We start from the raw sequence: 144,179 nt of genomic DNA on the forward strand, positions 1-144,179 counted from the left end.
TTCCTGAAAATAGTCCTATAAATGATTTGCCAGGTTCTACCCAGATTTATCAAAGGAACTTTTATGGCAAAAAAAAAGAAGAAAGGATTGGTGGTGTGTGTGCTTAGGATGGTGCCAAAGGCCAAGAGTGTGGAGCAGCATGTGATTAACATCATTAAAGCATTTAATGCAGCATCAAAAGGAGTATTAGAGGGCAAATATAAAATTAATCATTCACTCTGAGCTGGAGATAACCCTATAAAGAGATAGAGGAAAATAAAGGTAGGAGAGCTGAGGTGAATGTGTGTGGACACATTGTTAAAAGTCTGTGTATGTTGGGGGAGTCTGTGACACTAAATAGATCATAAAACATGAAATAGTATTATTATCATTTAATCCAGCAGCCACAGCTTTAATTTTATGCTTAAAATTAACTTATGCCATTCAGAAAATATTGTCTGGCTTAGAATATTTTCAACTTTAAATAATCACTGAAGCATCATGATTAATTCTAGTCACTGTGTTTAAAATATCACTAGTTTTAAAGTATATTTTTCTATACTAGTATCCAAAAACTTATCTCTTTCAGCTGGCCTGAATAACACATTTTCAATCTTGTTCACCATGTAGTTTCTGGGAGGCTTTTAAGTTTTGTTTTGATTTGCACTGCAAGGAACTCTGAGACTCAAATATGGAATTTCTGAAGAATCAATGTAAGAACTGATCTTATTTGATGTTTTCTCTAGTCCTCTGGAGAAAAAATGGGAGGATGCTAATGGAAGTGGTTGAAAAAATGGGAGCTATTGTGAAAAGAGGAGGGCAGCAATATCACAGAGAAGTTCTTGAATGACATTTGACAAAAAACAGCACGTGGTGTTCAGCACCCGAGAGGATGAAGTGCAGTGTTCCACAGTGAAGGATGAACAATTTAAAAAGGAACAAATTGAGAGGCTTTATCAGGTGGCCGTGATTGATCAGTATGTTGGTGCATCACTCAGAGTGGGACAGGCATAGGAGATGAACTCTAGGGATCGTAGGGAAGGGGAGATGGGAATAGAGAGCAAAAGAATATTATCAAATATTGTAAGTGATCAATTTACTGTGGTTTCATAAATTGCCTCTCACCAGCTTCGTTGCAGGAATGTGCCACATGGATTTCCTTCTTCCTCTGGTGGATTGTACAGGGTTTAAACTGCCTTGTGTGTGGTGATGACCCACGAAGACCCTCTCAGACATGGACCCTGGACCATCCCATCCTGACTGTTCACAGGTATCAATTTTGGGACATAATCAAGCTCATCCCATCGTTTACCATGTTCATTCCTATCTTTACTTTTTGAAATGAACCGCCCAGGGCCCAAACTAAATGTTTCTGATGTTTTCACCTTTCATTAATCAACCTCTAATCTTACAAAGAGACACCTCATTAGCTGGGCAATGATCTAATCTTTATAAACCTGAGTTTGATTGGCATTAATTACACTTTTCTTAGTTCTGTGCTTAATGAGCTCTGCCTCAGTCATTCCATTACTTGGCCTGGAATCATTGTCAGAATGATAATTATATAATTACTTTGTCATTCTGTTTATCTCTTGTATATGTAGACAAAACACTGCACTTCTTTCACTAATCCAGAAAATTCCTTGTTCTTGAATAGACATTGAAAGTCACTGATCATAAATAACACTTGTTTGAACCTATGGAAGGAGCCTGTGTTGGCCCTCCTCATTTATGATGCCTGTATTTAATAACTTGGCATCTTAATTTTTGAAAAGAAAGTGACTCATCGTCTCATGGACAGAATAAATCAATTGGCTTTTGGCAAAACAGCAGGTGAGTTACCATGCAGTGAATGACCAGTGTTAATTTTTCTGCCTTTTTTGTCTAGTAATGGATAAATCCCATTGCTGTCATTCCCTACATCTCTGATGTGTGTTACAGAGTTTTCTGAGCTTTGAGAAAGATATTGTAGTTCTATTTATTTTTTTTTTTTTAAGCAGATGGTCAGAGGCTTGACCCTCTGACCCTTTCCTATCAGCTTTCCACACTTTCCTGCTTCTGCTTCAGAGTCATTACACCAGTTCCCAGTTTCTTCTCAGAGTCCTGGATGCTGTATAACTGCTTTTGCTTCCTAGACTTCTTTCCATATAATCTTTTTCAGGTTTGGTTGTATTTTATGACCTCTTCATTGCAGGAGACACTTGTAACTTCAGCCTAAGGAAGTTAATCACAAGTGAAGCTTACAGTTAATGGGCATAACGGGCAGAGGCAGAACCCTGGGTGTCTCCCAGGTTTGCCTTGCTCCAGGTCTGTCCTTGTTCCTTTGTGCACAGCAGAGAAAGGAGTTGAAAAGAACATGACACATGCACAGTACACAGCCAGTGCCATCACCCTCCTGGAGCAAAGCTGCCAAGGGAAAGAGCCTCTTTCAGTCCCTTTCCAGACTCCTTTGTTCATTAGTCACAGCTCTGACAAGCTGCTCACTCTCTCCAAAACTCCATCTCCGCACGAGGAGGGAGCGACAAATCGCTCCAAGTTGAGGCAAAAACTTGATGAAAGACTCAGCAGTGATAAAGTTGCCATTCTGAGTGGTGGGACAATCCCACCTCCTCCCAAAACACCCTGTCAGCTCAGCCACATTCAGGTGTTCAACCCCCCCAAAATACAGCCAGTCAAGGAAACTGGTGGATAAAATGCCCCAAACCCAAGTTCGTTTGACATCAAAGGCTGAGCTCCTGCATCTTCCAGGACAGTTCCGTGTGTCTCGCCCACATGCTGCTCCTGCCACTTGCTGGTTCCCTGTCCCTGGCTCTGCAGTGCTGCTCTGACTCAATATTGATGACCTTGAAACTTCAAAAAACCCCCAGACTTTATAGCCTTTCCAAGTGGTTATAACTTGGTTTTTGATGCATGTAATAGAGCCAGATTTTGGCTACGTAAATTCTGCAGTCCCAAAGCCACTTGAGTGAGGATCCACATTTAGGAGATAGCATTTTTTTTATATCCTTTGGCAATTTTATTTTATGAGGATACTTTTTTCCTTGATTTTTTTTTCCCCCCACTGTTTATGTGATGCAGTGGAGGAGGCAGAACCAGTGTGAAAAGAGAAGGTAATGCCTGGGAAAATGGAGAGAGTTCAGTGATTCTGTGAAACAGGAAAGATTACCTTGGAAAATTCACAAACTTATCAGAGCTCAGGGACACACACAGTGTTTTATTAAACTGGAAACACCTTCCTGTACAACACAAACACTAAACCAAAAGAAACCTTGTGCTCCAGTGACCAGCTATTAGAGTGTGAATACAGGATCCTGGATGTGCAGAACATTGTTAGCAAACACTTCTATGGGGTTTTTTGTAGCAATGCAAGAAGGCTTAAAAAATGATGAATCTCTGTTAGCTAATAAAGGATTTATCCCCGTATTTTTTATGGATTCCAGTTGCATGAGATTAGATATTCATGTGCTGGTGCCACTGTCAGTACCAGTGTGGGTTCTTACACCCATCAACAGTTAAAGTTCCTCGGCAAACAGCCCTCAAACCATCGGGCTGAGATTTGGATTTGATGTCCTGCTCCGAGCTCCGATATATCAGTAGTTATTTTTAGTTTGGAAACATAAAAATCCCTACTTGTGATTCCAAGGCAAAGAGGGTGTTTCTGGAACAAAACTCTCAGCGCTGTTGTGCTGAGCACCTTTGAGCTGAAGGAGTGTTATATTTTAACGTCCCATTTTATTGTTGTTGTGTGGGACAGATGGACTCACCCTGTGGACTCTCCTCTTTCAGGGTTTGCCTTGACTTGGAATCCTCCCACACCATGAACTGACCAAGCAAACCATAATAACTTCATAGAGTGTTCCCTTTTTAGGGTAATCCTGATCATTGAATCCTACCAGTGTTTTCCACAAGGAATGAAAGAATGGTTAGTGTCATAAAAATCTGAGAATATCGACATCAGAACTGCAATAAGCCACAAAACTAAAACTTGGGGGCTCCTGGTCCTCTGATTCTATCCTTGACCTTGCAAATATCAGTTAAAGTGCTGTGCTTATGAACTTACCTATTTACGTCATTTCAAACTGCATTAGAATTTAATGAAATCTGATGGACTCATTTATTTTTTTTATGTATTTGCTGTGTATCTAATGCCATCTTAACCAATTTTACCCTCAGACTGAATGGGTGATACAGTTAAGTGACCATGAGGTGTGACTTTGTGCCACAGCACAATTCATTTTTGTCTCACTGCTGCTGAAGTTTGATGTGTAAAGGCTTAAATATAGCTTTGCAACTGTAATACATTGGATGGACAATGTAATCCTATTTGTTATGTTAAAATAGATAACCATGAAATCCAATATGCGTCCTGATGAATTTGTTATTTTTAAAATTTCACACAGTGCCCAAATTTTAGCTCACAGTTTTAGCAGCAGATACAGGAATTTGGTTATCAGTCCTCAGTTCCTTGCAAAGTATTTATCCAGGAGAGGGAGAGAAGTGCAGCCACAACAAGTCATTTATTAGACTTTGGACAGCAGTAGCTTGGATGTTGACTCTATTTAAAGACACCTTATGGGTCCATGCTCTTAAGATGAAAGTTCATTAATTATATTGTAAACCGAGCTTTGATATTTTGGAAATCTAGTCTGGGGATTTTTTTTGTGCGCCACAGATGGATTATTTCAGGATCTGTTTCAGCCCAAAGCTGTACAACAGTAAATCAGCATTTCCACAGACAATTCTTGATGTCATCTGCTGCACTTGCTGTTTTAGTACATGAATCAAAGGTGTTGCACTGCAACAACTCAGACTCCTTCAGCTAAAAACTAATATACTGAAGACAGGGGAGAAAACAAAGAGAAAATGGGGATGAATTGGGCTGGAACAGGAGAACTCCTCTCCTGATAGAACTCCTGACTCTGTGTTTCCAACTCTGATCCCTTCTGGCAGAAGTCTTCCGTATTTCCAAGTTGCACCTCAATTTTTAACTCCTCCAAGTGCAGAACAGGGTTGCAATGGATTGAACAGCCCTTGTGAGCATCATTATGTGGCTGCTGAACCAGGTTTCCCCTCTGCAAAGGAAGGTTAGAGCTGCAACCAGCCCAAAATTGCTGAGCCTTCTCTACATCCTCTTTATCTGAAATGTTCTTTTCAGTGCTACTGTTCTCTCTTCCACAGTCTGCAAGGCCTAAATCTGTCTTTAATTTCCCTTAAAAATGTCAGTTTGGGTATTTCTCTCTCCCTTCTCACCATATCCATGATGCTTTTTCTTCTTTTGAAAAGGTTCTGCGTCATTCTTTCATGCTGAGGTTTTGTAATTCTTTCCCATTTACATTTCTCTCTTTCAGGTCAATCTCCACTTATTTGAACAGCAGCTCCCCATAAAAATCCTAGTGCAACCCTCTCTACGTGCAGGTAAAAGAATTTATCATTCTAATACACTTGAAAAACACTTTTATTTTCTAATTATTTGTTTCAACACTATCACTTCTCAAAAAATCTGTATGAATATACAGGTTGCTAATGGGTAATGTTTATGAATTATCCTCAATTTCCCGTCTACTAAGCCAAGTCCAATTTACTTAATTATTGGTTAAATCTAATTCTGACTGTGCTACATTTAAAAAGAAAGAAGAAACCGAGACTTTGATTAAACTTTTGTAATCACTAATTGCCAGCCAAAGAGAAGTAAAATTCAGTGTGGGAAAAGTAACAAATTGGATTTTGCTCTGATGGTTTTCTTGTGTGGTGCATGCTTAATACTGTGAAATCACTATGAAATTGCCATTATTATTCTTCAATACAGAAGTTCTTTAATACAATCTTTGCAGGTAATTTACTCCAGAGAACAAGTAGGTGTTAGAACATGATAAAATGAAATTTCTGTAAAAAAACCCTGTTTCCTGTTCCAGGCCAGCCTTGTATTCCTGAGGGATAACATGGAATTTAAGGTTTGGGGTTTCTTATTTTAAATAAAAGTGTACTTGACCATCATACCAAGAAAAAAATAGCAGCAGCAATGTGTATGGAATTATCTTCATTTTGCTGGGGATGCAGCAGCTTTTAACTCACACTGGAGCTGCTTTTTGAACCAGGTAATTTCCATTTAAATAAAGGTAAACTATTTCTTATACATTGCTAAATGTGAACGGACAGTGGGAATGAAAAGGACAATCTTACTAATCCTTGTGTTGGGCTTGAAGCTGCCTGAGAAATTAAGGAAATCCAGAATGGCTTATCTGTATCTGTGAAGAAAATCAGCTTGTCTTTTAGACTACAAGAGGAGAGATTTAGCTAAGATGTTGGGAACAAATTCTTTACTCAGACGGAGGTGAGGCCCTGGCACAGGGATGGAACTGGATGATCTTTAAGGTCTCTTCCAACCCAAGCCATTCTGTGATTCTCTGAAAATCAAAATTAAGTGCATCTTCACCAAATGTGAGCTCCCAGCTCACTGTGACACCTCACCAAAGCTGCCTCTGTGTTGTATCACTCTGGGATGTTGGACTGGTGCAATCTGTAGGCCTGCACTAGCTAAAAAAATATTATTCTTTCTGCTGGTCGAAAGTACAGCATTCTTAAGAAAAATTACTAGTATTTTAATTTCACTGTAAATTAAACAAGATTTGATCCAGATTTTGCATTAAGTTGCAACTGTCCTGCTAAAATCATCCTGCACTGCTTTTCCACTTCATCCTGCTCTGCTTTTTCACTTCATCCTGCATTGATTCCCACTTCATCCTGCACTGCTTTCCTCTTCATCCTGCACTGCTTTTCTGCTTCATCCCGCACTACTTCCCAGTTCATCCTGCACTGCTTTTCCACTTCATCCTACACTGTTCTCCCCATCCTGTGGGTTTTACAGGTATCCTGTTTATTGCTGAGGTTATTAAAATGATATTTTATCCCAGGAGTGAGACAAGCACTTAGTGGAGCATATTTAATGAGCAGCTTTGCCATAGGTACACGGGGAGGGAGATTACTCAACACCTCCTCGTAATTGCATCACTTGAGGGGGTACAGGTTGTATTTTTGGAACAGCACTTTGTAAGCCTTGCTGTGCATCCCTGGTGCTGGAAGGAGAAGCAGTGAAGAGGCTTCCTGCCTTTGCCAGTGCCCACACCAGCCATACCCAGCGGGGCAGGGGGCTTTGTACCATCTTCCCTTCTCAAAAATCACGACCTCAGGGGATTTTGGGTGGGAGCTGATTCTGGAGCAGCCCCTGTGCTCTGACATGGTACAGGGAGCGGAGTGAAAATGTGTTTCAGCTTTGCCCAGCACCTCCAGCCCACTTTACTCTGTGAAAGTGGTGCTTTGTAGACATTTCATGCAAATACTGCTTTTTTATCATGTAAATTTAGGCGAGTGGGGTTTCTTTTGCTATAAATAAACATAAGCAGGTAGTGGTAGCTTTTTTTTTGCCATAAATATAGGAAAGAAGTGGTGTCTTGCTGTAAATCCCTCTTTTGTACAGTGGGTTTGTTTCTGTGAGCTTCCAACTGTGTGTGAGCTGTCCCGTCCATGACCCCATTGCCCTCTACCAGAAATCCTTTGGGAACAGTGCCCAGCAGTGCCAGGGGTTGTGTGCTCACGTGGGCAGGGCTCAGACTCAGCTGGGCTTTGGGGGACCCTCTACCACTCTTACTTCATCCTTTCTCTTGTACCTGTGGATATGCTCATGAATTATTTACCTGCCTCTAATATTTTAAATTCCTTAAGTCTCAGCCTGTCTGATATTTGGGGCTGAGGATGTCACAGGTCTCTGCTGTCACGTTTGTGTGCTGAGACACATCTCCATTTACCTCTCCTGCCTTTGGTATCTTCCTGCAAGTTTCAATACCTTTGACTTTTCTTCCCCTTTCTCTCTTCCCCTTGTCCTCCCAATTCCCTCTTCTCCATCCACAGCAAAATTCAACTTAAATGTCCAAGCATTAGGGGGGATGGCTGGGCAGGAGGATTCCTCAGGGATCTGAGTTGAGGTGCAGTGCTAAGAAAAGAGAGGGAAGAATATGTTGCTATTTCTACCTTCTTGTGCTTTATCTTTAAAAATTCACCAACAAACCAACCTCTGGTTCTGTTGAAACAACACCCCGTTCTTTCTGGAGTGATTTAAACGTGAGAAGAAGAGAAAAATGTCTCCTTGTGGATTTTAGAAGTTGTGAAATTAAAATAAATAATGGAATTTCTGCAGCTTTGGCATTATTGATAATTTGCTTCTCCAGTCCAAAGCGAGGTTGAAAACAGTCAAATTTAAATTTCCCAAGGGCTACTTGGTGAGAAGAAATACTCCAATTTCTGTTTCTATTTTGGTTTGTTGCATGATTAGTGCTTTTTCAATAGAAGTATCAAATTTTTATCACACTCATGGATGTGTGTCTATTCCTGTACCTGTTCACTTTAATACGCTTCAGCAGAAGATATTTATATCTCTAAGGTGATTTTCAGCTGTTGTAGTACTTGCAGATGCAACAACAAAATGGTATGATTTAGAGACACAAGTTCAGTTTAAATAAACCCCAAAGTTACCAAGTGTCTGCTACCTTGTAACAGTCCTCTGAAATGATTTATATTTTCCATGTTTGCTCAGAAAAAAAAAAAAAAAGCTGAAAGGAACGTGGTAGGAGATTTTATTTCAGTCTTTCTAATGATTCATAATTAACTTTGAGGGAAAACGATATTTTTAACTCCAGATTTGCATCGCACGTCAAAACCGATCACTTAGTCATGATAGAGCTCTATTATGAAAATTCCACAAAGACAGTGGCTGTTTTCATTCCCTGCTTTTCTGGACCTGACTCCGGGGATGGGAAGAGGGGATGGAAGCAGTGACTGCCCTGCAGCAGAGGCACGTGGTTGGTGTGCACTGGTGGAGAGGGATGAGGGTGTGGAGATGGGAAAAGGAGGAGAGTTCAGCCCTGAATTCTTTATTATTTGACAGTTATATGAGCAAACACAAGACTTGTTCATTCTCTGTGCTTTAATAGCAAAATCTACAGGAAGAACATTAAAAAAACCAAGGAAATTAGTCTGAATTCCATAGACAGGCATTTAATAGAGGAGGGTTAGGTTGGATCTCAGGAAAAGGTTCTTCCCCCACAGGGTGGTTGGCACTGCCCAGGCTCCTCAGGGCAGTGGGCACAGCCCCAAGGCTGCCAGTGCTCCAGGAGGGTTTGGATGATCCTCTCAGGTACATGGTGGGATTTTGGGGTGTCTTGTGCAGGGCCAGGAGTTGGAATTGATGATCCTTGTGAATCCCTTCCCACTCAAGATGTTCTGTGATTCTCTGTTTCTAGCAGTTTAGGTTTCGGTTTCATCTCTTTGCTGCAGATCTGATGCTCAGAACCACAGAGTTCTTCCACGAGGACAAGGAGTGAAAAGTGGATCCTCCTGGTGTTTGATTTCCTTTTCCCAAACGTGCCCAAACCTTACCAAAGGTATAAGGTATCTATATTTCTATCTATCTATAAAATAGCCACTGTTTCAGTGCCAAGGCAATCAGGTGCAGTCAGTCCTCCCTGTAAACCTGCCCCTTTAGGACAGGATGAGCTCAAATCCCATCCTTAGAGGATGGGAGGGACATCTTCTGAATGTATCACACATTTGATTTATTGAACTCCACCAAAATGAAAAGACTGAGTCCAGAGGAAGAGTGCAGCAACACGGGCTTTAATCAAACCATCCCTCACTTCTGCTGGAGCTCACTTTGGGGTTTATTTTCTGAATGCAGATAGTGTGCAAAAATAATAAAAAGGATGTGTTATTTCAGACAGAACAGTTAAAAAATTTTAAATCCTCTCTGCATCATTGTGCACATTATTGTTGTTTTGAATATGACACAAGTGTCTCTCCTGATGCAAACAAATTAAATTGCTTTCACGTATATACAATATAATTATACCCCACAAGGGATAATGCAGTAAACACCATGTTTCAATGCTTCATGTGCATTGAAAATATTGATTAAAGATGCAGATAATCTATTCTGCATCACTTTGTAAGAGTCATATTTCTTTCCAGGAAATTTTCTGCCTGTGCTCTGAGCTGTTGGCACACCAAGGGATTCAGTAGATTGAAACCACAGATGACAACTTGGTGGCATTATTGAAGTGCATCCCCTGAAATGGAGGCAGCTCCTTCACCAAGTTTCTCCAAAAAATTAAAGAATTAATTTTCTGAACTGCCTTGTTGTTAAAATCTGGACAACCAGAGGGAAAATGATGTTTTCTCTATCTTTAAAACATGTGGTTGAGCTCAGGAGTTGTGAACCAATGGGCCTTATCTCAGTATTTAGTAAAATAGCTGAAAAATAACAATAGATTAATAATGAATGTGATATATTCTAAGGATAAATTGCAGTGATCCCAAAAGGAAAATTTTCTTTCCTCCAGGGTGTCAGCAAAATAACAGATAACTGAGAAGTGATACAGTTAATTTATTTTGGGTTTTAAAAAACTGAAATGACCATTAAGGAAACTGAGAGTAATCACAGGGCAGGGCATAATGAACTTTCCTGGACTAGAAGCTGCTTAAGGAAGGAAACAAAGAATGGAATAAACAGGTTTAGCAAGTTAGAAACTGGACTGGACTGAAGACTTAATTCTGTTTTAATGTCTAATGAATGTTATTTATGGCACTGGGTGATGTATTGTCATATATCTGCTCAGGATTCAGATAACTGGGCAGTGAAAGGTCCTTCCTATCAATCAAAACCAACTCCTCATTTTGTTTTTTAGTAGCTTTACTCAATTACCAATAGCTGTCATTCCCAGAAAATCTAAATAGCTGTAGAAGGAGGAAGTTTTTATTACTTGATAGATGGATAACATTTTCAAAGTCTGCAGTTTACAGAGCTACAGTCTAAAAGATCCACCTTTATTTATTTGCTTTTATTATTAGGATGACAGTTGTTGTAATAATGAATTTGCATTTGGATATAAACCTGTAATTAAAAAAAAAATCACAGGTTTTATGGGGGAAAAAATTTATAGTAGATCATCTGGTTGATGTTCCTGTCCAAATGGAAAACTCCCAGGAATTCTTTGTGCATTTTGTGGAGCTTGTAAGTGATAGAATTGAGCATTTAATGGGTTTGGCTTTGTCCAGTCTCGTGGGTTGTATTGTTACTGTCGTTAGACTTGGTCATATTTGAGCTCTTCAAATGACCTGGCAGGGCAAAAATGAAATATTTTCTTGAGGCTGAACACAAGGATATGCTCCATAAACAAAATTCCTTTCATTTTTAGTCTCCAGGCTGTGTGTGTGCACGTGAATTCGTGTGTACTCACCCATGGGAAGGAGCAAGGCACAAGTCTGAGTGGGCAGAAGGTGTTTGATGTGTTGGATGCACATTCCAAGGGCTACCACATCTTGGGAAAGTCTCAGGACAGCTGCCAGATTTATAAAAATAGGCATTAGGGTGAACAGTTTTCCAGAAAAAGCATTTTGGGTGAATATCAGGAAGAAAGGCTTCTAAACCCAGGGTAGGGGAAGACTCCAGAATGTTTTACTGACAGAGGTTAAAGATGCTGCTTCACTGGAGATTGTCAGAGTGGAGAAACATCCCCCAGGCAGATGCAACAGCAAAGCTAATTTAATACAGAGCAGTGTCTTGAAACTTAAGCTCAATTATATTAATTGCTGAGACAGCCCAGGACAGGGAACAGTTGGAATCTCTGCTTTGAGGGTTATCAGAAGAGGCAGGTGAGTTCTTTGGGGCAGCAGTACCTGTCTGAAGTTCTGTTCTCGCTACCCTCCAGAGATTTATGGATTTTAGTTCCTTAATGGGCTTCTCAAAACCATTTCTAAGCTTCAGAGTCCCCTGTCCTAAAACCCTCCCTTGTTTTTGGACTTACATCCTCACAACTCCGTTACTCAAGACTCATCCAGGTCTTGGAGACCCTGGATCATTGCCAAGGAATGTTTTAAGCTGGGATCTTGGTGACTTCACAAAGTCACAAGTTTTGGTGTGAAGCTCCCCTTGTCATTAGTATGGACAGGATTCCTTCACTGTGCTGAATTCCACAAATGATTGATTTTTGTCAGAACTTTGAAGGTGCTTCTCAGGCTCACAGATCTTTTTGAGTTTCATATTGAACAGACTGAACTTCTGCTTGATACTGTGTAAAGTTCTGTCTGGGAGGGTGGAACTGAGGGTGAGTCTGTTCTATCTGTGCCTCTCAGGATGCTTCTGTTTAATGATGTGAGCTTCCTTTTGTTTGATTAGGGACTCAGTGCTATCAAAACAACCACGCAGCTTTTATTACAGGTGTGCAGAGATGCTGTTTCGTTCCAGTCCTTGGATGTCTGAGTAGTTTTTTTACACAAATCTCTGTGAACACCTCAATTCTTCTTTATTTTGTGAAGAGGCCACCCAGTGAGCTGTTCCAGTGGAAGGAAACAAAGGTGTTTTACACATACCTTGGGAGGATGGTTTGATGTCACAATAATAATAAAATATGTTGATGTGATCAGAACATCATTTGCATGGTGTGAGGGGGGAAACTGAGACTCCTGTTACTGATGAGATACTGATGATGAATAATCAGCTTCATCTCCCAGAGAGGTAAACAACAGTCTGGGTCTGAATGTGTATCAAGGGAAACCCTTAATGTATTTTCATGAGTCTTTGCACACAGATGATATTCTTGGATTCCTTTTCAGCAGGATTCTTTTCCTTTCATCTCATTTCCATCAGTGGGAAAATCCCTTTCCTGAGCACAGCTCTGGTTTCATGATGGGAAGGAAGTGGCCATGGAAAGGGTTCTGGTCATGCAGCATCCTCATGGCTGGAGAGAATCCCAGTCATGGAGTGATTCAAGACCTCTGGAGATCACCCAGGCAGGGTCACACAGAGCAGGTGACACACAAACACATCCAGGTGGGTTTGGGGTGTCTCCAGAGAGGGAGATTCCACACCCTCCCTGGGCAGCTGTTCCAGTGCTCTGCTGCCCTCATGGAAAGAAATTCTTCCTTGTGTTGAGATGGAACTTCTTGCATTTTATTTTATGACCATTGCTCTTCATCCTGTTGCAGGACACCACTGAAAAAATTGTCACCATCCTCTTGACACCCATTTGGAGATATTTATATGGATTGATGACATTCCCTCTCAGTCTCCTCCAGGCTAACCAGGCTCTCCTAAGAGAAATACTCCAGACCCCTCATCATCTTTATGGCCTCCAGTGGACCCTCTCCAGTAGCTCCTTGTCTTTCTGGAACTGTGGAGACCAGAACTGAACACAGAAGTCCAGGTGAGGCCTCACTGGGACCGAGAGCAGTGGGAGAAGACAGAGAGAGGCAGAAGTAGCTCAAAAAAGGAAGATGAAGAAGCAGAATTGGACATAAGGGGAGAAATATCTGCAGGATTTCACACTAGGGAGAGAGAAACCATAGAGTTCTCCCAGCAGAGATTGTGGAGAAGCAGCTCTGCCCAGGCTGGCGAGGAGCAGGTACAGAAATAACGTTTGCAGCTCTATTTTTAATATTAAGAAAGCAACGCTCGAACTGGGCACTCAGCTGCCACTTTCCATGGAAAAGATGAATGGTTGCAGTGATGCAGATACAGGTTAAGCACCATATCATCCCACTTTCCAACACAGGCATATTCCTGGAGAAATGATAGATGCTTGCTGACACGGCTTTCCCTGGGATCTTTTCAGTGCTAATTATTGCACCGAGCATTCAGTAAGTGAGGCAATTTATCTCTCTATCTCCCACCCTAATATGTGCCTGAATTTTATCACTGCTGTGAAATCAATGAGATTATGTCATGTTGTAGCACAGTGCAAGTCTGTGTGTCTAAACAAGGATTTTAAGGACGTGAGAAAACCAATTTGAATGGGAGAAGCCATTTGTAAAGATCAACTCATTAGTGAAACTTTACATTACTTTATTTTCCCTCCCTCCCTAATTTTCTTGTGCAGACGTGTCTTATCATGTGTTTGCCAAGTAAAGCCCCTCATTTTAGTATAAAATCTGAAGGAGATTTGTTGGGTTTAATTCTGAGGTACCTGCTAGGAAAGGGTGTAAAAGATACAATAAAGAAGGAAAAAAGCCAGACCTAAGAGTATCTTCTTAGTAATGAGTCTGCCACCAACTGCTGCTGTGATTATAGAGCTGGATTAAGCCCCTGTGATATCCTAGTTAACTAAGAAAAATATTAAGTGTCATAGAGACTTACTTGGTATTTGAGAATCTTCCAAAAGGAATTGTGCATTTTAAGCCATATTTTTTATTTTTTTTTTTCAGTTCTAGTTTAGGGATTACTAGATGGAGTTACACCAGCTTTGGAAAAAACTGCTGGAAAGTAGGTCACAAAAATGCTGAAAAACTGCCAGAAAACTGTGTTAGTTTAATTTTCTGTTTCATCCTCTACCTGATAGTCCTAAGGTGCTTTTTTTTTTTTTTCCAGGGCTACTATTATGCAAATAAATGTGCCCTATTTTAGGTCAAATTAATCTATTTTTCCACTGTGGAAGGACTGTGGAGTAATAAACCCCAGACAAACCCAATTCTTGAGTTTTTAGTGATATGGGGCTTCTGCTTGAGTTCTGAAGTGCTGATTCAGAACAAGATGTTCTGCTTCAAATCAGTGCAGGTTTTCCTAGGTGAAAGTGATGTTTTTTTAATTACATATTTGGCAATAAAAAAACTTTGCCTGTTGACTTACTGCAACAATATTTGCAGCTCATAATACTGAGGCTGAAGAAATCTCTGCTGTGCTTTTTATCTGGCTGTTATCACAGCGTTTAGGATGTAAGTAATGAAAATGTTAATGTTTATGGATTTATTTGTTTACTCTTAGTTATCTGCTTGCAATAATGTTAAAATTTGGCCATATTGTTCTCATGCTGTTGCATAACTTAGCCTGGAAATGAAAAAAAAAATAAAAATATTACTTTTAGGGGTGTCATAGGATTCTTTCTTGAATTATGCATTAATAACTTCACCTCACCTCACCTGAAGGCAAGTTCTAGCACTTAAGTTGCAAAAGGACAATAGTTAGAGTAAGAACTAGGATTAGGAAGATGTCAGGCATGTGTTCCTAGTGGATAATTAGTGGTGTTTGGGGGCATATGGAAGACACCAGACAGTAAAAAGTAACTTTGTTTCTTTGCCACATTATAAATCACAACAGTCAGGCTGGGTTTTTTGGGCAGTGGCCAAATTTTAAGAACTTATGCCTTAGATATCATGCATAAACCTAAGCTGATAAAACCAGCTTCCAAAAGAAAGTAGATATCAAGCAATTCTTCCTTTTGACATTGAGGTTTGTTTGTTTTTTTTTTTCTGGAAAAACACAATACTTTGGTTTCTTTTTTATATTGGAATGCACTCTGTCTTCCCAAGAGAATGCAAAATAGAATTAAACAACATGATTAAAACAGGAACAAGGGCTTGTGTAACATGTAGAACAGCTGGAGTGGGGGGTGTAGCTCAGCTTTACCCTCGGTGGTGCCTCCTCCAGAAGAAAAAATGGAGTCAGGGAAGGGTTTCTGGTGGATGTTCTCTTCCAGGCTGGGGAACAGATGGCATTTGGCTACCTATGACTTAATTTTTCCCTCCTAATCCTGTTGTGAGTACAATAGCTTGAAGAATGCCTGGGAAAGGGGCTGTGCTTTGTGGAGAAGCAGATCTTGTGTGGGGCACTGAGCAACTGGTGTGTGTTGAGTTCTCTGCTCTGATCTCTGATTTATATCCAGAGGTGTTTGAGTCTGGAATGACTTATTCCTCTCTTTTCTCTAAAATTCCTCCCTGATCATGGGGAATTTCTGGAAAACCTGGAGTGCAGAAACATTTCTGCCAGTCTCCTGTGCTTTGCACAGCCAGGCTGGTCCTGCAGTGCTCAGGGTTATTTCCTACAAACTGGGCAAGAGAAAAACATCACCCTCAATCAAATCCATTCTCTCTCATTCATATAAATCAAGGAACATACCTGTAATTTGCTGTCTGGTATTATTTGAGCTATTAAGTGCCAGTAGTGATGTTACAGATGTTATATATGTCATATGCTGCATATGTGGCCGTTATGGGAAGAAGGTGAGTTGGTTTATGGTGATGAATTTGGTTTTAAAGTCTTTACAAAAGCAAAAGGATCATTGTTTGGGTGTAGATAAGGATATGAACCAAAATCTTCCTGGCTGGAACTTCTGGTGTGTTCCTTCAAGTCCACAGATGTCATAATTGTAAGGGAAAAAAACAAAAGTCATAAAAGTATAAGGTCACCTTAAGCACACAAGATTTCCTGTATCTTTAGCCAGCAGTGAATTTATGCTTTATATGAAATATGAAATCTTTAACAATTTGTCCAAAACCTTTGTGCAGAAACATTGTCCTACGAGAGTCATGCTGAGAAAGAATCTAAATGTTCCATTAGACCTTGAAAATGTTGTCTTTTGTGCTCTTGTTTGTTATCAAATTTGGTCTGAAAGGCAGAGGGTTGTAATTCACATTGTAAAATGACCTCATTGTTCTCTTCCTGACACTAAAACCTGTGGTGGTTTGTAATGTGAGTAAAGAATTATGTCAATACAATATTTTTGCACTCATTCTGTCCTCACTTTCTGTTCCTTTCATCAGCTTTTTATGATCCTAGAAAGAAGATTTCTGTGGGAAACAGTTTGGGCTTCTTGTTCCGGGATGGAGAGAGGCAAATGTTTTGTTATATTTTTATCCTATTTACAGTTATTTACTATCCTTAGTACAGTTAAACTTTTACCAATGAATGGACACACCATAAAGATATAAATAGTTTTATTGGGAACTGCTGTTCTAACAGGGAGCACTAACAATTGCTTTATAACAGAGTGAGGGGAGGACAGAGAACACTTCCTACAACACTGCTTTAAAATGTAAGGATAATTGGCTGGAAAATGGATAAGAAATTAAAAACAACAATAAGGATACACTCAGTTGTTAAAATCTAATAGCTAACATGCCTGAATTAGGCTGTGTGCTGCCTTCTAACAGCTGCTGCTGTTAACAGTCAAAATTCCTCCCAACCACCTGAAAATATGGAAACATGGAGCATTTGTCTCTTTGCCTCCCTGGATGGCAGTGGGACGTGGCAGCTCTGCTGCTGGAAGATGATGTTGGTGCTGAGGCTCTGCTGTAAGAGCTGATGTCAGGCACTGAAAAATGACTTGCTTCATCAAATCCCTTTCTTAAATTAGCCAGTAATCTCAGATTAAAAACCTCCCAGTAAAAAGCTCTGGCTGCTGGTGGCTCTGAAATTATACAATCCTTAGTTTAAATTCATTAAATAGTTATGTGGAAAGGGGAGCAAACCATCTGTAATAAGCTAAAATTGCTGACACAGTCCTCATAATAGGTTCTTTCCCAGAGGTTTTTATTGCAGTTATATAAGAAATCATCGACTTAGGAAGTTCAAAGAAACTTTCAAAATAGATCTTTTTTTTTTTTTTGGTTATGTTTTCTGAGCGATGTAGCAGGAGACCATGAAGATATTGCTCATAATAATTAGAGCTGTGAAACCTTGGGAACAGACGCCTGGGGAAAAGGGGAACTTCGTTATTTACAGAAAGTTTGAAGAATCCTTTAAAATGGAGGAACGTTTAAAATCCAAGTTAAAGTAGCCACTGCCTGGGAATCATGTTAGTTAGGCCTTTAATCTTAATAATAATTATGGAGGATGACCTGCAGAGCTGGACTACAAAATCACGATGCATTTGTTCGATGGATTTTTGGGTTCTCTCTCATCACACAACAGGTGATTCCAGGATGAACCCAGTGGGATTTACAGCGTGGATAATTCCAGGATGTAACTAAAGCACATGGATTTGCTGCCTGGAGCAGGAGGTGGTTTCCTCAGCCTCCAGCCTGAGCCCCACGTCCCAGTACCTCACACAACTGACAGGCCCTCCCATGCTGGACCAGCAGAGTGATGGTGGAAATGAGATCTGGGAGCAGGAGGGGCCTGGAGGGTTTCTTGGGAGAGAGGACAACATTGGAAATGAGCTGGGAAAATGAGCTGGTTCATAACTGCTTCACCTTTCTGAGGGAGCCACGGAAAAAACGCCACTCAGGGGACTCGACGTGCTTTGTTTCGTTATTCTTGTTACAACAAACACTTAAATAATGCCTTTTTTTTCAACTCAGCTGTCTCCTTCACTGCAGGCAGCAGTTCCTTATATTCCAGTCTGTCCTCTTGCTCACACATCCATTAATACTCACTCTGGCCCAATGCTCCAGTTCAGCGTGGTAAAGTCCTGAGGAATGATTTCTTTCCCGGGCTGCAGAACTCACTGCCAATGACATCCTGACCTCTGGAGAGGCAAATTCATTAATTTTGGCAGAAAAATCACAATTTCTGCTTTGAAAGTATTGATTTCCCGAGAAAATACTGAAATGCCTTGTCATTAACACCTCTTTAGACATCTACAGCAAGGTACCTCTAGGTGGTTTATACAAGATTAACTAGAAATGCTGCTCATTTTTTTGGACAGAGCACATTCACAGTAACCACAGGATACCAGCTAAATTTTTTTTTCAACCCCATCCATAAATAAAACTTTTAGCCTAAGGAAAAAAGCATCCAATTTGCTCTGTTTCAGGGAAAAGTCTGAATACTCCATGAACACTCAGTGAAGATCAGTTCAGCAAAATCATGTGACAGTTTTGTTTTTACTTCTGTTTTTCTTTATCATTTCATCTTTAGCTAAATGTGGAAGCAAGGAATTTCCAGGGAAACTAGTAATATTATATGTATTTTAAATAAAATTTACAAGAACACAAGATCAGAACTTCACAGAATCACAGAATGGTTTGGATTGGGAGGGAGCTTCAAGACCATCTCATTCCAACCCTGACATGGGCAGGGACACTCCAAGCCCAGGTTACTCCAAGCTCCATCCAGCCTGGCCTTGGACACTCTCAGGGAGTTACAGTTCTTTTTTATCCATGAAATTATTTCTAGTTCCATTCTGTAAAGAATGTTACGAGGTAACTTAGTTTTGAGGATTGGGTAACTTAGTTTTAAACAGATCTTTTTTTTTTTGCCCCTAGCCAGTTGTAGTTTTATCTAGTTCTAGTTAAGAAGTCACAATTTTTGATAATTTTTTTTACAATTTATGAGGTTTCAAATGTGCCAACAGTTAACCTTTATGTGACCATGAGTGAAACCTCTGCAAACACGTGCTGGTTGATTTGTAATTGTATTTGCATTAAGAGTTCAAGTTTAAACCAAACAGTTGGAATCAGTGTCCCAGAAATAACTTCTTTTCAATATTTGGTGTCAGTCAGTATTAAGGACTGACTGATTATTCTGTAGCTTAAAAATTCTTGGCACAAACTTTAGGACATGCTGAGGATCTGGAGGAGATAATCTGTTTGATGGATGATTTATCTCAGCTCTAGGCCTGTGTTATCCTTAATTTTATAAAAGGGAGGAGGACTAATGACGCCCATGGGATTGTTCATAGTGCCTGACATTTGAAGAGGTGAAAAAGTCTTTTGAGTAATTGGAATTGCAGTTTGAAGTAGTGTGGATGTCCTGTCACTCCTCCTGATGAGCTGAGATTGGAAGGACAGCTTTCTTATCTGGGACTCCAACGTTTAGAAAGGATCTGCCATTTATTAATCCCAGGATCTCTACATTCCAACCTCTGTGAGATGTGGAAAGCTCTTTTTATTCCACCTGTCTCTTCACATTGAAACTGCTCATGTGTGGAAAATAATAAGATGGGTTTGGGTGTCTTTTTCAGTCCTACAAAATTCACCTTCTCTAGAGCTCAGAGCTGGGGATGCACAGGGTCTTCAAGTACCCAAAAATATCTGATTCTTTCTAGGTTAATATGTTGAACAGTGGAGTGATCCACTGAGAATTCCAGAGCTGTATAAAGCTAACATACATTTCCCCAAATTATTAAAATTAAAATTCAAACTGCAGAGTGAACATGAGAATTTGGGAGGTCTGGGAGTGTTTTACAGAGCTGCTGCCAGGGGATGTGATGTGAAGTGCCCTCCTGAGCAGAATTCCAAAGGTTTTCTTAATCCATCACAACAAAGGTGATCTGTAGTGATGCCTTCTTGAAAAGTCAGCCCAAAAAAACCTACACCACAGGCTGATGATTCTTTTAGCTGCATGTTTTATATAGGAGATATTTTAGGAATACTGAAACCATTAAAATCTACTTTAGGTACCTGTGCTAAATATGGTTAACTAGCTCCACTTGTTAAATTTCTTTCCATTTATGACAGAAGATGGGGAGGAAGAAAGGAAAAGGATCTGTTAATTCTGTAGCACTTTTTTTTTTTTAAATGAACTTTTTTCATAGATGTTTTGTAATTGCTGAAAAAAATTGTCAATATCAGTATTTTCAAAAAGGTTTGGTAAAATACACAGTAAATATTCAAATATTAGATGGACTTCCTGTATAAGTTGGGTCATGGATGGTAACATAGAGACTTGATAAAGCCAGAATGTTTTGTATTTTACAGAATATTGTTATATTGAAGCATGTTGAAGTGTATCTGGGAACTGAGCAATCCCAAATTGTGGAGATCCTCGTGGACAGCATGGGGCCAAATCCACCTCCTGGGTGGGTAAGGAGAGCTGGGCAGAAAAATTGCTGTGTGAACTCTGCCAACATCGATGACACTGAAATATCTCCTGTAATAGAGGTCAGTAAACCCCCAGAAAATTGCTTTATCATAATTTTTCTTATCCACTTTCTAGTCTTGACAGAAAAGAGAATTGGATTGTTAGATCTGAGGTATTATAAAATAGAGATGTCACTGGTTTAGAGCCACATAATGTAGGTTTTGTGCAGGTATGCACTTACAGTATTAATGCAAAATATATTTCGGGCCATTAGTTAAATTTCACTTAAATACAGTGTATTTATGGAATTAAATGTGAATTCAAATGGAGACTGACTGACAAATGACTGTTAGAGTGACAGGGAGAAGAAAGAGCCTGCTTTAGGGTTTTGCTTAGTGAGAAGTGAAAAGGAATAAGACTTTCATCTGCCGGTATCTGAAGGGGTTAAAAGTTGGGAGAAAACGATCCTGCTGGCACGATAACCAAGGGCTCACAAATAAACAGAGACTGGGAGGAAGATAAATTTTAATTACCCAAGGTGAGAGGCTTCAACTCTGTCTGTCAGTGCTTGTGGTGGTGTAAAGGTCTCAACATTTTAACTGATCTGGGTGGGCAGCTTTGGGGAGGGTTTGTACTGCACAGGTGACACCCCTCAGGTTGGGGGGGTTTGTTGTCATCCTGTCAGCAGAAAGCTCCAGTTACACCTGTCATGAATATACAGCAGAATGAGGATCAAATTAATCCAGAGGAGCAATCCCAGAGGGCCACGAGGTGGTTGGAGCAGCCGTGTGTGGCCCAAGGGTACTCCTTGCTAGACCTGGTCTCTGGAGGGGTGGAAGGATTCCAGGTTTGCTGTGTTGAGCAGGTAAAAGTCTTGGTTTTCCAAGAACACTGTATGTGCAGAGGTGGAATCAGGAGAACTTAAATCAAGGGGTGAAGAACAAAAGCCCTGATGGATTTTGGCTCAGATAAGGAGAGGGAAGCTTGTCTTCAAGAGGGAGATGGATGCAGAAGGCCTTATCTGTGTGGAATTCCACTTGAGTTGTCCCCTAGGGCTCATATCTTGTGGCTAGGTGGCTAAACCCAGCTTTGAGCTCAGCTCTGCTCCTACAGGAGCAGTTTCTGGATAAAGCAAGTGGATGATCTGCCGTAATTCCTGCATGGTCCAGCTCCCACTGGAGGGAAGGGCCAGCTCAGCACTGCAGAGTCTTACATCCTCCTGCAGAGATGGTCCTGTTAGTGAGGATGGGGAAACTCCCTAAAACTGTACAACCCTGAAAATTCTGTGGCTTTTCTGTGGCATCCATGGCTTTTCTCTCCTTTGCACTGCACAGGACTTGCTGTTTTATCTGTGAGGTTTTGTTCCTGGGAGCGAGAGGCACCAAGTTTCTGGTGGGATGTGGTGCCAGACTGGTTGTGGCTGATCAGCAAATGTCACCAAGGCCTCTGCTATTCATGAGCAGATCCTCATCCAGATCCTCATCCTCCTTCTTGGATCCTCATCCAGAAGGGTTTGGGGCTCCCAGTGTGCTCTTTTGTACTCTTGAGTGTGGTCCTGCAGGAATTGAGGTCAGTGGTGAAGCCTGAAGCATCCCAGTGAAATTGTGGTATCATGCCCAAGAACAGCTCTGTAAAATTGAAAATGATGTCATGGCATTCTGCATTCCATTTTTTTTCCACTTCAAATGCAACTGCTCTGGAGATTAAGAGAGTCATTTCACTAAAACCAGCCCTGCTAACTCCTGCTTAGATCTTTAGCTCGCACTTGGATCTGAAAGTCACAGAGTTCTCCTTCTGGTGCCCTGTCATCAGTAATAAACGCTTTGCAGTCCCCAACTTGCACCTTGCATGGCCTCATTGCCTTCAGTGGGTTGATCAGATGTAATTAATTCACTCCAGAGTTGTTTAATGATGCATAAGAAGGAATAGATTCAAGCTCAATCTCGTAACTGCTTTGCCTCTGAAATCTTAACAGGATTAAAGCACCATTAAAAAAATCCAAGTAGTTCTGTGAGCAGTGAAACTAATGAAGCCAGGATTCCTATGGATTTGTGTCTTTTGCTTGATTGACTATTTAACTGATTTATGGGAAGATTATTTTATCTCTACATACACCTCTAATCCCTTTCTGCTGAATATTTTGGCAGTTCCACTCTGCTCGCTGCAGAAATTCCCCAGTAGGATCAATAGTTATTAGGACAAAATTGTTCAAAACCTGGCTCCTCTTTTACCTAACCCCCTGGCTTTAGAAAATTGAAACACTTCAGTTTTTTTCTTTGCATCTTTGACTGCTACATTTTGATGGGAAAAAGCACAGAGCTTTTTCAGGAGCTCGATAAACCCTAATACCATAAAATAAAGATGAAAAAAAGTGACATAAAGAGTATGTTCTTTGAGATAATTCACAGGGCTGTGAGAGTAAAAAGAAGCAATCACAGAGCAATCTTGAAAAGTGCCAAAAGGATAACAGTATTAGAAGAAAATGTTTATGATGAAACAAAGTTGTTGGGAGTCAGATCAAGGATTTGGGGTGGGGAACCACACTTTTATTTTTACTAAACCCATTATTTTAAAAAGCTTTGGGAAATAGTTGTGCTTAAATAGAAGAGTAAGAATTAAATAAATGTCTAAAAAAGAATGTCACCAAAATATCTAGGTCCTAAAAAATGCACTAATGAACCGGATAAACAGTTACCTGGGATGACAAAAGCTTTTTATTAAATTTCTCTGGGTATGCCAACTGTGAAAATAAAGCCTGTGTCATTCAGGAATATAATAAATCACATTTTAAATGTTATGTCACTTACCACTCACTAGGTTCTATAAAACTCAGACTACCCAAGTAGTTAAATAATCTTCAGAGCTTTATAGTTTATGAAACCCAAGAAATAGGGAAGTCAGGGATAAGCCCAATACCTGAGAATGAAAAAAATATACTTAATTTCACACAGACAAGGAAAGGAATAGCATTTGTGTGTGTTCTTTACAACCTTTGTACATATTCTATATTATTTTTATTATTTATTATTTTTTTTCGTGTAAGTTGTGGGGGTTTCATGAGTTTTTTTGTAATTCTAGAACTAGTATTGAGCAACACTTCTCATATATAAAAATCCCAGGTCCTGAATGTTCATAACTCACTAAAAGACACTCTCAAGGTGTAACCATAACTAGGGAGTTAATTATATTAAAATAATATAATTTCTTGTATATGTGCTTTGCAGTGACAGGAACACCCACAGTCAAACCTGTAAATCTGCCATAATTTGGGGAGTACAAGTTTTACAATCGTGGCTCAGATTAGAACAGACAGAGCTTGTTAAGTTCAAAGTTATTTGTCCATTTTGCTGTTTCTGATTCTTCACTCCAGGAGAGTTTGGATTGTATTAATGTGCTTTTTTGTTCAGCTGGAGGAAAATTCATTACAGACTAATTCAATAAAAATGGGTAATTTTAATCAACTTGATGTATTTCTCCTTGGTTACTATATTACAAATCAATAGTAGTAAATCCATAGTTAAGACTTGCAAGCTGTTGCATAAAGATCCAGTGACTTCTGTCTCAGGGTCTTGAATTAAAATGGAAAGAAAGAGCAATGAAAGTTTAATGTCTGAATCCTTCCAGTGAAAAGATATTTTTCCTTTCTTTTCAAAATCTGTGATGGATACAGAAATGAGCTCTAGAATTTTTTAACTTAAAGCCTCAAAGTAATTAATTAATTAATTTATTTGTTCCTCCCTGATGGATTCTCTGCCCCTGCTTTGAACAGGCTTTCCACAGATTTCTGTGAATGAAATGTAGGGGCAGAATTTGGGGGCTGGAGGTGAAAGGTGCAGGTTGAATGGTGATGATTTATGTCCTTTAACTCCCCTCTTTTGGGAATTTGTTCCTTTAGGAAGCTCAGCAAAGCAGTGGATCTCCCAGCCAGGCAGGGAAGGATTTGAAGGCGTCTTTCAAGGTAAGTGTAAAAATGTAAAATGAAAAAAATTTGTTTTATCTACGTGAGATGATTTTTGAGAAAACAAGTGCGGTGGATTTTTTTGGTTGATGTAAAGGGTGAAACCTGAGGTGAAGCTGGGAGAACAGAACTTGACTAAAATACGTCTCTTACAGAGAATTCCCCCTAATTAAATTGAAAAGTTGGCACCTTTGTCAGTCCTAAACGTTGCAAAGAGAATAATTTATGAATCCTGGCAATCCCTGTTTAATGGTACAAGGTTCACATAATGCATTTCCTGCACCTTTTGAGATCAGATCTCGAGAACTAGGACCTGGAATTCTTAAAAGCAAGCAACACAAAGTTATTTTCAGGTTGGCAGCTTTCCGAGATGGAGATCAGGACAGTCACATTCCAGTGGTGTGTCTGTCCAGGAGGGACTAAATGAGTTGGATTTGGTGCTTACTGTTCATGTTTCTTCCTGTGTGACTTTTTACAAATCATAGCCACATTCCCAGATATCCTGAAAATCCAGGAGCGACAGATTTTATATGTTTTACGTACAGGTCATCAAAATTAATTGCATGAAATGGAACAATCCCCTGATTTAATCCCTGCATTGAGTTTATTTAAGACAAAACCACTTGTGAGATGTGAGGTAGTTTTAGGATTCTTTTGCTCAATTCCTTGATGCTGCATGCCAAGAGAATCAATCTGCATTTTGGTTTTGGAATAAACCTCAGTTTGCAGACACTGGTGGAAATTTGGGGTTTTTTCCTAATTAATTACTTTATTCAAGAGAGTACTGAAATCAGAAATTACTGCTGATAATTAAAAAATAGACAAATAAGCATTTGGGGAGGGAAAAAAAAAAGCTGGAAACAAATTTAAATTTTTTCAATCAATTAGAAAAATTAAGACACCCTGATTTTGGTGATGTTGTTTTAACTGTTAATCAGCTGTGAGAGGAGACACCAAAGATCCTCTCTAATATTAGGGTAGTTGGGCGATATTTATCACTGAAATAAAGGTTTTTCTTTTTGTAAAGAGGAAAAATCTTAACAGAGTCCAAGATCTCTTTAAATCTATAAAAAAATGGAAGACTTTGGTCTCTTTTTTTTCTTCAAAGAGGAATATATAATGCTGGACACGGAGTTTTGTTTGGCTCAGCACAAGTAATGGAGTTGAAGACATAAAAATATTTATTGGCAGTTAAAAAAAAAAAAAACAGAAAAGAAAAGAAGAAGAAAAGAAACAGGTTTGGTCATGATTTGTGTGCCTGAATATTGTTAAAATCTCACCTATAGTGTTAAATATGATGCAGAGCAGGAGCAGGTCTCTCTGTAATGGGAAGAGGTGCCCTGTGGGACAGTGCAAGGCAGGTGTCTGTGGGTTATCCCCTGGGGATAATATTCCTGGCAGGCAGGGTGGGCTCATCCCAATGGATCAGATAATTCCCCCAGCCCTTCCATAAACCTTCCCTGACCAAGCTGAATTAAGACAGACAATATTGTTTTCAGCCCAGGAAATCATTTGTGGGGGAAACGTTGAGCCCTCAGTTTATCAGCAGAATGAAGTGGTGAGGAAAGCACACAGTGGGAAGTTTATCAAACTCCCAAGTAATTGAAAGGAGCAGCAGTTTGAGAGGTGGGTGGCAATATTTCACTGGGCTTTGATGCAAACTCAATTCTGCTGCTCTACTGGTAGTGATTTTTACAAGGTTTTAATAAGGGGACATCTGTGACTGTAGCCTTAGCAGAGTTCATGTCCTTTATAGCATCAATAATTTACAATAATTCAATAGGGACCCGCAGAATATAAAACAATCCTAGTGGAAAATGACTTTATTGGAACCATCTTCTGTGGCTGAAGGTTCTTTTAAGTGTCTGGTTTCAATGAAACACGAAATAACGTATCCATTATACTTTTATCATTGCACAAGAGAAAACCTTGTTCAACAGTCTTTTGGTGAATAGAGTTGTTACATTTCACTTGCTTTAGTGTGAAGAGAACAATTTCTCATCTTTGGGCTGCTTCTGAAAAATTTCCAGTGTGACTTGAACAGGAAAGCATTTAATAATTTACATAATATCTATTTTAAAACATGTGCCTAAAGAAGTGCCTGAGATGTTGTTCAGATAGTGTTCAGTAAAAATGCATAGACCCAGTTCTAATCTTGGTCACATCCTCCATCCTCCTAAAAGCAGAAGATTTCTAGGGATTTTAATAGAATAAGCTTTACAAGGGAAGAATTTGGAGCCTGATGTGTCTTACAGCACCTCAGCATCCTCTGAGTACAACCAGGACTTGGGGCTGATGGTGCATGAGAGGTTGGACATGAACTGGATTATCCTGAGCTGGCCCTTTCCAACCAGGCCATTCCATGATTCTGGGACATGAATGGAGAGAAAACCCCTGTATTTGAATCTCAGAAGTGCTGAAACCATCGTCACGTAATAATTGATTTTATCCTGCTTTCTGAAGACTTAAATGACCATTCTCTACAACTTTTTCTCTCCATGTGAACTCCCTGCTTTCCCCAGTTTTCAGTCTGTTTATCAGTGTTGTCTGAAATTGAGGGAAATACCAATATTTTCTATAAATAATAATCCAGGTAGAAGAATGAAATCATGGAAATATGTAATGGTTTGGGTTGGAAGGGACCTTAAATTCATCCAGTTCCCCCCCCTGCCATAGGCAGGGACACCTTTCCCTATCCCAGGTTGCTCCAAGCCCCGTCCAGCCTGTCCTTGGACACTTCCAGGGATCCAGGGGCAGCCACAGCTTCTCTGGGCAACAGATCCTTTGACAGAAACCACCGTGATAAAGTCTGTGGTTGTGTTCAGCCTCTGTTGTTCACCAGCTAAACTACATGAGAGATCATCCTCAGACAAGTGCTTGGAAATTAGTTTGTGTTATTCCTACTTTTCCCGCAGTTTCTTCCTTCATGATTCTCTTAATCACTCTTAATCTTTCTTTAAAAAAAGAGTAACAGGAAAACCCAAATAACAAGCAAAATGTTGTCTGTGCTCATATATCCTTAGTTATTTGACATATATCCTGATCTATTTTGTATCTTTTTGGCAATAATTCAGTTGTCTTTAGACGCCTTCAGCCTTTCAGGAGGCTTTATTTGGTGTTAATTCTCTCTGTAATCAACTGAGTTTGCCAAAGGAAATCTGAAGGTTAGAAATCCATTTCTAGTCTCCTGGAAATCTTTTCATTTCCGTTGTCACAAGGCTTTTTCTACATCCCCTTTACATAAGTTAAATTAAGAACATAGGTCTAGTCATAGTCGTAATCAATTTTCTGATTCTGTAGAGAAGGGAAAAGTGCTGGAGCATTAACAATTTTTAAAAGTACATTTAAATCATTATTCATTTATAGGATTGCATTAATTTCTGAATAATGCAGCACTGGAGATGGATGATTCACAGCGATGTAAAGTCTTTTGTAGTCATTTAGAGCCTCATTATATGAATCTATCACTCACTGTTTCCACCCACAGACACTTCTTGAACTGATGAGGCAAAATCATTATGATGCAGATAAAAGGGAGAGCCTGGCAAAACAAATACAACAACAATTTTAATTAGGCTAATGTTTTTAAATTCCCACAAGGTTATAAAAGCACACTTGCAGCCGCTTCAAACACAAATGGATCAGGGCTCAGTCCTTCCCAGTCTGAATACGGGATTGAATCCAACTGCAGCACCAAGCAGTGATCCCAGCTCTTCCCAAAAACGGGCCTCTGGTTCAGCAGCTGCAGGAAAAGTGGCATATCCAGGTCGGTGGAGGAGTTTGCTGAGTCAGCACATAAAGCTGCAAAAGCCTTAATAACCCAAACTGAACAAAACTGAACCCGAAACAAAGCAGTAAAGGCAGAAAGAGTAAAAACCTGGGGACACCTGTGGGTCCCAGAAAGCACAAATGGGTGGAGGTTGGGTCCAAAATGCTGACTCGAACGTTGCTTCTCTTTATTTCTATTTGATTTGCACAAAGGCTTTTTTTTCTATTTGTTTCCTCAAATAATGACGCTTGTGCAGTGATTTTTTTTTTTCTACTTTGTTTTTGTCTTTTGGAAATCTAATCCTTTGTTAGAGGTAGGACTGTGTTATTAGTGGAAACAGGAGCCTGTTGAGGGAGGCTGAAGTGCTTCATCAAGCAGAAATAACGTGTTTGGTTTCATTTCCCTCCCCACAGAGAAGATTAGAGGCAGGAACAAGTTAGGGTGGGGTACAACCAAGGGCTTTGATGAAAAGAAAGAAAAAAAAACCTGCTAAATTTGATATGAACATTTTTTAGATCTTTACGAGGTGTTTTGTGAGCAATTTTTTACTTCTTAATTTGTGTGCACTTAACAGTTTTCACGTGGAAATTATAAGAAGGAATTTCTATGCAGCTTCTTGTGGGCAGTTCTTGTTTGAAGAAAATTTTACTTTTCAGGCAGAGATTTTTTTTTTCTTTTCTACTTGTCTGTATTCCCTTAAAAGGTGAAGGGTTTCATTCTTTTATTTCTGACTTAACAATTCACCACATCTTTTACTGTTGACACACCCTGATGCTCAGACTCTGCTGTGAGTCTCTGTGGCTACTGCTTGTTCTGGAGCTGGTTTCTATCTTATATCATAGATTTATGGAATCACAGAATAGTTTGGGTTGGAAGGGACCTTAAATCTCATCTGCTATGGGCAGGGACACCTTCCAATAGCCCAAGTCCTGTCCAACCTGGCCTTGGACACTTCCAGGGATGGGGCAGCCATAGCTTCTCTGGGCAACCTGTGCCTTTTACAGGGAAGAATTCTTTCCTAATATCCCAACTAACCCTACCCTCTGTCAGTTTGAAGCCATTCCCCCTTGTCCTTTGAAGATCAGAGGAGATCAAGGCCACCATGTGACTGCAAGATGTGCAAAAGCACAGTGCAGGCTCTCAGGAAATGTTTATTGAGACGTTTGTTCTCACTGTTGTGTATACAAGGGGTTCACATTGTTTATTTATTTATTTGCTTCAGGTGTTTGGGCAGAAATACGAAAAAGCTGCAGAGTACAGCTCACTTTTAAAGTCTTACACTCTGGAGGGAGTTATCAGAGCTGCTGAGCTCAGCACCCCGTGTGTTAATTCAAAGGTTCTCATAGCTGAATTTCCTGGGTGTTCTAAAAAAATTAAAACTCCCAGGGAAAATTATAAAGGCAAACAGATTTTTGGCAGCTGGGCTGAAATTACTGCAGCGCAGCTTGTGCATTCAGCAGGAGTGTTGAAGGCTTTGTGTGATGCTGGGCAGAGCCTCTTCTTCCTTCCCACAGCAAGACCCCCAGTGAGACATTTGGGATCACAGACAAAAAAGGACAAATCTGGACCTTTGAGCCCCAACCTGCTGTCCAGAGGACGTGGGTTACTTCAGCCACACTGTACCTGCTCAAGGGGCCACCAGCTGCTTTGCAGAGTGGTGGAGGTGACAGATCCTCTCTGCTAATAATTCCTGTTCATTATTATCCATATCTGCCATTTTTGTCACCCCTGAGGAGGAGGGGACAAGCAGGCCACGTGCAGAGTGGCCTTCTCCCGTAGCTCGCTGTGAACAGGCCGATTTCTCGTGTTTTAGCCCCAAATGGGTCACTGAGTGCTACAACCTTCACATTCCCCATCGAGAACAGGGAATATGAAGCATTTTACAATTAAATGTTCCTACCCAGTCTCCCTCCCAGCTGCCATCATCTTTTAAACTTGCTTTCTGAGTGGTTTACGAGCTGACACTCCTGGGGAGGGGGATGTGGCTGATGGGCTCTGCCTGGTGTTTGTACCAGTTACCTCCATTATTGAACCTGCCCATTGTCACTTGCTGTGTGAATGAGATTGTTATTGCTCCTCCAAAATGAAGTGTGCACGAGTCAGAGGCGCTCCATGAATATGGAAATGATGCAGGAGGCCATTAATATGCTATAAATTTTGCAGCTTAGTTCTTTGCTCGGAAACCGCGAGCGGTTTGATTTCGCCCCGTATCCAAACACACATCCAGCAGATTGGTTTCCCCAAGGAAAAGGCAGGTTATGGAGAAGTTATATTTCTATTAGGCAGCATTTGCATAGAAATGATTGCTTCCTGGGGGGCTTGAGGTGGTAGGAGAGCGAGGGGAGGAGGAAGTGCAATGGTAAAACACCACGACGCCGTGATTGTTTTTAAATATAGAAAGGAGAACTTGTTTTATACCCACGTGTGGTGGTGATGGTGCTGTCATGAAAGATGGGATCACCTCGTGGCAATGCAGGTTACAAAAAACGAGGAATGGTTAGTGAAGTATTTAAAAAAAAAAATATAAAAAAAAGAAGTTATTTTCTTGTTCTGATGGAAAACCAAAACTTTTAAATCCTTGCTGAACAGTGCAGTAGAGAAGCCGAGAGCAGAGTAAGACACCTTCCCACTGGGGAGCTGTTCTCCTGAGTGTATTTGAGGTACATTAGCATGGAAATGCTGGGAAGACTGAAAACGCTGCTTTTCAGATGGAATTAAAATCATTAGGCATTTCTAACAGGGGTTGTTAAGTACAGAAATGCCACCAGGGGCACACTGGAAGGAGCGAGGAGGCTGCAGGAGCCCCTTTGGTGCTGGTGGACACCAAGCAACCCTTCAGTGACCAGAGCAGGACAGAGCCACTCTCCTGGCACAGCCCATCCATGGCTCTGTGGTACCTGCATGGGAAGAGATGGAACTGAGCTCCAGGGATCTTCTTCCAAGAACCTTCTGGGCTTTGGAGTGTTGCAAGGGAAAAATAACACCTTGTTCCCCTGCTGGTTTCACTGCTTTAATGCTGGAGTTAAAAGTCCCCTCATTTAGCCAGGCTTGCTTAGCTTTCATTTGTAATTGTTCCTGCTTTTCCTAATTGCTCCTTACCCCTGTGGAGAATTTGGGTGTGCCTTTTACAAGCCGAGTGGGAGACAGGAGTCATGGAAGCCAGGCCAGATGCTCCAGCACAGTTGTTTTGGGATGGGAAAATGGCGAATCAACTGATCATGAACGAATTTCTTGAACTGTGTAATGTGCAAACATGAGTCGAGTCCTTCATGGTCCTGGCACAGAAACATATTTTCCCTCATTGGAGAGATTTAAAGGGGAGAATATTCTCATTCCAATTTTTGTTGTGAGGACAGATTGCTTTCTCGTTTTCCGTTCTCATTAAAACCTCTGTCAAAAAGAAGCCATTTGGAATTTTAATGCTTTCTATTTCTTGTAATTCACAATGTTTAGGCTGTAAGAACCTGACCTTTCCACTACTCTGTGATTTGACTGACTGATTACTTCCTCCTCAAGTTGCCACCCCTTTTTTTTCCGTGTTACAAAGAGAGGTAATTAAGGAAGATTTACATGTCTGTTCATCATTTCTTTCCGTGATGTAGGTCACACGTGTCCTATTGTTGTGGTGAAGTTAAGAGGTATTAATCACTTTGGGTGAACTTGCAAAGCATCCCTTCCCTTTTTTTGGCTTTCATTGTTCTCAGGTATGCTAAATGAGAGTAAAATATGCAAGAATACTCTCAGGCATGAAAATTAATGATCAAGACAGAAATTCACTACAGCAAGAGGCTTCGAAAACAGCTATTTTGAAATCACAGTGTTGGTTGAGGTTTCAAAATAGCTGTTTTCAACAACTTCATGGTCTTTCCACTCCAACAACAGATTCCCTCGCCTTGCTGAATAGCTCACCGAGGGATTTAATGCATTTCATAAGCACCTTCTAACAGAGTTTTCAATTTATGAAAGTTGCTTTGGGTGAATCTCTGTTGTGGGTGTTTATAAAGCCATTGTAGCGGCATTAACGAAGAATCTCCACTGACATATTGTCCTAACCTTTGAATATTGCTCAGGTGAAATCCTCTCCCTTGCTGACATTTAAATTAAACTTATTTTGCAGCATGCATTCCTGGATAAAAGTCCTGAATAAAATCTGTTCCTGTCTGGCTGCACAGCTTTGGCAACCACGGTCTCCTAATAAAAACACACCTCTAGAAAGGAGATTAAAGTTTACAGGCACCTGTTTTTGAGCTTGCCACATTTGTTAGATCTGAGCATTCTAAGTTAATGCAAAACACTACAAACATTCTGTGTGGACAGAGATTTTATTCATATGGGGAGAAATCTATTGTGAAGTTTAGTTCATCTTGCATTTGTGTGACACGTCCTCTCTTCAGTACTTTTTGTTTGGTAGAAAAACACTCATACTGTGTTTGAATAACCCCATTTCCTATTTCATTGGCCAGAGGTATTTTAACTATTTCCTTTTTAATTATGCTTCTGGTAACATTTTTGTACTAACGCAGAAGTAACTGTTACCAGAACAGCAACACCTCCGGAGGAAGGAGAGAGCCCAGTTCAACCCCCAGGCTGAGAGTGAGACCAACCTCTCCTGGTGATTCTGTGGGAAATTTGATGTGGCTGGTAAAGCCATTTCTGTGGGTTCTTTCACAGATTTACCAAATCTGAAGCCATCACCACCAAACCTTCTGCTTTGCCGGGTATTTTGGTGGAAATGGCTCATCTGAGCTTCAGCCTCATCCAGCCTCACATTTCTTGTGTCTTCTGCCAGGATCCCTCCCAGAGGTACTTTTACCCTTTTCCTACCAGTCTGAGAGTTTGGTAGAGAGATAAATATTTTTTTAGGCTCATTTGATTCTGTGTTGTTCTGCCTGCAGTATCTTGAAAAACAAATTTATTCAAATTTTAAAAAACAATGTTCTCAATCATCCTCGTTCCATCTTTTCCCAGAGTTGTCTGAGGGTTTCCTTGAGGTGCTGTTGTCCAGGTCTCTGACTGTAAGTGAATAATCTGTTGCAAAGCTGTTTTTTGCTCCCTGCCTTCACACCTGATGAGTAGATCATGCACGTACTGGTACCAGTGCTGGCACTGGGCATCCTGCGCCAGCATTTTATTGTCTGTGAAACTCTGCAAAGGCAACTTCTTCATGTGAAGAAGTAGGAGAATGTTCAGTGTTCCTCCTGTAGGTCTGTGAAAGTCTGTCAGTGACGAGGCTGCCTTTCAATGCAGTTCAGAAGCTGCAGTTGTGAGGTGACATTTCTATTCCCGTGACAGTCATTGTCACAGGAACAGCTCAGCGCTCTCTGCACGGGCTCAGGGGGCACGTTGGCTCCTGCCTCACTGGTGACATTCCCACAGACAAGAGGTTTAATGGAGCTCGTGCCAGGGCACGCACACTCCAACAGAAAAATTAACTGAATAACCATTAAAGTTTATGGAGCGAATTCCTGAACGTGGGAATCCAGGGGGAATCCAAACTGAAGGAGTTTGTGACTCCTATCGCTCGTTAATCAGATGTCAGCTCCCATTTCCACAGGCAGGTGGGGACTCGCTCTCACCGACACTCAACCACATTTCTAATCACCTATTTTGTGCTAAAAGAGCCTAAATTTAACTCTGCTTGAACATAAAAAAGGAGCAGAGTTTCTAAGGCATTTAATAGGGGTGTGAAATGCTTTGAAAGTCCAAACTGATTCTTTTTAATGTCACTTGGGCCTTGCTCTGCTCCACGACATACAAGTTGTGGCACTTCAGCACCTGAACAGTGGTTTAAAGTTAGAGGAAAAAGTTGAAGTGTTGTAATTTGGTTTTGAATCTGAAGGTTTCTAATTTCAACCACTTCATCTTTTGAATTTATTTCGGCCTGTAAGTTCTTTTCAAAATGCAGTGATGAAGCTCTCTGACAGATATCAAGGACAATCAATCAGCTTGTCAGCTGGGGAGTGAAAATGCTGTTTGGGAAGTGAAATCACAGCATATGTTGAAGGGAACAAATAAGAAATTATTCAACAAATTCATGGACATTTGTTACTGAAATAAAGTGGTTCTGAAGCACCACCTTCTTTGGGCACATTTGGTTGTGAAAGTTTCTTTTTATTCCTCTCTGGCCCAAAAGGATGGGGAAAAAACTGAATTAAAAGACCCTTTTGGGTAAGACATTCCCTTTGGCCACCAGAGCTGTGTGTTGTCATCTGAGCCATCTCCTGACATCAGCAAAAACCTGGAAATACTTCAAAACCAGTGTTTCCAGTGCAAGTTGGGTTTTTTTTTGGTTTGTTTGTTTGTTGGTTTTTTGTTTTTTTTTTTGCTTAATTCCTCCTCTTCTCTCTGGTTGTTGCAGTGTTGATGGTAACTCCTCTTTGTGCTGTTCCAGTAAGGATGGTCATCGGAAATTCTTCTGGGAAAAACTGTCCAGATCACTTGAAAATCTGGGAAGAATTCAGACAAGTAAGATCTCATTTCTGCTTTTGCTCAGGAGATTCCCAGGGAAATGTGGCTGGGGCAGGTTTGTCACCTGCACTTGCACTGAATCTTCCTGATAATTTGAGGAGCATCAAGAGAGACTTGTCTCAAAGTCATGACTTATCATTTTCATTTAACTCTCTTGAGCATCTGAAGAGACTTAGATTAAAGTGCAGAGGGAAGAGTCTTCTATAGGTGAGGGAAGAGCATGAAATAGTACCTGGAAAAGGTGAATCTTTTGGCAGATGGAGTTTTTCAGAGGCTTATGAAGTGGCACTGAGATTACTCTTTTTGTAAGATCAGGTACAACATGTGCTATTTAATCCCTGCCCGGGTGTAGCCTGAAAAATAGGAGAAGATTTAGTGTGTTCATTGATTTACTTACAACTTTAAAGCAATTTATTGTTTAAATGGCTACAGCAAACATCTCTTCTCCCCTGGCTGATATAATTTCCTTAAATTGCTGACTTAAATTTGTGTCTTCAAATTTTTCTTTCAAGTTCATATTTCAAATCTGCATAGAAGATTCCCCATATTTTCTCTCCAGCTTGCAAATTTGCTGTGTCTCAATTCCTGGGAGCCCCAGAAAAAAAAACCATTTCCCATTTAAATGAATGAGAGAAGTCACAGTGCAAGATTGATTTCTGCTGCCCCGTTTTTCTTATTTATTCCCAACATTCTGCCCATTTGCCACGAGCTTCTTCACATTTCAGAAGCAGCCAGTCTTCTGTGAGGACAAATTGTGCTATTTATTTCTGTTCTCAGAGGAAACTAATGGTTTAGTGGGTGAAATGTCCAGGACAATAAGGAGAACTAGTTCTGTGTATTCCCAGCCAAAGAAATACATCTCAAGTAAATTGCTCTCAGCTGAAATCATGGCATGTCATGGAAGTAGGAACTGATTTGTATTCTGTTCTTTGTGTTTCTGAAGCATCAGAACCTGCCCGTGGGGAGGAGAAAGACAGGCTGGGCTTCACTATGCAAATAGTTTGGTTTTTTAGAGGGGGGAGAAAAATGGCAAATGGATTTTTATGACATTTTTCAAATGCAATGTTTGCCCTTCATCTTTAAGAGGATATATCTTTGTTAGGAACCGAGAGGGAAACAGCAAATTTAAAAGGAGAAAAAAACCAAAAATAGAGTTGTTTGAAATTGCAAAGTGTATCTGGGCTGTCAAAGCTTCACTCCCTGCTTTGGTCCCAAGCCCCAGTCCCCACACTGCTCTGTAAATATTCCTGATTTTGCTCAGCAAAGCTTGGTTTGGTTCAAAGTAAACAAAATCCAGGATTTTTTCCCTCTCTCTCTGACTCTGCCTAACACTCCAGAGCTGTCCTGACACTCCATGAGGACACTGTGCTCTTCTGCCCATCCAGCCCAGCAGCTGCACCCTGTCCTCATTTCAGGTTAAGCTGAAAAATCATGGAATCACAGAATGGTTTGGAAGGGACCTTAGAAGATCTTGTTCCAGCCCCACCATGGGCAGGGACACCTTCCACTAGACCAGGTTGCTCTGAGCCTCTTCCAGCTTGGCCTTGAACACTTTCCAGGGATGGAGTATCTGCAACCTCTCTGGGCAAAGCCCCTTCTTTTCTTAGAAACACAGGGGAGATACCTGTGCCCCAGAAATGGCCTGGGTGATATGACAGGTGCCCTCTGAGGGGACCATCCCTGAGCCCTGCTGGTCACTGAGCTCTGCCTGGAGCAGAAGCCATGGAATGTATGGAATGTAGGTACCCATGCAAGTGTCACCAAAGTCATTTCACTGCTCTTATTTCAAATGGGAACGAATCACAGAATCATTAAATTTGGAAAAGACCTCCAAGATGGTGAATTCTGACTTTCACCTGTATCCCACCAAGCCCACTGAACCACATCATAGTTTGAACACTTCCAGGGGTGTGACTCCCCCACTGCCCTGGGCAGCCTGTGCCAAAGCTTTGTGACTCTTCCATTGAAGAAACCTTTCCTGATATCCAGCCTGAACCTCTCCTGGAACAACTTGAGGCCGTTCCCCACTAGGTAATAAATGAATGATGTGGCCTCAATTCTAAAGGTGTGGGACTTAGCCCAGGGAATGTGAGTACCAGGAGCTGGAACAAAGTGTGGCCACAGGTGGTATCACAGAAATTCCATTCTTTGAAAAAAAATCTCATCAGGGACCTCCAGGCCTTTGAAATTCAGGGTTTTAGTGTATTTAACATGATTGGTAATGTCTCCCAAATGCTCTCTCCCTACATTTATTTTACATATGCCATAATTTCCATGGACACTGGTGACAGTCACTGGTGTGTTCTCACTGTGTCTGGCAGCAGGTGAATTCTGGTGAGACATTTATCATTTCCTTTGCAAATATGTGCATCTGCAAACTAACATAAAATCACTCCTGCTGTCACTGATACATAAAGATGCTGATATTCAGGAAAGCAGTTTTCTCCATGAATATAATCATTATAAGAATCTCCTTTTTTTTTTTTTTTAATTGTAGGAATAAGCTATAGCTATAAAGACATTTATTTCAGACAATTTCCATTTGTTTCTCTTTCCTTCAACTTGCTTTGCAAGAGGAATAACCTGTGTGGGAAACATAATTCCACAGAGCAGATACCCCCTGAGCCTAATGTGGATTGCCTGGGTTTGAGGCCAGTCCAAGCAAAAATTCATTTCCTAAATCCAAATAGACTCCTGGAAGAGTTGTGGTATCACTGTGTATCTCTGAGAGAAGTTTAAAAGCTGAGGGGTTGAGTTTTGCAGTAAAAAAAAAAACAAACCCAGCTGGCTTTCCTGGGTGGGTATTGAAAAGGGAAAAAATTCCTTGTAGTTCTGCAGAAGTGGGATTTACTGCCAGGGCAGTGGAGCAGGAGCTTCAGTAAATGGTTACTGTGCAATACACGGGCCATATTTTCATTACAAGCCTCGAAGAAAGTTACAGAAAACATACAAATCAAATTCTAATATATTTTTGGAATTTCCAGAGCTGCCTGAGCTGTGAGAGTTCATTCCATCAGATGCTACACTTTTCCCCCAGCATTTAAAAAAGAAAAGGTTCTGGAAAAGTAGCAAAACTGGAGTCTTTTAATTAAAGTTGTGAACAGCATAATTATTTCAGTTCTCACAACATTTGGGAGCGAGCTAAGTGTGATATTTATATATACACACATGTATAAGCACACATACATACCCTCTGGAAAATCAAGTCTCTACAGTTTTTTTTTTTTTATTTTTGGGTTTCAATTTTGTCAGCTGTCCCACAGCAATTAAGAAAAATGGTCTCTGTGAGATCCTCAAAGAAACGTGTCCCAGTGACTTGAGAAATTGAATCAGAATAACTTTAAAACGTGAGGATTGTGGTAGGGAATTTAGATTATAATCTCTTGCAGGATTTGTGGTGCTGCCTGGAGAAGTTGGGAGCTCTCTGGAAACTCATCCCTCATCCTTCCCAGAGAACTCTCCTGTTGGCCTCTTTCCCCTTCTCAGTGTAAATACAATTGAAAAATTCAGGTTTATTTCCTTTTTTTTTTTTTTGCTTGCAGTGCTGCTTCTCCCAGTGAGCTTTAAGGACCTCTCCATACAAATGCCTGCAGTGTGGTTTGAGGCTTTGTAAACCCCCAGTTCCTTATTTAAGGTCTAATTCACATTTTTTACTGATTCTTACAGACTGGAAGAGAAGTCTGTTGTATAATTTTTCTTCTTCACTGCACTGTCTGAACTTGGTTTTTACTTCATTTTATGCTTTCAAAGTGATCATAGCACCCTGGATTTTTTTTTTTTTGTTTGTTTCCTAGATTTGGTGAAAGATATTTACCTAGTTCTAATTTTTCATGAGGTTGGTGGCTTTTTATTTTCCTAGAATGAAGTTCTCACACCTTATTGCTCTTACCCTTCCTCTACCACCGAGAAGCTTTTTTAGGAATGCCTGTTTAGCTCTCTTTTTGACTTCTGGCCCATAAAAAGAAGAGTTTGTTCCAAAAGGTTGTTAGTTCCTAATGTAACACTGCAAGCACAAGAGTGTGGTTTTGCTCCCAGTTTTTTTTCAGAGGATGTGTGTGCTAATGGATCATTGTCGAGGTTTGGAGAGATGGTTTGGGATTCTATCCACCATTAGGCTGAAATCATAGCATGATTTGGGTTGGAAGGGACTTAAAGACCACCCAGTCCCACCCCCTGCCATGGGCAGGGACACCTTCCACTGTCCCAGGTTGCTCCAAGCCCCGTCCAACCTGGCCTTGGACACTCCCAGGGATGGGGCAGCCACAGCTTCTCTGGGCAACCTGTGCCAGGGCCTCCCCACCCTCCCAGGGAAGAAACTCTTCCTAATCTAACCCTCCTCTCAGTTTGAATCCATTCCCCCTTGTCCTGTCACTCCATCCCTTGTCAACAGTCTCTCTCCATCTTTCTTGTAGCTCCTTCAGGTACTTGGAGGCCACAATCGGGTCACCCCAAAGCTTCTTTTCCCCAGGGTGAACAATCCCAACTCTCTCAACCTTTCCTCCCAGCAGAGCTGCTCCATCCCTCTGATCATCTTGGTGCCTCCTCTGGACTGGCTCCAGCAGCTCCATGTCCCTCCTGTACTGGTGATCCCAGGGCTGGAGGCAGCTCTGCAGGGGGGTCCCACCTGAGCTGAGGGGCAGAATCTCCTCCCTCGACCTGTTTCCCAAATATTCTTGAGTTTGTGGTGTGTGGCTTAAAAAAACAGAGAGAGGTGGGATTTGTACCTCCAAGGCAGATGTTTGGAAATGTAGATGTTTAGAAATGTAGATGTTCAGATGCAGCTGCATCTCCTGTGATCAGGCTGATGGCTTTGTTCGAGGCAGACAGGCAGACTCCTTCCCAACAAACAGGGAAGCTCTTCCCGCAGCAAGTAGGCCACGGAATCTTAAAAGGAGAAAAGATATTGAAAGGAAAAAGAAATAAAAGACATTCCAGCTCTCAAACTCTGTTATTTCCATCTCTACAACCAAGACAGGAGTGAGCAGGAGCTTCAAAAATGCAGATTCACTCTCAACACTTCAGTGTTGTTCTATAAAGATGGTTGTATGAAGTATATGTAAATATATATATTGAAATGTATATTTAATATTTATTTATTTAATATAATCTGTATAAGATATATATGTAATATGTGTGGTAAACAAAAAAATAAATATATTTATATAAATTAATATATATATGTATAAATGTCATTTTAATTCACATACATAAGAAATGCACAACCAACAAGTAGCACATACAATTGCACGACCACTCCAGAAAGAGTTATTTGACACCAACACTGTAAAAACTAAGCAAATTAAAATGAAACTTTATTAAAAGTCTAACTTGAGGAGTAGGGACACACAAACACTATAATAAGATATGACCATTTGACCATATTTTTTTATTTATCAGGTGATGGGGTGGAGTTTCTCTTAGTTTCTTATTCCAGTTGAATTGTGAAGTTGTGACATTATATGATTAACTGAGACTTGCTTTTCTGAGCCAAAAATGCCTCAGATAGCTCATGGCTTGTTTTATGTTAATCTAAACTGTTTTCATTAGCTTCCCTAACAAAACAAAAATCTTGAAAATGTCTTTATGTTTTACTCTTTAAAAAAGAAGTACTTTGAAATGAAACACGGGAAGGAAAAAATAGAAACAGTTTTGCTTTGAAATGTTGAAACAAAAAAACCACCACTTTGAAGTCTACTCAAACTCTTTTCCCTTGGATGAGAAACGATCTTGTGAATTAGATATAAATAGTTCTGTTGACCTGAATCTGCATTTTCCCACAAATTTGTTCTTACAGCCACACTTTGTCCATTGTCAGCAGTGCTAAAAATCCTGTCCTGCACACAGGGAGTGGCACAGGGGTTCATAAGATCACATTTATTGCTATTAATGGAGCAGATATTTTAATATCTGCTTGTCTAAAGATATCTGAACCTCTTAATCTTTCTGTTCATTCCTAGTGAGCAGGGTTTCCTGCTGGTTTTATTTGCCTTATATTTGAATTTATTTTGACTCAATGGGCAACTAAAATCCTCAAAATTTCTGAATGTCCAAAAAAATATTCTTCATTCCCAACATCAGTGTGGGTACTAATTGTGTTCCCTATTACTTTTTAATTAATACAAACAAACAACTGGATTTCTGATACAGTACTTCCAACAAAATAATTTTCCAACCTGTTTCGTGCCCACATTTTTCCTTTGCTAGTGATTTCCTTTCTGAAAGGTTTGAGTTCTCAAATCCAGATGTGCAGCATTTCCTTTGCCTGTCCTTCCTTTTCTCTCTCTCCTCCCTTTCCCTTTCTCCTGCCATTCCCACTGGGATGTTGGTGCTGGGCTCTGCAATATGTGCATGAGTTTTTCCAGGACAAAAGAACCAAGAATTTCCATGGATAATGAGGATATGAGTGTACCAAGGGGTACAAGTCCACCAGGATGGTAAACATTTCTTCCACTTCGATGCTGCACTAAGTCAAAGAAGCTTCAAAATGATTTTAGGTAGATATAAAATTAAGTTTATGGGCAAAAAAACTTACCATAGAGTGACTGTGCTCTTTTTAAATGGTGTCTCCAGGCAATACTTAGTGCAGAACCGATTGCTTTTTGATTTTTAATTTGTTTAAAAACAACAATTCTAAATATGTAATAAATATTTGCAGAAGGAGCTGCTGCATGCAGTGGTTTTGTGACTATTCAGATGTACTTTGGGATCTATATTGACAGATCCTCTGTAGCTTTGGAAAAATCCAGCTCTAATTAAGGCTACATATGCCAGGATAAAAGGATCATTTGTATTTTATGTATATGAAAGCAAATCTCTTCTTTCAAAGCAAGATGTTTGCTTGCTTTCTATTATCTTTTTTGTTTATTTATTTACTTCTATTTTTAATACCCTTTTTGGTTTTATATAATGTATGTATCTGACAACATTCCCTGCCTGAGACTAATTTAGTGGGAAAGGCAGACATTTTTATTTTTAGAGGCTTGATCTGAGTAAATGTTGAAAAATGAGTGGTAAAGCCAAAGTTTCCTTTTCTCTTGCAGCATTTCTATTCTTGTGCTATTTCATAAGGAGATGGTTTTTTTGTGCCTTTCCTGGCTTGTTGTGAAGTCAACAGACCTTGACATGTTGACAACTTGCAGGGTTTTATTGTTAAGGGGAACACCAAGTGACAAAAACACACACTTAGATGTACCTTCCATCGCTCCCTATTAACCTCACAAAGCATATTTGGAATCTGTCACTGATTGGATTGTGAGATCTTCATCTGCTCCTTTTCAATATATGCAAAAGTGTTGCAAAACCAGAATCTTCCAGATATTCCCAAACCGTGCACAACTCCACAGGAAAATGTTGATTTGAAGTGACAAAAGTCAAGGGATGCCAGCTCAGGCAGCTGCAGATTCTCACATTTTGTAGCACGTCTGTTTTTGTGCAGCCTCACACATTTCTGGCCCCTCAATACCTGTCCTAAATTGGATAAACAGAAGGTGGAGTGACAGTGTTGCACAAGAATTTTAGACCAGTTTTAGAATTTTTAGGCCAATTTTAGACCAATTGGGACCAGGATTTGCAATGGAGTCAAATTTTTTTGGAATCCAACTATATTATCCAAATAGTAGAATTACTGTAAAATGTTTCCATTCAAATATTTTTCTTTTTGTACTTTCAAGGTCCTCAGCAAAGCTCAGAAAAATCCCACTTTTTTTGCATATAGAAACAGAGAGGGAGAGAGGGGGAGCAGCTGATTAGTGATTTTATGTGTGCAAAAAATTTATTTGGAAGCGAATTGCAAGGAGTGACAAAAATTTTGCTGCTTTATCCAATATGTTTGGTTATTTTGGCAATCATAGCAACTGCCTTATATTATCCTCTTCTTTTTCACAATTGTGAATAGAAAACTTAAATCCTTTTCAGCCCATGTTGGGTAATGTCAGTGTGAGCTGTTCAACATCGAGTTTTAGTACCAAAGTATAGGAAGAGAGAATAAACAGGATTCTTGATCTCTATTCCTTTGTCCCTTGAGTTTTTTAATATGATTTTATTCAGAATATTGTGCAAAGTTTAGAAAAATGCATCCAGATCAGATTCAATCCATACCTACAGCTGCTGGAGAAGGGGTGGGACGGCTCTGAGGGATGAAGAGATGACAAACCACCAGCAACGAGGGGGAGGCTCCCTGTTAAATTTAGCCAATAATTAGTTCTGGATTTTAAAATTCTCATTGTACAGGCACATGCACACATATATATGATCATCCTGTCACCTCTTATTTGCTTTTACTTGTACACTTGTAGGTCACATGAAATAAATAATCTTTCCACGTATTTTAATGACCCATCAAATCCCAGGTTCAGCGTTTCAAGCTCTCGCTACAAAACCTGCTGCATTACGTTTTTAATTTCCTTGAAATGTCCTTTTTTTTTTTTTCCCCTACCAGCAAGAATGTGCTAAAATGTTTATCAAGCCTTGCTCTTTTCCCTGAGAAACTCAAAGCATAATTACATTTCATAATTACCCAGCGTCGCCTGGAAGAGCCTCGTTCACCCTCTGGACCTGTTGTTCCGTTGCTGTTCTATCTCTCGTGCAGAGAAATTCTCCTCAGCTTTCCTGAAACAACATTAATCCCATCAAAAGTGACTCAGGTAATGTCATCAGCTGTGACACAGTGTTCTCAGGATGTCCTGCTTCTGCTGAGGGGTAACGTCCTCTTAGGTGGAATTAAATTATGCCAAGAGGATTTTCTTGGTGGGAATAGAAAGGGAGCGTTTGGGTACAAGGTTGTTTAATTTCAGCTGATGGTTTATATATTCAAATATATATTTATATATTCAATTCAGCATGTTATGAGGTCATCCCTCTCCAAATTGAATCCTGGAATGGTTTGGGTTGGAAGGGACTTTAAAGATTGAGTCTCATCACGAGCAGGGACACGTTCCACTAGATCAGGTTGCTCCAAGCCGTGTCTTTGAACACTGGAAATAATGAGGCACCTGCAACTTCTTCTGGGCAACCTTTGTGCTTCACTTGATCTACCATCTCATCCTGAATCAGGATAAATGAATATGCTCTAATACTGGCTAATTTCTTGCAGCTGGAGAACCCAGGGTGCTTTATTCAGCTAGAAGTTGTGTGAAGATCTAAAATGAGGTGAGGAGAACCCCAAAATGGGTCACTTCAATAGAATCATAGAATCTTAGAATCATTAAGGCTGAAGGGGCTAATGTGGAGTCAGGACAGGGAGGAGTGGCTGGAGCCTTCTCCTGTGGGTTGGAGCTGGGAAGGGGGAAGAAAAGCTCCTGCAGGACCTGCAAACACTGTCCTGCTCTGGGAACATGTTCCTAAAGACCCTATCTCTATCTCCCCATTCCCAAAGCAGCATTTTAGCTCATATTTGGCTCTAATATTGCAAAGTTTGCTGCTGTCCTACCACTATGAGTAGCCCCCACAGCTTCCCTGGGAGAACATCCCCCAGTGGAACCAACAGTGTGAGTCAAAACGCCATAATTTGGTCATCTGTTAGTTTTATTATCCTCCTAAATTATACTGCACTAACCTGTAATTTATGGAGTCCTGAGAGCACTAACTGCTGGATATATTGCCTCTGGTTGCTTCATTATCTATTTAAGATGCAAAGCAAGCCATTATGTTTGTTGTATTATCTTTGTCAAACTTTATTGCTTTCGTAGTTGGCGAGAGCTTTAAGTGTGTTCCACCACGGCTTCGTGGGCAATAATTCTTCAGGGTTTATTTCTAACCATCTCCTTTCTTTTTTTTTGGAAGTGTAATGCAGCAATAGTTGTACTTACTAAATCATGAATTTGATCTAAAATGTTATAGAAGGAATGTCTTCATTTTTAGCAAAGCCTTTGCCTTTTTTTTTTTTTTTCCCTGTAGTCGGCTTTTCTTTAAAAGCATTTCAAAAAAGGAAATACAGATTTCTGAGAAATGAAATCTGTTTAAACTTTGTTCTGGTTGTCTTTACGTTCATCCAAGTAAAAAAGGAGAGAGGCCACGAGATCTAGAGGTGACATAGTTATCCCCAGAATTTGAGGTGAACCTGGAGGTTGAGTTCCTTCCTATCCATGTTGTGGTGAATCTTTGCAAGTAAAATGAGCCTGTACCTGATATGTTCACCTTCTCAAAGTCAACCATGATTTCTGCTGTAAGAACAGAATTTTGAATTTGCAATGAAGGCAAACAAGTTCTTGGTGTATTACAGACCCTGCCCATCTCCTTTTTGAAAGACAGGTTTTTATTCACCTAATTTATTCAAGATCTACATGAACTTCTGTGGGTGGCTTTTAAAAACACTGTACTCCGAACTCAGCTTAGCTTTCATTGCTGTTAATTGCCTCCCACTGAAGTTCAAGTGGGTTCTGAAGTGTGTGGAGAAGGTAAAAGAATGTCTGAAGTGTTCTGGTATTTAAAAAAAAAAAAAGAAGATTGACAAGTTGCATTTGTACCTGCAGAGCCCTTATATTTCTTCATCAGTCATGTGGAATTCTCCCTATTGTGCTTTTCAGAAGTGGCACTTAGTTTTTGGCTGTTTTTTCATCATCTAAGACAATTCATAATTCTTTCCTTTCAGAACAGTTTGTTAGAGTGATGGAAAACAGTCAAACACTTCCCATTTTGTGACTATGAATAAGGAAAAAACTATTAATATTTGATGATAATCTTTCTGCACTAGACCAAACACAATTCTCTGCAAAGTGAAATAAAATGCAGCACTGCTGAGGAAATGCCCCAAACTCGGTATTCAGTAGTCTTTATTTTTAATAATTTATTAATTGTGTGATTATTTCTGCAAGTAACACACATGGCAAACTTGACTGCTCCATATATATCATTTTTGGATGCAAAACATAACATCCTGTGGCCTTTTCCCTTAAAGTTTCTCATAATTCTCGTGGCAAAATCATCAAAACTACTCAGTGTGACTGTGGCCTTCAGGGATTACAGACACAAAAAAAGAACGTGGCAGCTTCCCCCTGAACAAGGCAGATTTTACAGCACCTCTTCCCAAGCCATAAGGGCTGGTTGGGGCTTGAAACTCAGCACTAAAATTTCCATCAGTGCATTTTGTTTTCTGTTATTTTCCTCGCTGGAGAGAAGTTCACGGAGGATTGGTTTTATGGCAGAGAGAAATGAAAGTGTGGGGGGAAAAAATAAAAAAAAAAAAAAAAAAGCCACCAGACCAGTGTTCTTGCATGGAAAGCTAGAATTTTAAGAGCTCTCTTGACACAGTGTTATTGTTAAGTTAAAGGAAAAAAAAGCAGTAGAGTATCTAATGTGGATGCCATGATATTTGTGATTCTATTAAAAATATCTAGTAGGAAGCTGCATTTAATCTTAAATTTCTTTTAATCTGTGATCATTATAGCCAAAATTTCTAGTGTAGTGTATAAAACCTGAGGCTGTTTCATGGTTGCATAGAAAACTCATTTGCAAAGGGTTAATAAAAATACCTAATATTTTCAAGTTTTGTGCCATTTAGATAACACAGAAAATGTTGGCATCTATAATAGTGGAATTTATGTAAAGCTTTATATATGATCTGTATGTATAGAGGTCTATAGAAAACATATCAGTAAAATAATTGCTAATTTCACAAAGCTGAGAAAAAGAAAAATCCCCATTTTTAGCGGAAAAACAGTAGGATTTATTGCTGATAAAACCAATCATGGAATCATAGAATGGTTTGGGTTGGAAGGGACCTTAAAGCTCATCTCATTCCACCCCCTGCCCCTGGGCAGGGACACCTTCCACTAGCCCAGGTTGCTCAGAGCTCCATCCAGCATGTCCTTGAACACTTAAAAAAAGCCAAATTTCTGGATTTTTCTCCCAGCACAACTCCTGGAGGTGGTTTAGCTGAATTCCACTGTCCTGAATCTGGAGTCATTTGAGCCTCTGAGTGACCCTCCAACTTCTCACCTCCCCAGCTTCCCACCTTGAAGGAATTTCCCACTGATCTGTGACATAGACAGCCCTGCCAAGCTCTTAAATAAGAAAGAAGCCTCAGAGCACTAAAAATATTTAAATTGCTGCCTTTCCAGCTTCTTTGGCTGCTTCCTAATGGGCCTTCACACACAACCCGGGCTGTTTCTCCAAGCACATCGTGCTGCCAGCCCTCGCAGACAGATCCCTTCTGCTTCCCAGCTCCTCTCCCTCCCCTGCCTGAGATCAAAATGCAGCTGATTCCCAACAAACAAACAAACAAACAAACAGGCTGCATTCCCTGACAGCCTCTGTTCACCAGAGGAACATCATAATGTGTTCCTCTCCCTGCTTTTGTTTCCCAAGTTGTCAATTAGAGGGAGGGAAAGTGTCACTCTCAGCACCAGCTTTATTTCTGTGGCCAGATATTTTTTTTTGGGGGTACGTTGTTAAAGTGTCAACTTGCTGGGGGTTTTTATGTCTCTGGAAATATTCTTAAAAGATGTTCTTTCATTATCTGGGTGTACATTTAAACCAAGTGCTTTTGAAGTGATGTTGTTAGGCTTTGGAAACTTCTGAAGTTGACAACAATAAAAAAGAGTGTGAAGTCGAAATTCTTTAGTTTCAACAATAATGGGGTTTTTGGGGGTTTTTTTGGTTTTTTTTCCTCCTTGTTGTTAAAATACGTGACTTAGAATTTAAAAAAAAAAAAAAAAGGAAAATAAAAAGGAAAAGTTTCCCTAGTTTTCATATTTTTCACAGTACTACATGCAAACTTTCTTCCCCCCTCCCATCTGCAGCTCTCCTTGTGGCCTCAGGGATGTGCTTTCCCACACATCCCTCCCAGCTGCTCAGGAGCTATAGGGATGTAGGAGTTAGGGATATAGGGTACCTTCGGGATTTTAGGAGGCTCCACCTGGGCTGAACCTCCTCATCTCACATCTTGTGGTGGAACAAGTCCAGAGAGGAGCAACAGAGCTGGGAAGGGGCTGGAGCAGCAGGAGGGGCTGAGGGAGCTGGGGGGGCTCAGCCTGGAGAAAAGGAGGCTCAGGGGGGACCTTCTGGCTCTGCAACCCCCTGACAGGAGGGGGGAGCCGGGGGGGAATCAGTCTCTTCTCCCACAGAGCAAGTGACAGGATGAGAAGAACGAGCCTCAAGTTGCACCAGGAGAGGTTTTGGTTGGATATTAGGGAAGATTTCGTCATGGAAAGGGTTGTAAAGCATTGGAAGAGGCTGCTCAGGGAAGGGGCAGAGTCACCATCCCTGGAAGTGTTCAAAAACACGTGGATGTGGCACTTGAGGACACGGGTTAGTGGTGAACGTGGTGGTGGTGCTTGGACTTAAAGGTCTTTTCCAGCCTTAACGAGGCTAAAATTCCATGTTTTACCATGCCTGTGCTCTTCCAGGAGGATGCCAGTAAAACCTTTAATTGCCCCTGAAAGTCCAACCTCATAACCACTGGGTCACCTTGCACCGAGAGCTCGTTGTATTCCACGGGTCCTGTTCACAGGAAATATTTACAAAGTAAGTAAGAACAGAAATGTGATATTTGCAGCAAAGGGGCTGAGGGATTAAAGCAGAATTTCCTCATCATGTAAAACATTTCCTGCTGCTGTTTGGCTGCAGCAGGTTGGAAAATTGCCGTGGGTTTGCTGCAGCACAACCATATTTTCGGGTGCAGAAGATACCTCAGGTGAGCAGCTGAGCAGGGGGATGATGTTCTCATACCCATTTTGCAATAAGTGCATAACTGTTACTTTTTGTTTTTACAGGATAGTGAAACCAACTGAAGGATTTCAGGGTTTTTTAATATTTTAAAAACTCAAAAATGTTTAAAAAATTACAATATGTCAGGCTGCAGGAAATAAACTGTTTATTTTGTCACCATTCTTGAAGATAATTACCAAAATATTTAGAATGTGGTATTTTAAGCCTTGCAACTGCAGGTGTTCTGACTTAGATTTATTTTATTATTAGATTGCTATTTCTAATTTATAAATATTATTTATATGTTATTTTATGTACTGATTTTCATGATTACTTAAAATTGTCTCAAGACAAGAAACCAAAGGAAAACCTCATGTGTCCATCCACAGGTGTACTGACTTAGATTTCTTTTATTATTAGATTTACATTTCTAATTTATAAATAAAATTTATATTTATATGTTATTTAATATAATATTTCAAATTATCTCAAGAAACCAAAGGGAAACCTCATATCTGCATCCACCTATACAGCTGAACAGGTTACTGGAGTATATTTGTGTGAATAAATTTCATGTATCCATAAAAAACAAATATAGTAATTTTTAATTTTTATTTTTAAAATTTTTAAATTAATTTTAATTTAATTAATTTTTAATTTCAATTTTTTTAATTTTAATTTTTTTATGGTAAATTTTTACAGAGTTGCCACAGTAGAAAAATAATCTTTTTCATAGATGCAGGAAAAAAGTTACAATATGTTATATTATTTTTATATATATATATATATATATATATAATATATAAAAATTAAAGAGAAAAAGAAAAGGAAAATAAAAAATAAAGAGAAAAGTAGAATCAGTTCTGCAGAATATGGAAGTGCCTGTCTGCATATGTAAATATTTATCATGACAAACACATTGTGTATAGATAAATGAATAGATGAGTGTGAAAACCACACCTCCAGCAGCTGGAAATATTTCCTCTCCGGGGTGTTGTTTCTCCACAAGAACAACAGCAAAAAGGAAGTGATGATTCATTACCCAGTACATAAAGAAACTTTGACTGTTGGAAATACATAACTTTAAAGTTTGACATTTTCAATGCGTAGTCATTATTTTAAAAAGCTGCTTTTGATTTTGCTCCCCCTTTATTTAAGGAAAGAAATAATTTCAATTTGACCCATATATATGTTTGCATTCTCATAAATACGCTTTATGGTGTGGTGGAAAGTATATTTCCTATCTAGGATCTAGTAGTAATAAATACGGGAATCTCATAGGAATTATCTAGCAGGAGGTAGAGAATTCCAGCTTTTGTTCTTCCCTTGCAAGGAAATATTGTACAGAAGGAAAGTGTGAATTATCTCTCCAAAGCTCTAATGGAAGACTCAATAAGAAGAGCATTAAAATACATTTTATGAGAGGCAAAAAACCTGACCCAAAATTATTCTCATAAGATATTAATGAATGGTTCTAATTTCTAGGTACTGAGTATTTAAATGTGGAATATCTGGAGTTGGAAGGGACTCATGAAGACTCCGGTCACACACAGGACACTTCCAGTGACAGCCTGATGGCAACACTCACTTTCTGAGAGTCTTAAAACCATGAAAATATGGGAAGAAATATAAAAAAATAAACATGTTGGAAGTCTCAGCATAACAGGGCATGAGATACATCCAGTGAGGGGAGTGTTGATCCAAGCAAGGTTTTCATATGCAGGTGAGAAACAACAAACTTTGAGAAGCAGAATTGTCTCTGGCTAGAAGACACATGGGAATTCTCTTCTGGTGGGGTTTTATCAGTGTAAGTCCAGAGATGGGGGTGTCCCACCTGCCATATATTCTGTGGGAAAATCCAGGTCCAAAAAATGCTGAGCAGATGCAGAGATGTTGTTACTGCTCCGTGTAAGATGTGTTTTTACCTGGTCTGATTTTAACACCAGGGAAATTTAACTTGCTCACAGCCCACCCAACCTGGCCTTGGACACTTCCAGAGATCCAGGGGCAGCCACAGCTTCTCTGGGCAACCTGTGCCAGGGCCTTATCACCCTCATAGTCAAGAATTCCTTCCCAATGTCCCATCCATCCCTGCCCTCTGGCAGGGGGAAGCCATTCCCCTTTGTCCTGTCCCTCCATCCGTTGTCCAAAGTCCCTCTCCAGCTCATGGAGCCCCTTTAGGCCCTAGAAGGGGCTCTGAGTTCTCCCTGGAGCCTTCTCTTCTCCAAGTGAACATTCCCAGCTCTCCCAGCCTGGCTCCAGAGCCCTCAGAGCATCTCCTTGGCCTCCTCTGGACTCCACATCCTTCTTGTTGGAAGTTGGAAGCCCCAGAGCTGGAGGCAGCTCTGCAGTTGGGGTTTCACCTGAGAGGAGCAGAGGGGTAGAATCCTCTCCCTTGACCTGCTGCCCACGCTGATTTTGATGTGTGTGTGTGTGTTTATTTATATATTCATAATAATTTAAAATCATTTGCAAATTAGTTTTTTAATGGAACCATCAAAGTAAAATAAGATGCACTGAGAGTTCCATTGTCTCATTGGTTTGAACCGTGCAAAATGTTTGTTTCCTTGCACAGACAGACATAATGTCTGACTCTGTAAATTGTTCTAAAATGCTGTGTCTGCGTGCTGTGGTTTATTTTGGGGTTAGTTATCTGTGGTCAGAGGATCCAGACCATGTGATGCCAACACATGTTTATTTATCTGTGCACTAAGAATGCAGAAATTCACCTCTGTTTTCTGAATTCATTTGGAAACAAATATTAATAAGGAAGATTGTCACCTGCATCTGTCCTGAAGCAACAAATTGTTTAGTGCAAGCACTTGAAACAAGATAATTAATAGTTTAGAACATTCTAAATTATATACTGCTGATTTTTTTTTAAATTAGGAAAATTTAGACTGTGCCACAATTTTTAACAACATGCTGATTTTTTTTATTTATGGAGTTTGTTTTTAATAATTATGTTTTGTGTAACCACCCTTTTTTTGAGTGTTGCAAATAATTCGGGGGAATTTGATGATATATTTTGCATATATATTTGAAATGTAATATCTAAAATTTGTTAAAATCTTTTACAAAGTCCTAGACGTGGGCAGTTTAGATTCAGCTCTTATACGTATATTTTTCGCTCCTTAATTAATTTAAAACTGTGCAAACATCCTACAGTGTTATGTCCCAGATCTCTACATTAAAAAAAAACCAAAAGAACAAACAAAGTGGCTGAAGCCATCCCTGTGAAAAGAAATAAAAGTTATTTCACCAAAGGCAACTCTATTTTGATTTCTGAGGTGCTGTTATGCAAGAGCTTCAGGAGAAGTGGGACAAGGATAACAAGAAGGGGGTCGTTATCCAAGAGTTCAAAGGTAGGCAGCTGATCAAAGGTTAAATACAAGAAAAGGAATTATTCCATTCAAGTTAAATATAGGACTTTGTAACCTAAATAGATGCTTAGCTTCAATTAAAAACTCTTGGAAAAGGCTTTTGTGCTGTGGGGAAGTTCTCAAAGTCAGGCAAACTTTGTTTTTATTGCTTGAAAGGGTCTAGGGGAAGGGAGGGAAGGATGGGATATCTCAATTTTCATCCCAAAATGTTTCTAGTTATAAAAGGTAGAGGGCAGAACCGATTAGATCCATTTAAAATTGCAGCTTGCAGAGGTGGCATGAAAATATTTTAGCTTCTAAAGTTGGAGATGGAATATTAGAGCCTGTAAAAGCATTTTCTCAAGAATAGGCAGAGCCTGTAAAAGCATTTTCTCCAGCCTGATCGCAGCACAGAGCCCTGAAAGGAGGCAAAGCTGGCAGGGAAAATGTGCAGAGGAGCAGCTGAGGGGGAGAGAGTTCAACTGGGAGAGGGAATTCATTAAAGGAGTCAGATGGAAACTTGTAGAGGAAGCAGGAGCTGCCTGGATGAAAAATAACAAAATGCCCTTCCCAAGCATCACTGGCTGCACTGGAAGATGGATCAGGAATATTGGGTAGCATTGATTAAATGAGAGCTTGGATATGCAGAGCAGGAAATTCTATTTTCTGTCGTTATTTAATATGAGGGGAATGTTTGAAAATGGTGTGAGGAATTGTGTGGATCAATAAGAGACAACAGAGGGGAGAGAGGAGATGCTGTGGCTGTTACTGTAAATGGATGGCCGGGGTTGTGTCACCTTTTCAGAGAGCAGAAAGTGCCATTAGAGAGAACACTGAATAAATATGTATCTGATGGTGTAAATGCTGTTAAGAACTAATTTCTCATTAATCTGTTAAAAATAATAACCAATAGAAATAAATATATTAGTGATAGCAATAACAAATGGTTGGACTTGAAGAAGAGCCCAGCTCTTCACAGGTTTCCTTTTGCTGCTTTTTTCAAACACATCACAGTGTGTTACCCTCCAGTACCTTCATATTCTTGAGGAAATAACACAAACCATCAGAGTTCTCAAATTTTTAGGCAGCAGCTGTTGTGGATTCAAATCATCAAATTGTACTCCTCAGTCCTAGACTTCTATCCAAATATTACAACCAGGTTGGACAGGACTTGGAGCAACCAGGTCTAGTGGAAAGTGTCCCTGCCCATGGCAGGGGGTGGAATGAGGTGACCTTTAAGATCTCTCCCAAACCATATCTGTGATTCTATTAAAACCAGACATGAGGTTATTTTTCTATTCACAGAATGCTGTTGCATCAACTCCTGATTTAATCCCAGCTCCCATGGCTGTGTCCTGAGGAGCTGGTTTGGATTTTCAGATCCACGTGATGTTGAATATTTTCTCTGTTGCACAGCAGATCCTTCCAGCTCTTCCCACGATGTCAAAGAAAGCCATGGACACGGAGGGACTCCTCTAGATCAGATTCTTTGCTCTCCACCATCCCAGTGGTATTTTCAAGACTCAGTTAATGGCAAATAATGTTTTCAACAGATAGTTTTTGGCCACTCTGCTTGAATGTCACTTTTATTTGCTTTTCCTGCTCAATGCAAATTGCTTTCATTTTTAAAAAGAGCTGGGATATCTCAGTATCAGCTGCTTTATGGCCTGACCCTGAATATAGGGTTTATATCAGGGGAGTAAATGGTGCACTATATCCACCTGAAAGGGCTCATGAGATTATTAAAATGGGACCCACTGGTCAGAGAGCATTTCTAAATTGCTCATTCCATAATTATTATAATGTGCATAACGCCTCATATGCATTAAATATTCAACTGAAATGACTCTGATTGGCAGAGCAACCATATAATAAGAAAAAAACCTTCTTTTATGTAATAGAATTTAAAATATCAATAAGGTAAATAATATATATAGTGTGTGTTTAAGTGTTTACACTTCTACATGCACTTATGAGTTATATATTTATAGCATATGCCAAATGTGTAGTTAAACACTTCAACTTTCCACACAGGCTAATTTGAAGTGTGTTGGCATCAGATTAAAATTTAACATTTCAGCTGCAAACAATCAGGATTCAAAAATTCCTATTGCAAAATGTTGATATTACTGATAGTGAAAACATCATCAAGCTTCACTTACTCCTCAAAAACATAGGATGTTAGTATTTTCTGGAAGTGGAAAAAGGAACTTCCAAACTCTTCATTACTTATCAAAAACATCCTGGTTTCCCTAAAGAAAACCACAAAAGGGTTTTGAAGGGAAGGGATTTGAAGGAAAGGGTTGGGAAGGGAAAGGGGAAAATAAAGATGAAAAGGGAAAAAGTGAAAAGGGGAAAGGGAAGGGGAAAAGAGGAAAATGGCAAGGGCAAAAATGGGGGAAAAGGGGAAAGTGGGAAAGGAAAGAGGAATGGAGGTGGGGGGAAGGGGAAAATAAGGGGGAAAAGGGGAAAAAAAGGGGGAAAGGGAGAGGCTGCTCCTCCTGAAGGGGAGGTGGAGGTGAGCTCCTCATGCTGGATCAGTGAGGACATTTGAAGCCTTCCCCCCTCCCTGTGCCATCCCCAGAGGTGACACCACCACTCTCTTGTCACAGCCCAGCCCACGCTCCTGCCGTGTTGCCAGATGTTTCCATCCAGCTGCTGCTTCCAGGCTCCAAGGGAAAAACCCAATTAACTGCACAAGTGTGGCAGCTTCATTAAAAAAGGCACAGCCAAGTGTGATGAGGTTTTATCTTTTCCATCAGTGGAATTGTAATTTCGGGCCCGTCAATGTCTCTTCAACACAACAATATCTGCTCCACCCCATCCACTCCCTCCTACAAAGTTGTGCCCAAGACGAGGCCTTCAGAGTAAATGCATAATTTGGGAACCCTTTGGAGTGACACTGAAGGCACATGTGAGCTGGTTCTTCATTGTCTCCTCCCCACACCAATTAGTGGTGGTTTTCCTCTCAGCTGACATAAGTGGGCACTTCCCTTGAGCAGGGAAGGAGCTGCTGTCAAATTGCAATAGTTCCATGGAGGAAGATCTGAGGCAAGGGAGGAGGTCTGGGAGTGAACATCTCGCTGCTGATATCCTTCAGTCACAGCTTGAGACAGGAGGAAGGGCAGTCATGGAACAGCATCTTCCAAAAGGCAAAAAAAATGGGAGCATTTAGCCCACAAACCCCAGAAATATTTATAAAATCGTCTGGTTTTGTAGCTATAAAAATCTCTTGCGGAAAGCTGCAGTCTTCTGTCTCCTTCTCGTATAGGAGTGATATCAGGAGTTAACTGTGCAGCTGGAGACCTGCATCCTGACACAAAAACATCCTGGAGATGCTGGAGTTTTATTATTTTTTCCGTAGGGTTGGAGTCAGAATGTGTTCAAGGTGAGTCACCCTCTGGTTATTACAGGACATTCCTCTGGAACACCCTCCAGCTCCTCACCTGGCAAGGGTGTGATTTAGAGCTGCCACCTCCATAGTGCTCATCCTGGGGGGGCTGTTAGAAAGAAAACTCCCAGCTATTTCCAAGCTTTTCCTCCTTTTCAATCCGTTGAAGGATTCTTGGATCTTCCGCTTTCCAAGCATGGGAAAGGTAATTAGGCTGGAATACCACACGTTGCTACAGCCAGATAAATCACAGAACCATTTGGGTTGCAAAAGGCCTCCAAGATCTTCGAGTCCAAACTACAGAATCAGATAAAATACAAAGAGAAACTACTGAATGAGCAGGAGGCTACACAGAGGTTCAATAGTCTTGATATTAAAGAAGGAAAACAAGTTAAATGAAACCCCAGTTTTGCATTTTTTTTCTGTTTTCTCTCTCTTTCCTACCAAAAGCAGAGCTTTCCTAACAGAGGACAAAGATATTGGGTGGGAAGTCATCCAAAAATTCACCCTGGCCTTGGAGGGATCTGCATAACCACAATAAGCTTTTTTTTTAAGTGCAGTTGCTGTACACGGCCAAGTTACCCAAATCCTTTCCATGTCGAAGCTGGAGCAACTGGAAAGCCAAAGTTTTAGGGATCCACCTGTGAGATCTTGGCTACTGAGCTGTTTTACCACAAAATTTTGAGGCAAAAAATAATCATTTAAATGAATGTCACAGTCATTAGAACTTACTACAGCCTCTGACAGCAGTTTATTCCCATCTAATTTAATTGTAAATGTGCTTTACCAATCTCTCTAGATCATCTGCACTCTTGGGATACAAAGAGTCTTTAACATGAATTACTATTATAGTAAACATACAACAATGTTCCCTTCAGTGAAATAAACACTCAGAGATAAACATTCATTAAGTTAACCTTGAAACTTCAGGTTTAACTTTACAGCTTCAGGTCAAAACACCAAGAAACCAAAATATCTGGCTAAAAAAAGCATACAAAAAACGCCAACTTCTTTTGCAAATATCTTCGTATTTTATAGATCAACAACTTGAAACATTGCTTTGTGCTAAATCAGTCATCTGAAAACATTTGCTTTATCTGGTCTTAAATACTTCTCCATAGCAGTGGCTTACATAGGTATAATTACAATTAAAGTTAAATATAGGTACAGTTATGGCCCCAAATCCATGCAGAGGTAACATCAACTGTGTGTTTTTTACAAAATCTGGGATTCAGGAAATTGGCCACAATTCTACTCCGTGAGAAAACACAGAGTTTTACCTCCAGTTCTCAGTTTTGAAAGATTAAGTTAGTCTGAAGAGCCACAGTGATTAGAACACAGATTTTGCTTCCCAGGGAGACACTGAGCTCAGCCTTCAACACACAGAATATACCTGAATATGAATTGACTGTACTGGTGTGTTTTTATAGTAAAAAAGTATGCTAAGATGAAAAAAAAAAAGCTGCTTTGAAAATTGAAAAATTGAAAGAGAGTTTCAAAACATGAGAAGATTCAGCATTGTGGTCAATGTTGTTTTACAGGCATTTCAGCTCCATTGCAGGGTGTAGTTCTGGCCTAATTTCAGCTCAAGCCCAGTGATTGTCAGGAGCTGGAAATAAAACAGACAAAATGGACAATTAGTAACTTTGCCCTGAGCATCCACAGCATTTTCTGTGTTCCACAGAGATACTGGCTTCTGGTTTTAAACTACGATTTATTCCCCTTCCTTTGCTTTTGTGTTTGCATCACTATAAACAGAATTTAAGCAGCACAGAATTAGGAGTCTGACCGTGGTGCTCTGATCCCTTCCTTCATTCAGAGGCTCTTTTCGAACGGAGGTTCCTTTTATTTTTAAAATAAAGGAATTTTTGAAAGGCAGAAAAACTTGGAACGTGCTGTAATTCAACCGTGCATGTGGATTTTTTTCCCATCCAAAAGTCAACGGCAGAACAAAACACTTCCATTCTCTTTTGCATTTTTAGCTTTCTTTTTTTTGTTGTTTTGTTTTGGGTTGGTTCTGTACAACACTTCCATAGCTCTGGCTTTCCACTGAAAGAGAGGAAGAACTAAGTCTTAACAGAATGCTGAATTTTAAAGGAAGGGGAGGAAAATGCCAGTAACTCTCCCTCTGTCAGAAAACCAGAAAGACTGAACATCTCAGCAGTTCTGTTCATATTTGGAAGATGCTCCACAGAAGTGGCATCTCAAACATCAATAGTTAAACAGACTGCTTTCAGCTGCCTTTAGAAGTGCTGGATTTTATTGTCTGGGAAGGCAAGAGAAGATGATGCCCTGGACAAGCACAACCCATAGAGATGGAAACCCCAGCACTCTGAAGCTGGTGGAAAGTTTGTCAGTAACTTTAGAAGAAGTAGGATTTGCCATCTATGGTGTAGGAATGTCTGCAGCTGAAATGGGACCTGACAGAACAAGAAACAGTGGGAGGCAAACAGGGCTGGGAAATGGAACTGTTGTCAGACAAGACTGACAATAACAGGGTCACATAGAGACTCTGAAAATACCTGGAGATGCTTTTCCTTCCCTCAAATCTCACAGGTTGCAAGTAAAGGTATTGTGAAGAGTGGAAATCAAGCACAGACCAAAATCCACCACTTTTCCACCTCTGGAAGAAGTTTGGGTTCCTCAACAGGAATTTCTGTGCTTAAGGGCTCTACCACACCCAGTATTTCCTATATCCATTATCTGATGGTAGATTATGTATCTTGCTGAAATGTATTTCAAATCTGGTATTCCAGCTGAATCTCCAAAGGTTTAGGAGCACAAATGCAGGTGTGAAGGTGGCATTACCCTGCAAACATCATCTCACCTGCTTGGTGCTGTTGTAATTCGAGGCATGAGGTGATTGGATTGTCCCACTGTTCTGCAACACAGTCACCTGAGTGACACTGCTGGGCACCCCCAGGACTTTAATGTCAGTAAAATTTAAGTTATTTGGGTCAGTGTAGCCATCGTGCAAAACCCTGATATCTAAAACATTCTGAAAAGAAAAGGAAAAAAACAAATATCAGAGACTGTGATTAGATTGGTACAAGTCCAGAGAAGCTGTGGCTGCCCCATCCCTGGAAGTGTCCAAGGCCAGGTTGGACAGGGCTTGGAGCAACCTGGGAGAGTGGAAGGTGTCCCTGCCCATGGCAGGAGGTGGGACTGCATGAGCTTTAAGCTCCCTTGCAACCCAAACCAATTTATGATTTAATGAAGTCCACTTGAGCTTTTCATTTGCTGTTCTCACTGCCAACTTTTTAAACTTTATTTTTCTAATACCTGTGTATTATTATTTATTTTTTAAATGCTGAGCCCTTCAGTTTTCTTCACATTGATAAATCTGGCCAAATCCTGGGCTCTGCTGTGCCTTTAATTGCCACTCAGCTGAATGATGTAAAGCAGCACGAAACTTTTAACCCCTGCCATGGGCAGCAAGTGCTGCAGGACAAACCCCTCCTGCACTTCCAGCTTCTGGGAGAGCTGCTCCAGGCTCTGCTCTCCCTGCTTTGTGCCCTCCCAGAAGAGCTCCTGCACTCCCATCACCCCCTCAGCACTCACAGGTCCCCTCTCATTCCCAGTCACTGTGATTTTAAGTACATTCCAGGCACACAATTCCTTTAGGACGTGCCCAGATCCCATGCAAATGTGCTGTGACACAATTCTGCATATTTAGTGCTTAGAATTACTTTTACTGTGAGTGGTTTTCATTGTTGGTTGATTCAAGACCTTTTTAATTAAGCTTTTTCTTACCAAGTTTTTGTAAAAAAAAAAAGGGAAAGGTGCATTTGCTTTCTAATCTCCTTACAACTGCAAATACTGAGTATTAGCAAAACAAACTTCTCTTCCTGAGCGATTAACACACTTTTATTTGACAAAGAGAGAATTAAATGAGAAGAAAGAACAGTGTGGATAAAATTAGAAGACATTCTGACATCCTGGAAAACTAATGAAATAAAGTGTGTTTTCTACTACAATAGAAAGAGCATTTCTTTAAAATCAAAAGTCCATATAATTAGAGTCTAATTTTATTCCAGTTATTCACATAATAAAAATTGAAATCTGACAATGCCATAAATGTACAGCCTACTTAACAGAACACTATAATTTATAATTCAGAATCATTCCTAAATTCATTCTCAGCACAGTTTAATCATATAATTTGTAATTTATTCAATTATGAGCACAATTTAATGTTGGGAGGATATACAGACACTATAAAGATCCAAATTAAAAAACCCATAGTTAAAATACAATAATAATCTCCCAAAGTGATTATTCAAATAATGTGAGCTGATGTGACTTACCTGATTAGCAGTGAATGATGTCAGCAGATATTGACCATTTTCATATGCATCTGTTAGAAAGAAAGAATAAAGTAAAATGTATTTTCTAACCTCCTTATTTAACACATTATCAAAATTTCAGTTCAAGAATTGTGTCCAGATATTACACACAATTATGTTATGTATCTATATGTAAATAAAGAGAAGCTGTGCATTTCCAGAAGATATATTAGATATCAAATACTTTAAGGGTTTAATGTGTGCTGTTTAAATGAGGCCCAAAGAACATTTTAGAGGTAAGATATATATAAAAAAAGCAATGAAACAGCATTAGGAAGATCAGGGGTGTTTAGACTAGAAAGACATTTCTTTCTCACTGAAGATTCATTTCCCACACCCACCTCTATTCCCTGTCCAATTCCATGTGACACACGACCAGGATAAAGGCTGATCCATCTTTGAAATTGTTGTTGTATATTTTACCACTCCTATTATTCAGCCTTAAAGGCACTCGGAGTAGTGCTGAGAATCTCTGGAATGAGGTTCCTGCCTCTCCTGACTACTGAAAACAGATCACAGGCACCTGCTGAGATGCACCTTGTAACCTGAGTGAATTCATTTGGTCATCAGACTTCCATAAGCGTGGCCATCATTTCTGAATTCCAGTGCTGACAGAAATGTTGGGTGTTGTGAAGCCCCTCAGGATGCACCAACAGCATCCTGCAAACTTCCCTCCACATCATCATGAAAAACAGCCCCATTTTCTGCATTCCTTGCAGTAATTTTGGGTGGCAGCTTATTGTTATTAGAGGGGTGATGCTCTCTGGATGGAAAGGACAAATGATATTTAAATATCTCTTATCTGAAATTTAGTGGTGTCGAGGAAATTAGTTAAAGCTCCCACATAATCTCTGGTTATGGCTCCCATAGGTTTGAGGATGAATCTTTGTTATCTGTGCTGCCTTAGACCCAGGGCACAATTTCATTTATACAACATATTAATTCTGTAAATCGTAGCATTATGGTGGAATAAATCAGGAAAAATCATGTTTCTATAACGGTTTAATTTCAGTTTTGCCTCTGAAGGCAGGTTCAGGTATGTCCTCCAGAAATGTGATGGCTTTGTCCAGAGTCCATCATTTCCCCCTGCTCCTAAAGCTTCTCCTCAAACACCCCACACCACTGCAGAGTTTGTTTCGTGTCTCCTCACTTCCCATCCTCGGGTTTTGTTGTTCTGTCTGTTTTACTTTGGGTTTTGAATATCTACAAGGGTGGAGGCTCTACAGCCCCTCTGGGCAACCTGTTGCAGTATTTGACCATTCTCACAGCAAAAAAAAAATAAAATAAAATAGAAAGGGTTTTATGAAGGCAAGAAGCACCAGACGTACCAATCCTAACCCCATCATCCCAGTAAAGGTGTCCTTCTGCAAACAGACTGTCATCCAATGCCACCGTGAGTCCCATCGCGTTTTGCCGGCTGTGGAAAACACAATCATTTTCCCTCCATTTCCTCAGCAAATCACATTTCATATTTCTCTGATGTTACAATTTGTAAAGGGATACTGCACAGCACCCAATTCACCTCCCGTAACCATCTTCCCAAGCCCCATGCTATCAAATTTCAGGGAGAAAAGCAAAGAGGAAAAAAAACAAATTTAAAAATTTTCGGTTGATCTTACCTGTAAAAAGTTGTCCTGGCAGGATTTTGCCAAGGAAGGATGTGTCCACCTCGGATATGCAGGTTGATATGATCCAAAGGAGCTGGGAAAACTTGGAATTGTCCCCCCGCAAAGCCAACATATTCATCCTATGTACAAAAAATTAAGAAGTTTTACAGGTGGTTGGTTTTTTTTGATTTTCTTTTTTTTTTAGAATGAAATGATAATGTTCTTCTAGACAGATTAATTAATAGTTGTTACTGCAGGAGCAACTACTAATGCTTTTAAGAGGAATTCTGAAATTTTTGGCTCTATGAAAGACTTGGCTGGAGGTGCAGCAGCTGAACCAAAGGGGCCAGTCAGGTGAAATCCAAACCTGTGGTTAATGAAGTTTGATCCCTGCTCTTCCTCTGACCAAATCTTTTATTATTTTCCAGGAAAGATGATGAAGCTAAACCTGCTTTGTCTTTCTATGTTCCAGGATTCCATTACAAAGATATTCTGTGTATAATCTGAAGGTTAAAAAAGTCAATTTGGCTCTAAATTAAAGGTATTATTTCACTTTTTAACTTACCCTAACCCTGGGCAAGTTATTATACAGGAATCAAGGATTTATTTTTAATCAGCTAAGTAGATTTTATATTTCTAGGAACTTATGTTAAATGCAAATTAAGCAGGAGAGTGTTCCCACCTCCCCACCACCCTCAGCACTGGGAAGAAGACATAAAATGTAGTTTTTAAGTGACTTACAGTGTAGTAATCATACCAGCGGGCATGGGGCAAGTAACCCGTCACTGTTAGGGCATTCTGGAATTAAACACACGTGTTTTAGGCACCTTAAATCAAAAAGTGAAGCTTTAATATTTTCATAAGTGCTTAAAATCAACCTACCTGTTGCAACACAGGGGTGATGAGCAGGGCAGGCCCCCAGAGGAACTGCTCATGTATGTCCCAGGTTGTTCTGTCGTCCACAAACCTGTCACGATTAGACATTGAGAGGTGAACTTTTCCAAGGTGTTCCTTCCTTAAGACATTTTTGTCAGCCATTGAACCTACTCCTCCTACTATCTACCGTTTCCTCATCTTTATTTTAGCATTAATAATGCACAGATTAATTAATGGTTGCCAGGAATGCATAAAGATCCTAATGTGAGACTCATTATTGAAATGCTAGTACTTAGCTTTATTTTTTTTTTCCATTTCTTTGCTTTGGCTTTTCAGTGGATTTAGACAATAAAACTCTGAAGGTCTGTTGTGCCTGCCTGGTATGTGCAATAATAATCATGGGAACCACTTTTTAATTTGTGCCACTGTTTTCTTGGACAGTTGCTTTGGAAAAATCAGGTCACCACGTGCAAACAACTCAGTGTTCCTCAGCCAAGACCTGTTTTTTAATGAAGGGGAAAATGCTGCAATGAGGAGAAAACTTAGAGGGGTCTTCACTGAGGAAGTTTTAATGGGAATTCCTGATAAGGAGAGCAGAGGAGTTGCACTTACTCATGCAATACAGGACGGACCACAGTGCTGCCGTTGGCATGGGCATCATGCATTAGTGTGTAGAGATAAGGTAACAGGGTGTATCTGACATTCAGCACCTTCTTGGCAGCCTCAGCAAATGTTGCATTCCAGGAAGCAGGATCTTGCCTCTGGAAGAGAGGACACCATTGTTAGTGAAGCTGGATTTTCTGTTGGGAACAGCTGAAAAAAAAGTATCAACAGAGCAAGATAAATCCAAGGATATTTCTCCAACAAACGCAAGCACTTTCGTTTATGTTTTCTTAAATATGGAACAAGTGATGCTAAAAACTGTAGGAATCACTGTCAGCCCCAAGAGGGAAGCTGGGGAAAATACTATAAAGAATGTTTAATGCCAAGTGTCCCCAAGGTGGGACACATCCCAGTGCACAGAATTTATCATCCCTCTTTTCCACAGGGCAGCTCTCTGGACTTGCAAGGGGACACCAAGCACGAAGCACTGATGGCAGGGAGCACTTCCAGTCTTTATTAAATGTAGGGAACAATACCTTGGCAAATTGGGGAAGACTGGGAGCAGCATGATAACCCTGAATCTGCATTTTTAAAGCTTTAACAGGCCTATCCAAAGGTGTGTCACTGCGAGATAAAGTCCAGGGGGTTTGAAAAGGAGACCTTAATCCATTAGATATATTCCATATAAATAGCTCTGCTCTCCTGGACCTCAAGCTTTAACTGGAATAGAAGTGCTGTTTCCACTGTTTTTTCTTTTCCCAGTTATCTTGTTTTACAGCTTTCTCCACCCTAGTCCTTAGCCAGCACAGACCTACATTTAGGCAATTATTTCCCTTTCCTTTGAGCAGAAATACAATATCTGATGGTGGCAAATGTGCAAAGCACAGACATTTCTGAGTCTTACTCCAGCATCTTATTACACTGCTCCATTTTCTCATTTGTTGGGTAATTATGGGCAATTAGGGCTGAGAGCACCAAGGTCAGTTTTGCTCCTTGAAGTGTGTTTGCCATCAAAGCTCTATTTTAGTTTTGATGTAGCACATTCAAATCCAAATGGCACAGAGGGGAAAATATGCAGGAGTTTGGTTCAGTCCAAGCAAAGTTAGAATGAGCTTCCTTCCAGTGATCCCAGTCCCAGAGCAGCCTCTCTGTGGGCATCAAACCTCCCAGGTAAGGGGAAGCTTTACAGGAAAGTATATAAATAATGACGATTTTTATTTGATAAAAAGCCAAATATGTTCTTCTCTTGTCCATTTCATTGGAATGTACTTGTTGTTTTTTGGTTTTTTTGAGCCAGGCCACCTTTTGCATTGTTTGGCAGCTCTTTGCATGTGTGGTGCTGTTAACAACCATTAAAAAGTTGCATCTCACCCTTGTTCCTTTCTCATTGTGATTCCTGGAATATGGATAAAATGCACCCAGCTGCGTCCAGCGAAGACACAGCTCATACTCTGAGTCTCTGAAGAAGCCACAGATATCAGCTCCTGTCTGAAATATTTAGAATGATCCGATTGGAATACTATAATATCATGTACAGCATCAGGGTAATTGAATAGAAGTTAATAACTTGTTAGCTTACATAAGACATTCCAAAGAGACTGAAGTCCATCATCCCTGAAAAGAAAAATAAAACTACATTACTGGCTGGGTTTTTTTTCCAGTGGTTGAATAGATAATACATATTGCAATGCTGAATGAGCAGAGAATAAAAACAAATACAGGCCCCATAATTTCTCTAATGTGTCACGTTTTTCTGCTACAGAAAGAGATGAGAGGTTATTGGTCAGGAGGAAACAAAAAAAATAAGGGGCAGGACACAGGACATGAAAGTGGTGGGTATAAAAGACCTCCTGTGGCAGAAGGAAGGAAGGAAGGAAGAAGGAAAAAAAGGAATAATAAAAAAAAAAGGAAGAAGAAAAAAAAAGGAACAAGAAAAAAAAAGGAACAATAAAAAAAAAGGAAGAAGAAAAAAAAAGGAAGAAGATAATAAAAGGAAGAAGAAAAAAAAAGGAAGAAGAAAAAAAAAGGAAGAAGAAAAAAAAAGGAAGAAGAAAAAGGAAGAAGAAAAAAAAAGGAAGAAGAAAAAAAAGGAAGAGAACACAGATTCTGACACCTGAACTAAAGTGCTTTTTCAGCCAAAATCCCATGAATACTAAAAGCAAGCAGGTGAAGGAGAAGCAAGGCCGGGCTGGACGGGGCTTGGAGCAGCCTGGTCTAGTGGAAGGTGTCTCTGCCCGCAGAATGAGATGACTGAGTTCCCTTCCAACCCAAACCCTTGTGACTGAGTGATTCCACGAGCACAGATGTTTCCCCTGGCACGTACCAACGATGGATGTGCCGAGCTGGTCCCAGGCTGCCGTGTTGTCCCCCAGCCAGTGCCCTGCCCACCTCCCGCTGCTGGGGTAGGTGGAACGGGTGATGACGATCCCGCGCTCCTGGGTGGCCTCATGCAAAGCCCTGCAGTTGAAAAGAGACAGAGAAACGAGTTACATGAGAAATATTCCATGAGCTTTGTTACCTAAAGGCCCCTGAAATGAAATATATGGGGTTATACAGTCATAGTAAGCTTTTGAAGGTTAATTCACTCTGATTCACACATAATCTCAGAAGCTTTGGCCAACTTGAAGCTTCAAAGAGAACTGGTAGAAAAGATGGGCTTAAAATACAATTTTCTGTCCCAGGCCAACTCCCATGTGGGAAAATAAAAATGTAGCCCAACTTGCACGTTTTCCAAGGGCTCCACAATGTGCTGCAGGGCACATCATTCCTTACCTCAAGTACCTGAAAACTTGTAGCAACAGCTGAAAAGAATTGAGTGAAAATCATAGCAGAAGGATCATAAGAGAGAAGACAGAGGTACCAAGAATATTGGACATCTCACTGTAAGTTTAGGTGACAAAAAGGTATTTTAATAAAAAAAAAAAACAACAAACGAGTCAGGGGTTTGTTGTCGCTTCAGAAACACCAAGATGACATGATATCAATATGAAATGTCCAACAAGGGTTGGTTTAGAAGCAAACATGTCAAACCAGTTGTTTTCTGCTAAACCACAATACCAGTCAGAGAGCTGCCCTGATAAAATCCACTGCTCTCCAGTGCAAGCACCACCCTAACTGTCTAAACAGCTGCTTCAAAAGGCACTATTTACTTGTTTTTCTATAGGATTTGCAGCTTTAGTGACACTCTAATTACAGTGAAGACACAAGTCACTTAAATTACCAGAGCGATTAAATGAACGAATGTGCCACCTTTCTTCCAGGACAAACAGTAAGTTTTCTAGGACCTTTCATTCTTTGTAACATACTTTCCAGCATTTCCAGCCTCTGCTGGGTTTCTCTGTGTCAACAATGCTTTGGAAATGGCAGCTAAAAGTTCCAAAGTAAAGACAGTGTATGTCACATGTAGAACTGCTCGAGGATGGGCACGACCTGAGTGTTCTGCTGACTTGAGGCTCAGTCCTGGAGCTCCTGGAGATCTCCGCTCCATCACTCAGCCAAAGCTCTATCCATGAAAAATAATTTATTCATGTCAGAGAGCCTGAATTTACCCCCAAACAGTTCCTGTATTCACTAATGAGGGCTCTGGCTCTGCAAAAACCTCATTACAAAAGAACAGCATTGGGGCAACATCCCAAAGTTTCTGTGTCTAATGGATAGAGAACCAAAATGACACCAGGGTGCATAAAAAAATGCTCACTTTTAAGTTATAGTGTTTTATGAAGAAATCTTTCTGTTTGGATACTTTAGCATTAAAATAAATTATTATTGCAACATTTCTTCAGTTTCAAAAGTACTCACTTCAGTTACTGCCACAGAATAAAATGGGGACTGAAATATACATATATGTATGTATCTAAGTATATATTTTGCAGATAACATTTTCAATAAATTTCCAGTGTGAGAATATCTGTATGAGCTGTGTAATTTATTGCAGTGATTTCTCTTAAGGTGCTTCTCAAAAGAGAAGGAAATATTTCACTACATTTCCATCCATACTTAAAACACAGAAATGATGGTAATATTCCTCTGACTGTCAAACTGTTGTCTACTCCTTTGGGGTGGCACAACAAAGTTTTGGGGGCTGTAAGGGTGACTTCAGTGAGAAACTTCCCAAAGCTTCCCTGTGTCTGTCTGATGGAGCCATGGGGGAGCAGAGATCCACCCTCAGCCCAGGGAGGACCCCACGCCAGAGTAGGAGGATGCCCAAAGGAGGTTGTGATCCCATGGGATGCCTGCACTGGAGCAGGGTCTTGGCAGGAACCTGTGGACCCATGGAGAGAGGAACACACGCTGGAGCAGAGGAAAAGAAGGAAGAGTCCTTCTGCTGAGGAGAAAGAGCAGCAGAGACAACTGCTGCAACCCCTGTACCTTGTCCTCCTCCACCCCTTGTGGTGAGGAGGTAGATAAAACAGCGAATGAATTGTGCCTGGGAAGAAGTGAGGAGAGGGGGCAATGAAGAATTGGTTTTAAATAAACACTCTCTGATTGGATTGGTTGTAAATGAAACTAATTTCCACAACCAGTTGCTTTGCCCATGGCAGTAACTCTGAGTGATCTCTCCCTGTCCTTATCACAATGCACAAGTCCTTCCTTGTACTTTCTCTCCTCTGTCCAGCTGAGGAGAGCAGTGATGAACAGCTTTGGTGGGCACCTGGAACCCAGCCAGGGCTCAATCCTCCACATCCTTGCAATGCCCAAATCCCATGGGACTGGGCTGACAGCAGAGGGATCAGACATTCCTTCCTGTCCTGTCAGCAGCTTCACTCCTGCCTTGATTGGCAGCTCAGCCCTGGCCTGCTGCCAAATAGAACATCCACTCAGTCACAAATTCCAGCAGCCTTGATATTTTCTTTCTTTATGGTAATATCAAAGTTACCAAGGGCTTTAAGGTCGTTTAGACTTATAGAGAAACGCTGTTCCTTGCTTACTCCTGGAATTGTAAATGAAAGAGCACAGAGACATTATCATTAGATCAGACCTTATCTAAAGCAGGTTGGGGGACTGTTCAGAGGAACAGATATTGCCTTAGAACTGGGAAAATGAATGCTTGAAAGTAAAGCTTTATGCACACACTTTGCATTTTAAAAGTCACTGTTCCATCTTTTCACTTGTACTTGATTTGTTTTAGAGAACATAAGTGAGCCCTTCTTAAATTAACAGGACTGAAAAACTATCTTCATTTTTCCTCACTGGATGTAAAGTGTAAGGAAAAATCAGCATCAGCCCAGGAATAAACCAGGGAATCACAGCAAAACCTAGAGACAATAAGTATGTTCCATTTTAATTACAGTAATTATGTGAGTCTCTCACTGAGCAATTGCTGTTCCCCACAGCTGATCCAAACCCAGTTCTGTGCCCTGGGAATTGACACCCGAGTTTGTGGGTCTCCTGCTCTCACTTACAATGCAGAGCATCACCCTGGGGAGCCCTCAGAACAGACACCTCTTGGTGTCTCCACATGTCTTGGAATGTGTTGGGGCAAGGAAACACTTGATGGAGAGTAATTCCATCCAAATTAAAGTATCTCAGCAATAGCACTGTGGCCACCTTATTTCATAATGCAGGTCAGCAGTGCAGCTTGCCCAGCAGATCACTGATATGGATGAAGCCCTCAGAAAGGATATACCAAGAATTCCTCCCCAGCCAGGTGAAAAATAAGTTTCTTTAGTACCAGACTTGAGTAAACTGTCTTTAAAATGTACCTTGTAAATCATGCCTGCTCAGGGTCAGTGATTTTAAAAGCTGCTAAACTCAAAATAAAGTCTCTGCCTGCTTGTCCTGAGACAGCCGGGGATGCGGCGGCAGCTCTGTGAGCTGGGGGTGGGTTTTTTTCCCTTCTCCCTGGCTCCAAGTGCAGAAGGGATTTATTGCAGTGAGATCATGGAAGCAAAGCTCCAGCTCAGACCTGCCCAGACCCACCTCCCCTTCTGCTGCAGCTCAGGCTTCCCCCACCCTTCCTGTGACACGACTGGAATAACACCAACTTCTGACCAGAGAATCAAAGATGTTATTATGCAAACCCTTCTCGGGCATCTTAAATAAACTGATAAAAGTTTTGGCCATAAGAATGTTGACACAGAATATTCATTTGTAACATATTTGGGGGACAGCAGGAAATGTGCAAGGTCCACTTACTCTAAGGTAGGTTTTGCCTGCGACCACCCGTAAAGGCTGTGGACATCGAAGTGTCTGACTGCAGTCCCATCTGGGAGATACTGTACACCTTCCATGCATGGAGTTTTGACAATTAATCCCTCTGACCTGAATCCCAAATCTTGTGGAAAAGGAAGAAAAAGATTTATTGTTTGTCAATAATAAGCGCGCAATAATGTTGGTTTTTTTCTTAATTTTCATAATCTATTAGGCTTTCAATCTCTATCAGGCATTTAGTTATTTATTCATTTATAATTATAAAAATAGCATTTCCAAAATTGAATATTTCCAATATTCCTATGTAGGCATCTGGGTCTGTAAATGTTTTAATAGTGCAGTTACAGATGTTCTTACTTTGAGGAAGCTCAAAGAGTAAACAAAATATATCAGAAAATAGTCCAAATCCTTGTAAACACCGTCATAACACCCATACAAACAGAAAAATGGGTTTGGTGGGGGTGTGGTCTGTGTCTGACTATTAATTTCCTGAAATTCCTGAGAAACTATTCATAAAAATGCAATACAACAGTAAGCAACAAGAGTATGCTAATAAACCACTGATAAATAATTCCTAATTAGTACTACTTTATACCAGTTCTTCAGTGAAACCAAGCTAAGAAAGCAGAGCATTTCAAGCATTTGACTGCACAGATAAATGGTAATTAGAGGAGACACATGGATATTTTCTAAATTTTTTTCATTAATTGCATTATTCATCTGAGAAAACTGCAAAACACAGAGCTACATTCTGTGCCGTGCCTCAAGCAAAGCACTTAGATATTAAATAGGTATCAAAATCCATATTCAGGCAAGGAGCTGAAAAATAACTTTATTTTTAAGAAGTGCCACGCAGTTGCTGCTCCCGCTGAAACAGCTGCCCAGAATCTCAGAAATAAAGGGGCCGTGGGTTTATATTCCCATCTTTATTTAGGTTTTTGCACCCTATGTAAGAGGTAAGAAATTATGTGGTAACAGAACAACCTAAAACTGATTTAAGGAGAGATCAGACTTACGAGGCATGTAGGGTGGGTTGTTTAGGAGGTCATCTCTGCAGCCATCAAGAGCACCGTTAAAAAAAGTTGCTGGTTCATTCATGTCCTAAAAACAAAGAGCAAAACCCCATTGTATTGGTTTCAAGCCTACAGAACCCATTTCACCCAGAATTACAAAGAAGAGCGTTGTAGAATTCCTCAGGAGACCCTGCAGCTGCAGGTTTAGTCTGATTTTTCATGTTCCATGAAGGGGGATTACAGGGAGGCTGGAGAGGGACTTTTCAGGAGGCTGGAGAGGGACTTTTCACAGGGGCATGGACTGACAGGACAAGGGGAATGGCCTTGATCTGAAGGAGGGCAGGGATAGATGGGACATTGGGAAGGAATCCTTCCCTGTGAGGGAGGTGAGGCCCTGGCACAGGTTGCCCAGAGAAGCTGTGGCTGCCCCATCCCTGGGAGTGTCCAAGGCCAGGTTGGACGGGGCTTGGAGCAAACTGGGCTAGTGGAAGGTGTCCCTATGTTTTTATTTTACTTATCATAGAATCATTAATGGAAAAGGCCTCCAAGATCATCCAGTCCAAAATCTATTTAATGGGAATTTAACACCAGAAACATCTGAGCTGCAGCATCAGATGCTGGGAATTGTGTCCCTCTCCACCGATGTCTGGCAGAGAAAAACAATTCAGAAATCAGATGGATTTCTATACTTACAGTCCACAGGCCATCGAACTTGACACTGTTCTCGGGATTGTTGGTATTGTTGTAGTACTCCAGGATTTCTCTCTTCCACCACTCGGCTGCGGAAGGGCGGAAGAAATCTGGGAAAGCAACATGGGCTCCATAGAGCTGGAAAAATAGAAGGGACGAGACAGATACAAGATTAAAAGCATACTACTGTTAAAATGTTGGAATTTTATAAAAAAATAAAATAAGAAGGGCAAAAAATAATTACTTGTTCACTAATTTTTTTTTGGCTATTAGGAAGGCTGACCAGTTTCTGACAGTTATTCCTTCCATGAGATTAATCAATTAGTTTGCTGTTATTTTTATTAATTAACATCTAATTTGAGTCCCAAATCAAACCTTATCAACACTTACCTGTATCTGGGTTTGCTCAGGCAGGGACTCGTTAACTACTACATTAGGAAGGAATGGCCAGACCTAACAGGAAAAAGAATATTTCAAAGAATCAAATCACACTGAATGAAATCTGAGCATCAGGAACAGACAGAAAGAACTGTTCTTCCCTGTACAGTACCTTGGAATATATAATTTCATCGGAATTAGGCCGTTTTATGAAGACATCATTGTCCACACCTCTTTGGAATGTAGGATAATTGGTTTCATTTCCAGAAATGGTTGGATCCTACAATAAAAAAAACACTTTTACACTCAAACCCCAAGTTTATAAAGCTGTTGAATATATTCTGCATTCTGCAATGCCGTATTGATATTTAAAAGCACTGTTCCAAACTGACCAGGATGATGATGAATCTCATTCCATCTGCTTTGATTCTGTTAATCAGAGCTGGTAATCCAGCAAAGCGTGTGCCAAGGGTGAAGTCCAGTTGCCTCTCCATGTAGTCAATATCTACATATTGGACATCCTGTAGTTCAAAAAAAAGAAAAAATAAAAACCAATAAAAACCAATTAATTTAAACTAATTTTTCTTTTTTTTTTGCTAAATATTGAAAATTTGCCAAAATAAGTAAAATATTGAACGTTTGATCTGTAAAATTGGAAGCAGTGGTAATTTTAGACTAAAGCTGTTAAATGAATATTACACAATTTATCAGCAAGTCCAATTCAAAATAAGCCCTTCACTGCTGCATCCAGTCTGAGGGTAGAAATTGATACATGATAGAGAAAAAAATTCCTGGATTTGTGTACATATATATATATATATATATATATATATGTCTGTATACAGAAACTGCACATGTGCTTCCGTATCTATAAGAAAACAGCGGAAGTAGTTGTTCTGTATCGAAACCTTGATATTAACTGCAGTTAAAATGGAGTCATATTCAATTTATAATATAATTTTGTTAGGTCTATGTGCTATTCCAGCCTTCATAGCAACCTGTGATGAATCACAGTGGACTTGACACAGAACACTATGGAAAGCTGCTTCCTTTTTTTCCCCTGATTGCTTTCCTTGTTGATCTCTGCTCCTTCGTGCTGCTTTGGCAGGAATGATAAAGAAAATAAAGCAGCCTAAGGCCCGCATTTAACACGGCTCAGAGTCTGCAGAGATGTTCAGCTGTGGCATAAAATCTGCTCTACTCTACCACGGCGGTTTTTTTTTTTGGTTGATCTCTGATTTTGTGTTTAAAATAGGTCCTAGTTAATGCTATGAAGCCAAAATTGCAGGAATGAGCTCAGCTACGAATTGTTCCCAGCGTACATGGGGAATGTCAGCTGCCTTCATCTCCTCCACCACCTGGGAGACCTCTGAGTCGTTCCTGTATCCGTAGCGGCACAACTGGAATCCCAAGGCCCAGTAGGCTGGCATGACTGGCCGTCCAATCAGCTGGAGGGGAGGAAAAATATTTGTGGTGAGCAGGTGAAGAGAGAGCAAAGCAACCAACCCAAACCCAGCATTAGTTTGTACGAGAACAAGGATCCTACTGCCGTGTACTGCTGGACAACCATCTCCGGCGTTGGGCCCAAAAACACGTAGAAGTCGAGAATTCCTCCGGTTGTCCGGTAGGTCAGGGCAGGGGTTGGCTGGAAAGTCACATCTGGGAATGGAGGAGAGGAAATGAGTAACGGGCACCTGGATCTGCCACTGCTGCAAAACACCAACCATAAAAATAAAACCCATTGAGGAAGAGGGAAAGAGTCTGTTTACAAGGGCCTGGAGTGACGGGACAAGGGGCAATGATCTTAAGCTGAAAGAGAGTAGTTTTAGATTGGATTTTAGGAAGAAATTCTTCCCTGTGAGGGTGGGGAAGCCCTGGCATAGGTTGCCCAGAGAAGCTGTGGTTGCCCCATCCCTGGAAGTGTCCAAGGCCAGGCTGGAGCAACCTGGGTTAGTGGAAGGTGTCCCTGCCCATGGCATGGGGGTTGGAATGAAATGAGCTTTAAGGTCCCTTCCAACCCAAACCATTCCATGATTCTACGAAATAAAGTGAAAGTTTTCTTACCCATTGCATTGCTGTTAAGCAACAAAACCCCGTGGGCATTGCCATCTTCTTCAAGAGCCATGTAAAATGGATGATAACCATAGGAATTCAACTGGTACTGAAAATAAAATAAACCACATTTTACCGGGGAAACATCACAAACATTTGCTTATTTACTTTTAGTAATACATTTAATAAAAGACAAGGCACAACTGCCAAAGATATAACAAATAAACTCCAAAATTATATACCTAAACTCTACACACCTACAAAACATATTTACTTTCCAGCTTCACAACTCCAGTCAGCCTTGTTCAGGTTGCCCAGGCAGGAAGGAAAGCAAAGGTATTACTGCCCTTAAAACTCACTAATGAGAAGGCCCTTCCTCAGGACAAAACTTTCCCTTTTCAAACAGGACCAGCTGTTTACCTGCTCAGGAGAAGTTGCTGACATTCTGTTATCTTTCATTTTCTCAAAAATGTATTCAAACCTGACCTGGGAATTGGAGCTACAATTAACCACCACTTCCATTGGTCATTCTCAGCAAATTGCCAATGTGGTATCTTGTAGGAAATAACAGCAACAGACAAAAGATTGCTGAATTACCCCTGTGGGTACTAAATTAATCCTAAAATAGAAGGAGTTGCCCTGACTCGTGTCTAACTTTCAGAATAATAAAAAAGGAGGAACGTGCTGTTATTTCTAAGCCATTTGTCATCTTCTAACACCAGCTCAAGGCCTGAGCTCCACACGTTGGTCTTGCTGACCATGAAGGACAGTTTTACACAAGACCTTTACCATTGAGACCATCCAAATTACAAGCCCTGACAAATATGATCAAAGCCAGTGGGTGTGTCCAGTACCCGACTTTAAAATCCTACTCAACAACTCTGAGCATTGGACTCATCGGTCCAAAAGTTGTGTTTTCTGGTACTTACAGTAGGAGGCTGATCCCTGGTGAACATCCCCCAGGTTTGCCAGTTGATGTCGTTTCGGAATGTGGGTTTTTCAGACTCCCCTAATCCGTAGATGTACTCGGATGCCAAGCGGGTGGAAATCTGGATGAACATGTCACTGAAGGTGAAGGTGGGCAGGGCTGAATTCCAGCTGAAATGGGAAGAGGAAAACAAGAGTGGAGTGTGGCCTCAGTGCTGTGTTGAGCCAGCAGACGCTTTTTTTAGGCTACTCTCTTCCTCTGAAATTCCCGCTCTTCAGTAAAAAGGGAATAAAACCTTTGTGGTTCTCAAGAAAACTTAAAGCACATGAAATGGGGGTGTATAAGAATTGATAAACAGTTTAGAGACACAGTCTCTCTCTCAGAGAGAGATATATTATGCACAGGCATCATGGTCATCAAGTTACACTGTGTTTTGGCAATTTAGTGACAAAATGTGTTTCAGGACAGTATTTGCCTCCCAGACTGAGCACTGGTGCCACATGGAATAGAGAAAATAAGGTGCTTTTTACAGTTCACTGAACTTTTTGTGCAGATTACGCTGAAATTGCAATCACAGATCACATTTGTTGTAAATCAGCATCTTTAGAGTTAGAAACCAAACTGTAACCTCATGGTGCTCTGCCAAAGAATTACATTGTTCCAGGAGCTTGAACTGCAGGTTGGATTATTACTCTGGTTGGTAAAAGGGAACCCAGCTTCCAATTAAGTTTTGAGAGCTTTAAAAATTGAAATAACTGGCTTTTTTTAATAAAAACCATAACACACAGCTGCTAACATCATTGCTCTCTGTTTTCTAGCTCTGAATTAATCAAAGAATAAGTGAAGCTCCTGTCATGTACCAAAACCCATCTATAAGTTAGTTGAGATGTTACTTCCTTCTATGTACTTTTTTTTTTCCTAACCAGTCCCCCAAACTGAACCAAATGGTCAATCCTTAATGTTCACTGCTGTGGTCACCTAAGGAATATTTTAGGAAGTGTAGGAAATCGCTGTGCCCCCCTCCGAAAGCTGGGAATTACACAAGGAACACCCATTGGGAGCTGTCAGTGTCCCTCACTCCAGCACAAGAAAACAGTTTGGCTTGAAAAGGGCTAAAAAACCACAAGTGAAATAAAATAAAATAACAAAGTGACAGTGACTTACATGACTGTCCCTGTGCTCCTGCGCTGGATTCGTATTCCAAAGGGTTTTATCTGAAGGGATGCTTCATAAAGTCGGCTCTGGCTTGAGCTTGTTGGGGAGCTGGGGAGATCTAGTGGGATTGGGACCTCATATCGTGGGTTTTCAGAATCATAGATCTGTGAAGGAGAAATCAATTTATTCCAATAAGCAACATGTTTGAAATCTTACCTATAATAGTGAGAGAAATGTGATATGATTTTTAAAACACTTGCTCTGATTTTCTAACACTTGCTGACTAGTTTCTTTCAATACATTTTCTTTACAATTATTTCACAGTATTTTGTTTTGGGGAAAAAAAATCCCTTAAGGATTCATTTTAGATCAGGAATGGCTTGTCCAATTATCTATATGAATGTAAAGCATGTACTTATATTGAAAATATTCATATATACTTTCTGTGTGTGGTAAATATCTCTCTAATTAATCTTTTTCACAACTTTTAGAGAGTTTTTTTAACGATTCCTGTATTCTGAAAGTTAAAATAAGTTAGTTTTTGATGTCTGATCATTTTATGGCATCACACTTAGTTCAGTATTGTGAAATGCATGGCAATAGATTACAGTTAAACAACAGTGTATTGAAAAATTTAGAACAGAAGTAGAATGATGGATGTAAAAACCAGGTGTAGAGTCATGATAACGTTTATAGATGTATTTACCTGTATATTAACAAAATACTTTCAGTTTCAAAGTTTCTGGTTGACATTACACATTATACCTTTGATTCATTTCGTTGTAAAACTGAGCACAAAATTCCACGACGAAAAAAAGATGCGAGCAAAGAGCAACAACAAATAATTGCTTAGAAGGAGAAACATATTTAGACAAAGGTGCTGCTGCCTGTGTAACATAAACCTGACTATAAAAAGCTGTCATAATTTCCATAACCAAGGTTATTTTTAACAACTCCTGGAAGTCCTGGGGTGGGATTACCTTGAACTGCAGCATGTTGTCGAGGTGATATACGACCTCCACGCGTAGGGTGCTGATGGGAGTAGTGTAAGCCTCGTTAGCTCTGATCCTGGCACTGTCCAAAGTCAGGTCAGCCACAACCCCTGTGGAGGAGTGTTGGATGTTCTCAAGGTAGTAAGGGCTGTCAGAGCTGAAGTAGCAGGAAGGGGCGTCCGCATTTTGTGTTTCCTGATGCAAACAGAAAGAAGTTACAGGTTAAGGAGCCAGACTGTTTTATTCCTTACAGTATGGAATCCCAGTTTTATCAGACATCCATCAAATGTAGGATTTGAGGGAAAGCTTAATGCAACTACCAACAATAAAGAAATATCACAGAATCTATTGATCTTTACACTAAATCAGATAGAATAAAACAATTCAGTGAAGGCTGTACAAATAGTTCAGTCAGGAAACTGAAGCCTTGGTGGATTTAATTTCCCTGTCTCTCTGATCTTCTCATGGTTTAATCCTGGCCTGTTGAAATTCCTAAAGCTTCCTCACTCTCAATCCCAAAGCTCCCTCCCTTTCAATCCTGTTGCTCTCTGGTCTCCGACTGCCTTCGAGGGGATGTGCCCCAAACTCAATGGATATTGAGGCAACAGAGATCTTTCCATTGGCTTTTTTCTACAAATTATCCTTAAAACATCCACTGAAAATTACACCCTACTTATCTAACATCTCCTAACACTTCTGAATGTCCAAAATTACAAAAAAAAAAAACAAAACAAAACAACACCAAAAAAACCCTCTTAATAGTACAATAAAACCAGGAGAGTTCATCAGCCCCTTCAGCTGTTGCTGGTTCATGAGCACCAGCAGAGAAATTTGGTCGTCATTCCTGGGGGATAAGCCCAAGATGTACATTTTGGATTTAGAGGAGCATGGAGTAATTTAGTTGGAGGGACCCTCTGAAGCTCAGTTTAGAGCTGTGGGATATTAATAAATGAAACAGTGTGTTAAACAACTCCACGTCGGAGATTGTGATTTGGAAAGAGCTCCTAGACATGGACTTAAACAATTAAGGTCACATCAGAATCAAAGTTTCCAGGAGATTCAAGGGTTTCCCCTCAAACTGAGATCCAGAGGAACTGATTTGATTTAAAATGTCCCTCACTGCCTGTGAAGGTGAGACAAAGGGGATGAGCCTTGCAGGTCACGGTGCCAGTGAAGCAGAAGAGGCAGCTGCAGGTGTTATTATCCTTTTTCATGACTCTAATACTATTTCTTTCCATCTTTCAAAAAATACCACATTTTTCCTCAATTTCTGATGCACTTTGAGAGAGTTTACCCCATTGCCAACTGGTGAGGAGAACAAAACCCAGCAGTACAGGCCAGCTGAGCCATCTTATTTAAAGCTGACAAATCTGCCAAACTACTTTTTATTCCACAAAGAAAAAGCTCTGACTCTGGAAATCTTTCTGTCTCATTAGTTTAGAGAAAATAATTACTTACTTCCCAGGTACAGCCAAGTTGTTCACATTTTTCTCTTGTTGGATCAGGACTGGGATAACAATCAAACCTTTCCTCGAGAGTTATGTTTTGCTGCCATTGTACTGTGTAAGATCTTCCCAGTTCAAGTTGAAGTCCTGTTATAGTGGCAGTCTATAAATATTAAACAATAAAGAGTTATTAAATGTCACATCCCATCCATCTTTCCTTCAGTCAGCAGAGGTGCTGGTGCTCAAGGATAATGCACTTTGTGACTTGACAGTTCACAAAACCCCCTGTCCTGTAGTACTTGATCCAGTCTCACTTTTACAAACACACACAACTGATATTCTTGCAGACAAAAATCAGAAAGATTAGGAATCTAAAAAAATTGAGTTAATCCCACAGCTTCCTTGGAAGCAAACCAGAATAAATACACGAGTTAATATAAATAATAATAAATAATAAACTGTTTGCTGCACTGAGGGTGTGAGACCACAACTTAGATGCACTTTTATGCAGTAGAGTTGAATGCAATTTTACTTTCATTCTGCAATAAAATCCGCATTATGTTTTACTGAAACAGCACTAGCACTGAGGACTGTCCTTTGCAATACACAGAACAAAACCGATGCAATTTGAAATATGTTTACTTTCCATATTCCTGTTATTGTTTTACCTGGTATAAAGAACTATAGTTGATATTAAGTGGATAATTTTGCACAACATTGTTTTGATACACAGTGACTGATGTTATTTCCTGGCGCACTCCGAATATCCTGATTTCTTCAAATATCAAGTTGTTTGGATCACTGTAGTTGTTGAATGCAACATTGATGTGCAGAGTATTCTGAAAAATAGTGGACACATTCTTATTAGAAAAAAAATCTGCCAAAAGTCCACTTGATTTAACTATTTCTTTCTGATCAGATTTTCATATTATATAATTTTCATATAATATAATATAATATAAATATATAATATATAATATATATAATATAATATATAATATATAATATAATATATATAATATAATATAATATTAATATAATATAATATAAATATATAATATAATATAAATTTCATATAATTTTCATATTATATAATTTCATATTATATAATTTTCCTAACATAATAATTCTTGCTCTGCTTGTTGTTATCACAATAATGCTTTTCTCCTGTCTGTATAATGTGCTTCAGAGCTGTGTTTCAACTTCCTTTTTTTGTTTGTTTTTTTGAGCAATAAAAAAGGCTGGGGTGTGTCTGTGACAGGGCAGGTAAATGTTGCTCAACTGTGATCTCGCTGGGTTTTAGCAAGCAAAGGTTCTTATTCGCTTTTCCTATTATAAAAATACCATTTCCTATTCAATGTTCTTAATTATTCTTAGATAAGAGGCCAAAGTGTACCATGGATGTCACACGTGCCAGTGTAGAACATCCTCCACGTGACACTTGAGGTTAATTTTTAATTCAATGTCATTACAGTCAAGAGATGATTTGCTTACAGGAGTTTCAAACTCCAACAGCAACTGAGGTTTCTTATCTACAAATGATTCTTTGATTACTTATGATTAAAAAAAAATTACTAAACCATGTTCTTCCACTCGTGTTCCTCTACATTCTCTCACTTCTCTCGTGATATTCCATCATGGCAAAGGAATGAATTCCTTTAGCAGATATTATTATTATTATTATTATTATTATTATTATTGTACAAATAATACGTTATCATGTTGCATCCAAATTCCTTGTTATATGATAACTCCTGTCAATATTGAATAGAAGCACTCTCAGGACTTCACCCTGGTGTAAAATAACCCTGCCCAGGCAGTTTCAGCTTAAACAAATAACACAATAAAACTTAATCATGATGGAGTTTCCAGGGGTTCAGAGAATGTGTGGGTTTTCCTCACTCTTTGGAGTCATTCAGCTGTACAAAAAAAACCTATTTTTTTTTAAATCTCCACAATGTTTAGAATCAAAACCACTACATGCACCTCCTTTTTGACTCTGTTTTAACTGCCATTGATGCTTCATAATTTTCTCTCTCAATAAACATCACTGCTGAGTTTATTATGTGAAAGGAAATAGGAGTTCTTTACCTACTTATATTAACTAGCAGAAAAAAAGACAACAGATTTCATCCCCGTTAAATTACAGTATTTTGAACATGATTCCTCTTTGACTTTGTCGAATATTTTGTTTCTCAGAGGAAAAAAAGGAAGGAGAAGAGAATGTTCTTGGAAGACACTTGATAGAAATCAAACCTTAAAAATAAGATCATTTAAAATAAAATACTTACATCGGAACATATAAACTCATAGAGAAGGTAGGTTCTATTCTCAATGGTACCTAAAAGGTAAAGAAAGAAATTACACTTACACTGCAGAACAGAATTAAAACCAGGACTGTGCCACTGCTAGAGACCAATAAATTGTTAATTATTATCATTACTGTGTTCAGAAGCTGCACTAAGCAACTCAAATATTTACTAATGTTTCTTGAGGAACTGAAATTTCTCTTTTTCTTTTTTCCCCTGGGCCAGCCTCTCAGGAGATCCGCTTCTCCCAAATTTTTCAAAAATTTGTTGAAATCAGCTTTTCAAAAACGGACTGATTTTTATTTTACTGGTGTTCCTTCTTACCTTAAATACAGATGTTTGGGTGAAAACCAACCCTTTAAAATACCCTGTAACAATGACAGTGATGACAGTAGTAAAGACCATGGAACCATAAGAGAGGAAATAACCCATGAGCAGGAAAAAGAAATACAAAAGTTGAGCCAATCTGGCCTTTTTTTTCCACTTTATGGAAAAAAAAAATACTGTCATCACAAGTAAATTGTAAATGGTTTCCCTGAAAGACTAAAACCTGCAGGTTTGGGGCAGGAAATAAAATCATAAGATGTTTTAGTGCTTTGTTTGCCAACAGCAGTGAGTACAGTAATAGCTGCATTATTTCAGGCCCTGCCAAAGGAGTCCATCGAGCTGTCACCCACATGTACAGCAGCCACCCAAGGCCTTCTGTATTTATGGTAGCAATAAGCAGCTGAATCACAGTTCTATTTCTTAAAAGCATCCCTAAATTCCACAACATTTCAAAAAGCAGAGGCTTGGAAGTTTTCCTGGGAGATAGGGTTGGTTTGGTTAACAAGAAAAAGGAGTTACAGAGGTCGAAGGTGTAAATGTTGAGGACAAGGGAGTTGTGCAATTAGGAAAGGGGGATGCAGTTGGGAACCCCAGGAGCTGCCTGTTTCCATGGAAGCTGAGTTAAGGCTCCAGGACTTGTACAAGTAGAACACATGGACTGTGACTAAATATTGGAGGAAGGTTATTTGTATCAGAAGACAGAGGGGAGAATGTCTCATTTCAGATATCACCCATGGATGGACAGTGGTTTGGTTAAATCACCTGGGAAAATCTGTCATCTCCTGAACACCTAAAGATTAGATACCTTGCATACCAAATAATTCCATGAATCACTGTCTGCACAATCTCTATCTAATTCCCAGAATTATAAATGAAACATGCAGCTAATATTGCAGCATTCATCCTTTTTCTTTTTACCAAGTGGTAATATTACTCTGACTTCACTCTTGTCTTTCCATTGCTCCAGGATGAGCTCTGCTTTCCTTACACATGCATGGATTCCAAAAACATGAACTTCACTGGAAGCCAAACCCTCAAACTAGAGGTTTAACCTCAAATTAGAGGTTTGTGTCTTTTTTTTCTTTACTTGTGTGGAATTCAGTCATGACTTTAATCTTACAATTAATACTTTCAGTTTTCTACTTAAAAATGATGAAAAACTATTGACATATGAGCAAGCAGTAGCAGAGTGCTACATCATCTTTTTTTTCTCCATGAAACCAGCAGGAACATTGAAACTCGTGTTTTTTAATGCTTTGTTAATTATATTTACTCCACTATTGATAACTGCTCACCTGTAGATTCCCCATCATCCCAGAACAAGTCCCCAGTAGCATTATTATTATCATCCAGGGCAATTATAAGTCCCATTGGATTCCTGCGACTGTGGAAAGAGACACTTACATGTAAAACAAATATCTAAACAATCTTAAAATTAATACAAATTGCTATGCAAATAAACCTACAATTCACCACTGAATCTGTAACACGAACAGGTGTGGAAGTGAGGTGTGGCTCACACTATTCCCAGATTTCAAGGTGAAAATGCTAAATACAATGAGAGCTGCTACTTATTTGTAACCTAAAATTCCTCAACCCAGTCTTGGAAAAATAAAACAAATCATCAAAGCTTTCAGTTGTGAAGAATACCTTGCAACTGTCGTGGTGGCTGGGTTTTGGAAAGGGAAAATGTATCCTCCCCTCAAATGGACTCCGATTTTGTCTGCTGGTGTTGATAAAGTGTACCATAGTTTCCTCGAATAGAGTGGATAGCCCTTTTTGACAGAGATGGAAAAGAGAACAGGTTATGTTGTTACTCACTGCTGGAAGTGCTTTCTTAAGTGCTGAGTTTCATCAAAATTCTTCCCTTTAGAAAGAGCTGGAGTTCTGTAAGTATCTCTGGGCTAATGGGGATGCAAAGATCAAACCCCTGCATATCATTATGATCCAATGTCCTGTATCTGAGTCCTTTCTCGAGGTGTTGATTCATGAGCTCACTCCATCACCCTTCATCCCTTGTCTCACCATCTCCTTCCCACAAGCTTTACTTTTGGCAGCCCTGCTGTGGTGACAGAGACCTATCTAATTTAGTCCCATTGCCATTTAGGAAACACCCCCACGACGTCCTCTGCATTTCCTTACCGTCTCAAACTCGTACCACATTGCATCAGGTAAGTAGATATTAGTGTAACTCACGCCCTGGAAGGTGAACAAAGAAACAACACTCAGATTTCAGGGCAACTTAATCAAATAAACTCAATATCCCAATAAAACTAAAGTTCACTGGGAGAAAATCATTGATACTTGTGCATTCCTGGTTTTCAGGGTGATGCCCAAAAAGGAGGAGAGCAACCCAAACACAGTATTTGCAAAGCCACTGGGAGACAACTAAATCACTGCTCTACAAAGTGGCAGCTCATTGCAAGCCACCCAAAGTCACAATGCTTCTAACCCAGTGAACCAGATCATATCCACAAGTATCTCTATGTCTTCTTTATTTCCACATTATTCAGGTCTGGCCTCTTTCAGATTTTTGCTTTCCCTTTATGTATTTAGCAAATGATTTGTGTTTCTCCGTGGCAATCGTGTTGCTGGAATGAACAATTATTATCTACAACATTCTGCCACAGAACAAATCATGATCTTTTTTTTTTTTTCTTATTGTGCCACAGACAGACTGAAATGCAGGAAGAGAAACTGATTCCAAAGGAAATTCAAAGATGATCTGAAGCTGAGGTAAAGCAGAATATCACACCAGATGCCTTGGACTCCCGAGAGGACTGGAATATGGGAGTGGGGTAAGCGTAAGATTTTCCATTTCAGTAGGGATAAAATTATTTCTCATTGGGAGTAATAAATTAAGGGGGAAAAGTGGTGACTCAACATGTCCCTGTGCCTTGTCATGTGCTTACAAGATAGATCCCAAAACAGCCAAACCTACTGGATAAAGCACAGGGGAAATCAGCAGCCCAGGACCCCAGAGGAACTGCTCGCTGATGTCCCACGTTGCTTCATCGTTGTAGAACCTGGACACATGGGAAGGATAGAGCAGTGACTGGGTTTTTTTGTGATCTGTACCATCAGCAGCAGTCCCAAGGTATCAGGGTATTGATTGTCTAGGATCTTAACTAAAGGGTGTCATATAAAAACTGCCTTCTTATTACTCCAAAGTGGAATTTCACGTCTTGGGAAGCTGTCTATAGACATTCCAGTGTCCATTTTCACAGGGTACACGGGTGTCAAAGTCTCTAACAGCATCTGATGTGCCTAGCTCTTGTTACAAAACTGTCCCACGGGCTGATGAGCAAACTTACTCGTGCAGAAGTGGCCGCACCACTGTGTCTCCTCGGGTGTGAGCTTTGTAAAAGAGCGTGTACAGGTAGGGCAGCAGCGTGTAGCGAATGTTCAGGTAGTGCTTGGAGCTGTTCACCAGCACCGAGTCAGCTCCAAACACAGCTGGGTCTTGAGACTGAAAACAAACAGCAACTTGTTATTTGCAGCACGTAGAAAACGGTCTGTGAAAGGTGGGAGAAGTGGCTGCTGTTTCAGAGAGGCTGGAATTTAACGGTGCAGCTCCGCCCTGGGTTCTCCTTCCTGGTGGTGCGGCCTCAGGTCCTGCCCCTCTGGGCTCCCCCTGCACATCTCTCCTTCCCCATCAGCAAAGAGGGAACTTCAGGGTTAGTCCAGGTTTTAACCTGGCAGCCAGGCTGGTGCCAAGGGGCTCCCAAGAGTCACACAGCCCTCAACAGTCAGAACTACTGAAGACACTGCTGCCAAGTAAGTGTATCCTCAGTCAGCCTTTACGAAGCTGAACCTCTCAGATGTGAGACTTCATAAAGAAAGCTTAAGGTTCTGCTGTGTTCAAACTGGCCAGTGATAGCAATGATTAAAAGTGATATTAAAGGAAATGTGGTTGTGTAACACAAAGCAATTTTTAAGCAAAAGCACAACTTACTATGTATCCTTCAGAATTGTGATTCCTGGAGAAGGGGTAAAACGCTCCCACTTGCATCCAGCGTCTGCAAAGTTCTTCTGTGGTGTCGTCAAAGAAGCCACAAATGTCTGCTCCAATCTTTAAATAAAAGCAGAATGTGTTGGAAGCACAGGATGCTGCATCTCAGATCTCTGCACAAGGTGCATTAATTCAATCTTAATTGATAAGAGCCACTCAACACATTCGTGTTGCCTTTTTTCTTCCAAATTCAATTATGTTGTCCAAAAAATTAAACTGACAACTAGCTAACACTGCCCATCATTCCATTTCTTCCAAATCTTTACCTTCCTGATTGGTGCTAATATGCAGACATTAGGACAAAAATCTCCAAAGTCATGCAAATTTAAATCATAGAAAGGAATTTGGCTATTTACCTCATAAATGGATGTCACTATTTAATTTGAAATTATAAGAAAACCAGTGTTTTACATCTCTCACTAGTGTTTAAAAACTACTAGAAATAACGGGTAGCTTGAGATAAATAAGATAGTAAATTTGTTACCCAAATTTATCTCACCATAGACACACAGTAATCAAAATAATAGCCTAAAACAAAAATCAATGATTGGGAAAAATAAAAAAGCTAAAACCAGATTCCTAAGGAGGGTTAATTTGGAGCTGCAAATGTAGGATGGTTATCTGGATAGTGCTTGATCAGATAAAGTGCTATCACAGAGCTGGAGTTACTGCTTGTCCCTGGGTTTTAAAAGGATGGCACAAAATGGTGTCATACATAAGGAATTCCAAAGAGGTTGAACTCCAGCATTCCAGGTATTGCCCATTTTAAGTGATCCCACGTTGCTGCATTATCTCCCAGCCAGTGTCCTGTTTGCTTTCCTGATCCCATAAAAGTAGACCTTGAAATCATGAAGCTCCTCTTTCCAGGAAACACACTCTCGATGGCTCTTAAAAGGAAATGAGACTGGAATTATGCAAAGACAACTCAGACATTCATAGTTACACATAAGGCAGATTTACACTGATTTACACTAATTATTCATCCCGGGGATGTGGGATCCTTTACAGTTTGCAAGGTGTATTTTAGCAAAGTTCAAGATGTTAATTTTAAATAATCTTTTTACACAGCTCTGACAACCAATTTGTGGCTTTTCCCACCAACTCAAGTCAGCAGGTGTTGCCTTATCTGAATTGGCTTAAACATAATACAATAGTTCCCAGGAATTGTGTTCCTTTAGTGGTCAAATCCCTTGGTGTTTTGGAAAATGCAGGTCATGTGCTGCTCTGAAACCCTTTTGTGAAGATTTTAGGATGCATTCCTTACTTCCGTGTTGATATGCCCATGGAATATCCAAAAAGGTTGTGGACATCATAATGCTTCCCCCAGTTCTGCACTGCATCCATGCACAACGTCTTGGAAAACATCATCCTGTCAACAATTCCTCGAAGAAAGGAAGAAAAACATCATTTGTAAGGTATATTTTTATTTTTAATATTTCCAATCTTTTCTTTCATGCACAGTCATGGTGTTCAAAAGCTCCTTTTTCCTCTGATAGTGTCATATTATCAGACATAATTAAGGCAGCAACAATATACAGAAATAATTTGACAAGAGAAAAAATGCATTTGTAAAAACTACACCTAAATTAGACATAAATTTTCCCATCAATAGGAATGTTCAAACTAAAATCATGCTGCATTCTTGAAGAGCATTTCACAGTAATTCATAATTTATTTTTTTATAAATATATTTTACTTCCTGATTAAAGACTTACTGGGAGTGTAAGGAGGGTAGTTTAAGTCATTCTGTTCACAACCATTTGTTGAGCCTTGAACGAAGCTGGCTACTTCATTCATATCCTGAAAAGGAAAGACGCAGGATATAATAAAATTTCCATAAGAATATTTTCCTAAAAAGGTCTTCCATTGTATTTCTTCCACTGTATTCTCTTATCTTGTAAGGAACCATTACTTGGTATTACCATTACTGCTCCTTTATGAGATTTTCCAAGTCCCTAAATTTCAAACTTTGCTGTCTCCTTCCATGAATATTTTGTTTAACAGTGGAATAAGTCCATTTCTGTGTACATCCCAGAATGTGCTGCAGGAAAAGCATGGAATGAGAGAGTAAATTCATCCTGGAGACACTGTAGTCGAGTGACCAATTTGCTTCACTCCAACTCTTTGCTCTTTGTAAGAGAGCTGTGCATTCTTACACTTCATGGCTGGACTTGATGGAACCACAAAGTCAGCAAAACTAAGTGAGAAAAACTCATTCTGGGACATTTTGTTGAGTCCTCAATGTGCCACAACAGGAGGAGGCAGAGAAAATTGGGAGTGAGGTTAAGTCTGGGAAGATCGGAGGGGTCAGGGGAAAGGGTTTTAAGAACTGATTTTATTTCTCATCACCTGCTCTGATCTGATTGGTAAGAAATGAAATTAATTTTTTCCCCAAATTGAGACTGTTTTGCCCATGATGGGAATCCCAGAGTCACAGAATCCCAGAGTCATCAAGGTTGGAAAAGACCTCTGAGATCATGGAGTCCATCCTGTGACTGATCCCCACCTTGTCACTGAGTGCCACATCCAGTCATTCCTTGAACACCTCCTGGGATGGGGATTCCACCACCTCCCTGGATTACTGACTGATCCCTCCCTGTCCTTAGTTTGATCCACAAACCTTTTGCTATATTTTTTTCCCCCCTATATTTTCTTTCCAGCTGAGAAGGACCATGATGGAGCAGCTTTGTTGCCCACCCAGGGCCACCCCACCACACACAGGACAGCTGAGGGACTGGAGTTTGATTTTAAACTGATGCAGCTTCTTAAAATGCATGGCAAAACATTCAGTAGATTCTTGTTTTCTTCCAGAGTATTTATTTATTTTTAAATAAAAGGTAGCAGAACAAAAAGAAAAACAGAGTAGAAGGAAGAAGGTGCTGAGGCAGGGATTGAGTAGTTTAAGTATAAATTTCCTTCAGGCACCCACTTTGAGCAGCTTTATTACAGGCTATTCCTTAAAATATACCCAAAACTAATCTGACCAGTCAAAAGGGTTCTTAATCTCATCTGATTTCTGTGAGTTGTATCTAAAATCCACCATGCCAGCCTGTATTTTAGCCTTTTTTTGTGGAAAAACTTGTCTAGGAAGGCTGAATTTTCCAAAGCCTCCTCTGGAACAGCAACTGCAGATTCCCTAAGTGGGAATTCTAAGAGCTACTTGGAGCACAAACCCATAGTTTATACAGATTCTATTCTGTATTCAGGATCTATTTAGCACATGTTCACTGAGCAGGGATGCAGGTCCCCAAATATTGCCATTCCAAAAACAGGAATGAACTTGCTTTTGGCAATGGTTCATCAATTGAAGCATTTAAGTGTCACTGAGCATCCCAAACCCAGTATTTAAATGCCACAATTCATGACTCAAATTAAAACTTAAAATTCAAATCTAAACTCCAAGTTCGACACCAAAGAAAGACAGATCCTGCACAGATTTTGGCTTCCTAAGACTAAGAATCCCTTTCAAATTCAGGGCAAATCGAATTTGATATCCATCTGCCCTTGACTGTTTTGGAAAGGAAAAATAAAAATGACAATTCTGGGTTACTTACAATCCAGATTCCATCATATGGCACCGTGTCATGAAATAATTTGCATTCTTCCACCCACCAGTTGGTGCACTCTGGGTTGGTGAAGTCTGGGAACACAGTTTCCCCTGGCCACACCTGCAAATATTAAAAGGGAATTAATTAATTAAACTTATGATATTAACTACATATTATTATATGATATAAACGAAATTATATTAAAAAGAGTTCACAGAATCACAGAACTGCTGATGTCAGAAGGGACCTTGAAGGGAGAGAATGAATTTCTTAGATCTAGAGTTGTCGGTAATTCTTCTTGTCAGTCATAAAAGGAACAATACACAGCTGAAAAGTTTCTCAATATAAGATAAAATTTTAAATTAAAAGGGTAATATGGGAGCTGGGTCTTCAGTTATTACTGAAAATAAATAGGAGCTGGCTGATCATCCCTTGAGCCTTCAAACTACCTTTCAATGTAGAAAAAATATAGGGTTAACATGAAAAAATGTAATTTTAATTGTAACGTAAATTTAATTGTAATATAATTTTGATTGTAGTGTAATTTTATTTCTATCAAAAAAAAATTTAAAATTTAAAAATGTGAAGAAAGTAATTCATTTTAATGCAAAAAAATTTTAATGTCAAAAACCACCTTTATAATGTAAAAAATAGGGGAAAAAAAAAAAAGAAAAAAGAAAGGTTGAGAATTTTCATATCCCGACTGCTCTCACTGGTAGTAATTTTACTGAAAGAAGCAACTTAGAAATGAGAGTTTTAACGGAGCCCCCTGCTCTAAGTTAAACTATAATAGTGACAACAGACTGAGTTCAAATGCATAAAACCACAATTACCTCCCCAACTAAGGGTGTTACTCCGTCTGTTCCATTAATCCAGACTTTTCTCTCTGTTCCCCTGACGTAGCTTCCATATGCACTTCCATTCAAGAGATTTTGTGTGCTAATGGCAGGATCCTAAAAAAATCAGGAAACAGGAAAAAAAAAAAAAAAAGAAGAAACCAGCACACACTCCATTAATTATTGTAGGCAAGAAATGCAATAATTACAGAGAATAACAAAGTATAATAATAAATAGTTATAATATTAGTGTTTAAAGGGGGAAGGGAGGTCATTAAATGCTTACCAATATGATAATATATTTTTGTCCATAGTTGTGCATATACTCTGCAAAGTTAGGGAGATCTGTAAAGTTCTCTGCATCATAAGTGAAATCTTTCCTTGCCTCCATGTAATCAATGTCAGTGACCTGGGCATCCTGAAAGAGCAGGAATTCATCTTTTACACGTGGAGTGAGATGTAAAGATTTTTCTGTTAGTCCAAAATAATTTCTTCTGACAATTGCTGCTTGTTTTATAGTGAATTTACTGTTGGGACTTCATTGCAGTCTGGCAGAAAGTCTGCTGTCAGGACAACTTGGAAGCAACATCTCACCTTGGCCTTACAGCCCTAATTAACTGTTCTGACACATCTTTTGTGCCTAAAAAGAGCTGCATTTAAATTAACAGAATTTAAATGAATGCATATATTTGCATCCTTTCAAATAACCCTGGACTTGTGGCTGTGTCATTGCAGTTGCCTGACTTCAAGAGCTATTCCCTTAAATCCAAACATTCCTTCCTCAACTCTTAGCTGAGTATTAGGACATTTTTATTCTATTAAGACATCAGGTTAATGCCATCTAAAATCCAATTTTACAAGTTAATTGTACTTTACCTTTGACTGTCCACTAAGAATAATATATGGTTCCAGAGAACAATAAAAAAAATTATTTCATGGACTAGGTGACATGAGAAGAAAAGTGGATACCGTTGGATATGTAAAAGTATTACAATAAAGTGCTCAAGTTACACTTTCTCATGATGGGTCTACCATTAAAATGCACAAACCCCCCAGAAAAGTCCTAATTTAAACTGAGTTGTCCAACAGCTCTCTGGGTCCTCCCTCCTGCCCCCCTCAACCCATACTCACGTAGGGGAGTCCAATGGCCCTGTTCCTCTCCACCACATTCACCACCTCCTCCAGGGAGCCGTAATTATAGCGGCTCAGCTGGAAACCCAGGCTCCAGTAGGAGGGAAACATTGGCAATCCCACGAACTGCAAGGGGAGAGAAAACATCCCACGTGCCATCAGTGCCCGTTTCCCTAAACCCATATTCCTCAAATCTGCTTGAATAATACACACTAAATGAGCCTCCGCTCCCAAACAAAATATTTTTTTCTGTGTTTTTTTCCTAATTATTATTCATTTTAATAAACAAAAATATCTGGGGACAAGGACCATTCCTTAAAATGTCACTGAAACCTAAGCAGATCTTGAGAAGTACAAAAGATTCCAGTGATATTTTATGATCATAAAATCATGGCATGCTTGTAAGCACACTGTCCATGCTATACAATTGCCTTATGCACAGGAATTTGTCCTGAGATTTACAGGAGTAAGTCACATTATTGAGATATTAGAGGTTATTCTTAGATATATACTGAGTCATGCCTTCAGTTAATAGGGTCAACACACACTGTCATACAAAGAGACAACAGAACTGAAATAAATCCCAAGAACTTTAAACAATCTGTTCAATGCACAACGTCTGTAGGTAAAGATACCTGCAGGTACTCCTGCACCACTTGCTCTGGAGTGTCCCCCAGGAAGATGTAGAAATCCAGGATCCCACCAATGGTTCTGTAGGTCACTGCTGGAGCAGGTTGCACCACAAACTCTGCCAGACAAGAGAGCACAAAACCGAGCCTGAAGACCATCTCACTCTAAAATAACTTCCTAATTTTCCAGATTAGCAAATTTACTGAAGTAAAAAACACAAACCACAAATACCCAAAGAACCCAAAGCCATTAATTGAACTTTCTAATAAGAGTAAATGTATTTAGATAACTCTTTCAAAAATGTCCAGATTTCCATTCCTTTACATCCTACAGAGAAGAGAATCAGAAGAAATCCAAATGTTCAAGCTTTTATCTTTTAATTTTTACAAAGATTTCTTACCCATGGCATTGCTATTCATTAAGAAAACACCAAAGGAGGCTCCAGTGTTGTCTTCCAAACACAGGAAGAAAGTGTGAACTCCATATAAGTTTTGAATTTCCTAAAATGATAAAAAAGAACAGGTAAGATGACTAAAACCTAACAACAATCTCTGTTCTAGGATAGTTCAAAATGTACCACAGGTAGAACCTGAAACTCAAAATGGAGCAAAGAGCGAACATTTAAATCCTGACACCTGCCTACAGTTCTGTTTTCTCTTTCCTGGTGTTATTCGCCTTTATGAGAACATTTTCCATTAAAACAAAGGTTCCCCCAATAAACAGACAATATAAGTGAGCAGATGTGATGGATCTGCAGGCAGGCAGTACATATTGCAGCACTATTTCTGGGTAATAGATGGGCACATCAAGCCAGCAGGAGAACTTGAAAGGTGCTTTCATCACCTTTGACCATAGATCTATATTTCTATTAATCCTGAAAGCTAATAATTTTATGTCTAATCTATGGAAATAAGAGTGCTTTGCTTCTTTTTTTTTTTCCTTTCTAATGTGTTGTTGTTCTTTGTTTGTTTTTCCCTGTTGTTATTATTAGCAACAAAACCCCTTAGAGATGTTGGCAAGTGTTGCAATAGTTGTGCTTCTTCTCCTGAAAAGAAAATTCAGGTCTAATTAAGAACCAGAACCTGAGTGTTTTAAACTCAGCCTAACTTGATACTGTTCACTGTTAGTTAAACTTATTGAGTCTGCACTCGGTGGAGCCTCAGCTGAGAACTCTCTTAAACCAGAGATAATGGTGAGAAGGAGTCTCAAGGTAAAGGGTACATATTCCAAATCATTAATTAACTACATATAGTCATCTCACCCTCTAATTTCTGTTAGTACAGCTCCCACTTCAGTGAAACACTGAAGTTCTCTCTTAAATTAAAGCATATGGGTTGTTGCTTCATGAAATTGAGGTAATGGCAACAAATAGTCTCACAATTACTGAGAAATGGGTGCCCCAGAAATTTTTTTCATAGACAGCCAGAAAAGCTAAAGAAAGAAATCACAGCTAACAGGCATATTTTATCTTGGAAAGAAACAGCTGTTAAAGAATTTTTCCATCGTTTGGTGAGCTTCAAGGATGTTACCGAAGCAGTATCTGAACTGAACTCTGCACACATTGCATTATTATCCTATGCATTAGGACATACTAATTTTTTATTAGTCTGTTATTTATTTTACTTGTCAGTAGGAGCTGAAGACTCTCATCTATTAATGTTTATCAACTGGTTATCAACTACAAGGCGACACGAAAATCAGAAATGGGGGAACGTTCATCAGCACCATCGAGTGTGTCAGTGACAACACACAGTGCCCGAGAAGTCTTTTGGGAAAAACCCGGTGGATACATTAATGCCTAACAGGTTTGGGTTACAGAACTGCAAAGACTGAGGTGAAATACAACCAGACTCACTCCAGAGGGGGGGACGTCCCTGCTCAACATGGGCCAGGTTTTCCAGTTGACGTCGTGCCGGTACTGCTTGTGCACGTGCTCCCCCACCCCGTAAATGTTGCTGCTGGGCAGCTGGATTGAGAGCTGTAAGAACTGGTCAGCATATATCAGGGGGCCTATGGTGGTGTCAAACCTGGTGAAACAACACAAAAATAATCAATCAATAGGAAAGTGTTTCAGCGAGGATCGCTGCAAGAACTGTTCAGTTGTTTTAGTTGGGCCTGGATGGCTCAGGTGTCCACCCAGACTGTTCAGGTTTTCTTGCAATCGGTGATAGCAGCAGACATCTGTCAGAACTCTGATCCTTCTGGGGCCTCCAGTGTGACAAATTATGATAGAAGTTCACAGATTTTATAAATATCTGGACAATCAGGATTTTGGTAATGAAATGTAACGACACATTGGTTCCCACTTTACTTTTTCAAAGAGGTCTCCCTTGTGCAAACAAATTTATCAAGGATTTATCTCTGAGGGGCTGCCCTTACCCCATGATAACATCAGTTTCCTTTAAATACTCAGAGTCCAGCATCATTGTATCTTTCTTTTTCTCTAGAGACCAAAACTTTTATGAAATTAAACAAAAGCCTAAGGAAAATTTAGACAATGTTCCAGGGCACTGCTTCAACACAGTTCCATTGGACTGGGTTTGTTATTCCCCCTCCATACACCTGTTTAATCAGTCATGCACTACTGAGTACCAAGTCCATCTTCTGTGCCCTCTATAATTGCAAATCAATCATTGCAGAGGAATTCTAAGCAAGTAAACAATACTAATAAGAGCAAAAAGTAACCCCTAATTAATTAAACTTGAAACCTGGGTAATCCAATTGGCCTGGCCCTGTGACAGGTAATCATTGCTGGGCTGGTTTAATAACCAGGTTCATCCTGACACTTTCCCTCTCTAATGGCCACTGGGTCAGGTTATTTATTTATTTTTAGAATGCAAATGGAATGAGAGAATCCAATGTACAAGTCCATCAGATATCTAACACCTTATATGACCAGCTCAGCAGTGGTTCACACAGCTATTCTGGATATCACAGGTCTAAAGGGCAGCCTGGCTTTGGTGATTCAGGGGTTCAGCACGATTGTAACAAAGGAGATAAAAGATGCAATCAGAAGTTTTGCACGTGCAAGGAGTCCTTCAGGTAATAAAAACTTGCCCAAATTAATGGAATAAATCAGTTGTAGAGATTTCCCCCTGTTGGAGGGAAGTGAAGAGAGAGCCAGAACTGAAACCTTTTGGACAGAGCTCTCCATAGCACAGTCTTTGCTTCCAAAGACCTCTCAGGAGTCCTTGCAGAATATGCATCAGTCAAAAGAAGAGAAGACTGTGCCCTGTGTGGCAACACCAGCTTTCAGAGAACACCAATGGTACCCCTGTCACCCAGCAAAGCACCACAGTTACTCACAGGACTTTGCCATTGCTCACTCTGGTCACCACGAGGCCGAAGGGGTTCTGCTGCAGTGACACCTGGTACCTCAGGTTGGAGGCTGCAGATCCAGTGAATGCTTTCACATGCTCGTGAGGGACTTCAAACCTTTGTCTCTTAGGATCAGTGATCTGCAAATATTTAAACAGAAGTGTTGGGCCTTTATAAACTAATCCCCAATTCAAATATTTTTCAGCATAAGCACGTAGTTCTGACTCAGGGTACTTCCACCCTTACCCCAGTCTCCTCTTCTGCTTTCATTGTTATTCACTTCCAAATTCAATTACTAATTTTCCTCATAATACTTGACTCTGTCTCCCTGGATCAGCAGGAACCCACCATAAGATGAAGTCTACCACAAAAGAAGCTCCTCAAGCCCAGAACTCATTGACATCCCACATTCATGGCATGGACTGTTGAGCTTTCCAAAGAAAACAGGAATAATTGGAAAAGCTAATGTTGTCTGCTGAAATGATTGAGATGTATGGCCAGGCCACAAATAAAAAGCAAGTAAAATACGTTTAAACCCAAATTTTTCCTGTGATGAGGACAAATGGTGGATAATATAAAAACTGAGATTTCCAAAGTCTCCAATTTTTCGTGCAGAAATCCCACTGTGGTAAAGCTGGTGCACTGAGCAGAGAGGACAGAGAAAGGAGACAGGGATTTCAGTGGGAACCATGAGGGTGCCTCAGAGGGATCAATCCAGCCCTCCAACCTCACGCCTTGCAGAGAACACAAGCCTTGGAGCAGCAGAGAAAAAGGATTAACCTTGAATCGGAAGCGATTTGCTGTCTGATACTCCCCCGTGAGCAGAACGGTCTGGATGTCGTTCCCAAAGAGGGAAGGTGATGGCAGCCTCTTCAACGTAGCCTCAAATCCTTGGGAGGAAAACACAAGTTATCGTGTTGTTCTGGCCATCAGCACATGCAGCAGTGGGGGAGCCCAGCCCGCAGCTCACCTGCCGTGGTTGATCTTTGTGACTGCACTTTGTACCCGTGTTTTGGGGAGAAGAAGCACCAGGGCACGCTGGTGTCGGCCAGGGGGCTCCAGCAGCAGCCACGGCGGGAGCAGGTCGTCTGAGATAAGGACATGGGAGGCACAAATGAGCTAGTGTTACACAAATAAATCCACACTAAACCCATTAAAAAAGCACATTTTACCCCAAACACCAGTAATCTTAATAACATCTGCAATCGGATCAGCTCCTTCTTTGAAACTCTGTTGAGGGAACTCAGTGGCACAGAACACAGAGAACAGGAGGATTCTTTCTGGATTCAGAGTAAATTTGCTTATAAAACATATGTCCTTTCTTAAAACCACAAGATCCACAGGCAAAATGAACATTTAAAAATAATTATTGAACATTTAAAAATAATTATTGAACATTTAAAAATAATTATTGAACATTTAAAAATAATTATTGAAACATTTGAGCTGTGCAGTATAGTGTCACACTATACTGCACACAGTTGAGATGCAGTACAGTGTGACCAAAAGGAGGAAAGGAGCAGAGTTCACCAAAGACACCGAGGAGGTTGTTATAAAAGCTATCATTGAGTATAAACAAAGATGGGATCCCGGCCTCGGAGCTATAAAACCAGCACAAGAGATACCATCACCCAATAAAACCAAAGTCAAAGCTTAATTAGGAATAATCCTGGATACGAGGAAACAGTTTATGTTGGGGTACAGCATGAACTGAGCACCGAGGATTAAAAGAAGAGCTTGTCTCCGCTGTTACATGAGCTCAAACAGATCTTTACCAGCAGGATATTTTGGGAGAACAAAAACAGAAGCCAAAACAACAATACGCAAGCTCTGCTCACTGGAATTCAGATTTTACTGGTGTGTTCTGCGCGTCTAATCAAAGTTCATGAAAATTCTCCACAGCACCAAATAGCTAATAAATATTTGCTTGCTTTCATCATCCTTGAGATCAGCTAATAAATTAATTTCTCCCTTTCTTCCTTTGTTTCTCCCATTCTGTTTTCCTCCTGTTCTCTCATTTTTGCTTCTATTTGTTTCTATCCTCTGCAATCCTACTCGTTTTCTGGTTTCATCTTGAGCATATTCCGTGAATAAGGGAAGCAAGGCAGACAACAACCTTCTACATGAGCTTCAGCAAATCATGGTTTTCCCAGCAGCTGTTTATTGTAAAACCATTTGTGCAAAGGACTACAGAAGAGTGATGTTATTCTAAGCAGGTACCTGTGGTTTTCCAGCTCTGCTGGTTGCTGTGTCAGAATAACCTAAAGGACAACCTGACTGCTTCCAGGGGGGAATGTCTACAGGAATGAATGGAATCACTGGGCTGGGATTCTGCTGGGGAAACCTGACAGCTTTCCTCAGGGTACGGGTTAAAGGTGAGATTTCTCTCTGAAATTATCCATGAAATTTGCTGCCTGGTCTTTCTTCACTGAGGAAAGAACAGATTCAGGAATCATTTATTTTACCTCTAATTCCAGAGCAGGTACCCCCAGTGCTCCAATGTGCACCTGGCCCTACGTTTCTACTGGGATCTGTAATTTGATTATTTTTAATTCTTTCTCACAGTTGCAACCAGAGCAACACTGTTTCCCTCCCTGTATGATGAGTGCAGCACTTAATGTGGGGTGACTGGTTCAAAGGTAGTAATTAAAGATTAAAGTGATCTGCATGACTTCCACAGTGCTGTGCATGTTCCTGGGGCAGGGAAGGAACAGCAAGAGCAGAGGAACAGGCTGTGATTTGAACCTTTCCTAACCTGTCCCCCACAGGACTTGATTGAACTATATATCATAACAAAACCCATGGCATGACAGCAGCTTTGCAACTGTCATATCTGGAATTAAACTGGGAATTCCCTCAGAGACTGAGACAGCTGGCTAATAATTTTTTATGCTTCTGTGATTGACAGAAATGTCACACATCACACTGGTTTTTTTCTCCTAAGCTGCCCCTGCCCCCAATAAAAAGAAGATTCCAGCCATCTACCAGTTTCCATCAGAAGATGAGAACATCCATAATAAAGATGAAAAATTATAATTATTATAATTATAGTACTCTTTCAAGGCTAACTATTACAGAATGTTTCTGAATGTGAGAGCACTGAAAAATAGAAGTCATCACAGAATCATGGAATGGTTTGGGTTGGAAGGGACCTTAAAACTCACCTCATGGTCAGGGAAACCTTCCACTAGACCAAGCTGCTCCTTCCACTAGACCAAGTCTGAGATGATACTTTTCACTGGGAATTTTAATTGAGTTGTTTTTAAGCCAAAATATCATTGCCATACTCTGCACTCCCAGATGGGAGACACTCAACCAGGAGAGGAAGATGCTGAGGTTCAAAGTGCTTCTGAAAAGAAACTGTGGCCCTGTGTCTCACATTTCACAAGTCTTGCACATCTGAGCAAAGCCCATCTTCACCTGCTATTTCTGAACTATTACAAAGGCTAGTTTTTGACCATCACACAAAATGAAGCTGTTCAGGCAAAGCTGTTAAAATAAAGAGTGACTTTTTTTAACTGCTTGATGTCTGGCTAATTTTGTTTCCACCCATCCCAAACCCAAACCGCTGGGGAGAATATTTTTGTTAGTAAGCATGAGGTTTTGTGGGAGAAAGAGTATTTTGTAGTATTTTCTAGAATATTTTCAGACCTTTGTTGCCAGTTCATCTGGGATGCAGTCAATCCTCTCCTCGTTTCGTATATTTGAGCATTGTGGGTAAAAATCTGTTTGGGAAACAAAAGAATGGGTTATTTACCAGCATCCCCAAACTGCAGGAATAACTTGAATCCCTCTTAACACACTCACTCCTTCCACTGGCTCCATCTTGAACTTCTAAAATAGACTAGAAGGAGTATAAATTATTACTTGTATGATTTATATTTACCTTTGAAAAATTTCTCATGACTATTTCAGACGGGACAACTTCACTTTAAAGTTTTGGAACATGGGGGTAATATTGACAATATTGATGCTTTTATTTCTTAAGGTGTGCATTAATCCCATTTCTCTGTGGGTCTATATGCATTGCTTCTTGTGAAAAGAAGTGCAAAATTAAAATGAGAAGGAATTTTCTCTTTCCTAAATGTCCCTGTGGTACTCTCATGGTGCTCCTTCCCCTGAACCACTGTTTTCCACAGGAGCTGGAATTAGAGCATCAGGTAAAAACACCTTAAAGCTCCATTAAGATGCTCCATTAAGATTTCAGGTTTGTCAGACTGAATTTAAGGTGACCTCTGGGCAGCTTTAGCTGACAGAAGGGTGCACTGAATGTTACTTTACATATTTGGGAAGTGTAGAAGTGTGGCCTGGGGCTGACATGCACACACATCCCCAGACTTGCCTCTTTGCATTATCTGCACTATCTGCACTTGTTCTTTTTGCTCAGGGAAACTCCTACTCGTGACAGAAACAGGAAAAAATATGCAGATATTGGCCTGAAAGGACAGTTTTATTAAAGCACAGAAATGTTTGCTTTGTATAAGCAATTATTTTTTGTTTTTCTGCCATTTTCACCTTCAAGCTTTTCGCTTCAGTCCCTGTATGTAAATGGAATTACTCAAAATGGAACTGTGAGTAAAGCAGGTGCTCTAAATCACATCCCTAGAGCACAAGAGGATTCTAATATACCAATACATTAGCAAGAAATACTGTTGGGTTTTAGGGTTATATCTCCCTGATCCTTTTTTTTTTTTTCCCCCAGAGTTACCTTGTTTCACACTCACAAATTTTGAAACTATATGAGTTCTATGCTCATAAAGAAAGTCCAGCCACGGGAGGAAGAGGTAAAACATTTTTCATGACTATAAATTCTGAGTGATGCTATTTATTACATTCATAACTGGTAATTTTACTCAAATTATCCGTAGGAAGGACTGACCATGATCCACCTTTGGATAATGGTAAGCACAGAACAGTGACACTGAGTCAGGCAGCTCCCACTCCGGGGTTTTGCTCTGGCCCTACAGCATCCATGGGAAGTCCTTACCTGGATCTTTGACTCCAGTATGTCCTGTTGCAAAAAGCCCAATGAAGACACAGAGTATGACTGTTACTATGCAGAAGAGGACGATCAAGCTGATCTCCAGCCCACTGAACTTCTTTTTGCCCATCTACACCCAAAGAAACACAGTTGGTAAAAGGAAAACACAAGCAACAGCTTTGAAAACCCTAAAAATTGCACTACCAGTTCATTAAATTTGCAAAATTTTGAAGTGATTCAGGTTTTAAACCACGTCATCTAATCCTGAGGCTTACATAAAACGCTCCTTAAGGACTATGTGCAATAAATCTCCAAGTCAGGACAATTCACACAGCACAGATTATGGTTTTATTACACAAGCGGCCAATCACTGAGAAATGTATTTTGCTCCCTGAAAACCACTTCACACACAGAGAACAACTTTCTCCTGAGATTAACTATGGAGTTTCCTATCTCTTACTAAAATTCTTGAAACTGGAAACAAAGAAAATCTTCTTTCTTTTTATCCTTTTTTTTTTTTTTTAAAGCTTTCTTTCCTGCTTTAGTACAAACACAGGTTATCTTACAAAGGAGCAAGTTGATTAACACTGTACTTGACAAAGCCTCTAATAAACTGATAGTGTGTCCATGACACGTGGGGAAGGCAAGACAGAGGTAACGGGGTAAATTATTTACACAGTGGAAGAACAGATCATGGTACTGTGGTTGCTGCTGAAATCACCACTTGAATGCAGGAGAGTGTGCTGATGGAGTCAGTGCCTTAAACTGCTGTAAAACTTACAGTTTTCCCAGAATTTGGAGGGTTTTTTTGTTGGACAGAGTGGAAACAGTTGCTCAGCCCCAGTCAAAGAACACCCCAGCGCTGTTAACACTGAACTGTGCACCAGCAATAAAACTAATTAAAATTAATCTCCAGCGTCCAGATCAATATCCATTGGCAGCTCCTACTGCATTTAGCATTTGGTTAAGAACATTTAAGCTTATAACACAACCTTAAATGCAGGGAAATTGGTTCTTTTTAGTTAAATCAAGGAAGTGTGGGAATACACGTGCATTGCGCTGGCACAGCAGAACACTCCTACGTGTTTTAGTGATGACCCAAAGCAACAAAAGATACTTTAAAAGAAACTTCTTTGGTGTGAAATAACAATAAGTCATTTTAGTCTCCTGTCTGCCATTTCTTCAAAGTATAACCCATTGCCCCATAAGTATCCTCATCTCAAAAACCTCTTTTGCTGTGTCACCCCACATGACATCAACCAGCAGTCCTAAAAAACTAATGGTCATTTTTCTGAAAACCAGGATCTTATTCAAGTTCTTGTCATCTAGGCCTCCCCCTCAACTGAATCACTGCATTTCAGTTCTTTCCTTCTCATGGTCTTCCCCCTGAGACCCAATACTCAGGAAATAAAGCTCTATAATTTATAAATATAAATCCTGTTGTGTGATGCGTGCATTCATTCAGCTCTCCAGAAACTTAGATGAAATCAAATGAGTGACATACCTTAAAGTCCCTCTGGTTCCTTCATGTGCTGTTCTTGGCTGTAAAGGTCAAGATGAAAACTGAAGTTTTATGTTCTGTGTTATCAGTTTTCTGCCTTGTTTGCAAACCCATCAGCCAATGGCAGGTACAACATAATTACAGGCACATTGCACACACTTTGGACTGAGCAGTCACTGAGATTATTGCAGGAATGGCTGGTTAATTATAAATATTTTGGGTTCAATATAAAGCATCAGATTCTGCAATGAGGAAAAAACCAGTCATAAAATGCATAACTCCTGGTTTCTATTGTCTCCTTTTCCCATATCTTTGTTACAGAACCTCCATGGAACCTTCACGTGATTTGTCACTCATATGTGCTTTAAGCACCACAAGAAGTCATTAAACATTCCCACAGCAGGAAAAGAGCTATTTCAACAGTTGCAGGAGAGAACTGAATTAAAATCAGTGTTAATTTTAAAATGTTAATTTTAATATATTAATTTTAATAATAAACAGATTTCACGGCATGCTAAAAATAAATGCCAAAAGCAGAAGGAAAAGACGAAAGGTTAACATGGAAAAGAGTTTATAGGGAAGAGGCTTCAATCATAATCTTAATATGAAACCTTCACATTTAACTGAGTTTTGTGCTTTTGTCACAACAGATATTATATGACCTTAACATAAGGTCTTTGTTTTCCAAAGGAAAGCTTTCATGCTGTTAAGTGTTCACAGGTTATTTTTCAATAATAAAGAAATAGTTGAGAAGTGCCACTTGTATTTTTTTTTTTTTGAACCGTTCACAGATTTGTTCCTCTTCCACAGCCTCACCTCTGACTGGGGAAGTGCAGGAATGAGACGGGAACGGTCCTTTTTTCCTCAGTCAGCACTTCAAAGAAAGGAAATCAATGGCACACAAAGAGCACTGGGGCTCTCCTGCAACCATCCATCTTTGCCCAGATCAATGCCACCAGACTGCTTTTGGAATGCTGCCTGTTACTGAGCCACCCCTCCCTCTCCTGTTTACTGGAACAACACCTGTGTCCCCACATGTCCAAGCAAACTCTGGAAATATTGCTCAAAACGGCTAAATATGCTGCTTTATGAGTGCATATTGAGGTAAAAATAATAGCTTCCTGTGGATCATGATGATGATAACGGTGAGGGAGGCCTGAGGGGATTGTCTGACGTAAATCTCTTTTCCAAGGTGTGTATTTCATTTCAGTGTTCCAGGAAAGTGCTCCATCCAGCCCAGCAGCTGTCCACAGGTTTCATTTAACCCTGCCATCAATAAAACAATTTGCTTAAGTGCTTTCCTGAATTCACGGTGCTGCTAACTTTTATTATCCATCACCCAGTGAACGTTCCCCGTGCCCCATAAAAGCACGAAACAAAAAGGCCTCGCAAGAGGGTTCAACCAGCAGGATTCCCAGCTGAGGGTATTTTCATTAGTCTCCAAAGGACATCAACAACACGGCTCTCAGGGCAAAAGGTGGGATATTGAACTCCAAGAAGGAGGAATGGGAAAGGCTCTTCAGTCAGGGACACTGAGAGGCCTCGAAGACAACCAAGAGCTCCATTAAATCAAGAGCTGGAGCAGAGTGGTCTCCGCTGTGTCCTGCTCTGGCTTCCAGGAATTAAGAGCTGATTCATTCCTGACAGCTGGGAAGAAGAATTACTGGAAGCCCAGGAGTACAGGCTAGACTGGAGAGAATAGTGTAGGAAAACAAGGCAGGAAATTAGGCACCGCTAAAATGCAGTAATTTAAAGAGACATTTATCTCTTCTCTCGTAACAGGCACATTTTAATTAAATCGTGTACAACTTGACAAACTTGTTAGCTGGTCAGAGCCAGCTCCCTGGTTGTATTCTTTCAGTCAGCTCTGCTAATAATTGGGATTTCAGCTAAGGGACCGTGTTAGGAAAAAGAAAGAGCTTAGAACTTTTTTACAGTTTCATGAGATTTGTTGGTTTTTAGGCATCAAATATTTAATGTAACTTATAGTTAAGTTGCAGCTCTTAATTCCTGTAACAATCTGTTTGTGGATTATTAGTTCAGCCAGGAACATTATTATATTGTGGAAGGACATCACTCACAGATCCAGTGGGAACCCACTCCCCCCATGCCATGTTTGCATGGCTGAAACCACTCTGAGATCCCAGTTCAGCACACTGGGAGCTCTCCAGGGCAGCTTTTTTCAGTCACAAAGCTGAGCAGTTTTCAGAATCCTGGAATCTCCTCCAGACACCAAACTGAGCAAAACAAAGAACTGAGAAGCCTCACAAGTGCTTTGCAAACAGTTTACCCCCCACCCCAAAGAGACTCTGGAGAGAATGAATTTGGATTCATCCAGTGTTGTGTCATTTTCCCCAAACACCCCACGATTCACGGTCAGGTGCTCTGAGCTTTGCCTCAGACAAAATTAGTTTTCATTTTATAGCAACTGACGGCCAAAATATTTTGATTTTGTTTACCAACCAGATTCAGAAAAAAAGTCAACTGAGTAATTTCATTGCAATGTAGAAGTAGAACATAGTCAAAGTTCATTTTCGAAGTTGGTGTAGCTTTTCTAAAAGAAATGCAATTAGACATTGTATAGAAATGATCTTTTTGGAGGTAAATACTTTTCTATATGTCTAAGTGATGGAGTTTTGTCTCCATTCAAATGTCAAGAAGTATGTCAGAAATAATAAACATATTTTAAAATTGACTCCCAGCATTATTTATGATTTTTTATGAGGTCAAGTTGGAGACCAGTACTAATTATGACAGTTATTACAAAGATAAGAATTCCAATGGAATATATGTGTATAAAAAGAGGAAATTTTGCAGTTCTTAGTGCAAATTCAGGAAAATACTTGCTGTGAATCCCTGAAATACAGTTCAAAGTCTTAGGGCAGCCAGTGCAGTACATGTTGCTCAGGTGTTTGTGATGGTTCAGTGGGTAAGACCTGAAATCAGAGGAAAAATGTCATAAAATACTTCTAAAAAAAACCCAAACCCTCTCATTCTTATTTTAATAACTGCTGAACAGAAGAAGCTGAAAGCGAGAAGGCCTCTGATGTAGAAAGAACAAGTGTCATGATGGTTTGAACCATAATCATGAATATAAATCACTTGATTATGTCTGAAAATTAATAACTGCTGCTCTCCAAGATAGCAAATGGGAGGTCTTAGTAGAGCCAAGTATGTATTGCCAGTATTTATTATCTACCTTTTCAGCTGAGAAAAATTCCAAGTTTGCACGAAAAAACCACTTTTTCTTTGGCCATTCATGCATCAACACGTGGAGATATCAAAATGTGGTTGATACAGTTACTTGATCAAAATCTCTTGCCTGCTTTTTGATTTTTTTAAGCTGTAATGAGAGAGCATTGGGGATATTCCAAAATGCAAAGTGCTCTGCAAGCTATTTGAACCTGTCATTTGTGGCTGACAGTATTAATTTTAGGAGAGAGTTCACTGCCTATGAACAAAGGGGCAAAGGAGATTAACATTTGTTTCCATCTAATTTCCAGCTCCTGATAATGCATCATTTTCAAAGAATACCACCAATAATTCAGGTACATCCTCACAGTTCTGCCTTTGTGCTTTGGGCAAAACGCAGAGGAGAGAAAACCATTCTTGAGTTGAAATTTGATAGAAACACCACTAAGAGCAAAGCTGAAAAAAAGAAAAAACAACCAAAAAACAAAGAAAATTTTAATTAATTAGTACATCTTCCTCCTCCTCGAATACAAATTCACAACTTGCTGACTTTTCACACCAAGCCCACTGTGGGTGCCTGTTTTGGAGCCTTTTTGCAGGGAATTGCTGACAGGTTTTACTTTCAATTCCTCTCTCGACTTCCTCAGCTTTATGTGACTTTCTTTTCCCCGCTCCTTCCTACCTGAAACGCACCAGCAGAAAGGAATTTTCACTTCTACCAGCAGATTTAGAGACATCAGAGACATTTTCTGAACGTGGACATGTCAAGGTTAACCTTCAAGTTCAATTTTAATGCTGTGAATAAAAAATGGGCATTGCCCCACATGAAACCTAATTGGTGAAAAGCTGAAGAACTTGTTTCAGGGAAGAAAAAAGCATATTTCGGGTTTTAAATCTCTTTAAAAAGACATCCTCCTCCTCCTTCTGATTCCTCATAAAAGAGGAAAAACTGTCCCTTAAACCTCCCAAGGCATGTCATTAATTTTTTACCTTCTAGAAATGGATAAATTCACATATGACGTGCTCAGCTAAAGCACATACTTTCTAATAATTCAGCTGTAGGCAAATGAGATTCTTGGATTTAAGAGCCCGAATCACCCCAGTCTGTATTTAGGCTGTCAAAATGCTCACTAACATAAAATAAATATTTATACAACTACCTATTTGTGCCTGTTTGAAGACACATATGCACAGACCACCAGGAAGCCCAAAAGTCTGCCAGCTCCAGAGATTCTTGAGTCATCCCTCAGGCAGATCCAAATCAGTGTTTGATGTACTTTCTAATGTTATTTAAGTAAAAACACAAAAAAATTGAGGACTCGAAATTTCTAACTTACAGAAGCATATTTTTTACAACCAGGAACACCATAACTTTTAGGTATCATTTTTTAAATAAGATTATCCTCCACGTTAATAATTATAATAGTAATAATTGTAAATAGCTACCAATTATGTTAAGGGGAGGTTACGGAGCTGCAATACTGACAATAATCTAAAAGCAATAAAAAATTCCAGTTACTAAACAGCAGCCAAAATACACCTTATCAAGTCCTAACTTCATAGTCCACAATTCCTGATCACCTTTTTTTTTTTAATATATTTTTACTGAGCAAGAGTTGAAATGACAGATTGTGTCCCAGCTTTTGGAGGGAGGAAACGATAATGCTGAAAGTGGCTGCTTAATGAAATCAGTGTTTTGACCCTTTGCATTTGTTGTCAGAGCTTGTCTGGTGCCTTTTTCCATGACTTTCCCTGTCCTTGCTGCAGATGGTCCTCCAGCCACTCCTGTGCTTCTTGTTGCTACTGAGTAGGAAAAAAAAGCAAAGTCCCCATTATTATACACTGATTCCTTGCCAGCTTTTTGCCTATTTAGACATTATATTGCAGGGTATTATTCAGCTTTGCATTTCTTTCCAGTAAAAATAATAGACGTATAATAATAACAAAATAATAACAAAAGGATTAAAGGTTCTGGAGCTTTTTTCAAGGAAATGGTGAATATTTAATAGATGTTTGTAATAATAACTGAAAAATATGAATAACACCAATCTAACTCCTCCATTTCTACGGGATAATTTAGTAACCACTCAGCAGGGAGGGCTGGTCTGGGTAAGGGTCAGTCCTGCAGGAAGGACTGATCAGCTCTTCCATCATTCCAGAGCTGGGAAACCTCAAAGTTCAAAGACATGTGACCTCTACTACCACAGACACCTCCAGGTAATCACAACTACACAATGACCTCTAAAATTGCACCCAGGGGTGATGTTTGTATTGATGAAAGATTCAAATCCTAAAATGTTAAATATAAAGCCCTCAGATGCTTCTGTTTGACACAAGCGTTGTTCACAAATCCTTACAGGTTCTGATCATGCTGATTTTGGGGTTTTCTCTCTAAACACAGCAGCTGGAAGGTTTGTTTGGAAGGATTTCTTCATGATATTTTTGCAGTCACTTGTAATCTCAAGTGAGAGTGGGAAGGAAAACATCAAACAGTGCCAGACTTTGCCCAAAGCCTTGGGGGCCAGCAGAGCTGCCAGAGTTTTGCAGGTATTGAGCACCCCACCTCCAACCAGGAGTGCCCAGGGAGCTGCACCCACACCCACCAAAAAGGAACCTCAGCCCTCCCCTGGTGGAAATCTGTGTGCACTGACTGACTTTGTTTTCTGCTCACTGAAGATCTCACTAGAAGGTTGCTGCCAATTTTCCCTCTTCCAGATGTCCAGATAAGATGTGATCCTGCTCTTCAGCCCGCTGGATTTTCCTCTGTGGGCTCCACTTATCCTTCCTTGAGTCCCGAGTTCAGAGACAGAGGCATCAAACAACACAAATGTACTCAGTGCAGAGCATTTGCTGGGCTGATGTTCTGTCACATCATGAGAACAGCAAACACCACAGAAAACCTCATCAAGGTACAGCAGCTGATAATTTTTAAAAGTGGCTCCAAAAATCAGCAGGTACAGGTTTTCCATTCTTTTTTTATTTCCCATTCTCCTTTTTTTCCCTTCCCTCTATGCCTGGAGGTGTTAACACCATCAGTCATTAACCAGCAGACTTGTGTGTGTCTTGAAGGTCATTGGAGGTTCTTTGGTGTCACTGTCACCACAAGGCCCATCAACACACATTGGCTTTTTAACCTTGTCCTTCAGGTGAGTTTACAACTCCCCATGTGGCAAACTCCCAGCACTTGTGGCCAATTTATTTCCATGCTAAGATGCTCTCTCAACCCATCTCCTCTCCTTTAAACACCACTGCAAAAGCCTTGATTTGAATTCTTGTCATTATTTAATGAAATACGGAGGAAAATACCTTGGTGACTCAATCTGGAGTAGAAAACTACTTGGATCAGGCACTGCTGTCCTCTTGGATGGCTGCTGGGAGAGCAAAGATCCCTGTCCATCCTGCAGTTAAATGATTTTACAGCTTGAGTGCACAGGAGGGTCTGAGCAGAGCCATGATCTGCAGAGAATTGAACACAAGTGTCCCACGAGAGCAGGAGCAGAGAGAGAAACACTCAGGTGAGAGAATGGAAAGACAGGAGCAGGGAACTGGCCAAACCAAGGGGAAAAACCTCAATGCCATCATTTTTGTAGGCTAAAATTGGTGACTCCACAGGATGCAGAAGTGGCCACAGAACACACTGATAACTTTCCCTAAGGGCAGGATAACTTTGATGACAAGTGCTTGGGAGCCAAGGTTGCTGCCAAGGGCTGTCTGCAACAACCCTGGGCAAACAGAAAAACTGTGGGTTATGCTAAAAGTAAGATGTGTTGGCAATGACTTCCATAATGACCAGCATACAAGAAACACCCTACAAAATACTTCTTAAATTCCTAAATAACAAAAAAAGCTCTGCAGAGCCTTGGCAAATAGTTATCCTTACAGTTAATATTAAACTGCATTATTAAGGAAATATGGATAAAGAAGGAATCTTTTACTAACTCTTTAGATTTACCAGTGCATCACTCACTCCAGGAAAATTTTACTCCAGGGAAGGAACAACTTGAGTACCAGAATGACCTTGGGCTGTCTCTAAATTTTACTAGAGCTGAATAAAGAAATTTGTTTCAGTTGATAATACACTTTCAGAGACATAGAATTAATCAAAAGCAATACTAAGAACAATCAATAAATTGGCAAATTAAAGCAAATGAATTTGTTACTAAGGTAATATAAAACTTCACATAACAGTCCTAATTTATTGTGAAGGAATATGAAAGATAATGAAAGCAGTGATGAAGAGATAGATGTTACAGACTGTTGGATCGAAATTAGTATAAAATAAGCACCTTGTTAAGTGAAACATTTCTCTGTCTGATTTGGAAGAAGTGGAGCCACGTGTCCAAACGGAATGGAACATAATCCCAAAGGCAAAACAATAATTAAAATGCCAAAAAAAACCTGGTGTGATAATATTGATAGAAAAATTATTATTCACCCACAGGAAAACATCTCAGGATGATCAAAAAATGAGCTGAGCATTTGTGGCCACAAGTGTTCAGGCAGAGGTACAGAGGTGACAAATAACAAAGAGAAAATAATGTTGTGGAGCAGAAATGTGTGAGATAGATATAAATGTCTCGAAAATTTGATGAAGAGGGGTTATGTAATGCCATTAAAATGGGGAATAATAAGGCAAAGGGCAATTGGATACTGTCAGACAATGATGACTCATGGATATAAGGAATTTTTGATCCCCTTTGGCTAGAAAAAAAATGAGTGGACCTGATTTAAAATATACTGGTTGTCTGCTGTTTGTATTTGTACCACGTTGAAGCAATGCAGTGATAGCCATTTTACTGCATAATTTAAGCTTTTCTGTCTGAGGCAAAAAGTGGAGGTATTGTCAAATCCATATCAGCACCTGGGTGATCATTGCAATTACAATGAGGTAAATGCTCAATGGAAAAGGGTTGGACTGGGGAATGAGCTGGTTTTAAACTAATTTTTTTCTGTTCAAAAGTCAGCGTGCATTGTCTTTTACATTTTCAATTAATTTGTTTTGGTTCTGTACAAAACTTCTATAATTCTGGCTTTCTAGTAAGAGAGAGGGAGAAGTAAGATCTGACAGAATGCTGAATTTCAAAGGATGGGCAGGAAGATCCCAGGGAAAGGAGAGGTTGGAGACTCTCAGCAGTTCTGTTCATATTTAGAAGGTGCTCCACAGGAGTGACATCTTGAACAGCAACAGTTATACACTTATTTAATCTGCCTTTAGGATGTTTGACTGGGGACATGCCCTGGTCAGGCACGAACCACGTGGAGGGAAATCCATGCAGAGAACTTTGGAAGAAGTGACACTATCAAAATGTCAATTCAAGAAATTATTTAAGCACCTTCAGTTATTTATCCTTCAATTAAGGAGTGACACTAAAAACAGTAGGTATGACCCAAGAGGGGAGCTACAAAGAGAAAAGTGGATAAAAACACAGGGGAAATACTATAAAGAATGTTTAATGTAAAGTGTCCCCAGGGTGGGACACATCCCAGTGCACAGAATTTATCATCCCTCTTTTCCACAGGGCAGCTCTCTGGACTTGCAAGGGGACACCAAGCACGAAGCACTGATGGCAGGGAGCACTTCCAGTCTTTATTAAATGTAGGGAACAATACCTTGGCAAATTGGGGAAGACTGGGAGTAGCATGATAACCCTGAATCTGCATTTTTAAAGCTTTAACAGGCCTATCCAAAGGTGTGTCACTGAGAGATAAAGTCCAGGGGGTTTGAAAAGGAGACTTTAATCCATTAGATATATTCCATATAAATAGCTCTGCTCTCCTGGACCTCAAGCTTTAACTGGAATAGAAGTGCTGTTTCCACTGTTTTTTCTTCTCCCAGTTATCTTGTTTTACAGCTTTCTCCACCCTAGTCCTTAGCCAGCACAGACCTGCATTTAGGCAATTATTTCCCTTTCCTTTGAGCAGAAATACAATATCTGATGGTGGCAAATGTGCAAAACACAGACATTTCTGAGTCTTACTCCAGCATCTTATTACACAGCTCCATTTTCTCATTTGTTGGGTAATTATGGGCAATTAGGGCTGAGAGCACCAAGGTCAGTTTTACCCCTTGAAGCTCTGTTTTAGTTTTGATGTAGCACATTCAAATCCAAAAGGCACAGAGGGGAAAACATGCAGGAGTTTGGTTCAGTCAAATTTAGAATGAGCTTCTTTCCAGTGATCCCAGTCCCAGAGCAGCCCCTCTGTGGGCATCAAACCATGATTGCCACTCACCTTGTTCCCCTCTGGTTGGGATTGCTGGAGTTTGGGTAAAACACACCCAGGTGGATCCAGCAAAGACAAAGCTCATACTCCGAGTCTTGGGAGAAGCCACAGATATCAGCTCCTGTGTGAAAGTTTAAAAACTGTCATTGCAATGCTATAAAATCATTTACAGCATCAAGATAAGATATGGAAGGTCATAACTCATGAGCTTGCACAACGTGTTTCAAAGACATTGAACTGCATCACACCTGAAAGGAAAAACAAGTTATTACATTCCTCCCTGTTTTGGTGTGCTGAAAATACACGTTCAACAATTGGCTCCACTCCTCAAATAACTGAATATATTTCTCAGTCCAGGGGAATTTGTGCTTCCCAGTTGCTCCATCAAGGACACGAACACCTTTCTCTGCTGTGCATCCTCTTCCTGAGAACAATCCCTTTGCAGTCGTGCACTGGGAATCACCACAGCAAATCCTACACCACTGGTCAGAAACTTGCCCTGATTAAATCCCACTGCTCTCCAGTTAAAGATCCACCTTAATTGCTTAAACAGTTGCTTTCTAAAGCACTATTTACTTATTTTTCTATAGGATTTGCAGCTTTAGTGCCACTGTAATTACAGCAAAGATACACAAGTCACTTAAATTACTGGAGCAATTAAATGAACTAATGTGCCACAATTATTTCTTCCAAGACAAACAGTAAGTTTTCCAGGCTCTTTTATTTCTTTGCAACACACTGCACAACATTTTCATTCCCTCTTTGGTTTCCCTGCGTCAATAATGCTTTGGAAATGGCAGCTAAAATTTGAAAAGAAAAGACAGAGCATATCATGTTTAGAACTGCTCAATGATGAGCACAGATCAAGTACATTGCTATTGCTCCAGGACTGAGCCAAAGTATCCATAAAAAGCAATTTCTCATGTCATAAAGCCTGAATTTACCTCAAGACAGTTCCTGTGTTCACTAGTAAAGGGTTCTGGCTCTGCAAAAGCCTCCTTACAAAAGAACAGCATTAAGGCAACATCCAGAAGTTCCTCTGTCTCATGGATGGAGAACTGAAATGACACCAAGTTACATAAAAAAATTGATGTTCACTTTCCATTTACAGGCTTTTATCTGTTTTGCATGCAAAAGCTCTTCCTGTTTGAAAGGTTTAGTAGTAGAATAAATTATTATTACAACGTGTCTTCAGTTGCACAAGTGCTTCTTCACTTAGTAGCAAAGAATAGATATATATGAGATATATATATATGATGATATAAATACATTTTTTCAAAACTCATATTTTTCTAGAAAATTTAAGTGCAGGAATATCTGTACAAGGTGGGTAATTTATCACAGTGGTTTCTGTCATGGTATCCCTCCAAACAGAAGGAAATTTTTCACTACATTTCAGTTCATACATAATACACAGAAAAGGTGGTAATATTGCTCTCAGTGTTAAATTATTTTCTACTTACAATGCCCAAATCCCATGGGACTGGGCTGACAGCAGAGGGATCAGACATTCCTTCCTGCCCTGTCAGCAGCTTCACTCCTGCCTTGATTGGCAAGCTGCCAAACAGAACATCCACTCCAAAATTCAAGCAGCCTTGATATTTTCTTTATGGTAATATCAAAGTTACCAAGGGCTGTAAAGTCATTTAGACTTATAGAGAAACGCTGTTCCTTGCTTACTCCTGGAATTGTAAATGAAAGAGCACAGAGACATTATCATTAGATCAGACCTTATCTAAAGCAGGCTGGGGGACTGTTCAGAGGAACAGATATTGCCTTAGAACTGGGAAAATAAATGCTTGGAAGTAAAGCTTTATGTACACACTTTGCATTTTAAAAGTCACTGTTCCACCTTTTCACTCATTCTTGATTTGTTTTAATAGAGAACATAAGTGAGCCCTTCTTAAATTAACAGGACTGAAAAACTGTATTCATTTTTACTTAGTGGATGTAAAGTGTAAGGGAAAACCAGCATCAGCCCTGGGAATCACAGCAAAACCTAGAAATAACAAATATTTCATATTTTAATTACAGTCATTGTCTGAGACTCTCATTGAGCAATTACTGCTCCCAACAGTTGATCCAAACCCTGTTCTGTGCCCTGGGAATGAACACCCAAGTTTGTGGGTCTCCTGCTCTCGTTTGCAATGCAGAGCATCACCCTGGGGAGCCCTCGGTAGTGTCTTCACATATCTTGGGATGTGTTGGGACAAGAAAACACTTGATGGAGAGTAATTACATTCAAATTAAAGTATCTCAGCAATAGCACTGTGGCCACCTTATTTCATAATGCAGGTCAGCAGTGCAGCTTGCCCAGCAGATCATTGATATGGATGAAGCCCTCAGAAAGGATATACCAAGAATTCCTCCCCAGCCAGGTGAAAAATAAGTTTCTTTAGTACCAGACTTGGGTGAACTGTCTTTAAAATGTACCTTGTAAGTCGTGCCTGCTCAGGGTCAGTGATTTTAAAGCTGCTAAACTCAAAATCAAGACTCTGTCCTGTTGTCCTGAGACAGCCGGGGATGCGGCGGCAGCTCTGTGAAGTGGGTGAGGGTTTTTCCTCTCCCTGGCTCCAAGTGCAGAAGGGATTTATTGCAGTGAAAGGGTGGAAGCAAAGCTGCAGCTCAGACCTGCCCAGACCCCTCTCCCCTTCTCCTGCAGCTCAGGTTTCCACCACAGATCCCTGTGACTGAAATATCCCCATGTGCCAGAGCTGTGCTCAGCCCTTGGAACACCCAAATCCATTGGACTGGAGAATCAAAGATACCAGAATGAAGAGAAAGATGCTCAGGAATCTTAAATTATCTGCTGAAAGTTTCAGCCATAGGAGTGTAGACACAGAGTATTCATTTACTACATATTATTATACTAAGGTGATATATAAAGAGAATTTTATTTCGAAGATACTGCAAATCTTTTGGAACACTGTCACATCATCCACACAAACACAAATCCAGGTGGGGCAGGGGAAGATCCATGTCTGAATATTAACTTCCCAACAATTCCTGAGAAACTGTTCATATTAACTGAATACAACAGTGGGGAATTGGAGCACTTTAATAAAGCATGAATAAATAATTGCTAATTAGTACTTTACACCAGTACTTAAAAAAAGCCAAGCTAAGAAAGAAATATTTCAAGTATTTTACTCTATAGATACATGCTAATGAGAGGATAACAAAGGGATGTACCCAAAACCCATTAGATATCCAAGCAACATCAGATGAGACCTCTCCATTGGCTTTGTTCATACAAATTATCCTTAAAATATCCACTGAGAATTACAACCTATTTATCTAAGATCTCCTGACAGCAAGATCAAAGTGACTTTTGGTTTCCTGCTACAGCTGAGCAGAAACACTCACACAAGGTATCCTGGGGTTAGAGGAGCTGATGTAGGTTAATGCATCAGCCTTCCACCTCTGGATAATTCCCATCAATCCTGCCTCATTCTCCAAATTAATCTATACCTGCTCCACACAGCTTAATTGTTGTCCTCAACAAAATCAAAGCAACCTCTCAACTGGAGCAAGTGTTTAAAACATGCCCAGACCGTGACAGGTCCAGAGCCTAAATTCACAAGAAAAGTAATTTCCAAATGTCCAAAATGCTAAAAAAAAAAAAAAAAAAAGAAAAAAAAAAGAAAAAAAAAAAAAGGAAAAAAGTATTCTTAATAATGCAAAAACTCCCAGGACAGTTCATCATTCATTCATGGCTTCAGCTGGTTCAAGAGCAGCCAGTGGGGAATTTTGTCTTCATGCCAAAAGGAAAGGCCCAAGCTGGAAAGTTTAGATTTAGAGGAACATGGTGTAATTTAGTTGGAGGGACCCTCTGAAGTTCAACCCTGCCAGGGCACTTTGCTCCCCCATGTTTAGAGCTGTGGGATATTAATAAATAAAACAGTGCGTTAAACAACTCCATGTCGGAGACTGTGATTTGGAAAGAGACCCTTGACATGGATTTAAACAATTAAGGTCATATCAGAATCAAAATTTCTGAGAGATTCAAGGATGTCCTCTCAAACTGAGATCCAGAAGAACAGATTTGATTTAAAATGTCCTTCAGTGACTGAGGGAGAGACAAAGGGGATGAGCCTGGCAGGCCACGGTGCCAGGGAAGCAGAAGAGGCAGCTGAAGCTGATATTCTACCTTTTCATAACTCTAATATTATTTCTTTCCATCTCTCAGGAAATACACATTTTTCCTCAAGTTCTGATATAATTTGGAAGAGTCTACACGGTTGTAAGCCCTACTGCTGACATACTTTATCATTCATTACCCTAACCCTTGTGGCAGAGGATTTCCCTTTTCCAACAGAAAACAGTTGAAGCCTTTTCTTTCTCCCTGTTCATTTGGAATGTGGGAGGTTATTTGACACTGCAGCATTGTCAGACCCTCTTAAGTCTTTCCTGTCCTCTCTTGCAGTTTAAATAACACATTCTCTAGACCTGTAACTGCTCTTTCTGCTCTCTGCTGGTCTCCAATTTACCCAGATCTGTGCAGAGCACTGACATCTGTCAGCAGATTGATCTCTCTAACTAAGGCCCACCAAAGTTAGGAGGAAAGACTGCTCATTGCTTTTCCAATATAACCCTAAGAACAGATTTTCTGGCCAGAAACCTTTTTTCCTAGGAATGAAGAATGGAAATTATACCTAAATTTATAAAGGTTAAGTATATCTCATAGTAGCTTGAGTTGGTTCTGCTCATACCATTTTCTCTTAAACTCCTCTATTCTTAGGCCAGTCTCCCAAGAGATCCAAATTTTCCCTTTATTATCCCATAAAATTTATGGATATAAACTTCTCTAAAATGTGCTAATCTTTTATTTTACAGTTATTCCTTCTTAGTTTCTCTTAAAAGTTGATATACAACTCAAAGTTAATCCTTGAAATCCTGAATAAGGACTTTTAATCATCATCATTATCATCATCTATGCCATGAAACCATAAGAGAGGAAACAACAGCAATGAGAACCAGAAATACAAAAGTTAAGTCGAGCAATCTGACAATTTTTTTCCATGTATGAAAAGAAAAAATACTGTCACCACAAATAAATTGCAAACATTTTCCCTGAAAAGACAATAACCTGTAAGTTTTGGGCAGGAAATAAAATCATAAGATGTTTTAGTGCTTTGTTTGCCAACAGCAGTGAGTACAGTAATAGCTGCATTATTTCAGGCCCTGCCAAAGGAGTCCATCGAGCTGTCACCCACATGTACAGCAGCCACCCAAGGCCTCCTGTATTTATGGCAGCAATAAGCAGCTGAATCACAGCTCTATTTCTTAAAAGCATCCCTAAATTCCACAAATTTAAAAAGCAGAGGCTTGAAAGTTTTCCTGAGAGATATGATTGGTTTGGTTCACAAGAAAAAGGAGTTTTACAAGTAGAATACATCAAGTTTTCTAAGGGTTTCTTTCCTTTCCAATTAATTTTCCAATATTGCCACCACTTCACCTCTGGAGAACAAGAATGGTACTTTTTTGACATTTTCTGTAGTTGTCCCACTAATAGATTGCACAACAACCTCCCTCAGCATCTCCTGCAGGGTGGAGCTCTCTGAGCTGAGATTTCTGATGTCCATGTCCTGCTAGGAAATATCTGACAGGGAGTTTGGGACTCCAAAGAGACCAAGGAGTGAAGCTGAAGGCTTTGGGTGGATGGAGTTGAGGGTTTTCCTGCCTTACCCCTTCCAGCTGCCTGTCTTGACCTTCTCCCAGGGTCAGTGAAATGTGGAAAGGGAAAACAGTCTTATTTTCCTTTCTGTTGCCTCTATTAGAAGGGCTGGGACCTTCAGCAGAGGACAAAGTAATTAGGAAATCAGAAAAAGAGGAGTGAAGTTTGGTATCCCAAGAGTGGCTTGCTTTAAAGGAAGTTTAGTCAGAGCCTTGGACCCTGAACAAGTGAAAAAAGAATTGTGAAAAAGGATAATTTTCAGAAACAGGAGGATAAACTAGAGAAATTGGACTGCTTAAGGATCTAAAAGATAGTATGTTGTACCAGAAAACAGGTAAAAATGCACAAATTCAGATACTATGTTTGCACCTGCTTGGTTAGACAAAATACCTCCAGATCCTGTCTGTAGGATCCCTACCTAATTTTCAGAATTATAAATTAAACATGCACATAACATTGTAGTATTATTTATTTTTGCATCAAAGGTGGTGTTACTGTGACAGGATTCTTGTTGCAGTCTTATTATTTAAACTATAGGAAAACACCAAAGAAGGCTCCAGTGTTGTCCTCCAAAGACAGGAAGAAAGTGTGAACTCCATAGAAGCTAAAAGAACAAGTAGGATGATTAAAACCTAATAATAAATCTCTGTTCTGGGCTAGTTCAAAATATATCACAGGTAGAACCTGAAACTTCTCAAAAGAGAGCAAACAGCAAACATTTCAACCCTGACACTTGCCTATAATTCTGTTTTCTCTTTCCTGGCATTATTCTCCTTTATGAGAACATTTTCCATTAAAACAAAGTTCCCCCCCAATAAACAGATAATATAAGTGAGCAGATGTGATGGATCTGCAGGCAGGCAGCACATATTGCAGCACTATTTCTGGGTAATAGATGTACACATCAAGAGAGCAGGAGAACTTGAAAGGTGCTTTCATCACCCTTCAACACAGATTTTACATCTAATCTATATTTCCATTAATCCTGCAAGGTAATAATTTTATATGTAATCTATGGAAATAAGAGTGTCTTGCTTCTTTTTCATTTCCTTTCTCATTTTTTTCCCCTTCTGTTGTTATTATTAGCAACAAAACCCCTTAGAGATGTTGACAATTGTTGCAATAGTTGTGCTTCTTCTCCTAGAGGAGAAAATTCAGTTCAAATCAACAATAAACAGAATTTGAGTAATTTGAAACCAACCCAACTCGATTCCGTTGTCTGTTAGTTTAACTTAATGAGTCTGCAAAGAGCCATCAGCTGAGAACTATCTTCAAACCCCAACACACTAATTATTAAGAGGCAGTTTGTAAGAGGAATATTTAGTAGGGATAGAAAATAAATGGGATTATTTCTATAATAGAGCTTGTTTATGGCGAGACAAATGTGAGCTAATTCAGATTTTGGTCCCGAAATCAAAAACGAGCTTCACGACATTTCACCGGCCCAAACCACCCTCTGTATTGCCTCCTCTGGTAATTATATCTTGACAGTGCCTAATTAGTTCCTCAAGTCAAATTCCCCCACAACTATCAAAGAAAATTAAAAAAAAAATACACTGCAAACACAGAGCAGGTAGAAGGCACAAGAAACAGCAGTGGGGGTGTGTGGAATGTGCATGTTCAGTTCAGTGGCTGATGCAGAACTGCAGTTGTCTCAACTCCAGCTGGATATAGACAAGAACCAGGAGGTCCTGTTGAGTCCCTGGGTGTCCCCTCAGCAGAGCCAGGAACATCCATCCTGCCACAGGAGGAGGCTGAGGAGCAGCAATTTTTATCCTGGTCTTAGGTGTGCTCTAATATTCCTGCTCTCTTAGACCCCTCCTGTGACAAACAAGTACCACAAGCACAGGACAGCTTAAAGAGCAAGAAATCCCCATGAATCACCAGCAGGAATATCTTTAGATACCTGATTAATTAACAACTTAACTCATAATGCTGTTCAACACTACAGTTCTCCCCAGGGAGCTCCACCACACAGTGCTCACCTCACCCCACATAAAACCAGTGTTTCAATCTCTTCTGAGGAAAAACTCCCAGAGTACGTGCCTTGAAGTAAGGGGTATGAATTCCAAATTATTGATTACATGCAGAGGTCTAACTAGGCTGAGAGAACTGGGATTGTTCAGCCTGAAGAAGAGAGGACTTTGGGGAGATCTAATTGTGGCCTTCCAGGACCTGAAGGGAGCCAACAAGAAAGACTGAGAGAGACTTTGGACAAGGTTTCAAAGTGAGAGTAAGTTTAGACAGAATATTAAGAAAAAAAATCTCTCCTGTGAGGGTGGGGAGGCCCTGGCACAGGTTGTCCAGAGAAGCTCTGGCTGCCCCATCCCTGGAAGTGTCCAAGGCCAAGTTGGACAGGGCTTGGAGCAACCTGTGGAAGGTATCCCTGCTCATGGCAGGGCATGGAAGTGGATGATCTTCAAGGTCCTTCCCAACTCAAACCATTCTGGGATTCTGTGTCTACCTCTAGTTCCTGTTGTACACCTATTTCAGCAAAACACTGAAGTGTTCTCTCAAAGTAAAGCAAGTGGATTGTTACTTTATGAAGCTGAGGTAACAATGACAAATGGTGCTTATTTGAGGGTTATTAATTAATCATAAATAAACTACTTTAGGAACACCAACAAAAATATTTAAAAAATCATATTCACAAGTCTTCTTTTATTGATGCTCTACATTGATTTCTTTCTCCAGAATGTGTCGGTTATGTCCTGGATATGTGGGGTTTTCGACGGGTTTTGTACAGCATTAGCACAAGTGAGTGCTTACAAGCCTCAGCAAATATTCCCCTGTTCAAAGCAGGAGCTATTTGTGAACAGAGCAACAAGATCTGATTGTTTACATCCCCAAACTGCAGAAAGTACTTTCTCTGGGAATAAGAAGTTGGAAAAAGAAACAAAGAGAAAATGAGCGTCATTGTTTGAATTGGCACCTCAGCTGACTTTAACCCACCTACCCTCAGGGTGCCTCTGCCAGCAAATCATTACAAGGAGGAACAGGCAGAGCAACAGCAGGTACCTCTGTGCACAACTGTTCAGAGAACTTGGATCAAAGCCTGAGGAATTCTCCATGCAGGTAAAAGAGTCTTCTCTCACAGTTATGGAAAATTGGGTGCCCTGGAAAATGTTTTGGAAAGAGACAGCCAAAAAAAGTATGGAAATAAATAACAGCTAACAGATACATTTTGTTTTGGAAAGACACAGCTGATAAAGAACTTACCCATCATTTGATGAGCTACAGGGATGCCACTGAAGCAGCACCAGAACTCTGCACACACCAATGCATTAGGACATACCAATTAATTACCGCTATGTTATTTATTTTGTTTATCAGTAGAAAGTGAAGACTCGCCTATTAATGTTTATCAACTGGTTTTCAACTGCACACCAACACAAAAATCAGAAGCTGGGGAGCATTCCTCAGCACCATGGAGCTTGGAGTAATAAAACCTCAGTGGATATTCTTAGTGTGTCTACTGCATAATAGGCTTGGGTTCCAGAACAGGGGGACATTTGCACTCCCCTCTCCCACCAAAGCTTCCCACCCCACATCCCAGGCCAACTCCAGTCACAGTAACAGGGCAGGTGGAAACTTTCTGTGGGTGGACAGAAACACAGAAATACTCCACTCCATCAGAGTTTGCAAACCAAGGCCAAGGAAAATGAACTAGACCTGCTCTTGGGTCCTGCTAGGCCAGTCACCCCAGGGAAAGGCAGATTATGGCTGTGTGTAAACCAAGGGAAGGTGAGCACAGATTTGAGTAATAACAGGATCCTTAGAGCATTTCAAATCCCATTTGATGGCCACCACATCTCCCGTGGCAAATTCTGCACAAAGCAGCTGCTAAGCTTTTAATAAATGTGAAGTTGGTGTTGAAAATAGATACAGAGATGACTGTATATGGCTGTACAAACAGAACAAGCCAGAGATCAATGTTCCTCTTTACATCTATTAGCAAAACACACAGTAAAAGTCAATTTCATTAATAATGTTTCTTCTGTTAATTTAATTTTGCACCTTTTACCTTTCTCATTCATTCCAGACAAATAGCTCTTCTTCCAGATAAGGATTACAAGAGCTTTGCATATTTAAGCTAAACCTAATTTCAATTCTTGGTTCTATGGGAAGGACTGGGGAAAGGGTGGGGAAATCTGAGCAGGGCATCCCAATTCCTGCTGTGGGTTAAACCAAGGAACAAATCCCTGCAAGGCACTGGATTCATGGATTCACTCTCTTTCCTTTAGCTCTGCTGTAAAGGGCAACAGGACTCCAGACTTGCTTGACCAGCAAAGTTTTAGGTTGTGACTCCACCTGTGGTCCCTGATGGTGCCAAAAAGGCTTCCTCAGACACCTCAGGTACCTCCCTCCTGATGGATGCTGGGCACCAGCCATAGGGATCTTTTCCACAGGCAGGTGTGTGCCCACACCACCACTAAAATGTGCTCATTTTCTTTCTTGTGACACCAGTACTGGGGGTTTGGTGATGTTTTTTTTCTTAGTGACACAATAAAATATCTCCCCAGAGAGCCAAGTGCACCAGAACAGTTAAACCTATTCGCATTTCCTCAGCAACACCAAATATCCTGGGTAAGGGCCTCCCATAACTCATGGAAACAATCAAAACATTACATTTCATTACTTTTTTTACTTAATAATGCTCATTTTCCTCTTTCATTCCTCCCAGATTTTGAATCTTTCCCATTGGCAAATGTATCAAACTTGGAAGTAGTTTTGAGTTTCCCCTCAGCCATCACTTCTTAAATGAAACAATCATAAAGAGAATGCAATTGTGAGTTAAACCAGATTTAAAGCAGAGAGCAACTGCAATGAAGCTGATCCTCAGATTTGAAGGTTATTTTCAGCTTCATTAAACCAAGAGCTTATAGGGATCTGCAGGAACTCAGTTTTTCCCTGAAAGCAGAGAAAATTGCTTACTTTGAGATGCCAAAATACCTTGATGTTTATGAACATCATACACAATTTCAAAGCAATAGGCTTTTACTCATTTGATGCAGTTTTAATTAGAAACTCATTTTTACAACCATATTTATGTGATATTTTTGACATTTAACCGAAATTTTTCATATAAGAAGAGTAGCACAGCTTTCTTTACATAAGCAGACACATTAATTTTAAGGGTCTTTATGACTTCAGGTGATATATGTAGCTATTAATATATAGTTATATAATATATGGTTATTAGTACATTATATAAATATTAAGTTCTACATAATTTCATCACTGAATATCATTATCATTAACTTTTTTAGACATGAAGGGCTCCTTAAATAAACACACAGAAACTGCACAAACAACAAAACCAGGGGAGTTTGGCTTTGCTGCAGTTTTAATCTGCTCATTTACCTTTTCTTTTTTTCTTGAAAGTTAAAAATCCCAACAGTAGAGAGGCTTCTTAAATTAAATTATCATTGATGTATTTCTGCCCAGTTTTAATGATTCCAGCACTCTCTTGCCTGTCTGTTAAACTACTGAAACCTGCTGTTGGGGTGGAGAGAAGGCTGTAATTCCAACGAAACCATAGGAATCTTTCAGGCCTTCAGGGTTGTGGGTTTGGGTCAGTCAGAACTCTCTTTTGGGGGCTTGAGTGTGACAAATGATGATGGAAGGTCACAGACATCACTGCAACGTTTTTCTCTAAAGACCAAAATGCAACCACTCTTAGCAAATTAAACGAAGGCCTAAGGAAAATATAGATAATATTCCAGAGCACTGTTCCATTGGACTGGGTTTGTTATTCCCCCTCCATACACCTGTTTAATCAGTCATGCACTACTGAGTACCAAGTCCATCTTCTGTGCCCTCTATAATTGCAAATCAATCATTGCAGAGGAATTCTAAGCAAGCAAACAATACTAATAAGAGCAAAAAGTAACCCCTAATTAATTAAACTTGAAGCCTCAGTAATCCAAGAGGTCTGACCCTGTGACAGGTAATCATTGCTGGGCTGGTTTAATAACCAGGTTCATCCTGACACTTCCCCTCTCTCATGGCCACTGGGTCGGTAGGTTTGTTCATTTATTTATTGTTTTGGAACCCAAATGGGATGGGAGAATTCAATGTTCAAATTGAAATATTTTACTTCCAGAGTAGCTTACACTGAAGGTTATTTTGTGTATTTGGGAACACTGTTTACACTTCACAGTCCTCTTTCCAAACACAGAAATGAAATGTTACCTCGGGATGAGATGGACACACATCCCCAGACCTGCCTGTTCTCATTACCTGCAATATCTCGCACTTGTACTTTTTGCTCAGGGAAACTCCTACTCATGATAGAAAAAGGAAAAAAAATATGCAATATTAGCCTGTGTGGGCAGTTTTATTAAAGCACAGAAGTGTTTGCTTTGTATAAGCAGTTATTTTTTCTTTTTCTATCATTTTCACCTCCAAGCCTTTTGCTTCAGTCCCTGTATGTAAATGGAATTACTCAAAATGGAACTGTGAGTAAAGCAGGTGCTCTAAATCACAGCCCTGTAACACCAGGAGTTCCTGATGTACCAATACAGGGTTTTATGGGTATAGGGATTTTTCCCCCCACACACACAGTTTGGTTGCAACCACATAGTCTTCCTGGTCCTTGATCAAGAGTATCCTGGTGCTAAAATCCCAATACAGACACGGACTACAGCTGTCCCCGGGCAGCAGAGGACAATTTGGGGAGCTCCAGCCCACTGAGCTTCTTGCCCATCTAGACCCAGAGAAACAGGCAAAAGGGAAATACAAGTAATAGCTTTGAAAACTCTATAAACTGCATTACTAACTTATTAAATTAGCAATATCTATAAATTATTCAGGTTTTAAATCATGTCTCCTAATCCCAGTGTTTAAATAAAACAGTCCTTAAGGACTGTGTGTAATAAATCTCCCATACAGGATAATTCACCCAGCACAGATTACAACATTATTACATCAGTGGGCAATCACTGAGAAATGTGTTTTATTCCCTGAAAACCACTTTACACACAGAGAACAATTTTCTCCTGAGATTAACTCTGGAGTTTCTCACAGGTTACTGAAACACCTGAAATGGAAAAGAAACAAAATCGTTTCCCCCCCCCCCCCATGTTATCTTTCTTCCTTTAGAACAAACACAACTACATCCTGTTCCACGAAGGAGGTTGTTGATTTGTGAAAAGCACACCCGACAAAACCTGTAATGAGGTCTGATAACATGCTTAGGACATGTGGGAAAGGCAAGGCAGAGGTAACAGGGTAAAGTATTTATTGCTACAGTGGAAGAACTGTAGCTACAGTGGAAGATCACCTGGTTAAGCCCTTGGGACGTCACAGGGGCTGCAGTTCAGTGAAAGCAAAATAAACTGTCACAGGAGCTGCAGTGGTTGCTGCTGAAATCACAGCTTAAATGTGGGAGCATATTCATATGGATTCCAAGCCCTAAACTGCTGTAAAACTCATGATTTTCCCAGAATTGCACTTTTTTTTTTTTGTGAGGCAGAGTGGAACAAGGGGGTGCCATTAACACTGAACTATGCACCAGCAATAAAACTAATTAAAACTAATCTCCAGCACCCAGATCAATATCCATTGGCAGCTACTACTGCATTTAGCATTTGGTTAAGAACATTTAACCTTATAAAGCGGAGTTAAAACACAGATAAATTGGCTCTTTTCAGTTCAGAACACGTGGGAATACACACGCTTTGCACTGGCATATCAGAACACATTCTGATTTGTATTGTGTTTTCATAGCTGGGTGTTTGTGGTGGGAGGCTGCAGCAGAGACCAGGAACTGTGTCATGTTGGGCAGAGACAATTCCAGCCAGCTCAAAAATGGACCCAAATATGAGCCCACCTGTGGAAATGGGGGGGGGGGGGGATGCCTGTGCTAAAGTTTAAGAAAGGATAAAGAAAATCCCACTGCACAGCAGCTGTGAGAGAGGTGTGAGGGAAAACTGTGAGAGAAAGAGCCCTGCAGACAGCAAGGTCACTCCACCTGGATTCCTGGAAATCCCACAGCCACAGGGATGAAAGGAGAGCAGGAGTAATGCTGGACCATTCACACCCCAGGGGAGTAAAGCCCGTGCTTAGATAACTCAGATAACTCAGTGCTTCTCAGTATGGTCATTAACAAAGAACTGTTTAAAACACCATATTCTGGTTACACTTTCTCTTATAATTTTAAAATTTGTAGCCATTTTTCTCTAGCAGGGAATATTCTACTTCAAGTGTGAAAGTCCAATATATATTGAAAACACATATTTTTGAAGAACACAGATCTTAAAGCTTGTTCCTTACAATGAGGAAATAATACTCAGCAGTCCTGGGTTCCACTTACACATGTTGCCTAGGAGTCTTAAAATCTAACTTGAATGCCACAGAAGGAATTATACACCTTAAAAACCCTCTGGTTCCATCACCTGCTGCTCTTGATTGTCACAGAACTATCATGGAGTCACAGGATGGTCTGGGTTGGAAAAGTCCTTAAAGATCATCCAGTTCCACTGGGAATGGCTTCAAACAGAGAGATGGAGTATTAGGAAGAAGTTCTTCCTTGTGATAGTGGGGAGGCCCTGGCACAGGTTTCCAGAGAGGCTGTGGATTCCTCATCCCTGGAAGTGTCCAAGGCCAGGTTGGATAGGGCTTGGAGCAACCTGGGCTAGTGGAAGGTGTCCCTGCCCATTTCAAGGGGTTGGAACTGGATGGTCTTTAAGGTCCCTCCCAATCCAAACCACTCTGTGATTCTATGAAATAGCTGTAAGACAATCAAATCCATGACAAAGCAATAAATAATAATTTATCAATTTTAATATTTATATGAACACATTAAATATTTTCAAAATAAATGTCAGATGCATAAGGGAAAAAAAAAAAAGAGAAGGATTACCACAAAGAGAGTTTACAGGGAAGAAGTCTCAGTAACAATTGAAGCATGAAATCTTTATATGTAACTGGATTTGTCTTCTCAGATTTAATCTTAAAGTTAAATATTTATTTTCCAAATCATAGATATGGAACAACTACACGTGCCACCTCCATTATCAGAGTCCCTTCCATGACATTTGACTTACTTAGTGACCTTTAAACTGTGCCTTGCACCCAGTGGTACTGTTTGCACTGCTATGACGAAGGATTAGTATCCTGAAATGTTATATAATGCTCCTGTTTTATACAGGTATTTCTCACAAATCCTTACAGATTCTTACCAGACTGATTTCAAGGTGTTCTGTCTAAACACAACAGCTGGGAGCTTTTTTAATTAAAAACAAACAAACAAACCAACCCCATAAAAAACCCCAAAGAAAACCAACCCAAAGAAAACCCTGTTATTTTTGCTGTCACTTTTTAAGGTGATTTAGCAATTACTCTCCTAATAACCACCATACAAGAAGCACCCTAAAAAATACTCCTAAACAGCAACAGCAGCAGCTCTGTGGGAACTCAGTTATCCCTACAGCTAATGCTGCTCCTTTATCAATACTTCCTCAAAAATGTGGTTCAATATTGTTTATAATTACTTATTGACTTATTAATCACAAATTAATAATAAAATATGAATTTGTTAAACTAATAACGATTTTGTCACTCAAATTCACAGAAGACTTTCCTCCACAGAAGGAGCAGCCTCACTCCTGATGTAACCTTGCTGTGGAGACACTCCTGCTGCCATCAGATAAATTAAACTTGAGCATATGAACCAAGATCCCTTTAGAAAGGGGGGATATTACAGTATCCCTTATTTCAACTGTGCCATTACTCAAAAAGGCTGTTGTTATGCTGGATATGACACTGCTCTCAATGAAATATTATGCTAATAACTGAAGAGACACATTGCTATCAAATGGGCCTACAATGCTGCCTGAATTCCTTAAGGGTTATTTTTCAGGAAAACTGACTATACATTACTTTTTTTTCCTATGAACTGCTATCTGGTTGCAGCAGAACTGCCAAAATATCATAGAAACCCTTTAGTTTACAGTGACTTAAAACTGAAATTAATCATCATAAATAGAAAGGAGTAAATCACCACCTAAATTAGCTTATTTATAACTTTATCAAAAGCAAACTGACTAAATTTTCATTCATTCAATTCACATTAAAACTGCTATTTTAAGCCAGTGAGATCTAATCCTTGAACCAAACCCAGAACAGAAATCCCTCTTCCCAACTTCAATGCCATAAAAAAAACATAAAGCACAAATTTATGGGAATAAAGACACCATACTTGCTTCATGAGTGTGATGATTTCTGTGGGGTCAGGTCCTGCTTTGGCCCTCACTGGGAAAAATCATGAAAAAACAAGACTCTGTCTTGGTTCAGGACAAATATATTACAGCCATCATTTGAAAATATTCTTTCATTGGGTTTTATGTGTTATTCAGAATAAGATAGCAATTCCACTCTTTTTTAGATGAAAAACAAAGCCAAACACAACACCATCTTCCTCTTCAAGTCCATGGATAGATAGGAGATAAAAATTGCACTATTTAAAACTGAATTTCTGTGAGAGCAAACCATAGGCTGGTTTATTTAGTCCCTGTGATTTTTAAGGGAAGCTACAGCCACTGGTTCTGCCAATTCATGTTAGAAACACAGAAATACATTAATTTTATGTCTTCACCTCTTAGTAGTGTCTGAGGAAGTTAAACACAAACACCTTCAAAGCTCCTTGTCTTCCGTGAGGGAATATGAGGGACACGTAGCTGGTGATTAGTGTGGGTCAGACAAAGATTGCAATCTGTTAATTCCTGGCCTTTAAACTTAAAATTCCCAGAGCCAGGTTGTCAAATTCAAGTACATATAAAAGGCAGATTGCACAAAGGAAATGCAAGGAGGGACATCAGAGTGAAACAAATGAGGTTGAAGGGAAATCCTAAATACATGGAGAAAAAAAAGTCAGAAGACAAAGTGCAACATCATTCTAAATATATGGTAGTGATTTGGTGCATCTACTGCAGATACAAGACAGCTTTAAATGAGAAAAACTCATAATTTAGCCAAGTAGGATTGAATTACTACACAAGTTCTGATTAGGATCACAAACATATTTAAAAAATGGTATAAAGTTAACTCAGGTAACCCTTAACTTTTTAAATCAGTTAAAATCCTGGAGTAGGAGAATGTTTTCATTGATCTGGTGAAGACCCAGAGGGAGTGAGCTAGATATGGTTGCCACAGGTGTGGGCTGTGATTTAAAAAGCCTGAAGACAGTTTTCTTGTTTACACCAAACAAGCCCCATCTTTGCACTTTCCTGGTGATCCCCTAGGAGTGAAAACATCTTGGCTTTTCACAGAATCACGGAATAGTCAGGGTTGGAAGAGACTTGTGGAGATCCTCTAGTCCAACAGTTTAGGTAGTGTTCATTGTGGCAAAATAAATACCTTAGGATGCCATAATAACTTCCCATATAGCAGCAATCTCTATTTATTCCCTCAGGGACAGCACCAGAATCACCAGAACTGTCAATACCCCTGACATGTCACTGAAGCTCGTGGTGGGACAGATCATAACTCCCTGGCTGCCACCACGATCTCCAGTTGCTGCAGCTCCTCCTTGGGAAGGGTTTTTTTAGCTGACTCAGCAAAGGGAGGACCTGCCCACACATTCCCATCCCCCAGCAGTGGAAACAGGTCACTGGAAGGAGCAGCACAGCCCACGGAATGCTGTCCCCCAAAATCTGAGTAATGGTTCAAAAGCTTTCCTGCAGCTGTATTATAAACAGCCACAGAAATGTTCTAGTTCAGGACCTTGAAAGCTGCATTTTGATCCAGGCAGAGGACTCAGAGTGGTCCATCAACACCCAGGTCCTACAACAACAAGGAACACAGGTGGGAACACCCTTGTGAGCCTTTAGTACCTTCTTATTCCAGGAGCTCCAGGCTGGTCACCTCTGGGTCAGGAGACAACGTGGATCCTGCCCTGTGGGTGGGGTTTATATTGCCTGGGAACCAGGGGGGTTTCAATTTGCTGATGACCTGCAGCTGCTACAAAGCAGAAGACACAAGATTTGGGGAATTTGGCTGTTATCAAGCCAAGCTTGTGGGTTTAGGGAATTCATCTCAGCAGGTACATCGATTCGTTCACCCAAAAAGAGGCAGCTGCATGTGCAGCACCTACAGAGGTTTAAGCCCACCCACGTTTTTTGCTGTCAGAGGCCATGGGGAGAAACATTTAGAGATGTTTTCCAAACCCCCAGGGAATATGGGTAGGCATGAAATGAGGAGAAGTAAGCAATGAGTGTAAAAAAAAATAGACGTGTGCTGTACAGCTTGTGAAAAAAAAAAAAATAAAAGGAAAAAATATAAAGACAGTTATGCTAGATATCTTTCACCTCTAAAGTGTGTTGCTTAGACAAGAAACAGGAGAAAGGACAAGGAAATATTTAATATTTCATTTGACTATTTTCTGAGGTGTTGTTAGAAAAGGCTATTGGGAGGAAAAAAACATTCCATTCAATTTTGCCCAGGATTACAAGCCAGGAACCAGAAGCTACAGTTCCCAGAGGGTAGCAATCTAATCACAAATGAGATTATTTCTTGGACAATCTGGTCACCTGTGCTTGTATATCCCAGGTAAGTGGTGACTGTCACCTGTGCTGCCACTTGTCCATGGTGCCCTGATACTGCAGGAAGCTGCTTGGTTTCCAGAGCTGCTGTCACTGCTTTCTGTGGCCTTATTGCTACAGCTTATTCTCTGCAGTGTCAGAAACACCCTGCTGTGACTCTGGACTAAGTGACAGATGTCACAAACCTCCTGCCCGTCACCTTCCCTGCCCCTCACACAAGGAGGGCTCAGCCTTGTCTTCGAATTTGCTCTTTGCTCCAGGTGAAGACTCAGACATTTCTCATCCCTTCAGCTCTCACTGCTCGTGTTGGAGCCTCCAGCTGGCTGACAGCCTTCACAGGAGATGTTTTCCCCACCCCCAGGGAGCAGCCCCACTGTGTGGTGTCACACCAGCAGGCTCAGCTCGTGCTCTGGGGCGGAGTGACCTGGCCCTGAACTGCTGGCATTGATGGATCTCTTCTTTCTCCTGAGTTTCTGCTTTCTCATCCCTTTCTTCCTTTCGCTGTAAAGGGAGCAAGTGAAAAATTGGCTTCCTCGGGGCGAGGCAAAATCAGCACATGGAATTTACTGCTGGTCTGCTCAGCTGAAACCCCACAGGGTGAGTGGCCCCTGGAAGAAAAGGGTTTGTAGCCTGTCTTGGCAGAATCCCTTCCAAAGTCCTGTGGCTGCTGGGGGGAACTGCACAAACAAATCAACTCAAAGGGAAACGAGAAACATCTTAAAACATCTGAATATTCAGTTGTTTGTCCAAAAGGTACTTAAATGAAGCAAAGAAAAAATGAATTCATCTTTGCTGTTTTGCAGGAGCCCAGCAGGCTGAGGTTTGGCTTCTGCATGTGACAGAAAGCCCAGCACAGGGACCAGCTGCCTGAACCCTGCCTTGGGAAGGCTGGTTTGGAAATGCAGAGACAATTCAGGTGTTGTTTCCGCCTTCAGCCTGTGAGGTCACTCCCAAAAGGCATCACCTGCCTCCAGATGATGAGGACATCGCAGGAACTTGGACAGAAGGAAGTTGATCGGGACCAAATAGTCACATAGACAAAGAACAACCTTTTGACCAATCCTAAACTAAGTCTAAATTCCAAAAAAAAGTGTTAACAAGCCTCATTAACATGATTATTGCTGTGAAAGTGGAAAGCATTATGCAATTGCAAATTATTTTTAGACAATGAACTGTTGGTTCTTAACATGTAATTTTTCCTGTCTGAAGACTAACATAGATGCTTTTTTCTAATTTTCTAAAATAAATCCTTCCCCAGGAGTGAAAGTCAAAGCTGGTTAGATGCACTGGCAGAGAGGAAAGAGAGTGTGCCTGATTAATTTAAATTAATTTAATTTACCTTTCATGTACAAACAGTTGAGCTGGAGAGTGACTGGGATCATGGGATAAAACTTGTATTCCTCATGTGACACGACACCCAGGAGGCAGCAACAAACCTTTTCCTCAGCAACTCCCATCTTAACTGCTTTTCTTTTATGGGTGTTCTCTTGGCCCAACTCATAATTTTAGGAAGAAATTGTTCCCTGTGAGGGTGGGGAAGCCTTGGCACAGGTGGCCCTGCCCATGGCAGGGGGTGGGATGAGATGGGCTTTAAGGTCCCTTCCAACCATTCTGTGATTCCATGATAGTTCCACCTTGTGCAGTGCTAATCTCTTCATAGGGTTTGCTTTTTTTACCCACACTAAATCCAGCTCTATGTGGCCACAGATGCTTTGTCAATAAAAGAATTGAACTTTAAGTGTTTTCTCCCATCATTCTTCCCTGGAAGCAGCAAGTGGACAGTTTGGAGTTCACAATCCCAAATCTTTGCTGCTGGTTGATCTGAAAGACATGAAGCAGCAGGAGGGCTCAGACTGGTTTAAAGAACAAATAACACTGAAAAATAAAAAAATCCTGCAGATATTTGAAATTATTATTTCACCTTCCTCTTGAAGTTTTCATGGTCTGACCTAAGCAGTCCTGATCATCCACGTAGGGTGGGATGGGACTGTTATCCTGGAGGTCTGCACCTGCCTTTCTGCTGTTAAACCCAATCTCTTTGCATTGGGTCTCTGCTCCTCGGTGAGGAGTGGTGGATGTGGAATATGACAGAACCTCCTCAAGGATGGTTGTTGTCACAACACACAGGAGCTGCATCTTCTGGCTCCACCAGAAGCTCTTGTGGCATCACAGCAGTTCCTGGAGAAGGAAGAGTTTCTCACCCTGCTGCCTGTGCGTGTGGTTTGCAACCAGATCCCGCCTCTTCCCCTGGAGGAGCTGCTGTTGGAAGCAGGATGAGCAACTCAGCTTTGCTCAGAGGCTTGGAGGAACATCAAGTCTGCTCCTCAGTTAGCTTTTTAAGCATTTGAAAATAAGGGAAATCAGCAGATGCAAACAGATAAGCACAGCCTATTGCCTCGGGTCTGAGAGTTATTTCTGTTGATTTAATAAGTCCCTGCTTGGTCAGCTCTTGCTCTAAATGATGAACTGGTTCCATTTTTCAGGTATATGCTCATGCTGCTCTGAAAATAATATTTGGTTTAGTAGAGAACAGTGCTGGAGATCGACTCCTTTAATTACCACAACTCTTGGATACCTATTAGGGATGCTTCCCCTGCCAGAAATAATAAAATAATTGATAAAGTGCAAAGAGTCGGGTCTTATATCAGTAAAAAAAATAGTTTCAGATCAAAAAGGATTAAGTTCTTGCTTTCTCTTCAAAAAAAAAAAATCTATATTTCATCTTCTGATTGAAAAAGAAACAGAAGAAATATACTGAAGTGCTTGCAACTCGAGTCTTGGAAAATCAGTCAGTTGTTCAAAGTCAGAAGGACCTCAGCTGTGTGTCCTCCCTACACAGCCAACCCTGACTGAGGCACTGGAGATTCCATTTTTGGGGAATTTCACTGCCTGTCTTGACATTTTACAGTCCCCTGTCCAAGTTCTTCAGCAGTTTGAAGCTGTGACCTGGGAAATGTAGAAATTTTGGACTCGGCGCTTCTTTGTGTGTTTTTGTGGACCCCAAAAGTTGTCCCTGCAGCTGAAAAAGCCTCACAGAGACCCCTGGCTCAATCCATCTGTACTTGCACAAATTCTCCACAACTGGAGCGCTTCCCTGAATGAAATATTTGATGTTTGTGCTTTAAAGTCTCATTTACATTCACTTTTGTGCTTGTGTGGCACTTACACAAAATTCAGAGAGTTCTCAAGTAAATGACTGTTGGTACTTAAATACAGAATATGCTCTTTAAACATATAATTAAGCCCAAGATACTTCCAGCAAGTGCACTGAAACCCACATGCCCAATTTCAAGGCTGGAGCCCTGTCACGTTCTGGGTGTGTGTTAAAATCACCTTTTAATTAAAAATCTGAGGGGTTTTTTTTCTGTCATGTTCTATGCATGTTTATCTTGCATGAAAAGGGGAGGTTCTGGGGTGTTTCTTCAGTATGGTTTTCAAGTGGGGGGATTAGATTTCCTTCTAACTCATCTCTATTTCTGGCTTCCACTTGAACATATGTTTATTTCTGAGGAAAAATGTTAAGCAACAATACAAGGTTGTAAATGTAGGGATGTAAAAAATGCTTGTTCATTATCCAAGCCTGTACACTGGGAATTTTCTCCTGGCAGTTCAGTGCTCTGCATCAAAGTCACATTTTCTGAAAACTAACATCAAAGTGATTCAGCTCATTATGGTGCTGTTTCAGCTACACCTCTGTAAATGAAAATGGAATCACTGTTATCGACTTTCCATTGACTGTATCACAATTATGTTGTAAAAGATGTGATCCAGCGTCGAGAAATGTTTCAGGAATTGAAAAATTGATCTGTCTTAAAAAAAGAAAATAAATTGGTTTTACTTTCTTATTATGACATTTAACAATTATTTAATTATTTAACTACTTATGGTGGTGAAACTACGTAAGGAATTCTCTTCAAGGAAAACAGAGAGTCCACAGTGTGGTCCTGAAGGCAATAATGTAGGACATAGTCAGTCCTATATAGGTTTTTTTTTTTAGTGAGGCAAAATCCCTAGGCAGGGACTTCATGAAATAATGACAAATCTTATCAGAAGCCAATGAGCAGAATTTGTCTCTCTGTGGTTACCATGAACCAGGCAAATTTTTTAACAGATTTTGATCTTTCTGGAGAAGAACCCAAGACCCAGAGATGTTCTGAAGTCCTGAGGACTTCTGAAAAATTATTGTAATAAGTATGGTTTTTATATAATAACAGTCATGTATATATAAATGAGATTACAGGGTGCTTTTTTACGTAGCTCACATAGAAAATGAGTGAATTAGAGAGGTGACTAACTTGTTATTTGATTAAAAACTGCTGCTGAAATGGTCTAAGGTTTGTGTGTGGTTCCTTTTCCCAAAATACCACGTGATCTCTACGTGGTTTTCCAATTTAGTTTCAAAAGTCCATCACTAAACAAGAGTTATCAAACAATAAATTGGCAAAGATGGAGCAAATCCTGACTCACAGCTGTGACCTCACTGTAACGGCCTTGATTTGGCCATTTTGTAATCTTGTGCTTATTTTTATGATTCGAAAAACAAGTTAAAACTGTAAACACAAGCATGACTCATTTTATAGGCATATTCTCCAAAAGATGCTTACCCAGGGTTTTTAAATGCTTGCTAGTTTATGCTTCTGTTTCCTGGAGATATTTAGAGAAATAATTAGAGCCAGGAAGATGCAGAGCTACTACTTTTATTAATAATGCACAAACTTGGGCCAGCCAACAACTTGTACACAGTTATTGAGCATCCAAAGACTACAAAAAGGACTCTATAGATTTTACATTAATATTATTTTCTTGAAAGCATTAATATTCTGGAATTTCAGGTCAATCAAGTTCCTCAGATTATAACTTAAACTCAGATAAAAGAATTAACAAATGCGGGAATTTTGCCTGAACTAAAGTTTTTTTTTTTCTTCCCTATTTTGTGTATGATTATGCATTTTTCTGTTGAATACATGCCTTGAATCACAGCATATTTTCCTATTCTAGCTGCTAAAATATAACCTTCGTGATTGATGCAGCATCAGTCCTTATCATTCCCTCACTGGAATTTCTGATCCCACACAAATCCACGTCCTCTACTGAGATTTTTCCAAGCCTGCAGCTGGGAAATTCTACTGAATAATACTAAATACTGTTACAAAAGGGACAAAACCAACTGAAAACCGACTTTTAGGACTGACTGCAAGCTTTTAAAAGGCAGCTCTGAATTTTTGTGGGTTTTTTTTTTTATTTATTATTTTTTTTTTGCCTGCATAACTTTTGTGAGTCTTTCACTTTTCATCAGCAACGTGCACAATCTGGCACGACGTGATAAAACGGGAAGCGAGTCCACCAGGAAATCATTTCAGTGCTTTTTTCTGAGTGTTGCAAACCGCTTTAGTGGCTGTAAAGAAACTTATTTCCTTGAAAGGCTCCTTCTTGCATCGCCTTTCTCTGAATGGCTCTGCAGCAGCCACAGCTTTGCTGGGCTCTGTGTGTCCACGGGGACACAAAACCACGTGAGGAGCCGTGCCCTGGAAAAGCAATGGGAAGAGTTATGTTCTGCTTGCAACCCTCCCATTAAGGGGTTATTGTTTCTTAAATAAACAGAAAAACAAGCAATGGTTTGTTTACATTTTTGTTGCTCTCGTTAAGGACGATTCTGCAATTTTTCAGTTCAGATTTGCTCGGAAAATATTCAAAATAACCCACATTATCCATAATCCCTTCCAGCCTAATTCCACTCAGTGTTTACTGATGATGCTAGCTGACATCCCCAGTAACTGAGGACTAAGTTTAGCCTCCAAACATGCATGTTGCATGCAGCTTTGTCAGGATTCCCTGCAGACATGGATCTGCCTTGACTGAGAGGGATGTAATTTGTTTGCTCCGGCCGAGACGAACACGCGGCTCCCACGACACTGGGACGAAGCAGATCCTTTGTGGCAGCGCCTCCAGGCCATGGTGCAGATCCCTGTGTGCAGTGCTGCTGATCCCTGCCAGCCCTGTCCCCCTGCCTTGGCACTGCGGGTGCCTGTGCCAGCCCAGCCCTGCTCTTTGGCACCCAAAGGACGCGCTGCTGCACAGATTTATCCCCCAGGGTGGAAAAAGCTGGGAGAGCTAAGGCAGGGACAGTGGCCCAAATGCAAATTGCACCCGAGGTGGGAGGGAATTTTCACCTTGATTTCAGTTCAGGCTGGAGAACAGGGATTTTTCATTGCTCCTGAACACAATGCAGGCACCGCAAAACAGGTTAAAAAGTTAGATCCAAACCATTCTCCCTTGCTTGGTTTCTCCCTCCAGCTGGCAGCACACTGGTTTGAACAGCAACCCCCATCCTCTTCCTCACCATCTTTACTTGTGGATATTTCCCAGCATTTCTGAAGAGCCACCAAGGCCTTGGTGTCATCAGTCCCTGCTTGGGTTTTTCTTCCCTGCTCCCCATTTCTGGTCCCACAGTTTTTCTGCATCTGGCTCTTGGAGACCAGTGTGTCCCTTTCAGAAAAAAATCTGACTAATTCCCAGCTTTCACATTATGCTTTCCATGCAGTGATTTGTGCTTTGAAATAGGTGTTAGGACTGTTCTAATTGCACCCAAGGTGGGAGGGAATTTTCACCTCGTTTCAGTTTCAGGCTGGAGATCAAGGATTTTCCGTCGCACCTGAACACGATGCAGGCACCTAAAAAAACAGGCTAAAAATCAGACCCAAGATATTCTTCCCTGTTTAGTTTCTCCCTCCAGCTGGCAGCACATGGTATGAATAGAAACCCCCATCCTCTTTCTCACCATCTTTACTGGTGGACATTTCCACCATGGCTTCAGTGCCCTGCTTGGGTTTCTCCTCCCTGCTCTCCATTTCTGTCCCTGGCTCTTGGAGACCAGTATGTCCCCTTCAGAAAAAATGTGACTAATTCCCAGCTTTCACATTATGCTTTCCATGCACTGATTTGTGCTTTAAAATAGGTGTTAGCACTGTCTCATAGATAAGGAGAGGGAGACAGGCAAAAACCACAGGGTTTTTCCAGCTGGCTGGTGTAGACTGAGATCTCCAAAATTCAAGTAACCCACCCTGGCTTGGCCAAGCTGCTCTGCTGTGTTATTGTTTCCCTTCTTGCAAAACATCTTTATTCCTATTTGCAGCCTCAAAGTGATGAGCTATTGACTGCAAGCAAGCCAGTGGCTGGAATAGTAAGTAAATCTTCCATGCCACACTGCTGCCTCTGCAGCGAGAAAGCGAAGATGACACGTCTCTCATTACTTTGTGCTGTTCCTTGTATAATTTATGAATCTCCATGGCATGTGTTTTGAGTCGTAAATGTGATCTGCATCCGGGTTTGACATCAGGAATGCAAAGGACGGCTCCCAGTAACGCTGCTCCTCGTTCACGGGCAGAGTTACAGTAAATAACACTTAATGTGAAATATGTAGTGCCACAGTCAACACGACAGTGGGCTGAGGTTGCGTCTGCTGAGGATGCTGAGACTACTGGCAATGAGGGAAGGAGCTCCAGCAAGGGCTGGGCACCAGGGTTTACAGGTTCTTTGCAGAATCCCTCCTCCTCGTTGTTGCTAAGGCAGCACTTAAGGTAAAACACTACAGTAAATTTGTTTTGATGCTTCTGTTACAATAAATTCTAAAAGCTCTGTCTAGATAAAATAATATCTGGTCTTCACTCCATTAAAGCTACTGAGGAGCAGCTCCAGGTAATCCAAACCAATTGATCCACTGTAAATGTGGATGTATCTCATCCACTGCTAAATATGAGCACAATGTCTCCATCCAGGGCAATTTTTCACCAGGTTCAGAGACTGATCTCTGCATTCTCTCACTGCCTCACTAAACCCAACCAGGAGCACTAAGCAAGATGCAGATTTACTATCAGGGTGCACTTGTGTGTGGAAGTCTGTGGGATACCAACCACTGCAGGATGAAATGCACTCTCTCCACAGGGAAAATAGCACAGCCAGGAGTCTCATCGGGTTTCTGAGCTGTAGAAGTCACAGAGATCAACTTTCACTCTCAAACCAGGACTGAAATGTTACCTAATTTCGGAAAAATATTGTAGGTAAATTCTACTTTAAATTACACTCACTTGAACCTATGGAAGCTCAAGGGCTGCTCTTGCACTTTCTGAATATACAGAATAAATTGTTCACTGGGAGGGTGGGGAGGCCCTGGCACAGGTTGCCCAGAGAAGCTGTGGCTGCCCCATCCCTGGAAGCGTCCAAGGCCGGGTTGGACAGGGCTTGGAGCAACCTGGGATAGTGGAAGGTGTCCCTGCCCATGGCAGGGGGTGGAAAAAGAGGGTATTTAAGGTCCCTTCCAACTCAAACCATTCTATGATTCTATTTTATGATTCTATGGTATTTCCTGAGATCCACTGGGAATCTCCTCTACCCAGAGCTGTGCCAGTGCCTGGCAATGGTACTGTCTCTCTCTCATGCCACACAAGCTGTGTCTAAAAGGTCAGCAGAAAGTGAAAATACCTTTATGTGACCTCTCAAGTGCTGCTGGTTATTGTATTTCTCAGGTATTGCCCAGATCTTCCCCAGTGCCAACTTTTCCTCAGAGGTTCTGTCAGTCAAAGGTTGGACCCAATGATCTTGGAAGGACTTTTCCAACCTTAATGATTCTGTGAATCAGTTTGAGAGGTACAAAACTTACTGGGATGATCCTCACAGCTCAGAGCTGAGCAGAGCTTCACAGTTTAGGACTTTCCTGAATATTCCACTTTTCTTTACCTGTTACAAGGTGCTGCAAAGTTAAGAATTGGAAACCAGCCCAAAAACACAACCAGCTTTTCATCTGGAAGGCTTCAGGATCAAACTTCTGTAAATCTCCAGTGCCTTCCCCTGTTTGGGCTCTCTCCATGGCACTGGGAAACTTGGAAAACACGTCGCGGAGAATCCTAATTTGAAGTTTTTCTTGTGCTCTGATTAAGCTGTGAAAAGAAACAGGTGAATGTAAAGAGAGCCACCCACTGCAAGCACATTAATTATAGGTACTGCAAATCAGCCAATAATGAAGGTGAGACAGAAATCCAAGGCTTTAACAGCTTAACAATGCTCCTTCTTCTCTCGTTTACCCACAGCTGCAGGTGTGCCCAGCACAGGCTTTGTCTTTGCAAGGCTAATTTGAGCATCCTGAGCCCGTGACATTGCCAGAAATGCTCCTTTATCCATGAATATTATCCTGCCATACCTGTCCTATGCAACACAGGCTCTCAGCCCCTGTGCACATTTTGTTTCATGCACAAATAAACAGACAAAAACGTGTTTGTGTGCCCTCCTTGAAGGACCATTACGTTTTTCAGGACCATAGCTGTGGCACAAAAGCTAAAAAAAAAAAAAGTAAATATATAAATTAGGTCATTGAGACCGTTCTCCTGATATTCTGCTGACATTTCCCTGAGGGTAAAAAAAAAAAAAAAAGGATGTGTTAAAGAGTCTAACTTCAGAAAAAACAACTTACTCCTGGTGTTAACCAGTTCCAGAAGTCAAGGACCTGCCCATACACAGCTGAATGCTACAGGGCCAACTAAAGACACACATTTGGACTTTTTTCCTGCTCTTTTCAACAATAGTCATTCAATTTTACTGTTAGTTTGTTAAATCGGATGCACAAAGTAGAACTTTCAGTTTTAGTGCCACATATCACCGGAGAAGCAAAGTAGGTGCTATTTTCTCCAAGTTCTCCTATTCCCAACCTTCCATTTGCCCAGAACTATCACTTTCAGTAATGACAAAGCGGCAGCAACAAAGATTATGAACTCAGTCATAGTTTGCATTTGTGATGATATAATAAAAAACTGAGCAAACTCTGATAGTGGTTCAAAAGGATTATTCATTCACAAGCTCCTGTTGGTTACACCCACATTTCTGGCAATGGAAACCCAGTCTATTAATTTTAGGCCCTTTGCCACCAATACTTGAGTTTTTCTTCCCTTCAGTACTTCATTACTTTTTTAATCCTTAGCATCAGAGAATCCCAGAATGGTTTGGGTTGGAAGGGACCTTAAAGACCATCCAGTTCCATCCCCTGCCATGGGCAGGGACACCTTCCACTAGCCCAGGTTGCTCCAAGCCCCATCCAACCTGGCTTTGAACATTTCCAGAGATAAATTCTTTATTCTTTTCCTTAATATAATCAATTACTGAAGTGAGAGAACATGTAATTTCTTTTAGAAAAAATACTGATACAGGTAGAAAAAATTTTTTTTGAGTCCAGAAAACAAAACCTTCATGTGCCTGAGTGGGGGGTTTTTTTCCATAATACCAGAAAGATTAAAGATTCTTTTTTTTCCCCCTACAGACAAAATTGACACAAAGCAAAGCACATAAAAGTTAAGACATTTTTTCTAATAAAAAGGAAAAAAATTGCTCTATTTCTATAAATATAAAGGCTTGGAAAAAAAAGTATTTTCTTCTAAATTGGTATTATTTTCAGAAAGCTCCTCTATGCTTCAAAAAAGAGTTTTCTCAAGATGAACAATGTGGGTTTTTTCTTAAAATGAAAACAATTTTGAAAAGGTTTTTGTTCGAAGTAACATTCAAGGAGTCACATCTTTTTCAGCTACCAAAAAATCATTAAAAAATCAGATTGAGGATTTTGGTTTCAAATTTTCCGACTTTTTCAATGCAAAATTTTTGAAGATGAAAAATCTTCAGCAATTAAATCACTACCGGACTGTTCAGACCTTAATCCTAACACTGCCACATAAATATCCAGGTTTGTCAGTGAATTATTACCATAGCACAGTATTTCGATAGGTTAATAATTATTTTGATATGAATAATTTAACTTCTTATTTAATTTTTACTTCATCCTAAAATCCCTTCCTACAGAAAGAAATACCAGTAACATAATTTCCCCCTTTTTATACATATGCAAAGTTCCATTAAATAGAGTATCTGGACATTTAATAGTACATTATACTCATAATATTTTTATGAGATAAGAAATTCTTACTGTCCTCCCCATGGAGATGCGAAATTGGGAACAGGACTTTAATTCCAGTTCAATTCTAATTAATTTTAAATATCTAAATGTTCAGATCCAACACAACCACCCAAAGCTCCAGGTAGGATTAGTGGGTGGGATAGACCTCTCCCAGGGAATGTTTTGCTCCCCTTAGGACATGAACCTCTTAAGATCACTTTCCCATATTCTACCTGGGGAACAAATTGCATCTGATTAAAGTAGGATGAGTCTGTACCAACAGGATTTACAGAGGGAAGAGGAGCAAAAACAGAGACTTTTCTGAGCACAAATTCGTGGGTGCCTCTCATACTCCAGATGAGACCTTGGTGGTCAGTGCCTGCTCATTTGTTAATAAAATGCATTATATAAAGCATTATCATTATTATTATGGTGAAAATATCTCTCTTTGGTTTAAGCAGGATTTGGTAAAGGGAGATTTCCTCAGGGATTTTTTTTGGCACCCAAGGACAGGAGCGGGTTTTAAGGGGGTGTAGAAGCTCGGGCAGGACTTGAACAGGAGCCTGAGAAACCCTTGTCCTTGTGAATTAACAGCCCATCCATGGGCCAGGAGATACTGGTGGCACCAGAGGTCAACACAGAGCAATGATTTCAGCTCTTTGCATTCCCAGGGGATAGAAACCCACCCCCTGGGTGAAAAGGGTGACGACACACAGGGGGAAGAAGCCCAAGAACTGTGCTGGGCTTGTGCCAGCTCACAGGAGCTGAGAAGTCGGGCTGATTCATCTTCACTTTTAAACTTACTTAAAGAAATACTAGTGGTTGCTTAGAAAGCCTTCCAGAGGAACACCAGCAGGTACCAAACCTCTTTGAGTGACCTCATCAGAGGGGGTGACTGCTGTGCTGTGGGCAGTGGAGCTGCAACCGTTTAGACCAGGGGAGCCTTAGGCACCTCCAGGGCTTTAGGGCATCTCATTTCTTTGGCCGTCTATCTACAGCATCAACTTGGTTTGTACATCTGATCCTAAAATCCACTTCAACATAAAAAGCCACAGCAAAATTCAACTTTACAGAAGGAAGGGTTGGTTTATTGTTTCTTTAGAGCAGCAGTGCAAGCCCAGGTGCACCAAAGATTAAATTCATCCTGCGAGGAAGAGATTGCCACAGAGCATAAGGAGATTTGCAAACCTCATCACTCCTTTCCTGGCTTCGGTTTGTGGGTTTGCTGTGCGAATGGCTGCTCCCCTGAGGACACAGACATCCAGGCATCTTCTTGAACAAGTGACATCAGACAAACTTATTTCCCAGAGTCTCTGGATGCTCAGCAAAGCAGAGGCTCTCTGAGCTTTGTGATTCACTCTGCTCAAATCCTGATGCTTCTTGCTAAAAGGAGAAATTAGCCATTTGAGGATGATATTCCTGTGTGTGCCCCAGAGACACTGCATTCAAGTGCTTAGCCTGACATTAGGCCTGCATGAGTTAATTAAAAAATAATCATTTTTTCTGCTCCTCTTCTGGTTGCCTTCACTCAGGCAAATATGCTGAAATCACAAAACCAGCAAAAGGATTGCTTTAGCTGGAAGATACTATATGAAATCAGCATATTTTCTGCTTAGAAATATGACATTTGTATGGAAATGACCTATTTTCTTGAACAGGCAGCTATATATCACAGAGAGTTTCACTGTAACATTTATGCAAAAGAGATTGGGAAGCACTTTCCCATAAGGTGCTTATTTCCTCCAGATGAAATAATAAGGCAAAGCATAATCAAGAAGCTTAGAAGAAATATTTCCCTCAATGTCCTACCTTTCGAGCCACTGGGTATTTGTTTTGATTTCTGTGATATTCTGTGTTTGTTTGTCTTCTGCCTTAAAGGAAGCAAAGGGCTCAGAAAGCAATAATCCATTCTCCCTCTTTCCTTTTCTAATCTCATTACAGTTTGCAGGAGATGGCAGATTGGCAGCATGACAGATCCACGCTGCCCTAATGACCATGACAGCCCTGGCCTGGTCACTGGTGGAGGCCCAGGGACATTTCTGTGCAGCAGCAGCAGGAGTGCAGAGGGAGCTGGGAACGGGCTTTGCCACGTGGGAGCCAAAATCCTCCCGACAAATCCACGTTACCACGACCTACATTTATCCCAGCACAACACATGTGGCAATTCAGCAATCGGCCACCATTCCGGGCAGGCAGCTTAAGGAATGCTGACAGAGATCATTACTTTGCAGCTTTTCCCTTCAGCTGCAGAATTATGGTGTGTTATTCCGGGGGCTGAGCCGCTTCCAGCTCCAGCGGGGGCAAAACTCAGGGTAAGGACCAGCGACACAAAATCAAACCCGATGCCAACACATCACATCAACAGAAAGGTGCTATAGCCATAGAATACGTAACTAGTGAGTCATTTTTAGGCTGCTTTTATTACAAAATTACAATTTGAATTAATAGTTGCACAGCTACAAGATTGTTTTTATGCCAGCACTGAATGAAACTCTCTGACCTGATTCAACCCCACCGAAGACAAGTGCAAAATTCACCCTGCTATGAATGGGTTTCCAGCTGAGAGATCCTTTGAGCTTATCATGAATTAAGGTATAGCTTGTTCTGATGATGAATTGAAATGATTTAAAATCAATTGTAACATAAAAGACATCCCAAACTAGATGTTCACTGAGCTGAGATTCTTGACTTACAGCCCAACATCCTGCCCCTAAATGGAAATCCATACATCACTGAGTCAACGTAATCAGACTTCAGATAACTTACTTTAGAGCAGAAAATTCATCTTTTTTTCCTCTGTTCAAGCCATTTGCATTAGCTGGGCATTAACAGCAACCAGAATAATTATCAGTGCAGACATTTCACCATCAAAAATCCATGAGCATAACAGAGACTTCCAAACAGTCAACAACCCACTTTGTTCACCTACAAAACCAGCCCTGAGTCATTTTGGCCACCACTTTATGTCACAAATGTAGAATGGTTGTGGAGCAGATAATGATTTACTCTGAGTCCTCTAGAAGAGTCAAACCCTTCCAGGCTTGTGCTCGGCCCCAAGCACCACTCCTTTTTAAAGAGAAAAGAAAACTTAAGACACTTGTGCCAATATGATATTAACGGAAGCAGCTTTTTGTTGTGTTTTAAAGAAAAAGGACACACCGTTGAATTGTGACTTCCCATAGTTGCATGACTATTTATATAGAGAAATATAAATTCATATAAATGTATACATATCTATAGATACACATATAATACATTTTAGGCATATACATACATACATATATACACACGGTGCTATATACACATACACAGATTTGTATATACATATATATAAATATATATATATATATACACACAAATGCACACACAGCTTGCTTTTTAGCTAGCTAGAGTTATAAATTCTCCCTCCCCCACAGAGCCAAGATGATCCCAGCTGCCTCTGCTGAACACCCCACGGTTGCCTCTCCATCCCAAATTAAATATAATCCTCATTATTCTGCCGCTCTGGTTCCTGAGAAACTTGGCAACCTTTCGGAACGACTCGAGATGCAGCAATTCCTCCTGCCTTGCCTCTACTAACCTATTCTAGGAGATGCAATATGCTGCTAAGATTAAGTGTCCAAAATGCTAATATGTCTGAGAAGTGCCTCCACTGACCTACATTGGGAATGTAGGTCGTTAAGTGGTTATTTTTAGCTTCGTTACCAAAATGCCCATATTTGAATAACAGTCCAAAGCAAGCCATGCTCCTGAACCCCCCAGAACTTTCCAGCAATCCAATCCTACACTGTAACAGTGCATTCATGGGTACACACTTAGACACACACACAGCACATGTGTACATGCTGTACAAACCCAGTGTCAGCATTTCCATAACACACGTCCCTGTTCCAGAAGAAGTAACGACACGGGAGGCAGCTACTCCTCCTTTGAGCTGTCAGCAACTAATTTTAGGAGCATCTCCGCTTTCTCCCTGAAGTGTAGCTGTTAGGGATCCATCTGCCCAGGGATTTGTGCTCTGAAGGCTGTGACAGGCTTTGGTTGGCTCGGAGGGGCTGGCAGAGCACGGGGCCCGTGACACCACCGGGGCCAACCTCGGGGGGCTGCTACAGAGCCGAGGGCCAGGTGGGCAATCCAGTCGGTACAGAGGGAAGTCTTGAGGTGCAATACACCACTCTACAGAAAAACCCAACAGAGAGAACCACATTTTCAGTTGGCCCCCGCTCCGGGCACGTGGGCAATGTGCAAACAGAGGGGGCAGGACTTGCCGTCAGCCAAAGGGATGTCTGAGCATGCAGAGGGGTCAAAGCTGAGAATGCCAGAGACCTGGAGGCTGGCTGAGAACTTGGGCCAAAGGCAGGAAAAATAGGGGTTTATGAGATATTTGTTTACCTGCTCTAAAGAGTTTTCAACAAGATTTTCCTGCTGTTATTGGCTGTCTCCACCCCAGCAAGAGGCACTTGGCTTTCAGGTGCCCTTGGCACTGTCAGCCTTGGCACAGTTCCCACCTGTCACAGCTTAACCCACCTCCCAGCAATGCCACTGTCATTCCTTCCATCAGCATTCCTGGCTGCAGTGTCACAGCCCCTCAGTGCTCAGAGGAACAATATATATATTTATATTTATATATATAAATTAGGTACATCCACAATTTTTACTTTATTAGTTTAAAACTGAAGGGGAGAATCAACCACAGATTAAATGAGGGCTCTTTGCCTTAATCACCTTTACACCTCCTCAGAGCTGCAGAACAAGGAGCCCATAGCTGTGATTTGCCCTTTCTTTGAAGGAAACACTGACATAAACTGGATCTAAAAAATACCTTTACTTGCCATATTTCTTTGCTTGCCAATACTATCCACTTTCCAAAGCAGCCAGGGGTTTTGGGTCACTGCAAGAAAACATAACAGAAGTGATGCCACAAGAAATTGCTCTCCAATTAAGAAGAATGCATTAGCTACACATTTATTTCAGCAGTGCTTTGAGGACAACTGATCAGATGTGCCCTTGCAGGGCAGTTTAACGGCACCAGAGAAACTCTGGATGAGTTTTCTAAAGAAAACAGAGACAAAATTTTAAATGCCCAGCTTTTTAAAAGCTCATTTTTCACCAAAATGCTACATGATTTTTTTAAGTGCTCCCTGTAGACACTGAGCCAGTCCCTCCAGTGGTGCAGCACCCCAGGGACTGGATTTCTCAGGGTGGAGCAGATTAGCTGGACAAATCCAACCCTGGAATCTCACTAGTGGGAATTTCTTACACCTCCCTTTGAGTCAGACTGTCCTGGGCACTCTCAGGACACAGCAGAGTGAACACATATCAGCTCTATTGAGTGGCAATTCCTGCACTATTTTGAGCATAAGTCCTTCATTCTCTGAAGAAAATAAAAAGAATTAAATTTAAAAGTCCTATTAAAAAGTATAGTTTGGTGAGAATTGTCACACTTTGCAATATTTCCCTCTCTCCAGTCATACGCAGAATAAAATCAAACCAAACAATCACAGAACAAAAAAAAACCCAAAAGCAAACAAACAATTAACTTTGATTTGCAAAACCAAAGCCTCCAAAGCTCAATGACAGACTTTGGTTAAAGGGTTATACAATAATGGACATGTAATAACCTATAGAGCAAGTACAAAACCAAAGGTTTTTGT

General features: G+C 40.3%; 2 protein-coding genes and 2 long non-coding RNA genes across 10 annotated transcripts in view; 2 read left to right on the forward strand and 2 right to left on the reverse strand.

The window, feature by feature from the left end:
• The first annotated feature begins 1,113 nt into the window (after window positions 1-1,113).
• Window positions 1,114-20,542, forward strand: LOC116791646. The gene is made up of 3 exons (XR_004358809.1): window positions 1,114-1,249; window positions 5,328-5,394; window positions 20,437-20,542. It is a non-coding gene; the product is annotated as an uncharacterized LOC116791646 (long non-coding RNA).
• A 23,283-nt stretch (window positions 20,543-43,825) lies between these two features.
• LOC116791788 lies at window positions 43,826-49,949 on the forward strand. The gene is made up of 3 exons (XR_004358865.1): window positions 43,826-43,881; window positions 48,078-48,195; window positions 49,864-49,949. It is a non-coding gene; the product is annotated as an uncharacterized LOC116791788 (long non-coding RNA).
• Window positions 49,950-55,861: 5,912 nt separating this feature from the next.
• Window positions 55,862-98,588, reverse strand: SI (sucrase-isomaltase). Its single transcript, XM_032697689.1, has 47 exons — window positions 98,465-98,588; window positions 97,129-97,202; window positions 94,448-94,565; window positions 94,258-94,367; window positions 93,466-93,617; window positions 92,015-92,186; window positions 90,560-90,659; window positions 90,165-90,277; window positions 89,530-89,655; window positions 88,685-88,816; window positions 88,396-88,515; window positions 87,569-87,682; window positions 85,730-85,814; window positions 85,279-85,396; window positions 84,730-84,901; window positions 83,958-84,074; window positions 83,317-83,471; window positions 82,944-83,028; window positions 82,145-82,201; window positions 81,653-81,777; window positions 81,298-81,386; window positions 79,658-79,707; window positions 78,035-78,205; window positions 77,380-77,529; window positions 75,910-76,116; window positions 74,939-75,093; window positions 73,776-73,944; window positions 72,859-72,955; window positions 72,341-72,453; window positions 72,117-72,242; window positions 71,187-71,315; window positions 70,967-71,074; window positions 70,807-70,869; window positions 70,420-70,554; window positions 69,730-69,814; window positions 68,699-68,837; window positions 64,887-65,020; window positions 64,143-64,177; window positions 63,935-64,051; window positions 62,573-62,721; window positions 61,967-62,051; window positions 61,826-61,882; window positions 61,097-61,224; window positions 60,806-60,894; window positions 59,439-59,488; window positions 57,959-58,129; window positions 55,862-56,740 (listed from the first exon to the last, which is right to left on the reverse strand). The coding sequence occupies exons 1-47, from the start codon at window positions 98,586-98,588 to the stop codon at window positions 56,678-56,680; spliced, it is 5,433 nt and encodes a 1,810-aa protein (XP_032553580.1). The 3' UTR covers window positions 55,862-56,677.
• Window positions 98,589-140,926: 42,338 nt separating this feature from the next.
• Window positions 140,927-144,179, reverse strand: part of SLITRK3 (SLIT and NTRK like family member 3) — a 14,475-nt gene continuing 11,222 nt past the window's right edge. For 4 of the 7 annotated variants that reach the window (XM_032697906.1, XM_032697907.1, XM_032697909.1 and 1 more), the window contains 2 exons: window positions 143,348-144,179; window positions 140,927-142,701 (listed from right to left, as the gene is read on the reverse strand). The exon at window positions 143,348-144,179 is cut by the window's right edge. The gene's annotated coding sequence lies outside the window, so the exon portion shown is untranslated. The remainder of the gene's footprint in view (window positions 142,702-143,347) is intronic. The other 3 variants (XM_032697912.1, XM_032697911.1, XM_032697910.1) reach the window with 1 other exon arrangement.

The sequence above is a fragment of the Chiroxiphia lanceolata genome, chromosome 10 (genome assembly GCF_009829145.1).
Source record: "Chiroxiphia lanceolata isolate bChiLan1 chromosome 10, bChiLan1.pri, whole genome shotgun sequence".
Lineage (NCBI taxonomy): Eukaryota > Metazoa > Chordata > Aves > Passeriformes > Pipridae > Chiroxiphia > Chiroxiphia lanceolata.

Bases quoted from the DNA above. Each gene is read 5' to 3' on its own strand.
- SI (XM_032697689.1), bottom strand. From the start codon at position 98,588: ATGGGCAAAAAGAAGTTCAGTGGGCTGGAGATCAGCTTGATCGTCCTC. The intron at 90,660-92,014 runs GTGAGTCTGGTT...TTATCATTTTAG, and splicing joins GGGACGTCCCCCCCTCTGGA to GAAATTCAAAACTTATATGG. The intron at 83,472-83,957 runs GTAAGTTGTGCT...GTTTGTTTTCAG, and splicing joins ACAATTCTGAAGGATACATA to TCTCAAGACCCAGCTGTGTT.